Genomic DNA, 135,684 nt, shown 5'->3' on the forward strand with positions numbered 1-135,684 from the left:
CGGTTTGATCGCTTCGATGCTTTGGGAAGGTTTGCTGGGCCAGGATTTTAGGCAGATTATATCTCTGTCGTAATAATCTGCTCACACAGATTTTATGCCATGATTATTAACTGGGCCAAGTAATTTTAGAGGGAGGGGTGCAAAATGATTCGGGGACTGGACTGGAGGCTGAAACATACCACGAACAGTTGCAGGAACTGGGCCTGGCTAGTCTAGTGAAGAGAAGGACCAGGGGAGACATGAGAGCAGTCTCCCAATATTTGAGGGGCGACATGGTAGTCAAATTGAACTACATCCTTGCATCATTTATTTCATGCTTTCTTATGACAGTTATTTTGAAAGGACATGATATATTAAGCCATACAATAAATTTGGTAGTCCGAATGGGCAATTGTGGCTCTTTTACAACCTGTGGACTTCAACTCCCAGAATTCCTGAGACAGCCAAGCTGTCTCAGGAATTCTGGGAGTTGAAGTCCACAGGTTGTAAAAGAGCCACAATTGCCCATCCCTGCGACTAGGTTAAAATGTGATTGGCAAATTTATGGTCCGGGATGTTTCTTGTAACATGCAAGAAAAAGAAACTTTAATGTTTCATGCTGATTACGGACAAAACTTTTGAAAGAAGAAGAATAAGCATGCCTGCACAGTACTCTTGAGCCGGAGATTTACAGATTACATTTTAGTCCATTAGGTTATGCAGAAGCAGCTCAAGAAGTTACTTTTCAGTGTGTGTTATACATATCCTGAAAACGGGCCTAACTGAAATTGCTTCAGTTGACCATGGGTAAGAATTTTATATAATAAAATTATCACTTAAAGAAAAACAACTTTAGTTTTACCTTACCAGCTAAACCTGAATTAATAAAGTATAATTGCTTTGTTCAAACAACAGGCTATGCCCAGATATATTTGTTGTGCCTTAATTGGATGGCCTGTTCATACATGCCAAAACAATCGTTGGCTTCCTAACATGACTCCCTACAAAGTCATTTTAGCTCAAACTGTTGTGATGTGTGAATCTAGCCAGTGTGGTAAGCTTATGATTCATTGTGTATTGCAACCCCAGGCAACAGTGTATATTAAACCATGAGTGCATTATACAAGCTCAGCAAAAAGTAAATATGGTTTAAATAAAGAAAATACAGCATCAGTCAAAATTAATATGTCCTAGTAAAGTTGGTGGTAGAACTGTAAGCAGTTGATTTTAGGTGGAGAGGAGTTTTGTGGCTTCATACCGCTTAATTTGAATAACTGCCTGTGTAACATATCATGAAAACTTTCCCAGGTGTTGTAATAGGGTTTCCTTAATTCTAATATAAATTACTAGCTTTCTTATCTTTCTGTATTTGGATTGGGTTTACACTAAAATCACAGACTGTAAGAGTTGGAAGAAACGAGAGATCATCAAATCCAACCCTCTGTCCAGTACAAAAAAAAAACTACTACACTGTCCTTGAAGGGTGGTCATTGAAACTTCCCAGCAAAGAAAAGTATATCACCTCCCAAGACAATCTGTTCCATTGCTGAACAGTTCTCATTAGATTCTCTTTTTCACAATGTCTGACCAAAATTTACTTGCTCATAATTTTAAGCATTTCTGTTGTATTTTCTGAGACTCTAAAAGAGTGCAGAGAAGAGCAACAAAGATAAGTAGGGGACTGGAGGCTAAAACGTGATAAACAGGAACTACGGTAGTTATGTCTAGTCTAATGAAGGACTGATAGCAATCTTCCAGTATCTAAAGGGCTGCCAAAGAAGAGGAAGTCAACCTATTCTGCAAAGCACCTGAAGGCAGGACAACAAACAATGAATGGAAACTTATCAAATGGAGATCCAACTTAGAAATAAAAAGTAATTTTCTGAAAGTGACGATGATCATTGGACTGGCTTGCCTTCAGAGGTTGTGGGTGCTCCATTATTGGAGGTTTAAAAAAAAAGGCTTGGACAGCTATTTGTCTGAAATGGTATAAAGTCTCCTGAGTGAGCAGGGAGCTGGACTACGAGACCTCCAAGGTCCCTTCCAACTGTTATTCTGGGACAACCTGATAACTCTGCTTGGTCTTCTATGAAGTCTGCATGCAGTCTTCTCTTTGCCAGGCTAAAGTTTACCAGCCTTTCCTTCCAGACCTCTTGGTATCTATTCTCTGGATTGTCAATGCCATTCCTAGATTGTGTTAACCAGAACTGGATATAATCATTTAGGTGAGATCTGACCAATGCAAAGTAGAAAAGAATTATGATCTTTCTTAATTATCACACTATCCTTCTGTTTATGCAGCAGTTGGAAGACCCCTGCTTATTTTGCAGCTGGACCATTGTTCACTAACAAATATATTGGCAAGTACAGAATAAAGAACAGAATAGAATAAAGTTAAATGGTACACCATTTAATACTCTCCAACTTGACATGGAACCAATGCAGTGGTGAAATCCGCCTGGTTCTATTCGGCTTGCCAAACCAGTAGCACCGACGGCGGGAGGCTCTGCCCACCCACCAGGACGTCATGATGTCCCCGTTTTTTTACCTTCTGCGCATGCGCAGAAGAGGCGGGTGCGTGTATAACCCGTGCACCCTCCTGCGCGCTCCCGTTCCCAAACCGTTAGCTAAGGTAAGTGGATTTCACAGCTGAACCAATGACACACTTGAATATGACTGATTATTAACATAAGCCAGTTCACATGCTGTCAATTTTACTAGAGATTTCATGGGCCAATTAGTCAAATACTTTGCTAAATTCCAGCTAAACTACAAAATTCCTGGGGTCACTTATCAAAAAAGGAAATTGTCCTAGTTTGGCTTAATTTATTCTTGACAAACCCATGCTGGCTCCTGCTAGAAATGCTTAAAAACCAACTGCTGAATGTTACACAATTATGATCAATAATGATGCCAGGCTGACTGTCTGAATTTACCCAGCTCCTTTATTTTATTCTTTTTGAAGTCAGGAACATTACCCTTCTCCAGTCTTCTGGGGCTAAACCCATTCATGAATTCTCAAGAGCTCTGAAATAACATCCATAAATCTGTCAAGATTTACTTGTAATTGAGCTGCTCCTGAGAGTTAAACTCATTCATGGCAACTAGTAATCATTATTAACTAACTTGGGTTGCTACTTTCCGATCTTAATTGCTCTGCTTAGGGTTTATTTGAAGTTTCCCCTGGGAAAGACAAAAGCAAAATAGCAGTTTAGGAGCCCTTCCCTCTATAATGCTACTGTCCTACAATCTTTGGATCTTTTGCAGGATTCAAAATATTTTTCTTACTTTCAACAGTCCACTTATCTTTGTGTCGGTTCATGTAAAACCAAAAGATTTTATCATAATTCCATTTCTCTTTGAGCTTAATTTCTCAAAACATATAAGAATCAGCAACTATGCAATTTGTTTTTCCTGCCTTGCCCATTTTCTCTATCCTCTGCATTTATATTGTAGTTAATGATGTACATCTTGAAACATGTTAATGTTATATTAAAATATTAGACTTAATATGCTATAGCGCCATGACGGCTAACCTATGGTATGCGGAGCCATATCTGTGGGCACCTAGCTCAGTGTTGCCTTAGCTCAGCTCCACGCGCATGTGCACGTGGGCCAACTGATTTTCGGCCTTCTGGGCTCACTGGAAGTTGGGAAACGGGCTGTTTCCAGCCTCCGGGGTGGGGGGTGGGGAGAGAGGCCATTTTCGCCCTCTCCAGCCTCTGGAAAGCATGGAGAGGGAAAGCCTCTAGAGCATGGAGAGGGAGAAAAATGGGCCTTCCAGTCCATCCAGAAGTCAAGAAACAAAACATTTCTGGCTTCGAGGGGGGGGGGGAAGGCCATCTTTACCCTTCCCAGGCTCCTAAAAAGCCTCTGGAGCCTGGGGAGAGCAAAAAAACAGGCCTTCCGGCCCCACCAGAAGTGGGGAAATGGGCTGCTTCCGGCATCCAGAGGGCCTCTGGGGTGGGGGGAGGCAGTTTTCGCCCTCCCCAGGATCCTAGAAAGCCTCTGGAGCCTGGGGAGGGCGAAAAGCGGGCCTACCTGGCCCACGTGCCAAAGCGGGGGGAGCATGTGGGGGGGTCACGCGCGCGTGCAGGGCACATTGAATTATGGGTGTGGGCATGCACATGCATGACCCACACACACACACACTCCTCCCGCTTTTGGCACGTGACGGCAAAAAGGTTAGCCGTCACTGCGATAGCCTCATCTTAAGAAAAGAAGTTGAAAGTTTATGTCCAGGATGTGAAGGGTCTGTAGAACTTTTCACAGCCCCCTTTCTGGCTCATGCATTATACAAGTTCTGTTGTGGCCCGCCAGCGGATCTGGCAGCAGATTCGGACAGTGAGGAGGTTGGGGAGGAACATGGGCCAGTCCTGGAGTCTGGGGAAGGCTCTGATGCGGGCTCTGTATCGGAGGCAGAGAGGGGGCCAGGGCCAGATGCCAGTTATCAGCTGCCTTTGGAGTCAGACATCAGTGAGGCAAACAGCTGGAGACTGTTCCCAGTGTGGACATGCGCAGAGTTGCCAGATGAAAGGAACAGCTAAAGAACAAGGGTCGACTTGGGAGTAAGGCCACAGGTGGACAATGAATGGCCCCTCCCAGATGGAATAAAAAAGGAGAGAAAGGGGAGTGAAGTTTGCAGGAGACAATTAGTTCATTATTGCATTCTTGCCAAGCATTGCGGTGTCTGAAAGATATCGGCCTGGCCACTCTCCAAGGCTGATAAAAGGTCGGTAATTGTGAACTATCTTGAAAGACTGTGGGAGAGGAAAGACTTTGCGGGAGAGGAATTCACTGTAAATTAAATAAAAGGGGATTAAGGAGTCGTCTTCATGCTGCTGGGGAAGCCAGTAATTAACAGCAATTTTGGGCTCCATTATGGTCGTAAATCGAGGACCACCTGTACTGCTCTCCTAAAAAGGCAGCGAAAGGATCCGTTTTTTGGCAGTGGTTTTTGCTCTCCAAGCTCGTTTCAATTTATTTCCGAACGTTTCATGACCACACCATGTAACCTCATCAAGCAGGATTTCCTTGTCCTATTCCTCTTTAGCTTATCAATATCCCGTCCTTTCAAAAAGGGGCCCTTTTGCACGGAACCCCACAAGGCTCCCCGGACCAGGGTCATCTTCCTCCCTTGTCTCTCTGGAGGACCATTTCCCTCAGATTTCTCAATCCCAACCCGGAGAATTCCGACGAGCAAGTAGCGCTTCCCTCAGCCACGACCGGCCCGACTGCCTCAGTCGGCGGGCCCGGCAACGGCAGAAGCGGGAGGCCTTTTTTAAAAAAATTATTATTTATTTATTTTTCCGCGCCTCGCACGAAAAGAGCGGGAAAAGCGCGCTCGCGCTCGCGCCCCGCCCCTTTTAACGGCCGCAGTCGGGTGGGCGGGGCCACGGGGCGCTCCGCCCCCCCCGCCTCGCGTCAGCGCGGAGGAGGAGGAGGAGGAGGCGGCGGCATCGGGCGACCCTGCAGGATGGTGGCGGCGGCCGCGGCGGCGTCGGTGCCGGCGGCGGAGGCTGAGCCAGGCGGCGGGTAGAAAATGGCGGATTTCGAGGAGCTCAGGGTGAGCGCGAGCGGGGCCGCCTCCCCCCACCCCCCACACCCCCCCCCGCGGGGAATCCTCCCTCCTCCCGTGAGCCCCGGTTTTGGGGGGGGGGGGGGACGCTCTTTCTTTCTTCCTCCCTCCCTCCCAACGGACTCCCCGAGGCTGATGGGAATTGTAGTCCGACGCCTGGGAGTCGCGCGCAGGGTCGAGGGGGGGGGCAAGCCTGGCGGCTCCTTTCCTCCCTCCCATTCTCGGTCTTTATATATATATATATACACCCCCCTCCCCGACCTTCGTTTCCTTCCGGTCGCCCTCGGACTACAAGGCCCATCTTCCTGGCCCTGCCGGACTCTCGTCCCGGCGGGAGGCTTCTGAGGGCTCCCTGAGGTCCCTCTCGGCGCTTCGGAAAGCAGGTGAAAACAAAGGGAGGGCTTCTTCCCACGTTCGCGGGGGGGGGGGGAGGGAAGGAAACCTGTAGTTTTTTTTATTTATTATTATTTAAATCGCCACAGGAGGGGAGCCTGGACTGAACTTGGCTGCCTCACCTGCCCCCCCCCCCCAATTTCCTAAGTCATCCCTATCAATCCCTCTAATTTTCCAAATCACCTCTACCAGACCTCTCTTTACTTCCCAAGTCACCCCTATCAGCCCCCCCACCTTATTTCCTAAGTTACTCTTTATCAGCCCCCTCTATTTTTTAACTCATCCTAAACCCCTCCCTTATTTCTTAGGTCACCCTTATCAGCCCCCCTCCCATTATTTTCTGTCTCCCCTAAACCCCTCCCTTATTTCTTAAGTCACCCCATCAATCCTTCTAATTTCCCAAGTCACCCCTATCAGCCCCCCTTATTTCCTAAGTTACTCTTTATCAGCCCCCCCTTATTTTTTAACTCACTCTAAACCCTTATTTCTTAGGACACCTTATCAGCCCCCCCTATTATTTTCTGTCTCCCCTAAACCCCTCCCTTATTTCTTAAGTCACCCCATCAATCCTAATTTCCCAAGTCACCTCTACCAGACCTCTCTTTACTTCCCAAGTCACCCCTATCAGCCCCCCCACCTTATTTCCTAAATTACTCTTTATCAGCCCCCCCCTTATTTTTTAACTCACTCTAAACCCCTCCCTTATTTCTTAGGACACCCTTATCAGCCCCCCCCCCATTATTTTCTGTCTCCCCTAAACCCCTCCCTTATTTCTTAAGTCACCCCATCAATCCTTCTAATTTCCCAAGTCACCCCTATCAGCCCACCTTATTTCCTAAGTTAGCAGCCCCCCCCCTTATTTTTTAACTCACCTTAACTCCCTTCCTTATTTCTTAGGTCACCCTTATGTCCCCCTTAGAATAGAATAAAATAGAAGTTTTTATTGGCCAAGTGTGATTGGACACACAAGGAATTTGTCTTGGTGCATATGCTCTCAGTGTACATAAAAATAAAGATACATTCATCAAGAATCATAAGGTACAGCAGACTTATCCTTTGTCTAAGCTTCCCCTAACAATTCCCCTTATTTCTTACGTAAGAACCCCCTTCCTATTTTATTAACTCACCCCTAGCCCACGCCTTCCTCCAAGCAGTACCTCCTTTTGTATTTCTCAGACGTTTCCTTTCCCACCAGCAATCCACTCAGTTTGACTTCACTTGCGGCCCAGAACGATGAGCTTTTGTGTCCCTTCATAGCCTGGAACTCTGGAGTTACTCAGTCCACGTTTCTCCTTTGCCTCCTTCCCAGCCTCTCTACTGGAGTTCCATGTCAGACAAGAAAAACAGCTTCGTTTCTCACTTTCATAAAAAGGGATTTTTGGAGACTATATTTATTTTTTTCCTGTGCTTATTATCCACCTAACCCCTTCTCGGATCCTAATTCTATTTTTCCTTTGTTGCGTCCTCCTTCTCCCCTCCATTCTCAGAAAGGCCCTTTTCTTTTAAGCTTCTGCTTTACCCTGCTGGGTTTCATTCCCTCAATTGAACCACAGAAAGTACCAGGCCGTCTCCGAGTGTCAGGATCCAGTATAATATTCTACATACTTGAGAGGCAGTCCCATCTATTGTTGAGACCTGTTTAAAAAAATAGGCAAGGTTAGGCTTTTAATCTCTGGGTTTACTCCTGGAGTCCTGATGCGAAGATACTTTCCCGAAGAAGTCTGAAAGGCTTTATAGGCAATCTGCTTTTGAATTCATTATTGTTAGATACAGATCACTGAGCTGAAGATAATACTCATGGATTATGTTACTTCAGTTAACAAAATCTAACAATGCAATTATATATAAATCAAATTATTAAAAAAAATGCTTTGTAGATTTAACTATAGGTAATTTTCACTTAATGACCAGTCACTTAGCAACTGTTTGTAGTTATGATGGGCCCCTCTCCCAAAAGGTACTTGAGATCCAATTCTAGGTTTCTGAAGGTGGCAACCCTTGTGATAACAAGGCAAGCTTGGCAGCTGCCTTTGCCTTAAGGCCAGTTTATATATTTATATTTATTTTTCACACTTCTTAACCTGCTATCTCTTCAAATTTGGAGCCCTCTGCAGTCATGTGGTGCTGTTTATGGCTGTTTTAGCCAGAAATTGGCCTTTTCAGTCAATTTCCAGGAATAAACACCCATAGGAATACATTGACTTGCTTAACAATTTCCACGTTTGTTTAACAACTGTTGCAAAAACATTGTAAAATCAGATTGGTCGCAAGGGTGACTTGATTTGCAGCTGTCGTGATTTATGACAGAAATTCTGGGCTCCATTTTGGTCATAAATCAAGGACTATTTGTATACCACTATGTCTTGTATATCTTATGACTTCAAACTCTTTGTATTTTGTTTTGTTTTTTATGTCCTGAAGCTGATTGTATTGGGGAGGGGGGGATATGCAGGTTCTAACTTTGTTTAGTTACGATTTTATTCTGACATTAAAGTTACACTTTTTAGTGCATAAAATATTTTTATTAATGGCCAAAGAGAGAAGAATAAAAGTACAAGTATGATTTGAAAGAATCTTCTTGAACTGCTGTTTCCTTTCCCCCAGTATCTTCTATTTAATTTGATTTTAGTGTTTCAGATGAAGCTCAAATTTTAATTTATGGCACAGTCTTTGGAAAGTTTATTGGCCTAAGAGCTGTTAAAAAAGGGAAATTAAGATGTTATAGTTTAACAATACCTCCATGTGTATTAAATACTTTTAACTGAGAATTCTGTCCTGATTTTTTTAAAAATATGTTCTACATATTTGGTTTCTCGCTCCATTGTGGAAAATTTTTCCCGTGAAACATTAAATGGCAACCTGACATGTTCAGTATTGATTAACCAAATAATAATGTTGAAATGAAGAGATGGTTTTGTAATGTAAAGTACTTGAAATTGCAAAAGTATTTTTCTACTCATTTCTTTTGTCATTTATCACAGTGCTATTATGGCCATGCTGTGTTTTGGAGAGAAAATTGTTTTGGGGTGATTGCAGGTGCGCCGATAACAGCTGAGAACTACTCAGATTAAGTGAGACTTTTCCCAGGATTGCATTGTAGCTATGGAAGTGTAATCCTGGGAAAACACACAGTTTCTTTAAGGAACTGCTAACAGGTGCTGTGTGAGAGAGGTCCTTGGTGCTCTCTGAGCTTAATTGCTTTCTTGCAGACTTTTCATTACCCAAACTAGGTAACATCAGTCCTAGCACTAATGTTAAAACTAGCACCTCTGATGTTACCTAGTTTGGGTAATGAAATTTATGCAAGAAAACAACCAAGCTCAGAGAGCACCAATGCTGCATGTATTCCTGCACACCTGAAAACACCAATTTCTCTTAAAATCGAAAGACTAGACACCATCCAAATAATATAAAGTCAAAGTGGTGATAAGGTTGGATTTTACAAGAAGATAGCAAAATATGTCCCCAAACTCCAAGAGGAATAAACTTCAGAAGTCGCATAAATATGTATTATACAGATAGTACTCACTTAATGATGAAATTAGGGATAGGAAACTTCATCACATAGCACCACAGGTGTAAATTGTGACATCATGTGACTGATATCTCAGGGGGAAAGGGGGGGTACTAAAAATGAGAAAAAACATATGTGTCTCTGGAAACACATCAGTTAGAAAACTCTGGAGTATAGTCTAATAAAAAGCATTAGGCTCTTTCCCGTGTTAATTTATGGGGAAACCCAAGCTTAAAAATTGGGAAAAAGAGAATGATAAGAAAAAAAAAGAACAGAAGCAGGAACTTTTTACCAGTTGATAGATGATGAAGATATATTTTTAACATACTCTGTGTCAAGAGACAAATATCATCTACCATAGCAATCCCCAACATTTCCGACTTTGTGGACCAGTGGAGGGGAGGGAGGGAGAGGGAATGGTAGGCAAGCGTGCATGCTATTCCCGTTTGTGTGAGTGGCAGGCACACGTACACGCTACTCGCACAAATGGAACTGCACACATGCACTCACCCCTTGCTTCTGCAGCCTGGTTCCAAACGAGCAAAGGCCCAGTAGTGGGCTGCGGGCCAAGGATTGGGGACTCCTGATCCATCAGATGTAACCCAGTGGCAATATTAATAATCACAACATTTGTTAACAAGCGTTTGAATTTTGACCACATGTCCATAGAGATGCTGCAACCATCGTAAGTGGGAAAAAAGGGCCATAAGTTATTATTATTATTTTTTTGGTGCATTACACCTTTGAACGGTTGCTAAACAAACTGTTGTAAGTCGAGGACTATCTGTATATAAAAGCTTTGATTGTCAGAATAATGAGAGTAGATTTGACAATCATGATAATGGAAGATTATAACTGGCAATGTAAAAAGGAGTAAATGAGAACAAGTTGGCAAATGGAATGAATGAAAATAGGTGCATGTGAAACCAAGAAAAAAGGAAGGATGTGCTAATTCTTAGAACATGGTGCCATGAAGTTCCTTTCCACATGAAGGAAATTGTAGGTTTTATCATGAATTAAAGAGTGAATGTATACAACAAAAATGTGCTTTATATCTTTAGTTGTTGTGGGAACATATGCTGGTAGAAATAGATTCGTGAGAGTTGTATGTTAACAATGGAAAAACCCAGAAATAACCTGAGGAGAAAATGTAACAAAAGAAAAGCAAAAAGTGAACAACTGCAGGAATGGAAAGCATGAATTCTATCTTAAAATGTATTAGATGACATTAATCTCCCAAGAAACAATGGAAAATGTATATAAGAAAAGAATATGGGGGATGCTTTCAACAGCATGGAAAAATGGTATCACCCAGTGCTATACAAGAATGTGTGATGCTAATGAGAATGATGAAAAAGGATGACTGGTGGGCCTGCGATTGAAGAAAAATTGCATATAAGAGAATGCTGGAAAAGTGAGAGAAATGAAAGAATATTGTAGAAAGAATGTTGTATGAAGAAAGAGAGTTTTGATTCTATGTTGTGACAGAGGCTTCCTGAGTCATTAAAACACAGGAGTAATCCCAAAAACCTCTTTTATTGCAACAGCTGTGAATTACATTCATTCACAGCTGAGTCTCAATTAGTTGCAAAAAGTCCTTCTGGAGAAGTCCTTCGGGATAATTACCAACCTTTATCTCCATTGACACTCTCCCTTGACACCTACTTGGCAAAGCCACATGGATTCTAGAATCAAACAGAGATGCCGACTGGGAACAGAATTAACAACGTTGCTTTCCTGCAAAGTACCGTGCCTTTGCTCCTCTTTTAAGCCTATGGGAGGGGTCAATCATCTCCAGGCCTTATTCCCGAGTCGTCCCTTTTGTTTTAACTGTTTGTGCCTTCTGGCATCTCTGCGCATGCGCACACTAGGAACAGGCTCCTCCTGTTCCTCTGCCTCTCTGCTGTCCGACTCTGGAGGCTCTGGAGTCCACGCATCACTCCCAGGTGGCCCTGGCCCCATCTTTGCCTCCGACTCAGAGCTCTCATCCGGGCCTTCCCCTGGCTCCAGGACTGGCCCATGTTCCTCCCCAGCCTCCTCACTGTCCGACTCTGCTGCCAGCTCCGCAGGCTGCTGGTGGACCACAATATTCTAATGCAAAGAAGCCCAACGTCCTCTTTTCCCATCTCCCCACAAATCATTAAATATAAAAATAATTTCAACTGCACAGAGCTGTCCAAATTGCCTTGTTAAACAGGAAGAACTACAGAGAAACATAGGACCCAAGGCAGCAAATCAGGATAACTTGCTGAAATTGTTGTAAGACCTAAACATATTTTGCCATTCTTTAAGCCAGAGTTTGCCAGGATGAAAGTCAAGAAACAGAGAAATGATAGTAGAGAATTAATATGGATGCGAACAGAAAAATAAGGATGCTTGATTCTTGATTTTTAACATACTTCCAAAACCAGATCAGCTTTAATTGAAATAATTCCAGGAAGAAGGAAAAGAAATGCCTAGCATCTTTTCTTAATATCCCTAATACTTATATTTTCTGCATCAAAAATAAATAGATTACTTATGTGTTTGGTATATTTTCAATTTCTTCTAATTGCTTTAGGAAGTTCTACCTTGACTGCCCACATACTGTCAAGCTATTATCATTATCATCTAAATTTAATCAAGCGTTTAAAAATAATCATTTTGTACCTTGCAGCATAATATAGAATGGGATTATAATGCTTTGAAGGATCCCCTAATTCTCTAGAAGAGGTTTTGATAGTGTAGAGAGGTGGAGAATTGCCACTTCCAATTTTACTCCTGGAGTAAAATCTTTCTCTAGGTGGGGATTTATTTCTATCATTTACAGCCCAGCCCACCTCACCTCACAGGGTGGTGGTTATGGGGAAAATGGGAGGAGGAAATTGTGTTGGATATGTTTTGAGTTGTTTGTAAAAATAATAAAGATGGGATGCAAATAAATAAAAATGTAAAAATAAAATAGTAACACCCACCTTTCACAAGTAACTCTGGGTAGTTTACAGTATTAAAAACAACTCCCCCCCCTTCCTCAAAAAAATATGATCCTCGCCTTCCAGGGGCACCCAAAGATAAACAAGAGCTCTGGTAGCGCAGCAGACTAAAGCACTGTTATTAACATCAGCTGCCTGCAATTACTGCAAGTTCAAATCTCACCAGGCTCAAGGTTGACTCAGCCTTCCATCCTTTCTAAGGTAGGTAAAATGAGGATCCAGGGGGCAATAAACTGACTTTGTATAAAATATACAAAAGTATGAAAGCTATTGCTTAACGCATTGTAAGCCGCCCTGAGTCTCCGGAGAAGGGCGGCATATAAATCAAATTAAAAAAAAAAACAATGAACAATTAATCACCTATGGTAACAGAGCTTATCTCCACCCTGTTTCAAGTGCCTGGGGAACAGCCAGGTCTTCAATGCCTTATGGAAGGCTCACAGGATCGGGGGCTTCTGAATCTCCAGGGAGGAGGCTATGCTGTTCCACAGAGCAGATGCTGCTACCGAGAGGACACGACTCTCAAGATGACACTGTTTAATAGAAGGGACCTGGAGCGCTTTACGAGGTTTGCAATAGTGGCGAATATCTGGAGCTCAGGTGCCAGATGAGGGTGAAGGTTCTTTCTCCAAGCTTGTGGGTTGGTTTTCCAAACGTTTCGTTACCAGGCTTGGTAACATCTTCAGCGGAGTTTAGGGGATTGTTCGTGTTCTTCTGTTTATAAGAGCTTCGGGTGTGGGTGTGTCAAGTGAGATCTCTTTACGAGGTCTCTGGAGACTCTTAAGGTCAATTCTCTGGAAGCATTTAAGGACAGATTCTGATGAATCTCCAAGAAAGGGAGATTTCAGACTTCTGGGGTAGCTTCGCAAAGCCCTATCATTCATTTGTTTTTGCTGTTGGAGCAGTGCTTATAGGAAGAATATTCTAGACCTGGGACTGGAGTCCTACAGCCCTCCCAGGTGTTGACGAACTACAAGCCTTGTTGGCACAAATGAGCAGCCTCAGTGATAAAGGATGCCGGAAGTTGTATTTTGGTAATACCTTGAGGAATAGAAGATGGCTTTTGAAAATGGGGGTGGAACAATAGAAGCCTATTGTAATAGCCCCTGCGGTTGGATTTTGCTGTTGGAAACTGACGCGTTGACTTACTTTTTCTCAACTCTCTATAAAACTAATGCTATATTTTCAGGTCTGTAGTCCTTAATTAGGACCATTTGAAGTTACAACCTCACTGACATAAGTGATTTACAACTGGTCCTCATACTTAGGACTGTTACAGCATCCTTGTGGTCACATGATTGTGATTCAGGTACTTGGCAACCAACGGTGGTTGCCGTGTCCCAGGGTCATGTGATCGCTATTTGCGACCTTATTAGCCAGCTTCCGGCAAGCAAAGCCAAAGGGGAAATTGGATTTGTTTAAAGACAGTGTCAAAAAACGGGTCATAAAATCGAGCAAAATCTAACGCAGTCATGTGCATGACTCATTTTTCAAAATATGTTCCGGTTCCAGTTGTAGTAACTTAAGGTCTACAGTAGAACCTCTGGTCACAACTATAATTTGATTCATAACTTTGGTCGCAAACCGATTTGGTCGTGACCTGAATCTAATTTTGGAAATTTAGCACTTACAAAAAAAATGGTGTGGAAGGGGAAATTGGCTGCAGGTAAAAAAAATTGTGAATTTTTTGGTGGGAACCCAATTTGGTCATGGTCAGATGTGTTCGTGACCAGAGGTTCTACTGTATCTATATTCAGAGGAAGGCCAAATTGTGAAAGATAAATAAATATTCAGAAGATTAGGAATATTTAGCCATGAGAAAATTTAAAGAGGCAATCTTGTGCTCTGTTTCATTTATTTATGCGTTTATCAAATAGAATTCCACTTCAAGTCACTAGTTTAGTGTTCCAAGAAACGAGTGCAGATTAAGTGATATATTTAAGCCGATTCTATAGCTTTCTTCGAGCTGCGCTGTAATCACAAATATCCTGCATAGAACAAGACGATGGGTATGAGACACCCTGTAGCTATAAAAATCTGAAAAACTGTGAAACAAAAACAGTACAGTAACCAAAATGAGCGTTTGGGCTTTTAACTCTGTGCTATAAATGTGTCACTTCATTAGAACTTATATTTTACTTTATTGCTGCCATTGTGGAGGTTAATGTTGCTTGTTCTATGAAAAGTTATGCTTGAGTAGGGCTTTTAACTACATCCCAATTGCAGTACCATCAATATTTCAGTGACTGAATTGGTTAAAAAAAAAAAACACCCCTAAATCATGAAGGTTTTGTTGCCCATATATGGCATGACACAATATTATGATGTACATAAAACTTGATCATATTTATTGTAACTTTTTAATCTAGGGCTGTCAGTCCATCCTGCCACTGCCCATCGTTTCACCTATTCTTGATCTGTTGTTACTCCTAGAATATGGTATCAAGTTTTCGGGTGTCTGAACTGCAAGTGTTGCTGGGTTTTGCTGGACGTAATAAAAGTGGGCGCAAACATGACCTCCTAATGAGGGCTCTGCACTTGCTGAAGAGCGGCTGTAGCCCAGCAGTTCAGATCAAGATCCGGGAACTCTACAGGCGCCGCTACCCCAGGACAGTTGAAGGCCTTTCTGACTTGACTGCTCTAAAATCTTCAGTTTTCAACCTGGACAGTAGCTCTTCTCCGGTTGAACCTGACTTAACCGTGCCCGGATTGCATCCTGCACCTTCAACTTCGGCCGCTCCCCAATCACCTTCCTCTCCTCTTGGTTCAGTGTTACTTCAGGACACCAAGCCTCGTTTTGAGATGCAGCAGCCATCCCCTTCGGTTCCTCCAGTGCATCCTGATGTTCAGTTGAAGAATCTCCCTTTTTATGATGTGCTTGATGTTCTCATGAGACCGACCAGCTTAGGTAAGTGTGCTAAAATACAACACGTTTGATATGGACGCTTATTGTTTCCAATCCCAAAACTAATTTAGGATTGTTTGCTTGTTAATGTTCCAATCTGATCAGCAATCCCGTTTTATGTAGCCTTTAAAAAGAAGAGTTATAGCTATAGTATGGTGTGCCCAACAGCTATGCATATTGCAAAAAAAAATATTTAAATACAGGTAATCCTTGAGTTAGGACTCCACTTAAGCCCAAAATTTATGTTTTGAAACATTTGTTAAGTGAGCTTGCCCCAATTTACGACTTTTCTTGCTGCCATTGTTAAGTGAATCATTGTATTCATGAAGTTAGTAACACAGTTGTTAAGTGAATCTGGATTCTCCATCGACTTTGGTTGTCAGAAGGTCGTAAAAGCTGATCATGTGACACACACACACACACACAGGACAAGCATCTGAATTTTGATCATGTGACCATGGGGATGCTCCAACGGTCGTAAGGGTGAAAAAAGGTCTTAAGTCACTTTTTTCAGTGCCGCTGTAACTTTGAACGATCACTAAATGAACTGTTGTAAGTCGAGGACTATCTGTATAGGATTTTGAATTGTTCCTATGCATTATCCTCGCGATGCACGTGACCAAGATGGCGCTGCCTCCCTGAGCCCCGATACCGATGGGGGCGATTTCGGGCCATCTGAGGTCTTTGGGGGCTGGATGGATCGTCCTCGCCCCCAACCCGGCTGTCTAAGCTTCCCGCCGGCCAGCTGAGAACTTTTCCGCTCTCCGCAGTGCCATGGCTGGGACGGGGCCGGCATTTTTTCTATACCGGCATTTCTTCTGTGTCACGAGGGTGAGGAGGCCAACGGCGGCGAGATTCGGGGCAGCAGCGATGCCCGGATTGTGGCGGCCTGCTGTCTTTTCTCCTGTGGGCTGTGGCTGGGTTGCCAGCGGTGCTGCAGCAATGGGGTCGGCGGCGGGGCGGTCCTTTTCGAGGTGCTGGGGGTCTCCTGGCACATTTGGAGCCTCCATGGCGAGATTGCGGTGCTCAGGGCAGCAGCAGCAGTGACGGAGATGGAGGAGTCCTGCACTGGCCGTTGGGAAACATTTTGAAATCCAGTAGCAGCCTTAGCAGCCCTGGATAGATGCTGCTGGGATATCTTTCTATCTGTCTATAATTTACCATCACTGAACCTCCCGGACTGTCACGGGATACTTGGCTTTACTTGAAGGGGCGGTTCCCATAACGACCTGTGATCCATATAAAGACCAGTTGAAGTTGGGGGGGAATAAAAAAAAAAAAAACACCCCGACCCTGAAAACTTGTAATGGCGAGCGGACGATTGTGGAATTGTAATCCCGGCCGCCTCATATCACACACACACCCCAGTCTGGTCTTAGAAGAGTCATTAATCATTGACCATCTAACTGATTATCCTGCAGCAAATTACATCTTCCTTGTATTCCATTGCTAATCCATCTCATCTTCTCATAACATCACCACCAGCAGGATCCTATAGACCGGCCCTATACTCTATCAACTCTTTTAGTCGGACGGAGAGTTAACAGCTAGGATAGGGATATTGCAGGAGTTGTTACATTGCTCTATTCACCACCAGAAAGATTAGCACATCAGATTCCATGGCCAATTATACTCTAGCCAGCCTTTGTAAGAGGATGGCCTTGGACATTATTTCCTTGGTGTTCTTAAATAACATAAGACTCCTACTGTTATGAAAGGACAATAGAACTTACTCTACCAATCTTGATCTACATCTTCCTTCTCTCCAGGACCTCAGAACTTATGTCATCTTCTTGGCCATTCTAAGATCACCCCCTGGTCACCGGATGTACTCAGCGGCTGAGCTTCTTGCTCTGCGAGACTCCTCCCTCTCGCAAACCTGGCCCTCCACACTATCGAGGGCCTACCTTGATGATGGATTTTGGAATCCCGAGAGGTGGCATGTTGCAAAGAGGGGGTTGAGGGTCTTTTTATCTAATTTCCTATCCAAAAATTTAAAAATTTCTAAAAGGGGGGTAAGTGGGAGCGGGGTGGGTCATGTGGATTTGGGGGACAACCCACAGAGGGAGGGGTTAGAAGAGGATTTTTCAAAGAGGAGGCCAGATCCGGCACAGAGTTATACCATAGGATGTGCGGAGCTGGGAATGGAGGGGCTAAATACTTGTATGGAAAGGGGTTGCTCCATCAAGGTCGTGGTTGGGAGGGGCAGATATGGTAGGAGCAGGGGGCCACATCATGTTAGGGGGGTACGCACCCGCTGTCTTTAAGCGGTGGCACGCTCCGATCCTCAAGGCTCTTCTTGTTCCCTGGGTTGCTCAGAGTCTCAGGGCCTGAGCCTTAGACTGATGTTATGCAACGTCAGGTCTGCGGCTAACAAAGCCCCCCTCATTTGTGAACTAATTCAGGAGGGGAAAGCGGACCTGGCGGGTATTACAGAGACCTGGTTGGGCCATGAAGGGGGGGTCCCCCTCGTAGAGATGTGCCCACCAGGTTTCCGCGCATTCCATCAGCCAAGGGCACAGGGTAGGGGTGGAGGGGTGACGGTTATTATAAAGGAGAGTCTTGATCCTAGGGAGACCACTGTTCCTCAGACAGCCGGATGTGAGTCCCTCCTCGTGAAATGGGGTCATGGGTTACAGATGGGCCTGCTGATTACGTACCTGGCTCCCTGCCACGTAGCAGCAGCCCTGCCTGAGCTCCTCAATGTAATAGCCGGGGTGGCGGTTGAGACTCCTAGGCTTCTGGTCATGGGAGATTTCAACCTGCCGTCCATCTGTGAAAAGTCTGAGGCAGCTCGGGAGTTCTTGGCTTCCATGACGGCCATGGACCTGACCCAGTTAGTTCATGGCCCTACTCACACGTGGGGACACACTCTGGACTTGGTTTTTGTATCTGACCAGTGGTTGAATGGTCTAGATATAGGGGATATAGTCATCGAACCCTTGTCATGGTCAGACCATTCTCTCCTTAGGCTTGACTTTCTGTCCGCTACACCCCACTGCAGGGAGGCAGAACCAATTAAGTGGTTCCGCCCCAGGCGCCTGATGGATCCTGATAGATTCCAAATGGAGCTTGGGCCATTTCCTGAGACTCTAGCTCACAACTCGATTGAAGATGTGGCGGCAACCTGGGATAGGATATCTGCTGGTGCTTTGGATCGGGTTGTGCCTTTGCGGCCTCTGACCTGGCGTCGAAGTCGCCCAGCTCCTTGGTTTTCCGAGGAGCTGAGGGGAATGAAGCACCGGAAAAGACGCCTGGAGAGTAGTTGGAGAGCCAGTCGTTCCGAATCTGACCAAACACTGGTGAGTTCTTATATTAAGACCTACTTAGTGGCGATAGCAGCGGCAAAATATAACTATTTTTCCGCTATTATTGCATCGGCAAATAATCACCCAGCCGCCTTGTTTAGGGTGACTCGCTCCCTCCTTCACCTGGGAGCATGGGAAGACCCCTTACAAGGTCGAGCTGAGGATTTTGCACAATATCTGCACGATAAAATCGCTCAAATTCGGGAAGGCTTGGATTCTGACTGGGTAGGTTCAGACGGAGTGATGGAGACGGGTCTTGAGGATATTATTTGGGATGAGTTTGACCCTGTGACCCCTGAAGACGTGTACAGGTTACTGGGGAAGTTGAACGCGACCACATGTTTATTGGACCCGTGTCCCTCCTGGTTGGTACTGGCTTCCCGAGAGGTTACACGAGGCTGGCTCCAGAGGATTATAAACGCTTTTCTGAGTGAGGGTTTCTTGCCTTCCGCCTTGAAAGAGGCAGTGGTGAGGCCCCTTCTCAAGAAGCCCTCTCTGGACCCAGCTGTTCTAGCAAACTATCGTCCTGTCTCCAACCTTCGCTTTGTGGCTAAGGTTGTTGAGAGTGTGGTGGTTTTTAAAAAACCATTGATTTTTATCCACCCTGATTCCAACTATCTGAGGTATGATCCTTCAGCCTTTTCCCTTAGCAAAGAAAAACTTACGAAGTTCTTCCTACTATGTAGTTGGACCTTCTTTTCTGTAGTTTTAAGATCCTGGCCTCAAGGACACTGGATAATAAAGTCCATTCTCTGTCTTTGTGGCAGCCCTTCAGATACTTAAAGATTCCTATCAAATCTCTTCACAGGTATCTCTTCTGAAGGATAAGCATACACAGATCTTTTAACCTCTGCCGCACCTTCCTTGAATTTGTCACAATTCTCTTTGAACAGTGTTGCACAGAACTAAAAACAGCACTCTTGATAGATGGAATGCAGCAGTTATTCTCCATAATCTTCTCTTTTGCCATTTGCCTTTTTAGCAACTACATCACAATAGAAGTAGTCCTCGACTTATGACCACAGTTGAGTCCAACGTTTCTGTTGCTAAGCAAAGCATTTGTTATGTGAATTTTGTCCCATTTTATGGTCTTCCTTGCCATGGTTATTAAGTGAATCACTGCAGCTGTTAAATTAGTAACACGGTGGTTAAGTGAATCTGGCCTCCCCCTTGACTTTGCTTATTAGAAGATGGCAATAGAGATTCCAGGATCCCAGGACACTGCAACCGTCATAAATATGAGCCAGTTGCCAAGGGCTGAATTTTGATTATGTGACCATGAGGATGGTGATTATGCGAAAAATGGTCATAAGTCACTTTTCAGTGCCATTGTAACTTTGAATGGTCACTAAATGAACTGTTGTAAGTAGAGGACTACCTTTACTGGCTTATGTTTAACTTCTGCTTGACAAGGATAGCCATTTCTAAGTGTCTCCTCACTACCTTCATCTCATTAATAAAAATCTTGGAACAGCACAGATCCCTGACAGAATTCTGTTGCTTTTTATTTTAATACGTCTCTCCAAGATGAAATGAAGCCATTAACAGTACACATTTCGGGCATTGTCATTTAGCCAACTGTTAAGTCCATTTAGCAGTCTCATCTACCCCATATTTTAATTAAGAATATCATTAAGCAATCTGTCAAAGGCTTTGTTGAGGGCCAAATGCAATATGCATTCTCCCAGCCTACCAAGCTTTGTTTTTCTCCTAAAATGAAGATTTGAGAACGTGCCACTTATTCTATCAAAGAAGGAAATGTAGTTAATCTAACAGATTGTTTGCTACAATTCCCATGCTGGTTTTTAATTGTGGCCTGCCTATCCAAGTTCTCACAAACATGCTGAACCTACCCCAGGATTGATATCAGGTTGCCTGTCTGTAGCTTGATGGGACCTCCCCACCTTTTTGAATATGAAGACAACATGTGTTTTCTTCCAGTCTTCTGAGACCTCATCAATCCACCAAGAATTCTCAGAGATTAAAAAGAGTGAGCTTTTTAAAATTAATTTTTCTTTTTCAATAGCAAAATGCAAATAGTAACAGCACCACCAACAAAAGAGAAGTGATTATATGCTGTAGAAAGAAAACCAAAATATAATGATTAAAATAAATTAAAAGGGACAAAGCTAATTAACAGAAAAATGGGATCCATATAATAATTACATATAATAATGCAAAATTAATCCAAACTTATTGCTAAAACTTATTAAATCTGGACCATACAGAGGCATATTGCATTATCTTCTCATTTTTAGAACAAAGAAACTTTTAAAAAATTAATTACAAATCAATATACGGGATCCTTTTCATAAAATAAGAAGAATTAAGTTTTTTTAGGAGAGTAAAATAATCCTTTTTGCTTTGCCCTAGGCTTCATAAAATCAAAACTCTTTGTAAAAACCACCCCTCAGAGCCATTATCTAACCAAAGTTAATGGATCCAGTTTACCACTTTCTTTACCTACAGTACATTTTTGTAACATGCAAGATAGCATTCATCTTGGAGATCAGCAGTAGATAAGAGTATAACCCAGCATTGAGGGGGGGAGGGGGAAGGATACATATATACTTACGTATAAAGGGAGTCTTTGACTTATGACCACAATTGAGCCCAACATTCCTGTTGCTAAGCAAGACATGCTGAGTGTTGCCCAATTTTTTGATCTTCCTTGTCCCAGTTGTTAAGTCAATCACTGCAGTTATTAAGTTAGTGACACGGTTGTTAAGTGAATCTGGCTTCCCCATTGACTTCGCTTGTCAGAAGGTGGTAATGACTTTGAGATACTGCAACTGTCACAAATACATGCCAGTTGCCAAGCATCTAAATTTTGATCACATGGCCACGGGGATGCTGCAACGGTTGTAACTTTGAAAAACGGTCATAAGTTACATTTTTCAGTGCCTTTGTAACTTTGAACAGTCACTAAGTCAAGGACTACCTATACCTGTATGATATGTGTGAAAAATCTTGGGAGCTGCTTGGGGCAAAGGGATGCTGCTAAGGGAATGGTCAGATAAGAGACAGCATAGTCAAGATCAAGTGAGGTACTAATACCACTCTTTAAAGCCCTAGTAAGACCACACCTAGAGTACTGCATCCAGTTTTGGTCACCACACTAGAAAAAGGATGTTGAGAGTCTAGAAAAAGTTCAGAGAAGAGCAACCAGGATGATTAGGGGACTGGAGGATAAAACATATGAAGAACCGTTACAGGAACTGGGCATGGCTAATCTAGTAAAGAGAAGGACCCGGGGAGACATGACAGCAGTGCTCCAATATTTGGGGGGCTGTCACAGAGACGAGGGGGTCAAGCTATTTTCCTGTGCGCTGCTCCCACTATCCATGCATGGGTTAATCCTTCAGTATTTGGCAACAACTGAGTGAAAGAAACAAAAGGCTCTTCCCCTTCCGGCCCCCAAGCCACACCTCTGTACCCATGATACCCCGTCTTCACTCAGTTGCTGGCAACTACTGAAGTGTTTTTTTGGAGCTCCACAGGTTTTCCAGGTATTGTGCCTCTGTGGGTCTTCTCCTTTCCCTTGCTTTTAAAACTCCTTAGAGTCTTGGCTTTCCCCTTCCCTTAAGCGTCTAGGCGTTTGTTTGTTTTTCTTTTGAATAGTTGCTTTCGCGCCCCGTTTTTTTCTCTCTTGTGCCTGGCGCTTCGGCGCGAGGCACTTTTTACCAGCTGGTGGGGGGAGCAGCGGAGCCTCGCAGCCCGTATTCAACCGGCCGGCTCCTTATCAGATCGGAGCGCTTTCTCCACGTGCGTTGTGACCGCTAGCGTCCCGCGCCCCCCCCAGCTGGCCGGCGGCATCGGATTCCCCCGCTCACACCCTCGATCGGCTGCAGGCACAGGATTGCGAGGCAGAGGACTGCGGGCGGCCTCGCGCTCATCAGCTGGGCGGCGGATTTGAAAACGCCGGCCGCCCACGCAGTCCCGATCAAGCCGCCGTCGCTGATTTCTCGTTGGCGCTAGCGTGAGGGAGAGGAAAGCGCCAGTCACCTCAGCAGCCTTCCCCTGCACAGGGGAGTCGCACGGCACCTGGTCGGACCCTCGGGCCGCCAGTGTAAGTCCGTTGCCAGAGTCGGGCACAGCGGAGCCACGTGCCAGCGCCATATTGGTGGACCTGCGGGCCGCCATTTTGGACAGACTCTACAGCCGGCACCTTCAGAGACCAGCGGGCCGGCTGCAGCCCCCCCCCCACCACGCCTGAAAAGGGGGCTGAGCATCTTCCTCCTCTACCATCTGAGGAGAAGATTTTGCACGCCCCAGCCCCTCGTGGAGAGCTCTGCCCTCTGGTGGCGGTGTGCAGCATCAGGGGGTCTGCCCAGCGCTCTCAAGCTTCAGCCATGCCACACTCCCCCCCTTCCTCGGATATGGAATTGGAGCTTAGCCCTCCTCACAAAAGCAATAAAGGGGGTAAGAAGAAATCCAAAAAGAGGCACTCGAGCGCCACCAGCAGAGCTGCCTCGGAAGGGGCCTTGCCTTTTCAGGACAGAGATGCGTTAAGGAGGCACAACGCTCTCGAGAGACAGTGGGAGAGGGCGCAGAGGGCAGTGGCAGCAACACCATCCAAGGAGCCCGCAGCCTTGGACCTAGCGCGTGCTTCCCCTAGAGGCATGGAGTTGGGGCTCTCATCTGTATCCGACATTGCAGTGACCCCAAGGACTCCAGATGTGCCCAGGTCTGGCCGCAGCACACCTCGCCCAGAGGCAGGCACAGGGCTCACAGCGGAGGCCTCGTCGACCCTCCTCCCTGCACAACCTCTTCGGGCCAGGGAAGCAACTAGCCCTCCGCCAAGCGCTGACCAGCACCCCCAGGGGGGACCTGGGATGGCTCCCCCATTGGACTTTCAGGCCATGTTTTCGGCCGCACTTTCCTCCTTCTTCAGCGCAACCATGCAGCAGTCCTCTCAGGCCCCAATCCAAGCCGCCCCGAGCCAGTCACGGCGCCACCAACCCCAACCCCAGCCTCTTCCCAGGCGAGGTCAGGACTCTTCTTCGGAAGAATCAGACCAAGCAGAGGATGGGCCGGAGGAGATGGAGCTATCAGAGGATGAAGGCCTAGCGCCCGACACACCGGCATTTATAGGCCTCTTCCGTCCGGCCTTGTTCAAGTCCCTGCTCCACAAGGCCTGACTCACAACCAACCTCGGAGTACCAGGGGATGTCACAACCGCGGCCCCACCGGCAGCGGGGCCGCACGACGCCCTTTTCAACCCATCAAAGCCACAGAAGGATTTCATCCCGTGCCCTCAGCTGTTTGCGGAGGTCATCCAGAACCCCTGGGGACAACCAGCTTCCCTGGCCACACCCAGCAATCTGGACAAGAAGCTCTATTGCGCAGCCCCAGAGCTAGAGGACCTCCTAACGCTCCCTACGGTAGACCAGCCTGTGGCAGCATTGTCCTCCGGGGCCTTGATCTCCACTGACCCTCTTGACTCTCTCAAGGCAGAGGAGAAGAGGATGGAGGGGGCCTTCCGTAAGGCACATCAGGCGGCGGGCTGGGCAATCAGAGCTGCGACAGCGACGTCCTTCTTCAACCGTGCGTCGCTTATTTGGCTCCGCCACCTGCAAGACAGGCTACCTCCTGAGGACACCAGGCTCCAGCAGGATATAAACAAGATAATAGCTGCCACTGAATACTCAGCAGATAGTTCTTTAAACGCAGCCAAATTTGCCTCAAGGACTCTAGCCTCAACCCTTTCGGCTAGAAGACTCTTCTGGCTCCGGCCCTGGAAGGCCGATTTCAAAGCAAAATGGAAATTGGTGGCCGCGCCTTACAAAGCCCCAGAGCTCTTTGGCGCTGCGCTGGAACCGTTGCTAGTGGAGGGGAAGGACAAGAGAAAGATCCTCCCATCGACTTACCGCCGCCAGGAACGCCGGTACACTCCTTATCCGCTACAACAGCCCTTTCGTGCCAGCGCGGGACCCAGGGGGTCCTCGTCTCATCGTCCCCACTATCAGGGAGGAGACAGATTCCAGGACCGGCAGCAGTTCCGAGACCGAGGGCGAAACCAGCAGCCAAGGTGCAACTTCCGTGGTGCTGGACCGAAGCCAGCCAAACGAGGGAAGTGACTCCAGGCCCGCAGGCCCCATAGGGGGAAGGCTCATTCACTTCCACCAGCAATGGGCCAAATCAACCTCGGACTCCTGGGTAAGGCGTACGACTGGTTCGGGACTATCTATCGAATTTTCCGGTCAGCCGCCCCATCGGTTTGTCCGTTGTCCAACGCCCCACTCCGCCGAACAGCGGAACTTAATGTCACAGGAGATAGAACACCTCCTGGAAGTCAATGCCATCGAAGCAGTGCCGCACGCCCAGAGGGGGGCCGGGTTCTATTCAACCCTCTTTCTAGTACCCAAGAACTCCGGGGGCTGGAGGGGCATACTAAATTTAAAGCGGCTAAACCTGTCGGTTCAATACCACAGGTTCAAAATGCACTCCCTCAAGTCCATCCTAGCGGGGGTGAGACAGGGTGACTTGCTCCAATCAGTCGACCTCCGGGAGGCCTATCTTCACGTGCCCATTCACCCGGACCACAGGCAGTTCCTGAGATTCGAATTCGCGGGAACACATTACCAGTACCGTGCAATGCCATTTGGACTCTCGTCAGCCCCCCGCACCTTTACCAAATTGGTGGCGGTGGTAGCGGCCAGGCTTCGAACCATCCCGATCAGGTTGCTCTGCTATCTCGACGACATTCTGATCCTGTCCTCCACTCGAGATCAGGCCACCGAAGACATGAAGAGGGTCCTGCAGGTCTTCCAGGATCACGGCTTCACCATAAACTTCGAAAAGAGTCATCTGCAGCCCACCACCAGACTACTTCATCTAGGGGCACTGATAGACTCGGCCAGCGGTCAGGTTTACCTTTCGCCGGACAGAGTCCACAGCATCTGCACTCTGATACAGCAGATCCTGTCGAAGAGGAGAGTGGCCCTGATCCACCTTTCTTGCCTACTCGGAAAGATGGTATCCTGCTTCGGCATCGTTCCGTGGGCACGCAGACATTCGAGACCTCTGCAGTGGTTTTTGCTCCCATTTCAGCGGGCAGGCAGGGCCAACTCCAAACGGACAGTACTCCTCACTCTTCAGGTCCGCCAGTCCCTCAGGTGGTGGATATCGCCTTCACTCCTCAAGGGGTCCAGTTTCCTAGAACCGGAACGACTGATCATCACCACCGACGCAAGCCTTCGAGGGTGGGGAGCCCACCTCCACAACCTGGTGGCACAGGGACAGTGGTCCCGGCAGGAGAGTCAGTGCAGCATCAACCTTCTGGAACTTCGGGCGATCAGACTGGCCCTTCGGGAGTTCCAATCGACGGTGCGAGGACGTCACGTCCTGATCCTGACTGACAACATTTCGGCCAAGGCCCACGTCAACAGAGAGGGGGGCACGAGGTCCCGCACCCTGATGCGAGAGGCCGCCGATCTCTTCAACTGGGCAGAGAGCCACCTGCTCTCGATCAAGGCGGACCACATCTCGGGGGCATCCAATGTCAGAGCAGACTGGCTCAGCAGAGAGACAATAGACCAAGCGGAATGGCAGCTCCATCCACAACTGTTCCGGGAGCTCGCCTCACGCTTCGGAAGCCCGGTGGTAGATCTCTTTGCAACCCCGGCCAACGCTCAGCTTCCCCGCTTCGTGTCACGCTACCCGACACCGCAAGCGGAGGACCACGATGCGCTGCGCTGCAGGTGGCCCGAGGGTCTCCTGTACGCGTTTCCACCAGTGCCCCTAATTCCCCGCCTCATCCGAAAACTGCTATTGGAAAAGGCCGACCTGCTCCTAGTAGCCCCAAACTGGCCCCGGCGGCCGTGGTATGCCGACCTAGTGGCACTTTCCGTGGACCAACCGTGGGTGATCCCGCCACGGCGGCTCGTCCTTCGCCAGGGGGAGGTCACGCACCCAGAACCCCAGTGGCTGCAATTAGCCGTCTGGCATTTGAACGCGTCATCCTGAAAAAGGACAACCTGCCAGATGAGGTCGTGGCCACCATACAAGCGGCCAGACGTCCGTCTACGACCCGCATCTACGAGGCGTCTTGGCAGGCGTTCTGTCGCTGGAGTGCCCGACAACACACCGACCCGACATCAGCGGATGTTCGTGACATCCTGCAATTTCTACAAGCCGGCCTCGATAAGGGCCTGACCCCCGCAACCTTACGAAGGCAGACAGCCGCGCTATCGACGGTCATTGCTTGCCCCCCGTACCAGTCGCTCGCGCACCACCCGCGCATTAAGGGGTTTTTACATGGGGCCACGAACCTTCGACCTCCCGCAGTGCATCGTTATCCATCATGGGACTTGACTCTGGTTCTGCGAGCACTGACCGGACCCCCCTTCGAACCTCTAAACTCAGTCTCTCTCAAGTCCCTCTCATTTAAGGTGACCTTCTTGCTGGCGATCACTTCGGCGAGAAGAGTCTCAGAGATAGCGGCTCTCTCAGTCCGCAAGGACTTATGCATATTTCGTGAATCCACGGTGACGTTACGTTTGGACCCGGCCTTCATCCCAAAGGTTAACTCGTGTTTTCATCGGGCCCAGGAACTCATTCTACCGGATTTCTGTCCTTCACCTCGAGATGCCAGGGAGGAGAGGTGGCACACGCTGGACGTCCGACGCGCTATCCGCATCTACATCCGTCGGACCAAACCCTTCCGTCGCACCGAGGGCCTCCTGGTTTCCTTTAGTCCGAGGTCCATGGGTCAGAAGGTTTCAGCAGCCACAGTCAGCAGATGGATTAAGGCCTGCATCGCTATGGCCTATGATTCAAGCTCCAGACCGGCACCGAGCAGAATCCTCCCCCACTCGACACGCAGTGCGGCCACGTCGGCGGCCTGGGCCACTCAAGCCTCGGTAGCGGACATCTGCAGGGCAGCGACCTGGTCGTCCCTCACACCGTTCATTCGCCACTACAAAATCGATGTGTACAACTCCGCTGAGGCGTCGTTTGGCCGCAGAGTTCTTCAGAAAGTGGTGTCGGAGGTCAACGATAGAGACAGTCAGCCTCCCGCCCAGGGGATTTGAGCTTGGGTATATCCCATGCATGGATAGTGGGAGCAGCGCACAGGAAAATGGACGTTGTCTTACCTGAACGTCCTTTTTCTGGGCGCTGCGTACACTATCCATAACCCTCCCTCTTGGGCTGACTGCTTCCCCTGTGACTGTCGGGGTTCCCTTCTACCGGTCCCTGTTTCAAGTTGATGTTAATAAAGTTGAGTTTGATAAAGTTACTCTTGTGGATTCCTTGTTAGCTGCGCCTTTCGTTCAGACTGGGGTATCATGGGTACAGAGGTGTGGCTTGGGGGCCGGAAGGGGAAGAGCCTTTTGTTTCTTTCACTCAGTTGTTGCCAAATACTGAAGGATTAACCCATGCATGGATAGTGTACGCAGCGCCCAGAAAAAGGACGTTCAGGTAAGACAACGTCCATTTTCCAAGGCACCTGAAGGCCAGACAAGGAATAACGGATGGAAACTGACCAAGGAGAGATTCAGCCTAGAAATGAGGAACTTTCTGACAGTGAGAACAGTCAACCAATGGAACAGCTTGCCTTGAGAGCTCACTTGAGACTTTCAAGAAAAGATTGGACTGGCATTTGTCAGAAATGGTGTAGGGTCTCCTTGAGCGGGGGATTAATCTGTTAATCTGTTAAAGAATCCTGTTAAGGATAGTGCAGTTGAGCAAAAGGTTCAGAAGAGACCCTCTCTAGTTTCTGGGGGGAGGAGGGGAGTTGGAGGGGAGAAGATTGTACTTTCAGACCTGCAAGGGTCTGACAGTGTAAGTTTACAATAAAGTAGCATTAGCTCACCTACTTGCAATTCCCATCTGGTTTACCCCATGCAGCCAACACACATATGCATAAACACATACAATTTTGAGGGACTGATGAGAACTTAGCAAATGCCTCCAGAACCATCATGAGTCCAAGGCATGAGCTTCTTTCTCAGGGAAAATCTATTTCAAGGTACCCTGCCCTTCGCACAAAAAAAGACAACTTTCCAGAGAACTACCTTCTCTTCTCTTGGGAATCCAAAGGTGCTTTTACAAGAGGCAGCTGGACTTTCTGGTTTTTCTTTGAAGATGTTTCGCTTCTCATCCAAGAAGCTTCTTCAGCTCTGATTTGATGGTGGGGAATGGAAGGATTTATACTCCTTGCAGACAGCTGGTCATTTGCATTGTTTCAGGGAGTCGTTGAGGCCACCTGGAAGATTGTCTATGTCCTCTGGGTCACCTGAGTGGTGCAAATGGGTGTTGAAAGGACTGTATTGTAGAGTGGGGATAGATGACGTGGTATCCCTCCCCCTCTGTTGAGAGATTCCCCAGTGGCCTATCCATGATCAGCTAGGTTTAAAATAGAATAGAATAACAGAGTTGGAAGGGACCTTGGAGGTCTTCTAGTCCAACCCCCTGCTTAGGCAGGAAACCCTACACCACTTCAGACAAATGGTTATCCAACATCTTCTTAAAAACTTCCAGTGTTGGAGCATTCACAACTTCTGGAGGCAAGTTGTTCCACCGATTAATTGTTCTAACTGTCAGGAAATTTCTGCTTAGTTCTAGGTTGCTTCTCTCCTTGATTAGTTTCCACCCATTGCTTCTTGTCCTGCCCTCAGGTGCTTTGGAGAATAGCTTGACTCCCTCTTCTTTGTGGCAGCCCCTGAGATATTGGAAGACTGCTCTCATGTCTCCTCTAGTCTTTTTTTTCATTAAACTAGACATACCCGCTTCCAGCAACTGCTCTTCATATGTTTTAGCCTCCAGTCCCCTAATCTTTGTTGCTCTTCTCTGCACACTTTCTAGAATCTCAACATCTTTAGTTTCAGTTTCACTTCTGAGAGAAGACAGACACAAACCAGAAATTAAGTTTTTTTTTATTACCACGTCCATTTGTTCCTCACAACAGACTCAGCCTTTCCTGGCTTTTCCTTATTTATTGGTGTGTATGAGTGTGTGTGTGGCATTTTCCACAAGCCTCAGCTCATTTCTGAGTTTTCTGACAGAGTTTCTACCACTATGTATTCTTTTGCTACATTCTCATCTGTCCATCTCTTATAAAGGTCTTTTTCTCTTCAGCATTTTTGAAAGCTCTGCATGTATCCCTAAATCCAAATGTAAACAGATTTCTCCCTTTTTTTTTTTTTTTTTTTTTTTTTGTTAAGGGTAGTCCTTCACTTATGATTGGTTGCTTAGCAACCATTTGAAATTATGACAGACCCTCCAAAGAGTACAGGTAGTCCTCAACTTACAACAGTTCATTTAGTGACCGTTCAAAGTTGCAACGGCACTGGAAAAAGTGACTTTTGGCCATTTTTTACAGTTACCACCTTTGCAGCATCCCCATGATCGTGTGTTCAAAATTCAGATACTTGGCAAACTGGCCACCCGGCCATGCAAAGGAGCCTAAAGAAGCTACCATCCAAGGCCCACAAGCTGTAACTCCTCTCCGGGTGTTGGTAGCTTTTTAAGGGTGTCTTGCGTGGCTGTACGGCTAGTCTGGGAATCCTGAAGGACAGAGGGTGGCCTTGGAAAGTCCTGGAATGGCTGGGTGGCAATACCTATCCTCCATGTGCCAGTTGCTGCTTCTGACCAGGTTTGGTCCTGTGCCTGCCTGAATAGTCAACTTGGGAGTAGGCCAAGACCTGGGGAACCCTGAGGAATGGGGAGTAGAGCAGTGGGTGCCTCGGAGGTAGGGGAGGCCTGGGGGAGGCAAGCCTGGGCCTGCCTTAGGTCTCCAAAGCCCTTCCCTACTTTTGATGCACCTGATCCTCCACTTAATGACCCACATATTTCTTGAATGATTGTACTGGGGAGAGCAGGAATGGTGGGTCTTTAAGTGAGATGCCTCACTTAATGGCTATCCCAACATGTGACCATAATGGACAGACTCCGTTACGGTTGTATCTTGCACAACTACCTATACAGCCTTTTTCTTTCCTACATTTTGGCCCCCAGCTCTGATTTTCCTTACCACCTTATTATTTTTTCTTCCTTAGCTTTGTTCATCTCTCCCACATCTCTTCTTTCACTTAGTGTGCTCCCTGCCACTTCTTTGACCTGCTGTCCGCTGCTTGTTGCTGATCCTGGGGAGGAAATGGGGGAGCCAGCAAAGCCTTCAATCCAGAGTTAAAGGAATATAAATGATCGGGGAAATTGAGAAAACACAATACTCCCTCCAGAAATAAATTTTGAAATTAGGATAGTTCTGAATGTGCTGATTATGTGGTTGGAAAGCAAGTGTACGTTAAATATGTCATTCAAAGTCCTTATCCTACATACTTAAGTAGGTACATAGCATTCTGTATGTGGACTTGTTTTAAGTATTACCAATATAGTTTCTTAGCCATCTCTAAGTAGAGAACATTTTTTCTTGGTTAATTCTGTTTGCAACTTATCACTCCTCTGTTATGATTACTTTAAAGTTGTGAACGTACTAAGTTCCTGAAGAATGTCAATACAACGGTTTTGTGAAAGGATAGAGGTATATCAGTTTTAGAGCTTTCTCAATGCACAGTTGATATTTATGTGTTGAAGCTTTATTGTGCATTGATAATTCCTTGTAAGGTTCAATGTGTTTTTGTATCAGTCAGAGAAGATTTCCTGTATTCAGCTCAAAAGATCTTATCTCTCTCTTTCTCTTTAGTACAGAGCAGTATTCAGAGATTCCAGGAATACTTTCTTTTTGCTTTAACACCTCAACAAGTCAGAGAAATCTGCATTTCCAGGTAATAACAGAAAACTTGAGCTGAATTTCCTTGTACACAATTTCGTATCATGAAAAACTACCTTAGACATTTTATGTCTAATACTTGCTGGATATTGAGCATTTTGTGAGTTCTCTCAAAGCAAAATTATTACTTCCTTGTGTTTATTATCTTGTATTAGTTGCCCTCCTCAGTGCCTGCAAGTATATATTTCAAACTTTTTATTATGCCAACAAAACTTTGAAAACGATTATTGCTTTATACACTTTGAAAATAATTCAAAGTAGCACATTTTTGCTACTTATTAAAAAGAGTCTGTTGTTTTTCATAGTCTGAGTGAGTTTAAAAAATATAGCTCCTTTAAGAAACTCACTTATTAAATCTAGTTCCATTTTTAAAGAAAATGCTTCTTAATTGGTTTGGTGAAATTCTGGTTCGAATGTTACTGAGGAATTCCTGCCTGTTTGAATCCAGTGGCAATAACCATTTGATTTGTGCATGCTATGTTTCTAGAAAATAACCCCTGTTTATACAGAAATGTAGTGGACTTTTTTTACACAATGCCTATTCTTTAGTTATAGAATATTTATTATATGAATGCAAACTGAACCGTAATTGGATTAGTAGGCCATTTAATATTTTGTTGTTCTGTAGGATACTTGAAACTCCATTATTTCTGTCAGAGAAAAAATGTATATATCATTACCTGCGTACACTGTTTGTTAGGAACGTATACTTATAGAAGTGATATGTACTTGTTGAAATAAAATCAAAATTAACTGTTAATTTATACCACTTCTCATACAACATGTCCAAGAAAACAGACCAATACATCAGAAAGAGTGAATGCCATCAACACAACAAAGCTGAACTCTAGGGACAACTATTTACCCCAAAAATTTCTGTTTTTTCCTTACGGTTTCAGAGATTCACGCTGATGGAAATGCTTATAACTTTGTTAAAAACCTCTATGCTCAGAATATTTCATTTAAACTGTTTTAAGGCGTTTTCCTCACTACTTTGACTGCCTTAGAACCTCTGGAACAGTTGGCTCTTCAGCAACATTTTTCAAACTTCCATTTAATGTTTTCCTTGTTTTAATTTTATTTGTTCCTGTTTGTCAACTCTGGTTTATTCTTTCATTTTACATTTTTATTTATCCTCATTGGTGTTTCTTGCTTTTTGCCAGTGGGCATTTTTACCCCTCCCAATGGTGTGTATGGCCTTGAGTTCCTGTAAATCTGTAATACATGGCAATAAATTCATCCTACACATAGGCATCTTCTTTCTTTGAGCTATTCAGAAAGGGGTATGTTGCTTATTAAGGCTTGACAACAAAAGCAGGATTCATATGCCCCTGGCCTATATGGGTTTTTTTTTTTTTTTTTTTTGCAATTGTATGATCCATTGGAGAACATCTCCAGAAATAAGCATGCAAAACGGGAGACAGTGCCAAGATTTCTCATACGCTGCATTGACCACAATGAATAAGAGGCCCCCATATACTTTACAGGGCAGTTTTTAAATCTAATTTACTTCCAATACTGCGGTCTGACTTTTTGTACCTACACTACAGGTATAGATCCAGTTTGGGCCACAAGAAGGGACTTACCTGCAAACTTGTAGGTAATTTCATACCAAGCCGAGCAATCCTAGTAAATTGATGAAGCATTCTGCTCCAGTTTCAATAAACCTAATAAAAAAGAAGGCAAAAATAATGGTCATTGTCACTAAATGTTTTGATTGGTTGTTTTTGTGCCAACTTAGCCATTGCTGAAACAGAACCAATAGAAGAGAATGTTTGTAGCTCAAGGTTGAATTCTGGGATTCTTGGTGCTCTCTGAGCTTGATGGTTTTCTTGCAGGCGTTTCATTACCAAACTTTAATCCTGATGATCAGATCTTTTGGTTCCTGAATTTTTTACTCGGCAATGTCAGAAAGCAGGTTTGATGAAAAAGTGAATTCTAAGAAAGGAGAAGATGTGTAGCTCAGGGTTGACATGCTAGTGCTAGCACTGATGATGTTACCTAGTTAGGATAATAAAACGTCTGCAAGAAAACAAGCAAGCTCAGAGAACACCAAGGACCCCTGAAAGTGAATCCTACAGGTCTGGACAATAGCACTTAGCTTGTATCTTCAGTCCTGTATGCAACTGATAAGGCCATGATGAGTAACAGTCTATCACAGTTAGTCATGGAGTCCTTAGGTTGCAATTGCCCATGGCTTCAAATATAACAGGCTAATGTTAACAAATGTCATTTGTCCGCTGAGACTTCATACCTCTGAACAAGCCTGTCAACTTTCTTCAACGTTTATTTCTGCCACTGGGAAAGCTGGTTGTATGTTGAAAAGAACTCGCAATGTGGAGAGAGAAACTGTCTTTATCAAATGCATCTGCCCCTCTGATCTTTATTGAACCGGTGGCTGAACACTGGCCGAAGCAAGTTCACGTTGAAAGGTGAAGGTCAGAAAAATCAGCTCTGTCTAAACCATTTCTATTTCCATTGCTACAGGGACTTTTTGCCCGGAGGCAGAAGAGACTACACGGTGCAGGTTCAATTGAGGTGACTTCCATCTTTCTTATCATAACATGTCCATAATGCCTTCCTTTAACTGGAATGAATGGTAACTTAAATTCATTGATTGAACAGTTTTTTTTCTTTTGCAAATAGACTATGCCTAGCAGAAACAAGCTGCCCTCAAGAGGATAATTACCCCAATAGTTTATGCATAAAAGTGAACGGGAAGCTCTTTCCATTGCCGGTATGGTGACTTGAGTTATTTTGATGTATTTATTATTTTGATGTATATGGATGCCCATCTCAAATTCATGATGCTGGGTGACTCACCATGTTAAAAAGAAAATATGAAAGTATTTTTTAAAAATCAAATGTTTGCAGTTCTGCCTGAAACAGAACTTTGTTCAGTCTTTGTACTTAAATCTCCTGGATTTAACATCATATAGCAATAGCAGTAGTGCTTAGGCTTATACACTGCTTCACAGTGCTTTACAGCCCTCTCTAAGCGGTTTACAGAGTCAGCCTATTGCCCCCAATAATTTGGGTCCTCATTTTACCCACCTCGGAAGGAGGGAATGCTGAGTCAAACCTTGAGCCTGGTGAGATTTGAATTGCCAAATTGCAGGCAGTCAGCAGAAGTAGCCTGCAGTACTGCACTCTAACCACTGCGCCACCATGGCTCATATAGTCCAACACTGGAATCTTTAACTGTGGACTTCAACTGGCTGGGGAATTCTGGGAGTTGAAGTTTCACAGGTCTTAAAGTTGCCAAGGTTGGGTATCCTGATGTAGATTGTCCGCTGGAATATTATGGTCTGTTCTGAGGACAGTTAATGCAAGAAAAATTCTGGGAACAGACAAAAAGAAAAAAGAATCCTGCAATTAAAGGTAATCCTCGACTTACAACAGTTTGTTTAGTGACCGCTCGAAGTTACAACAGCACTGGAAAAAGTGACTTATCACCATTGTTCACACTTACAACCATTGCAGCATCACCAGGGTCAAATGATCAAAATTCAGATGCTTGGCAGCTGACTCATATTTATGACGGTTGCAGTGCCTTGGGTCACACGATCCCCTTTTGCGACCTTCTGACAAGCAAAGTCAATTTGGAAGCCAGATTGACTTAACATCTGTGTTGTTAACAACTGCAGTGGTGCACTTAACAAGGGTGGGAAGAAAGGTCATAAAATGGGGCAAAATTCATTTAATATCTGTCTCGCTTAGCAAGAGAAATTTGGGGATCAATTATGGTCATAAGTCAAGGACTACCTGTATTTGCAAAAAAAAAATAAAAATAAGAACACCTTTTCTCTGATTATCTTTGCATTTCTTGTTCTAGTTTTCCTTTTCTACACGAGAAAGGCTAGAAAGAGATATTTCCAGGGCTGCCTATAACCTGTGATAATAATGTTTGAAATAACCTTGTAACTCCAGATGCTAAAGGCATTATGGCCTTTTTACTGTCCCTGAAATATGTCATCAAGTCATAAGAACCGCAGCCCTTACTTATGTGGGAATGAGCTCCAGGGGAATACATTCACTCAGCTTTGTACCAAATACCTCAAAAGAACTAAGCACATGTTTAATGCTTCTGCAGGCATCAGTTGAACCTGTTCATAATTTTAGATGCATGTACTACAGCCCCTATTCCAGATATGTTGTGGGGGGAAATAGAAAGACGAAAGAGCATTAGATAACATTTGCTGTCTTGAGTTATTTATAAAAATAATAAAGGCGAGCTAAAAATAAAGGAAAATATATGATTGGGAAAATGCTGTGTTTTTCAGGGATACGCACCTCCACCTAAAAATGGAATTGAACAGAAGAGGCCTGGACGTCCCTTGAATATTACATCATTAATTAGACTTTCCTCTGCGGTGGCAAACCAGATTTCTATATCCTGGACATCTGAAATTGGAAAGGTAAGCTGTACGCAACAAGATAGTTCCCACCCACCCACCCACTTTAAGTTACTATGCTCCTTTCTGTATCTGCTATAGATCAGTGTTTCTCAGCTGTGGCAACTTTAAGATGAGTGGACTTCAACTCCCAGAATTCCCCAGCCAGCAAAGCCTTGCTGGTTAGGGAATTCTGGGAGTTGAAGTCCAACCATCTTAAAATTGCCAAGGTTGAGAAACACTGCTGTAGATTAAAGTTGAGCATGTTAATTCTTCACTACATAGTAGAACTCACTCATTCTTTTATGATTTTCCCCTTGTAGAATTACTCAATGTCTGTGTATCTCGTGCGCCAGCTGACTTCAGCAATGTTGCTACAGAGATTAAAATTGAAGGGTATTAGGAATCCTGATCATTCTCGGGCACTAAGTGAGTAAAGCCGTTCTTGCATATATATTTTTTTCTGATTTCAGAAATCTATTATTAGGCTCCAGTTTTCTCCAGCAAATGTACTCAGGTGAAAGCAGTTGGGTAGTTCCTTACCAAAGTATACTTGGGAGTTCCACATGAATGTGAATATTTCTCGTATTGTCTTAACAAGATTGTAGCTGGAATAAAATGATGACTTTTGTTTTAGAGAAAGCTGAAAAGAGATGAAACATAAAACAGACTAAAAAATTTCCAGGCAACCTTTAAAATGCAAAGAGATTAAGTTTATACAGGTAATTTTCATCTTACGATCACAATTGAACCCAAAATTTCCATTGCTAACCTATTTCTCCTCCAGATGCATTTCTCCTCCAGATAGAGGCAGGTAATCCTTTACTTACGACCACAATTGAGCCAAAATTTCTGTCATTGAGACATTTGTTCAGTGAGTTTTGCCCGATTTGATGACCTTTCTTGCCAAAGTTGTTAAGTGAATCCCTGCGGCTGATAAGTTAATAACCTGGTTGTTAAGTGAGTCTGGATTCCCCATTGACTTTGCTGGTCAGAAGGTTGCAAAAGATGATCATGTGCCCTTGGGACACAGCAACGGTCCTAACTATGAACCAGTTGCCAAGAATCTGAATTTTGATCACATGATCATGGGGATGCTGCAAAGGTCGCAACTGTGAAAAACGGTCATAAGCCACATTTTTCAGTGCCATTGTAACTTTGAATGGTCACTAAACGAACTGTTGTAAGTCAAGGACTACCTGTAATTGTACACTGGAAGCAAGGGTGCTTATTCAGCAGGTTCTGGAAAACCGGTAGTGGAAATTTTGAGTAGTTCGGAAACCAGCAAATACCACCTCTGGCTGGCCCCAGAGTAGGGAGGGAATGGAGATTTTGCAGTATCCTTCCCCTGGCGTGGGAAGGGAATGGAGATTTTGCAGTATCTTTCCCCTAGGAGTGGGTAGGGAATGGGGATTGTGCAGTAGCCTTCCCCTGAAGTGGGAAGGGAATGGAGATTTTGCAGTATCCTTCCCCTGCCACACCTATCAAGCCACACTATGCCCACCAAGCCTCGCCCACAGAACCGGTAGTAAAAAAAATTGAATTCCATCCATGACTGGGAGGCAAGCATTTGTAAGGCGAGGTTTTTCAAAAGTTATACCACAGAGCTTCATTTTTTTTAATATTATGTTGGATTTTTGAATGATAAGCAGGTAAAGCAGAACTTTTATTAGCCGCTGTATTTAATATGACAGTCCTTCTGCATTTTTAATACTTCTCTCTCTTTTTTCCCTCTCAGTTAAAGAAAAACTCACTGCTGACCCAGATAGTGAAATTGCTACAACCAGCCTCCGGGTATCATTGATGTGTCCTGTAAGTAAAACTAGGAGAAAGTCCTCTTGACTTTTTTTTTTTTTTGATTAAGCCTCTATCATAAAAACACATTAATAATGTGTATGCTTTGCTGTGGTTCCAATTTTATGGGGAACATTACATGGAATACATACTTTCTGCTTGGAATTCAAAGCTTCCTATAATATTAAGAAATGAATAGTTGACCCCTTCTTCTTTGTGGCAGCTCCTCAAATATTGGAAGACTGCTATCATGCCATCCCTTGTCCTTCTTTTCATTAAACTAGATACACCCAATTCCTGCAACCGTCCATTGAATTTTTTAGCTTCCAGTCCCCTAATAATCTTTGTCGTTCTTCTCCGCTCGCTTCCCATTTAATCTTAATTATCACCAGAAATAAATATTGTCTGGGTGTGGATTTCTGGAAGTTTAAGTCCACACATCTTAAAATTGCCAAGGTGGGGGGAAAATATTTTTCCAGTAATTAGACATGAACCCGGTCTGTGGGAGATGCTCTAATTTAGATCCTTGCATTTGGGAGGGATTTGACCATACGTCCTAAACGGGGGCCTTCCGTTTCATTTCCTGAGAATGGAATTTCTTCTTCCTCCCTGTTCTCTTTCTACCCGTCTGGGTCTCCAGCTGGGGAAAATGAGGCTGACAATCCCCTGCCGTGCCGCCACTTGTACTCACCTACAATGCTTTGATGCCGCTCTCTATCTTCAAATGAATGAGAAGAAGCCGACCTGGATCTGTCCTGTGTGCGACAAGAAAGCAACATATGAGAATCTCATCCTGGATGGGTAAGAACCCAGATAAGGGCTTCCTTCCAAGCGTGCGGGGTGGAGTTTTATATGTAATAACTGATAACCCAGTGTTGCCCAGGTATTTATTTATCCCAATCCCTATATTCTACAGGGAACAGCCTTTGAGGTATTTATCTGCATTAGCAGGCACCTCCCTCGACAACTTGCCCTTTTTGCTTGAAGCTGAGGGCCTAGGGTGGTTTTTTTTTTTAAGAACCAATCCCCCTTACCAGAGGGAGCTGCCTTGTGGAGTACTATGAAGCTGTTACCATGGCAACTCCACTGTGCTGTACAGTAGAAGCCATTTTAAGGCACAACAGGCTGTATCTTAACAGAACTTGAATCCAAAATGCACACTATCACTGTCAAAAGTACTGTGATTTGACACTATAACTATAATTCATTCCTTTTCATTTCTGTGGCCCAGGCGTTCCAATGTTATGCTGGAACAAACACACACAGACACATACTTACCCCCGCAGTATTTTTTTTCCAGAGTAAGTCATCTGTGTACCAGATTTGGTTGAAATTGCTCGAGGCGTTCCAGAGTTATGCTGGAACATACTCTTTAGCCAGGTTCTTCCTACGTAAACCAAGATTTTTATGCAGCCCTAGTTCAGTGAAATCTCAATCCACTAGTTTCTAGGCTTTTTTTCAAGCAGCCAGCAAGCACTCTGCTGCCCATTGGGAGACTAAGGAGACTAAGATAGATCTATTTTGGATTTATTAGTCCTCATCAGTTAGCCACACCCTCATCCCATGTATCCTCCCTGTAAAAGTACAGTATTTGTTTTCTTTTCATATAAAGGCCTACGAAAACAAAAGATAGATAGATAGATAGATAGATAGATAGATAGATAGATAGATAGATAGATAGATACACACACACACACACACACACACACACTGTATAAGATCCCCCCCCTTTTCCTTCCCAAAAACTAAGCTGCATCTTATACTCTGGTGCGTCTTATACTCTGAAAAATACAGTAATTGTAATAATAATGTAATAATTCTCTTCTTCAGATTACAAAAAGCAGTTGAACCACAGTACTAAAGTTTCTCGCATATGCTTAAATGAAAGACAGTTTTAAATATAAGGCAGGGTTATAAGGCAGGGTTGTATTTTTTTTTATCCTAGCTTCCCTATCTATTCCTGATTCCCTTTAATAATAACTTTTGCAGGTGCATGTTCATATATGTGTCTGAGTATATGCGCAGAAACTGCAACTCAAAAAAGGGTAAAAGAAAGAAAAATAATTGAATTAAGAGCTAATTAAAATAATTTCCATAAAATAAGATACTCCCGCTTATACACTGGTGAACCAGCTACACATACCCTGCTTCCCCCAAAATAAGACATCCCCTGATAATAAGCCCTCCCGAGCTCCGTTTTCCCTGGCAGAGGGTTGCAGGAGGCCATTGCAGACAAAAACGGAGCTCAGGAGCCTGTTTTCACTGGCAGAGGCACCGCGGACTGACCTACCCCCGCTGTAGTGTCTCAATATGTGCCTTGCGATAGAAGGTTATATCTGAATATCTGTAGTGAGGGTGGAGGTTCGTTCTCCGAGCTTGTGGGTGATTTCCGAAGTTTCGTTACCAGGCTAGGTAACATCTTCAGTGGAGTTTAGGGTAACGGTATCAGCTTGGTAACTGTTGTGGTCCACCAGCAGCCTGCAGAGCTGGCAGTGAGGAGGCTGGGGAAGAACATGGGCCAGTCCTGGAGTCTGGAGAAGGCTCGGACGAGGGCTCTGCATCAGAGGCAGAGATGGAGCCAGGGCCATCTGGGAGTTATGCGCGGACTCCGGAGCTTCCAGAGTTGGACATCAGAGAGGCAGAGGAACAGGAGCCTGTTCCTAGTTTGCGCATACACAGATCTTCCAGAAGGCACGAACAGCTAAAACAAAAGGGATGACTCGGGAGTAAGGCCTGAAGATGATTGGTCCCTCCCATAAGGCTTAAAAGAGGAGCAAAGGCACATGGGCCCTTTGTAGGAAAGCAACGTTGTTAAATCTGTTCCCAGTCGGCATCTCTGTTTGATTCTGGGCTGCGTATGGCTTTGCCAAGTAGGCCTTTGCAGCGTGTCAAGGGAGATAAAGGTGTGTGATTCTCTCAAAGGACTTTTTGCAACTAATTGGGACTCAGCTAATGAATGAACGTAATTCACAGCTGTTGCAATAAAAGAGGTTTTTGGGGCTACTCGTGTGTTTTAATGACTCAGGAAGCCTAGGTCACAACAGTAACGAAACGTTCGGAAACCACCCCACAAGCTCGGAGAAAGAACTTCCACCCTCAATATCTGCCTTTTTAAACAGCATCTGTTTCTCTATAAAGATGGCACCCTTCCCCTTGTGTGCACAAACAATTGAAAGATAATGGGAAAAATCATTTTGTGTTCGGGTAAATGTATTGCTACAAAAGAGCTCCTAAAAATCATACAGATAGTCCTCGACTTAACAAAGGTTCATTTAGTGACCGTTCAAAGTTGCAACATCATTTTAAAAAGTGACTTGTGACTATTTTTCACGCTTATGACAGTTGCAGCATCCCCATGGTCACGTGATCAAAAGTTGGATGCTTGGCAATTGACTCATATTTATGACCTTTGCAGTCCCGGGATCATGTGATTGCTTTTTATGGCCTTCTGGGAAGCAAAGTCAAAGAGGGAAACCAGATTCGCTTAACAGCCGTGCTATTAATTTAACAACTGCGGTGATTCACTTAGCAGTTGTGGCAAGAAAGGTCGTAAAATGGGGCAAAATTCACTTCACAACTGTCTTTCTTCGAAACAGAAATTTTGGGCTCATGTGGTCGCAAGTCAAGGACTACTTGCAGTAACTAGTAGGTATACTCCATGTTCTTCGGAGTATAAGACACACTTTTTCCCCCCTAAAAGAGCTTGAAAATTTGGGTGCATCTTATACTCCGAATGTAGCTTTTTCGAAGCTTTTTTGCAGCCCTAACGCGCTAGCGAGTGAAGCGATCTTCCGCGCTTTGCCTGCTTTTCTCATTGCTGCTCCCTCCGACGATCAGCTGTGCTTTAGAAGCTGTTTTAGGGGATAAAAAGTGTGTGCACGCTCAAAACCAGCAAACTAATGACCAGCTAGCCAGATGAATACCTGGTAGGCAGATTTCCCCCTCCCTCCCGCCCCCATTTTCCTCCCCAAAAACTAAGGTGCATCTTAATACTCCGAAAAATACGGTAGTAGTTCATGTGAATAATAACTGCTGGATATGGGAAGGATGCTCCAGAGTGTTTCCAAGGAAAGTATCTGCACGATTAATGGAAACACGCTGGTAATGTTTAATATGCTCTTTTCCAGGCTCTTTATGGAAATTTTGAATGAATGTTCAGATGTTGATGAGATCAAGTTCCAGGAGGACGGTTCCTGGTGCCCTATGAGGCCCAAGAAGGAGCCTTTGAAAGTCGTTAGCCCACAGTGCCCCAAAATGGAAAGTAAGTAATTTGTAGTGATTTGTTTTTTTCTGTTGGGCTGGGAAGTTATCCCTGCTGATCTGGGTTGAACTTGGTACTCCTCCAGTTTTTTTGAAGGACAGAAACCTTAACACACCCTTCCTGGAGCACAACAAGCTTAACAGATGTGGAAGGGAATGCCCCAAATGGGCCTTTAGCTTTGAAATGGGCTGCTTTCAGTTTATTTATTTTTATTGTATTTAGTTATTTGTATCCTGTCTTTACAAACATCCCAAGGTGACCATATTTAACACATCTTCCTCCTGTTTTCTCCACAACAACCCTGTGGAGATGGGTTGGACTGAGGGATTGGTCCAAGGTCACCCAACTAGCTTTCATGGTTAAGGCAGGACTAGAACTCTCAGTCTCCTGGTGATTGGCCCAAAGTCTCCCAATTGGCTTTCATGGCTAATATGGGACTAGAATTCACATTCTCCTAGTGATTGGTCAAAGACACCCAGCTGGCTTTCATGTCTAAGGTGGGACTAGAACTCACAATCTCCTGCTTTCTAGTCTGGCACCTTAACTACTAGACCAAACTGGTTGCTATTTTCACTCTTTTTACTGACATCTGTCCTAGAGTGCACAATCACTCCCAAGGACTCTCCTTTCACTATCTTTTTTATTAATTAAAGAAAGCAAAAGCAAAAACAAAAACCAAGGAACAGGAAAATACATCTATACAAAATAAACTTTGCACTACAGCAAAGATTGAAATAACACTATGATGATGAAAACTTATTTTCTGGATGACTACAGAATTGTAAGGCTTTAATATAAACGGTGTCCCATGATGAAACTGGGTGTGATTAATTTTGGTGAGCAAAAGTTTGACCAAGTAAAAACAACTACAATTTTTGCACCTCAAGAAGAAACCTTTGCCAGTACTGTGGGGTCCTTGATGCTCTCCGAGCTTGGTTTTTATTCTTGCAGACATTTCATTGCCCAGCTAAGTAACATTATCAGTATTAGAAGGGAATGGGGTTTGCTCTCTGATTATATACTAGTCAGTGGCTTGTTCTGCTAGTGCTGGTGGGTCCTCATTTGAGTGAACTCGGAAGGACGGAAGGCTGAGTCAACCCAGTTGAATTACAACTGCTGTCTATCCCCCCCTGCCCCCCCCCCCTTTAGTCCTGCACTCTCCAGGTTCTGCCATGATCAGTAAGCAGGGCTCAACTCCTGCTGGCGAGGTCAACAAGAAAAAGGTGGACGTCATCGATCTCACCGTCGAAAGTTCTTCTGACGAAGAGGAGGATGCCCCGCCCAAACGGAAATGCATATACATGTCCGACACACAAGCAAGTCCCACAAAAGGGTTGGTTCATTTTCCTCTTTGTAGGGGCCGCCCTCAGCGTTGGATGCTTTGGGTTGGATCATAGGTGGATAGTTGAATCAAATTATATATATATATTTTTTCATTTTCTAAATTTTTAGTTTAGAAACCAAGTTTAGCCAGACGAGGGTCTAAGAGGCCCTCATCATAACTTGGTAGATCAGTTTGTCTTTAGTCTTTATTTGATTTATATACCGCCCTACTCCCGAAGGACTCAGGGTGGTGAACAGCCAAACAATAAAATACATAAATACAAAATTTAAAAAACAGAATAAAACTGAATTAAGCAAATTTGGCCCAGACAGATTTAAAAAACCCCAATCATTTAAAAAACAGATTAAAATTTACGTATTAAAAGGGGAAAAAGATTAGGCCAGGCCCGCCTGGTGGAATAAAAAAGTCTTGAGAGCGTGGCGGAAGGTGCGCAGATCTGGGATCCTCCGTATCTCTGGGGGGAGCTCATTCCAGATAGTAGGTGCCCCCACAGAGAAGGCTCTCCCCCTGGGGGCCGCCAGTTGACATTGTTTGGCCAACGGCACCCGGAGGAGCCCCTCTCTATGAGAGCGTACCGGCCGGTGGGAGGCTATTGGTGGTAGTAGGCGGTCCCGTAAGGTTGGATGAAGCTTCCTAATCTACCAGTAGAAGAAAATACAGGTGGTCCTTGATTTAAGACCACAAATGAGCCCAACATTTCCATTGCTAAGTGAGACATTTGTTCAGTGAGTTTTGCCCCACTTTACGACTTTTCTTGGCACAGTTGTTAAGTGAATCAGTGCAGTGGTTAAGTTAGCCACTCTGTTGTTAAGTGAATGTGGCTCCCCCATTAACGTTGCCTGTCAGAAAGGCGCAAAAGGTGATCGTGTGTCCCCAGGAAACTGCGACCGTCATAAATTTGAGTCAGTTGCCAAGTGTCTTAATTTTGATCATGTGACCATGGAGATGCTGCAACAGTCATAAGTGTGAAAAATGATCATATGTCACTTTTTTTTTCTGTGCCGTAACTTCAGACGGTCACTAAACAAACTTTTGTAAATCGAGAACTACCTGTGTTTGTAGCTCGGGGTTGAACTGCAAACTCCTTGGTGCATTCTGAGCCTTGTTGTTTCCTTGCAGATGTTTCATTACCCGAACTAGAGTAATATCATCCGTGAATCCTTATCATCCCTGATGATGCCACCTACTTTTTTTTTTTTTTTAATTTGATTTATATGCCGCCCTTCTCCGGAGACTCAGGGCAGCTTACAAAGCGCTAAGCAACAGCCTTCATCCTTTTGTATATTTATACAAAGTCAGCTTATTGCCCCCACAAACTGGGTCCTCAATTTACTTACCTTAGAAAGGATGGAAGGCTGAGTCAACCTTGAGCCTATTCCATTCCACTCCATGTTTTCTATTTATTCTATTCTATTCTATTCTGTTCTATTCTATTCTATTCTATTCTATTCTATTCTATTCTATTCTATTCTATTCTATTCTATTCTATTCTATTCTAATTTCATTGCATATTCTTTTCTATTCTAATCCATATTCTATTCTTATTTCCTTTGCATATTCTATTCTATTCTACTCTACTCTACTCTACTCTACTCTACTCTACTCTACTCTACTCTACTCTACTCTACTCTATTCCATATTCTATTCTCATTCCATTGCATATTCTATTCTATTCTTTTTTTTTTTTTAATTTGATTTATATGCCGCCCTTCTCCAGAGACTCAGGGCGGCTTACAGTACGTTAAGCAATAGCCTTCATACTTTTGTATATTTATACAAAGTCAGCTTATTGCCCCCACAATCTAGGTCCTCATTTTACCTACCTTAGAAAGGATGGAAGGCTGAGTCAACCTTGAGCCTGGCGAGATTCGAACTTGCAGTAATTGCAGACAGCTGGTGTTAATCACAATGCTTTTAGTCTGCTGAGCCACCAGGCCCTTTTTTACCCATTACTTGGGTAATGAAATGTCTGCAAGAAAACAAGCAAGTTCAGAGAGCACCAAAGACCCCACAGCTTCTTAAGTTTTATAGCGGGGTCTTAATGCCTGCTATATTCTGAGACACTTTATTTAGTTTATGTGTGTGTGTATGTGTGTGTGGGAATGTGTATAGGTCTGGCCCAGTGACTGAAGATCAGCAATTGCTCTCACACCTTCTAAAGAAGGGGTGTCAAACTCAATTCCATTGAGGGCTGCATCAGGGTTTTGTTTGACCTTGGGGGGCCAGGTGGACGTGCCTGGGGTGGGCACGGCCAGCTCGATGTCCTTTGTGTCGGGGGCAGCTGTGGTGGCCTGGGCGTGGCTGGGGGGGATCCATTGTCTCTAGCGGAGAAAGGCAAGACCAGGCAGAGAGACAAACCCTTGTCCTCCAGAGGAGTCTTTCCATCCCTCTCAGGCCACACGGAGGACCCCTGGACGTTGGCACATGCCATCCAGAGCCCTTTCCTGTTCCTTCTTGGATGCTCAAATGCAAAAGGAAAAACATTGCTCGATGCCTCCTTGCCTTATGATCAAATGCCAGTTTTGCTAGTAGTTTGTTTTGCTAGTACTCTGCCAGTGAAAACGGAGCTCAGGAGGGGTGCGGGTGTTTCTCCCGAGCTTCGTTTTCAGCTGCGACGGCCTCCTACAGCACTCTGCCAGTAGAAATGGCCGCCACCAGGTTGTAGATCATCACTCAGTCGGCCTGGGCCAGGCCGAGGCACTGCGGGATGGTCTTGTTGTGGTTCGCCAGCAGCCTGCAGAACTGGCAGCGGAATCGGACAGCGATGAGGCTGAGGAAGAACATGGGCCAGTCCTGGAGGCTGGGGAAGGCCCGGATGAGGGCTGTGGGTCGGAGGCAGAGATGGGCCAGGGCCATCAGGGAGTGATGTGCGGACTCCGGAGCCTCCAGAGGCTGACAGCAGAGAGGCAGAGAAACAGGAGGAGCCAGTTCCTAATGCACATATGAGAAGAGCTGCCAGAAGGCAGGAGCAGATAAAGCAAAGAGGACGACTCGGGAGTAGGGCCAAGAGATGATTGGCCCCTCCCATAAGGCTTAAAAGACCAGCAACATTTCTTGGGCTCTTTGTCGGAAAACAACCGTTGAGAGAATTGCACTTATCTCTTGTCGGCGTCTTCTGCTTTTGAACTTTTGCCAAGAGAAGCCTTTGGCAGTTTGCCTAATTAGACCAAGGTTGGTGATTAGGCTGAAGAATTTGTGTTATGAAGAGTTTGTTTTAATTTAATTCGGACTACGCTGAGAATGAGTTAATTCTCAGCTGTTCTAATAAAGTTTATTTGTTTTGGAACCGTTTGTGTCGATTACTACCTACTTGGGCCTGGGTCACAACAGGCCTTTGGCTGTTTCCAGGACGGTGACGCGGGCCAGATCTAACCACCCCGCGGGCCGGAGTTTGACACCCCTGTTCTAAAGAGTGACCTAGCTGAACTTGTACAAACAGGACGCTGTTAGCTTTCCATCCTCAGAGCTCTTACATTGCCTGACTTTTTGTGAGCCCTTCTGCCTTTCACAAGGGTGCCCTTGTGCTCTGCTTTACCCCCACACCTGCATTTCTTTCCATAGCTCAGCAGTGGTTTTACTTTAAAATTAGCCGTTCTTAAGAAATCCTCCTGGCTCTGAGATGTTAGAAGATCCTGTGGCATTGGTTTTCCAGGAAACAGGGTTGGTTTCATGGTTTTTATTACTCATAAAGGAGAATATTTGTAGCTCAGGATTGAAATGAGAAATCGTTGGTGCTCTCTGAGCCTGGTTGTTTCCTTGCAGATGTTTCATTAGGCAAAGTAACATCATCAGTGCTAGTCATTATTTATTAGTCATTTAGTAAAGGCATCATTTTTTAATTATAGCGTTGCATTTTTAAAATATATTGAGAGTTAATTATGGCATTAATACCATAATTATTAATTATTTTAATTATGGCAGTATATAAGAGTGATTAATAAAATCATGATTGGGGACTCTCCTGTTTAACAGATATAAATTCAAATGTGACAAATCTATACCTCTTCCAGTGACCTACGCAAGTGCTTTGGTGTGATATTGTACAGGTCCGTCAGTCCTGGTGTGCCTGGCGGCCCGGGGCTGAAACCAAAATGGATGCTTACGTGCATGCACACTGAGTGTGTCATGTCCCTGTCGGAATCTGAATCCGAAGGGGAAGATGAACAGCTGACAGAGAGCGAGAGAGTGGCTCCGTTGGCTATGGAAGAAACTGGGGAAGGGCAATGTCAGGCTAGGCAGAGCAGGGGAGAGGTAGAACAAGGAAGAGGGGGTTCAGATGAAGACCAAGGCCCACCCCCCTCCTCATCCTAGGCAGCGCAGGGAGGAACGGAGAAGAGAGCAACGTAGGTTGCGTGGTTTACGAGGGAGGAAAGGGCCCCGATTCCCTTTATAAGGCACACCTGCTGATGGAGTTTAAAAGGAGAGGCAAATGGGAGGAGTGGTTGTCGGGAACAAACGCTGAGTTCATCTTGTGTTTATCTGCGTTCCTGGCATCCTCCCAACTGGTTTGATTTACTGCCATGCTACTTCACTTCTGGAACTCCTTATCTTGCTGCCCTGCTGGATTCATTACCTTATCTTGCCTTGTTGGATTTATAGTTTTAAGTTTTCTGCTTATGTTGTGGCCCGCCAGCGGCCTGCACGAATTGTTGCTGATCCCGACGAGGAGGAGGCTGGTGTGGTGCTGCACCAGCAGCCTGTGCAGCCGGTGCTCGAGTCGGACAGGGAGGAGGCTGAAAAAGATGTAGTGCCAGAGGCGGGGATTCATCCAGGCCCTTCAGAACCTCCAGAGGCTCCTTTAAGTGAAGAGGATGAAGAGGAGGAGCCTCTTCTCAATGCACGGGCATGCAGAGCTGCCAAAAGGCAGGAGTGGTTCCTCAGGAGGAGGTCTCCTCGAGAGTAAAGCTTGGGGCTAATTGGCCACTCCCTTAGCCTATTTAAGAAAGAATGCAGCTTGCAACAAGCTGCAGGAAACAACTTTAGTTCGCTAATCATCGCGTTGGGATTTCTCTGCATCCTTGCTTCTGGGCTTTCTGCCAACTCCAATAAGACTCTGGCTATCTTATCTGTGGAATTCTGGCAGGCTGTTAAGAATGCTTATTAACAGCCGGCATTTGCTAAAACTGCGTTATTTGAGTAAACTAAGTTTTGTTCAGAGTTTGTGTGTGCTGTGTTCTTTGGGTTCCGTAGCTGGGGCAGAACAGCTTACAACGTTTCGGACTGAAGTATTGTCAGCCAAAGACTATTACAGGTTGGTGGAAGAGCTCTCTCCAGGCCGGAGAGTTGAAAGGGACATTGGAAGCACAACAGTTGGTGATAATAAAGGGATTCGTATTGGTTCTCTGGCTGTGTTGCCTTTGTGTCATGCCCCGGGTCATCACAGAGTGTGGCTGACGATGGAACTCTGCTGGCCTCCCTGTTCAGTGTCTACCGACTCGACTTAGGGAAGAATAGAGGGTGGGGCGAGCGTGTGGGTGGCTGGGTGGGGCTAGGGAACAGTTTAAAATGGTGGAACAGTTACTGGACATTTAGTGCTGACTTTGAATTTCCTGTTGATGGATGTCAGTGATTTCTGACATCTAAACAAAAAATCGGTGGTTTATATTTCTGAATCACATTTCACCGGTTCTAGGTCCAGACACATTGACATCCGTTATCAAAACATAAAACAATTAGTGAAAAAAGGTTTAGTTAAATTTCAGTATGTATCTACACATGATCAGATTGCAGATATGCAGATATGCTCAACAAACCGCTTCCAGCAGCTCAACACGAGTATCTGCGTAAGAAGATGTGCCTTATTTGATGATGTACCTGATATTCGCTCAACTGGCAAAAGAAGGGGTTGTCACTGCGTTTTTGTATTTACCAGATGAGCTCATATTTTTGGACTTCCAGACTTTCCGTAGCTTGCCAAGTTTCTTATCAGTAAGCTAACTACGCAGTCCACATTCCTTCACTTTCTTCTATACTTTCTTTGTTCTTCTGCCAAGAGGTCCGGCCGCAGAGAGGTGGCCGGCAGGAACGTTGCCAAAATGTAACTATTTAGATAGTGAGATGTTTTATTTTCTTTATAACAAATAAATGAGTTTTTCTCAGAAAAAATATATCTTCGGGTTTATTTTCTTAATGTATACTTGCAAGGAAAAGTCTCGATCCACGATCCAAGGTGCGATTACCCAAAAGCAGAATGGGATTAATTAGCACCCTGACAGTTCGTGCCGGTGTTTGTGAGGGAGATAAAAAAATATTCAGAACTGTGTTTTGGGGAGGTTTTTTCCCTCAAGTTTACATTGGAACCTGACATAGTCCTCAACTTACAACCACAATTGAGGCCAAAAGTTCTGTTGCTAAGCGAGACATTTCTTAAGTGAGTTTTGCTTCAGTTCATTACCTTACTTGCCACAGTTGTTAAGTGAATCACTGCCGTTGTTAAGTTACTAACACGGTGGTTATGTGAATCTGGCTTCCCCATTGACTTTGCTTGTCAGAAGGTCGTCAAAGGGGATCAATATGAGTCAATTGCCAATTTTGATCATGTGACCCTGGGGATGCTGCAAAGGTTATTACCGTATTTTTCAGAGTATAAGACGCACCTTAGTTTTTGGGGAGGAAAATAAGAAAAAAGCTGATTGGCGGGTGGATCAGCCTCCCGGAATACCCCCAATCAGCTGTTCCCAGAGGTGAATTTTAGCAACAGGTTCCTTGGTTGTGAGCTCTGTGCCTTGCTTTTTTTTTTTTTCTTTTTGGCTGCCTTTGAAACTAAACTTTTTCCTGCCTCTGAAAGCCTCCGAAACAGCTTCAGAAAAAAAGCCTCTGAAACCTCCGTTTGAGAAGCTGGGTGGAGCTACATTCGGAGTATAAGACGCACCCAGATTTTTCATCCTCTTTTTTGGGGAAAAAGGTGTGTCTTATACTCCAAAAAATACGGTAAGTGTAAAAAAATGTTCATAAGTCATTTTTATCAGCGCCATTGTGTCTTTGAAATGTCACTAAATAAACTCTTGTAAGCCAAGGATTCTAGTGAATTTACGGACAACAGGTCAGTGTTGCATGGTTCATTAGATCTCTTTCTGGTAACTCCTGGTTTATTTTAACGTTTCGCCTGCTTTTTTCTCCAACCAGCGTCCTTGTGTATCAGCCGGCAGCCGTACGAGTGCCAGGAGTCAGCACGGTGGATTCTACGGCCATCGCCCCATCATTAACAGACTACTCTGTGCCCTTCCACCATCCACCAATATCGAGCATTTCGTCTGACTTGCCTGGTAAGTGCATTTTTAGTTGTTTTGTTTTTTTTTAAACTAATTGAGATTGTGGCTGGAATGACTAACAGTTGGAAGGGACCTTGGACCTTGACTGGGTGGGCGTGGCCAACTTGATGTCACTCACGTCGAGAGGCACCTTGCCGCCTCTACTCTCCCCTCCCCTCCCAGCCACTCCTCCCTGTCCGCCCTAAGGAGCCGTTCAAGCAGTTGCTGGAGCTAAGCAGTCACCACGAGAAAGAGTTAGCAAAACACTCAGTTCAAATTGGATCTGGCTGAGAAGGAGGCTCAGCAGAAGCACCTCATTGAGGACTAGGAGCATAGGCTTTCCAAGCAGAGAGAAGACCTGCGGGAGTGCAAGGCCAGGTACTGGCACCTGGAGGCTCAGCGGACTGAGATGGTCAGCCAGTTCCAGGCCATGATCCAGTCCCACTGGAACAAGGCCCTCTGGCTCTTCACCACCAGTGGCACTTCCCTCCAGCCTTAGCCCAAAGACCCACACCGGTAGGCTGAAGCAGACCCCAAGTCAGAATTTCTGTCCCCCTCTGACCCACACAAAAAGACCCCGAAGGTGGAGACTCTCTGCAGCAACATAAATGTCCATTGCACGTATCTGCCCCCAGGGCCTGTAGTTTGAGTTGATATTGCACTGAATCAGGGGTTTCCATCCCCTGATTCAGTGCAATATAAAAAATGCAAATAATTTTTCTGCGGACCACCAAAATGTTCTTGCGGACCACCAGTGGTCCATGGAACACCAGTTGGTGACCGCTGTTCTAGTCCACCCCCACCCCCACCCTCAGCTCAAGCACGAGACCCTATAAAAGTAAGATGTCGACCAAAACGTCTTTCTTCTCCCCCTTTGTTGAACGTATATCAAGCAGAGATTTTCTGCCAGGTTTGATGAGATTCTGTCCAACTAATTTCCTTGCTGATTTCCACAGTCCAGAATACAAACGCTGATTTGGTATTTGAGTCTAATGGAGAATTTTCCCCTAGCCTGCTTTGACTCCCTTTAGCATGCTAAATAAGAGACTTCTTCCATTCCCAAGCTCTTTGCCGAGATGTATTGGCCATTTATTATTAAACCTACAGGAAGTCCTTGATTTATGACCGTTTGTTTAGTGATCGTTCAAAGTTACAATGGCACTGAAGAATGTGGCATAGCCGTTTTTCACAGTTACGACCTTTGCAGCATCCCCATGAACATGGGATAAATACTGGTTTGTATTTATGACGGTTGCAGTGTCCCCGGGGTCACGTCAGAGATGGGTTTCAGCAGGTTCTGACCAATTCTGGAGAACCGGTAGCGGAAATTTTGAGTAGTTCGGAGAACCGGTAGTAAAAATTCTGACTGGCTCCGCCCCCATCTATTCTCTGCCTCCCAAGTCCCAGCTGATTGGGAGGGAATGGGGATTTTGCAGTATCCTTCCCCTGCCACACTTACCAAGCCATGCCCACAGAACAAGTAGTAAAAAATTTTGAAACCCACCACTGGGTCACATGATCCCCTTTTGGAACCTTCTGACAATGTCCGTGGGTGTGAGAGTTTAAAAAAACAAACCTCTTGGAGAAAAATGAGGAGACCATGAACAAGTAAAAAGCAGATTTATTATAGAGAAAAATATCATAAGCTTTTGCAAAAGGGTTCTCGCAAGAAAGAGAGAGAACATCTTACACGTGTGAATACATCGTTTAAATACATTTTTGAACAATCAGCAAAACAATTATATCACACACACACACACACACGCACACACCAAACTTATCATTGTTTATCGGATGTTACATAGGTTTTTGGCTATTCTGCAACATTTTCTCGAGTCAGAAATCCCCTATGGAAATCCCCTCAACACATTTATTTATTTATTTATTTTATTTTATTTCTATACCTATAGAATTCTATACATGTCCCTGTAACAATACAATTAATTGGAACATGACAGCTTCCTTCCTTCCTTCTATCAAAGTCACCTCGGTCAGCCTGACCTGACTTGGAATGTACTAACCCAAGTTTTATGGCTTTATCTTCGTCAGAAAAGGCGTCATACATAAGTCCCTATCTTAATGTTTTACACAGCTGGTTACCGTATTTTTTGGAGTATTAAGACAAACCTTTTTCCTCCCTAAAAGGGGGTGAAAATTTAGGTGCGTCTTATACACCAAATGTATACATCCACCCACTGTCCCCCCCACCCTTTGGCCTCTGCCTCCCAGCAGTTACCTCCTTGCAAGCAAACAGCAAGAAGAAACAGCTCCTTTCAGCTTCAGCACAGCCTAATTAGCACAAGTTGATTGGATGGGCCTCCCGACTCTCAGCTGTTTTGCGCAGGGCTCTGCTGCTTGCTTCAAAGCGGTAAATTGCTGGAGCAGATTTTTTTTTTCCCCTTGGGCTAATCAAGCTATGCTGAAAACGAAAATGAAAGTAAAGCAGGCTGTTTGCTCTTTGCTGCAAGGAGGCAAAATTGTTCAGAGGCAGAGGCAGATTTCTTTTTCTTCTTTTCCTCACCAAAAAAGGTAGGTGCGTCTTATACTCCGAAAAATACAGTATCTTAGAGTTAGCTTAGGTCACGAGAAGTGTAAATATGGAGTCACTAAGGCTATATTCTTTACAGGAATAATTCTGTTTCTCTCAATGGGGAAGACAGATTCACTCAACAACTATGTGACTAACAACTGCAGCAATTCACGTAACCACTGTGGCAAGAAAGGTCGTAAAATGGGGCAAAGCTCACTTAACAGCTACCTTGCTTAGCGGTGGAAATTTTGGGATCAGTCATGGTCGTAAATCGAGGACGACCTCTCGTTTAGCCAGTCCCAGGTCGCTCAATGGGTGTCATGATTCAGTGAGGTTTCGAATTTACTCTTCTCGTCCAGTACAGGTAGTCCTCAACTTACGACCACAATTGAGCCCACAATTATTGTTGTTCGGTGAGACGTTTGTTAAGTGAGTTTTGCCCCATTTTACGACCTTTCTTGCCCTAATAGTTAAGTTAGTAATCCGGTTGTTAAGTAATCTGGCTTCCCTATTTAATTTTTTTTTTTTTTCAATATTTGATTTATATGCCGCCCTTCTCCGGAGACTCAGGGTGGCTTACAGTGCGTTAAGCAATAGCCTTCATACTTTTGTATATTTATACAAAGTCAGCTTATTGCCCCCACAAACTGGGTCCTCAATTTACCTACCTTAGAAAGGATGGAAGGCTGAGTCAATCTTGAGCCTGGCGAGGTTCGATCTTACTTTAATTGCTGGTGTTAAATTACAATGCTTCTGTCTGTTGAGCTAAACTAGGCTCCTGGTTGACTTGGTTTGTCAGAAATATGAAGCAGTTTTCAAGCGTCGGAATGTTGATACTACAAGGTTATAACTGTGAAAAACGCCCAGAAGTCACATTCTTCAGTGCCATTGTAACTTTGAACGGTCACTAAATGAACTGTTGTAAATCGAGGACCACCTGTATTTCATCTACTGTGGTCCATGATCACAGCATGTAATCTAATGCAGGCGTCTCCAACCTTGGCAACTTTAAGCCTGGAGGACTTCAATTCCCAGAATTCCCCAGCCAGCAAAGCAAAGCTGGCTGGGGAATTCTGGGAATTGAAGTCCTCCAGGCTTAAAGTTGCCAAGGTTGGAGACCCCTGATCTAATGTATCCTTTCATACAATGTATTTACGTCTTTTTCTCCCTAGGCTTGGATTTTCTCTCTTTAATCCCAGTCGATCCACAGGTAAGGCTCTTAACTGCTTCCGATCAGCTTTTTAACATTCACAGAAACCTGAATGAAGCCGGAATAATTTTGAAACGGAAAAAACGGAAGGCCTCTGAGAAGAGTTAAAAACTACTGTTGTAGTTGTGCAATTAAACAACACAGCTCCCGCGATTTCGTTATAATCCGGATGTGTTAATTTAAAACGTAGAATATCTCAGAGAAAGGAGACAGGAGTAGAGGTTGGGGCAGCTGTTTTAATTTATTTGATTCCTTTATCTGCCCATCTCCATCAGCATCTCTGGGCAGCATCCCCATCTGAGAACAAAAACAAAACAATACAGAATAAATAAAATCTGGCCATTGAGTAGATTCCCAGTTTTCAGCTTTTGATAGCATCAGTCATGGTATCCTGGGTTGAGCGTGGGAGGTACTGTGATGGTTCTTCTGTCATGGCCGGTCCCGGTTAATATTGATGGAAGAGAAGAGGAGAAATCAAGCGTTAAGGATGCCAGTGGCCCTTGCTGATGGTCTCTTCCCTCTTCTCTCGTATCTACACCAGAGGTGTCCAACCGTGGCCACTTTAAGACTTGTGGACTTCAAGCTGGCTGGAGAATTCTGGGAGTTGAAGTCCACAGGTCTGAAAATGGCCAAGGTTGAACATCTCCGACGTACAGAAAGCCACTAGGAGAGAATGTCCATTACCACAGGGTGAATGATCCTCAGCTACACAGATTAGAATTAGAATTCTTTATTGGCCAAGTGTGATTAGACACACAAGGAATTTGTCTCCGGTTCATAAGCTCTCAGTGTACATAGATGCGGCCCAAAGTATTGGGTCCCTCTTAATTGTTTCCCCCCACCCCCCAAAGATTTCCAATTTGTCATAAACAAAATTGAAACCAACAGAAATGAATGGCATCTGCCATTCTTTATCCCACAGCAGACTTTTTTCAAAAAGAAATATATGACCGAACACTTTCTTGTAAATAGGAAAGCAAATGAAAATGGCACGGACATAATTATTGGAGCTTCAAACCTGACAGTTTGTATCCTAGCCATTTTGGGACAATAACTGCAATTGGGCATTTTCTATTGCTCTGACTAAGACTTCGTTCTGGTGTTCTTGAACAAACTGCTTCGGTTGTCTGGATGCTTGATGAGTTCCTCCTCCTAATTGGAAATTTCAGCTCTTTCCATAAATTCCCTAAAATCCAGTGTCTTCTCCAGGGTGGATTTGATTGAAATCAACTTGATTTAAATCATAATTTTTAAAGAGCAACTGTCATCTCTGTCCCGCAGCGGCTCCTCCTCCGACCCGCTGTTGACTCACCGACCGTCCCGTTAACTTGAATGGGACGGCTGGTGATGTGGCAGTGAGACAACAAGGTGAGGGACGTGGCGGGCAGCAAGTGAGTGGATGCCCGCTAACAGGCACTGCCATGATGGATCTGAAATGACAGGCGCTCTTTAAATGACTTACTCTTTTTGGTAGTTGGAATTTTTAATATTATTTGCAAACAAAATGAAGGTTTTCTATTTAGCTTGCAGAGCTTAGATTCATTGTTTTTGTTTTATCTTTGTTTTTTTATTAAATTTATATACCGCCCTACTCCCGAAGGATTCAGGGCGGTGAACAGGCACAGAACAAAATACATAGATACAAAAGTTAGAAACATAATTAAAACCAGATTAAATAATTTAGCCCGAGACAATTAAAAATCCCAATAATTTAAAACAGATTAAAATTTCGATTTAAAAGAATTTTTAAAAAGGGGAGAAAATTAGGCCAGGCCGGCTTGCTGGAATAGGAGGGTCTTAAGAGCACGGCGGAAAGTGCGCAGATCCGGGATCCTCCGTATCTCCGGGGGGAACTTGTTCCAGATAGTGGGTGCCCCCACAGAGAAGGCCCTCCCCCTGGGGGCCGCCAGTCGAAATTGTTTGGCTGACGGCACCGGGAGGAGCCCCTCTCTATGAGAACGTACCGGCCGGTGGGAGGCTCTTTGTGGTAGTAGGCGGTCCCGTAAACCCATTGAATGAGTTTACCAAAAATGTAAATATTGTAGAATATACACAGCCTCATGCTACATAACTAAGCTCCATTTCATGCTGAATAAACTAAAATATTAATGTATCTTAAATAGAAAACTATCTGTAGGTAGATTTGTATTCCAAAAACATTTTATTAAAATAAATATATTTTATATTTTATAAAATATATTAAAAATATATATATTTTAAAAAATCCAATTTAAATAAAAAAATCTGGTTTGAATAATAAAAAATCCAATTTTTTTATTATTATTTTTTAAAAAAATCATTGATTTTTATCCACCCTAGTCTTCTCCAAAATCGCTTGACTTCTAAGCGATGCCAATAATTGACGTCCATGCCAATTTTGTTTCATTCTTGTAAGAATATTTGTCAAGTCATCTGGACTACCGCAATGTGCTTTTAGAGGGGACTCTTCTTGAAGACCTCTCAGAAGCTGCAGCTGGTCCAGAATGCAGCCGTGATGGGACGTGTCTTGTTCCACCCCTGGAGTATTTCTACTAGGCAAGCTGCGGTGGCTCTCGGGAGACCTCTGGATGCAATTCAAGGCGCTAAACATCACCTATGGAGTCCCACCTTGTTTTTCGAAGGGCAGTTCGTTTTTGTCACCCTATAAGTTGTGACATTGTTGGCATCTATTAAGCAATGCTGTCTTATCAGAGTCCAGAGGGCCTTTTCTGGCCCTCTGCAACAGCAACCCCCCTGAAGATTTGAACATCCACCCCACCCCAGCCAAGCCTGTCTAATCTCAACCAAGCCTCTAAACCAGTGTTTCTCAACCTTGGTAGCTTGAAGATGGGTGGACTTCAACTCCCAGAATCCCACAGCCAGCGCTGCTGGCTGTGGGATTCTGGGAGTTGAAGTCCACCCATCTTCAAGCTACCAAGGTTGAGAAACACTGCTCTAAGCTTTGGCTCTTTTCCTCGGGCTTTAGGCTTAGATAGGCTTTGGTCTGTTTTTATGCACTTCTAGGTCTGTTCTCTGGCCATCTCGGGTTTTTACTGTGTTTGCATCAAGTTCTCGTTTTCATTTGCTATCTGGAATCAGGAATGCTTTATCTAAATTAGGGGGAAAGTGTCCATAATGAGCAGGGTGGATTTGATTTAAATCGAGTCGATTTAAATCATGATTTAAATCACTAGTAAAAAGGCTTGATTTAAATCGACTCGATTTAAATCATAATTTTTAAAGAGCAACTGTCATCTCTGCTACTCCTTTGACCCGCTGTTGACTCACCGATAGTCCCAGTGTTGCAGAATATACAGCCTCCTGCTACATCACTAAGCTCCATTTCATGCTGAATAAACTAAATTATTTATGTATCTTAAATAGAAAACTATCTTACGATAGATTTTTACCCCCAAAGTTTTTTATTAAAATAAATTCGATAAAAATAAAAAATAATCCAATTTAAATCAAAAAAATCCGATTTAAATCAAAAAAATCTGATTTTTTTGATTTTTTTAAAAAAAATCATTGATTTTTATCCACCCTGATAATGAGACTCTTTAGGTTTATAGACACAGAAGCCTGTTAGCATGATAACAGTGTAGATGTGGAGTTTTAGGACTGCTTCTCTTGGACTCAATCAGGATACCTTTTGTCAATCCAGACCAGTGTCCCATAGGTGCTTTTCCAAAAGGCAGTGGGAGTTTCTTGGGTTGTCCCATCCCCCGTCCCCCCGAAAACATTTCACTTCTCCTCCAAGAAGCTTCTTCAGTTCTTGGCTGAGAAGTGAAAAGTTTTCAAAGAAAAAAAAACACCAAGAAAACCTTTTGGAAAAGTACCCTTGGGATAATAACCACGTCTTGGATGATTGAGAATCTCCATAGACCCAGGGGTGTTAAACTCGATTTCATTGAGGGCTGAGTCAGGATTGTGTTTGACCTTGGGAAGCTGGCATGGGCATGGCAGAGTGGGCGTGGCCAGCTCAATGTCATTCATGTTGGGGGCGCCTTTGGTGGCCCGAGTGTTCTGCCAGCAAAAACGGGCTCCCGTTTTCAGCTGCGACGGCCTCCTGCAACCCTCTGCCAGCGAAAACGGCGCTCGGGAGGGCCGCATGCTCCGTTTTCGCTGGCAGAGGCACCGTGAGCTGGTCCTTCGCTGTTTCCAGGGTGGCCCCGCGGGCCTTGAGTCTGAACCCCCTGCCATAGACAGTCCAGAGCAGTGTTTGTTTGGCAACTATAAGATGTGTGGACTTCCAGACTCCCAAAATTCCGGGAGTCGAAGTCCACACATCGTATAGTTAAAAAACACTCTCCCTTAGCAGAAGCTTGGTGCAATTGGCCCTCTGTGGCTCAGATGCGCGTGCTGTTCTCCCCGCTTGCATCTAGTCTCTCTTCCTTACCTTCGTCATTGTTTGTTTCAAGCAGTACTGTGCTCCTATGTTTTTGGATAGTCTCGCCTCGACCTTGCCAGCAAACACCACCTCTGGCAACCTCCTCCTCACCTCAGCCAGCCCCCTCGACAGCAGCAGCAGCAGCAGCACTCGCGTTAGCTCTTCGGGCCGGAACGAGACGGCCGTGCTCACCAGCAGCAGCGGGAGCAACATTCCGGATATCATCTCCCTGGACTAAAAAAAAAAAAAAAAAAGCTGATGAAAAGCGGGACTGCCTTCTTTGCAGCTTGGAACTTTTATTTTTGAAATATTTATTGGGAGAAGACAAACAAACAAAAAGCTTTGGATTCTACAACTGTTTACCTGCAGGTTAACAGTGGAAGAAAACTGACTGGAACAATTTTTTTTTTTCTTTTCATCCTGGATCTCTCTCTCTCTCTCTCTCTGTCTCTCCCTCCCTCCCTCAGTTTTGGTAGACATATTTTCCAACAAGCCAGCCTTTCAACTTTCTGGTGGTGAAACTGACACAGTTTCTACTCTTGTGGATTCGAAGGATGAATCCCATGTGCTAATTATAACTTTGGCTTAGATCTAGCAATAATGTAAGAAAAAACAAAAACAAAAGCAGTGTTTTAAAATGCATTTAATTACTCGGGTGACAAGAACCTGCCTTATCCCGGATCTTAAGGACAAGAGGAAGGAGTTTGAATTTTGAGGAATTCTTGACCTTTTGCTGGGACCTGGAAGAAATCCTTAACAGAGAGGATGCAACTTTGCAAACTTAACGGTTGTATAAATTGTTTGCCTCTTCCTTTCCTCTTCCTCACATACCCTCTTGTAAATCTGAATTGGTGTTTCTATTTAGGAGTTTGTGCTCTCCTGAAACTGCTCAGTTACATGTGCAAAAAAACAACAAAAAAACCCAACCTTATGAGAACTGGGGGGAAAAGAATGCTATGCAAAGTCCGTTTCCTGCATCTAATCTGTGTTTGTAAAAATGTGAATACGATGTTCAGCGGTTAATTTTTAGGATGGGTCGTCAGTTCTCTTTGAGAGGAAGGAAAGGGGCAAGGCAGAGATTGCTGCTTCAGATCTTGCAAAATAGCCGGTGCTTCAGGCCTCCGGATGGGTCCTCGGCGTCCTTTTTTATCTGCACAAGGATCATGAAATGGAAGTGCTCACAGTTCGTATCACTCCCGGTCATTGCTACTAGGAAGATTGACCCTCAGTTGTCTTAAGAATCGTTTTATGAGTGTAGCTAAATTAACAAGAAACGATTGTCACGCTAACATCTTCCATCAGTTTTTTTTTTGTGGGGGGGGGAACCTTAGCGAAAGAAGCAAATGAATGCTTTAAGCCAGGGGTCTCCAACCTGTGGGACACTGCCCACTAACTAGCCACAGGCTAATTGCCACCGGGCCACATGAGTGGCCAGCCTGGGTGCCCACCTGTGCGTGTGCACAGCCACGCTTGTGGGAGCGTCGCCGCAGATGCTTGTGGTTCCGCTCATGCCTCGCGAACGTCACGGGCACACATGCCCTTGCCCCTCCCACAAAATGATCCTCCCCCCAGCCACCAACCCAACAAGGTTGGGGAACTCTGCTTTAAGCATCATGAGTAGGTGTGCTTTTTATTTATTTATTTTTTTTGGCCCAAAGAAAGTTGCTGAAACTATCCCGGGAAGAGCCTTGCTCAACTGTATGGTCCTTGGAGGATAATTTCCAAGTATTTCAGAGGTAAGCAACTTCACTCACATCGTTCTTATTCTCTCCGCCCCCCAGTACAGAATCTGTAATACTGGGAATCTCCCAATAGGTGCCCCCGTGTAAAGTGCTTTCCCACGGTCAGATTTGGTACCCGAGAACCCCTCGAGTTCAAGCTTTGTTTTATTGGGTGCGGTGTTAAAAAGGGTCTCTCCGAAGTAGAAGCAGCCACTACGTAGATTGGAGTTAACGGTAACAAGAGTTGGAAGGGGCCTTCGAAGTCATCTAGTCCAACCTCCTGCTCACACAGGAGACCTGTACTAGGGATTCAAACTGCCGACTTTTCTGATCGACAAGCTCAGTGTCTTAGCCACTCCAAACCTTGGCCGTTTTTAAAACCTGTGGACTTTCAACTCCCATTTTCTGGGACTTGAAAAGTCCACAGGTTTTAAAAACGGGCCAAAGTTTGGACACCCCTGTCCTAGATCAATAAAGAAAAACCCTGAGAAAGAAAATGGCGGTTTTAGTTGATATTCTAGAAGTCACCTGGGCAGGTAGGAGTGAAGTCACTTTGGCTATTCATGCTTTAGGGGTCCTGCAAACCAAATAAAACCTCCCGTATCTTTTTAATAGTTGGCCCCGGAGCATTTTAGCCAGAGTCGATGAGATTAGAAAAGCTCTAGGCTTCCTATTTTTCTCCCAACTGTTTGCTTAAAGGTCTCGGAAGTTGCGACAATGAAAGCCTCCCCGCTATTATGCGTGCGCGGCTCTTTCCTGCTCTCCCTTTTAACTTCCTTGCAAAAGTTTCTCTCTTATCCAACGGTGTTCCTAAACTGCCAAAGGCATTGCCAGGTCCATCTTTTGCTCCTCTAACCAAGTCTTAATATTTATAGAATTATCTGGGCCATGCATACCTGGTAATGATTTCCCTTCGGATGTTCTACCCCAAACGACACTTGTTTTGTGTCGTTACGGCCACCCAAATCAATTTTTCGCTTGCATTTCATCGATCTCCATGTGCCTGCTGGTTTTTTGTATCGATTAAAAGTAATCTGATCCTTGGAGCTTTGGTTTAAGAAAAATAATGCTGTTTTTACTTTTGAGATTTTCTTTTCAGGACTTTTTTCCTCCTCGTAGTTTTCCTCTTGCTGTGCTGTGTAATTCTAAAGGTCCCGGAGAGATTCACTAAAACTCAGGGGACGTCTCTTGAAAAATTCCTCTTTGTTTCAGAGCTGAATTTCAGGCTTCTGACTCAGTCAAAAAAAAAAGTTTAAGCCATACTCTTTTTATTAAGCAATGCAATTAAGTACATGGATTTTTTGGGGTTTTTTTTTTTAAAAAAAATGCCACGCTGGATCGTTTCTGCAAACTTCTCTCCAGCCTTTAGAAGCAGCATTTCGTGTGTGAAGCAAGAGACTCTACGTACCGGGTCGACATAAAAGCCACTGAATCTGCATAAACTGAACTTGATATGTAATAAATGCCCTGTCTCAGAAATCCTTTGCCGTTAAAAAAAAATAACCCATCGAGCGGAACCAGTCTCGTTTCCGGAGGAAAATAAAAACCCAACTAGATCGTTCTATTCAACAACACACTTTTATTTCTCGTTATGTGAACATGACATAATTGCTAGAGGCTGGTTTTGTGTCTTCATTTCGGGGTTGTTCCGGTTTCTCGTGTCTTCTTTTTCGCTTGTGGTGAAGCAATTCCGATTCCGTTGTGGAGTTAAGTCAGGTGTGGTCGTAAGACTCTCCTCGCCCCGCGTGAGGAAGCCGTTACAATTTGTCCAGGAAGTTGTCTAGGGGTGGGATGCCTTCCTTCAAGCCTTTGCGTTTACGCGTTTCGGCCACAACTTGGAAAGGGCGTGAATTGGCATCGTAAGGATCTCCGGGTAAGATCTGCCAGTGATCAAAGACGCACTGCGGGAAAGCCTGGCCCCCAGTGTTGGATCTCAGGTCAGCAGTGAAACCTGTCAAGGAGGGGGAGAGAAGAAGGCTTTGTACCACCGTCTCACACAGCAGGAAGCCTTAGGGGTGCTTTACAAGTAATCCTCGACTTAAGCCCACTACTCGGCCCAAAAATTCTGTTGCTAAGTGAGACAGGGCTGAGTTTTGCCCCCTTTTTGCAACCTTTCTTGCTACAAGTGAATCCCTGCAGTAGTTAACGTTAGTAACCCGGTTGTTAAGTGAATCTGGCTTCCCCATTGACTTTGCTAGTCAGAAGGTCGCAAAAGGGGATTCCGTGACCCCAGGACACTTCTACCTTTATAAATGTATGCCAAGCGCCCGAATTTTGATCACGTGACCCCAAGGATCCTGCAGTGGTCATTGAAGTGTGAAAAGTAACTCACTAAACGAATGGCTGTAAGTCAACTACGTGTACTTTAATCGCTGATACAATATTTGTGCAGGAGAGAAGAAAGCCATTGAGCCAATCTCTTCATAGATTATATTGTTTTTCCTTTGCACAAAATGCAGAACTATTCTGCATCCTCTGAAGAGAAAACCTCTGTCTGGCATCTGGATAATTCATGGTTTCAGTACAGCGCCAGCCCTCCCTATTATTTGATACTGGAGGGATGGAGGAACTGAGCTGCTCTTTCAAACATGCAACTAAGCTGCATACACAGAGCCCACCTGCATGTAAATGCTCTTGGATGTAATATCGAACGAGCAACTAGATTGTTGGGAAACAGATGCTAATACAGGTAATAATTAGCAGATCCCCATATGGCTACTGCCCAGGTAGTCCTCGACTGATCTCTTAGCAACCGTGCAGAGTTACAACAGATTTTCTCCAGGGCTACTTACCACTCGGATTCAGAGTTTTAATGGCCACACCCCCCCCCCCCCACAGCCTGGTCATCTGATCACATTTTGGGCGCTTAGCAATCAGCCTCCCTTTATGGCTATTTGCAAGATCTGATAGTCACATGACAATTTACCAGAGGGGGGGTTGGTTTGCCAGAAACTGGCATTTACATCCAGTTTCTGACAAATGTCCATTGCGCGTAACTGACTTCACTTAATGACCACAGCAATTCACTCAATGACCACTGCAAAAAAAAAGAAAGAAGTAAAATCAGTCAAGGTCATGTGCTTAACAGGCACAACTTGCGATCATAATTCTGGGTTCAATTATACCAATAGTCCCAAAGGTGCTTTTTCAAGAAGCAAATGGACTTTCTAGTTGGTTTTTTTTGAAGAAGTTTCACTTCTCATCCAAGAAGCTTCTTCAGCTCTGACTGGATGGTGGGGAATGGAAGGATTTATACTCCTTGCAGACAGCTGGACATTTTGCATTCTTTTAGAGGGTCGTTAAGGTCACCTGTGGGTTTAATCTGTCCTCGTGGTCACCTGAATGGTGCAAATGGGTATGGAGCCTTCTTGGCTGCAGGATGAGAAGAGATCTTCAAAGAAAAAAAGTTGCCTCTTGAAAAAGCACCTTTGGGATAACCATGACCTGGATGACTGTGAATCTCCATAGACATCTAATTATACCAATAGCCCTCAGCCTTATATATCGCTCCACGGTGCTTTATGGCAGTTTTTGAGTGGTTTTATGGTCATAAGCTAAGGACTATCTTTAAGAACTGGCTGCACTGATTTCAGGGAGGTGCTGGGCTCACAGAAGCAAGCTGGGTGATCTGTTTAATCAAGATCTCTTACCAAAAGACTCATTCACTGGAAGATACGCTTTGACCACAAACATCGGGGTCCCGGCTACCTGAGACTCCTCAAAAACATGGCCACGTTTCCGGTTCAGCACACCATAGATGCCCCCAACCACCTGTTCCGGACACTAGGGGGGAAAAAAAACACATTTTTAAAGAATTTTTTTTTTTCTTGTTTACTGGTTGGTAGGACCGGTTCATAGCTTCTCACAATTCTTAATAGGATTATAATCAGGCTGGATTTTATTTAAATCGAGTTGTTTTAAATCACAATTTAAATCATGATTTAAATCACTAGTAAAAAGGCTTAATTTTTAAAGAGCAACTGTCATCTCTGCTACTCCTTTGACCCGCTGTTGACTCACCGATAGTCCCAGTGTTGCAGAATATACAGCCTCATACTACATAACTAAGCTCCATTTCATGCTGAATAAACTAAAATATTTATGTATCTTAAATAGAAAACTATCTTACAATAGATTTTTACCCCAAAAGTTTTTTATTAAAAAAAATCCGATTTAAATCAAAAAAATCTGATTTTTTTGATTTTTTTTAAAAAAAATCATTGATTTTTATCCACCCTGATTATAATTCATGCAGCAATGAATTCTCACACTACAATGTTCGTCTGTTACTGCAATTCATAAAACAAGTTTTTGCATAGTACAGGTATTGCCATATTAATAAACTTCCTTTACTAGATTAATACTAGAATAAACTAGATTTCTGCACGTATTTACGAAAGCAAAGCATTTGAGGAACCGCTGATGTCTCTCTTAAAATGATGGGCTGAGACTAGACCCACAAATTCTAAAATCTTCCCATTCAAACCAGTTGCAGAATTTTTTTAGCCTGCTAAAAAGCCTCACTTAAACCCATTGGCAGTATCTTGATGATGGGCTAGAAATAGTTGATTAGTGGAAATACGCTTTAGCAGAACAGGAAACGGGACTGATAATCCTCTAAATGCATCATTCAGCCCCTGAATTTTATCAGGCAACTGATAAAAATTGTCTTTCAGGGGATCTGTGAGAATCTTTTACAACACTGAGAAATCACAATGTTCTTCTAAGGTTATTTTTACCCATAGCAGCACCTGGTGGCAAGATCCAAGAAACATTTTGGGAGTCCAGAGAGAAAAATTTAGAACACAATTTATGTAGTAGCCAGTTTATTGCATATTTTACATAGGGTTTTTACTATACTTCTCTTCCCACTCTCCCTAAACGCAGTGTAGTTTAAACTATATTGTGGAGGACATCAGAAAATTCGACAAGGAACTCAACACAACATGAGCAAAAAATAACCGTTGCTGTGAAGTGTGCCAAGTCCCAAGTAGCTTGAGGGACACGTGGCTGAATTTAGAAGGGAGAAGAGCTAGCTGACCCTGTATCTCATCTCAGAATGACTCTTAACTACGTCAAACCTGTCACAAGAACATGGAAATCCCAGCCTTGGCTGGCTCTCCTGAATGCCAACAAGGATCATCCACTCCTTATCCCAAGTTGACCTGGGATTGTACCTGAATCTCAACAAGATAGATGGGCTCCATCAGACGAGGCTGGGCAGTCAAGGCAGAAGCATACAAAACCCTCCTGGCAGTCGGGATGATTTGTCCTCCCCCACGATGGATCGCATCAGCATGGAGAGTCACGTCTTGAATGTCAAAACGAACCCCTCTCATGTTCTCTTCGCACAAAACGCCCTGCGTAGAGGGAAAAGACCTGGTGTTATTTACCTTTCAACAGAAGCGGGAGGATCTTTTACAAGGATGGTTGTCGCAGCCTTCTAAACAATCATTAAAAATTGCAACTAGCACAGTAATCAAACTGAACCGCTCATGCCAGATATATACCCGTTGTTTCCACGAAAATAAGACCGGGTCTTATATTAAATTTTTGCTCCAAAAGACGCATTAGGGCTTATTTTCTGGTTAGGTCTTATTTTCTGGGAAATACAGTAACTAAATGCTTCCCTCTGGCTGATGATCTTAACGGGGGCTTATTTTGGGGGAAATACAGTAGGAAATTTGCTGTATTCCAATGACGATTTGTGGGAAATTAAGTACCGTATGCAGTGAGACTAATTATTCGAGATACAGGTACTGTGTTTCCCTGAAAATAAGATCCTGTCTTATATTTTTTTTGAACCCTGAAATAAGAGCTTGGCCTTATTGCCATGCGCTCAAAAGCCCGATTGGGCTTATTATCAGGGGATGTCTTATTTTGGGGAAAACAGGGTAGTCCTTGGCTTATGACCACAATTAAGCTCAAAATTTCCATTGCTAAGTGAGACAGTTGTTAAGTACCTTTTGCCCCATTTTATGACCTTTCTTGCCACAGTTGTTAAATGAATCACTACAGTTAAGGTAGTAACACAATTGTTAAGCAAATCTGCCTTCCCCACTGACTTTGCTTGTCAGGTGTGCAAAAGGGGATCACATGACCCAAGGACACTGCAACCGTCATAAACATGAATCAGTTGCCTGAATCAGTCATCTGAATTTCGATCACATGACCACAGGGATGCTATAAGGTCATGTGAAAAACATTCACAAGTCCCCTTTTTCTCAGGGCCGTCGTATCTTTGAATGGTCACTAAACGAATGGCTGTAAGTGGAGGATCACCTGCATGGTCAGATAAAATTCTGTAGCAGACTTACCTCCTTAGTGGCCCACTGGAACCCAGCCACGACGCTGTCTTTGATTTCATTGAGATACTGGACTCCCTTGGTGATGTCAACCAAAATATTGGGTCCCGTCCCATCGGGACCAAAGCACCAGATCTTCCGCGCTTCGGAAACATCCCACTCGTACTTCTCGGCCAGATAGCGAGCTCGCTGCTTCAGCTCTTGGCGGGAACTAACGTCTCCTTTGTCTATATCTTCTGCCAATCCGTCAGGGAAAGGGCGGGCTTTCATATAAAGCCTGTTATGCTTGTTAGGCGATTTGGATAAGCATAACTGGTTAGATTCTTCACAGACCGTCTCCCGATAAGATACTACTGGGTCGGATTTCTGCAAGTAAAAACAAATCCAGTTCAATTGATAAAGGAGAATATTTGTAGCTCAGGATTGAAATGAAGCGTCCTTGGTGCTCTCTTGTGTTTTCTGGCAGACGTTTCATTACCAAACTAGGTAACATCATCAGTGCTAGAAGAGAATGAGGTTTGCTCTGTCTTCTACACATAGCAATAACAGAATAATCTATTCCTAATCGAGGAACTACCAAGGAGAAAGCAACACTCTTAGCAAGCCACTTGTATATAAACAGACAGCAAATCCCAGTCCCTTCTAGGACTGATGGGAGTTATTTATTTATTTATTTGGTTCGATTTATATGCCGCCCTTCTCCGGAGACTCAGGGCGGCTTACAAAGCGTTAAGCAATAGCCTTCATACTTTTGTATATACCTGCTTAGTAGGGCTTTCGGGCCCCCCCCCCAAGCAGTGTTCTTTTTTATACAAAGTCAGCTTATTGCCCCCACAAACCGGGTCCTCATTTTACCTACCTCGGAAGGATGGAAGGCTGAGTCAACCTTGAGCCTGGTGAGATTTGAACTTGCAGTAATTGCAGGCAGCTGGTGTTACTTAACAGCACTTTAGTCTGCTGCGCCACCAATGCTCTTAAAGTTTGAGTCATGAAACATCTGCAAGAAAACCACCCAGCCTCAAATAGCACCTCCAACCCCACACTCCTCCTCGCACTGATGATGTTACCTAGTTTGGGCAATGAAAGTCTGAAAGAAAAGATCGAAACTCGGAGAGCACCAAAGACCCAAATTCAACTTGCCTACAACCTATGCCCCAATTTCCAAACACAGTGTTCTTTTTAGAAAATGGAAGAATGTTATATCCAGGTTTCCCCCTCTCATTAAAAAGCCAGGCTCTCTAGAAGGCAACATCTAAAAGAGACGGGCAGAGGGATGATCCAGCTTCGAGAAATTATGTTTGTAAAATACAGAGAAGGCAGGCAGCTTCAGCAGGAAGGAAATGGTTCAGCGGACTGCAGGATCGCAAGATACCCCCATCAGGTTAAATATCTAAGATAAAACTGTGGTATCTTAAAATAAAACCAAGACGTGCTTCTGAGAAATGCAGAGCCAAAGCAAACCTCGATCAGATAATTCATCTGAGCAAATGTCTGTGGCTAATCATCCTTTTCTAACCTTGCATCAAATGAAACATGAATAACAGAAGTACCTATGAAGGAGAATACTTGTAGCTCAGGGTTGAAATGAGACGGTCCTTGGTTCTCTCTGAGCTTGGTTGTTTCATTACCCAAACTAGGTAACTGGACTAGCACCACTGAAGTTACCTAGTTTGGGAAATGAAATATCTGCAAGAAAACCACCAAACTCAATACTCTACTCCCTCAATAACAGAGGTCAACATTTATTGTGGCTACAGGCATCTCTCTCCTTCCCCCCCACAAGTCTGTATCAAAGGGGCAGTCCCCTCAGGGGAGCTGAATCTCTTATCGCAGTGCTTCTCAACCTTGGTAGCTTGAAGATGGGTGGACTTCAACTCCCAGAATCCCCCAGCCAGCAGCGCTGGCTGGGGGATTCTGGGAGTTGAAGTCCACTCATCTTCAAGCTTCCAAGGTTGAGAAACACTGTCTTATCGGAACCAGAATGGGACAATTCACTGCAGCCAATTCGCCAAGGCCATCTCAACCGCAGACAATTCCATGCGGGAGAACTCCGTGCGATTAAAAAGTTATCTGCCATTATTTCCGTTTTTGTCAATGGAAAGAACGGGAAAGAAACGGTGGCGGGGAAACGTTTTATCGCGTGGAGTTATCCTGCGTGGAATTGTCCACAGCGAGTTGACCGTGGCAAGATGGCCGCGGTGACTTGTCCGAGACCCATCCAGAATGTCAGCTGGAGAATGGCCGCTGGTCTTCAGTGCTCGGTGGAGTGTCCTTGACTTCCCTTTAGGAGCTCAGCCCACTGACCGAGAACTCTTAGGTTTCTCCAGGCACAGAGCGACTGGGCAAATAGAGGATGAAAGTAATCTTCATACCAGTGGTGAAATTCAATTTTTTTTTTTTACTACCGGTTCTGTGGGCGTGGTGGCTTGGTGGGCGTGGCAGGGGAAGGATACTGCAAAATCCCCATTCCCACCCCACTCCTGGGGGAAGGATATTGCAAAATCTCCATTCCCACCCCACTCTGGGGCCAGCCAGAGGTGGTATTTGCCGGTTCTCTGAACTACTCAAAATTTCCGCTACCGGTTCTCCAGAACCTGCTGGATTTCAACCCTGCTTCATACTTTCCAGAAAGAAATACCTGGGAGTTGCACAAGAATGCAATAGTAGACAAGAGGCATTTGCACCTTGTACAGATATTTCTATTAACACAACTCTGAATATTCTATCAATACCTTCATGGAGAGCTCTGCACTTTACTTTGTTTACTATCTCTGGGTTCTTCCTTTCCTTTCACTTATATTGATTTTGTTAAAGCAGAACCAAAACCTACTTATCAATCCCAGGTCTGGAAGTAATATTCCAAATATATATATTTGGAAGCCATATATATATATGGTTTTTCTGCAGCCCCAGCTCAGTAGAATCACATCCACTTGATTCTGGGCTTTTTTCCTTTCTAGCAGCCAGCAAGCTCTTCCTGCTAGGTGGGAGACCTATATAGATCTATTTCTAGCTCGTTTGCTTTCATCAGTAGGCCACACCCACATCTTATGTATCCTCCCTGTAAAGGTATAGTATATTTTCCTACTTCTTCGTAGGATTTATGTGTGTTTTTCTTTAGCCAGGTTCTTCCTACGTAAACCAAGATTTTTATGCAGCCCAGTTCAGTGAAATCCCAATCCACTAGTTTCTAGGCTTTTTTCAGGCAGCCAGCAAGCACCCTGCTGCCCACTATAGTCTCCTTAGTCTCCCAATGGGCAGCAGGGTGCTTGCTGGCTGCCTGAAAAAAGCCTAGAAACTAGTGGATTGGGATTTCACTGAACTGGGCTGCATAAAAATCTTGGTTTACGTAGGAAGAACCTGGCTAAAAAGAAAAACACACAGACACACACACATAATTTTAACTTGCAGGGCCGAGCTGAGGATTTTGTACAGTATCTGGATGATAAAATAACTCAGATTCGGGAAGACTTGGCCGCCGACTGGGTTAGTTCAGACGAGATGACTGAGGCAGGCCTTGAGAGTGTTATCTGGGAGGAGTTCGATCCTGTGGCTCCCGAGGACGTGGACAGGATCTTGGGGCGGATGAACGCAACCACATGTTTATTGGACCCGTGTCCCTCCTGGTTGGTGCTGGCTTCCCGGGAGGTTACGCGAGGCTGGCTCCAGGGGATTATTAACGCTTCTTTGAGTGAGGGTGTCCTGCCGCCTACCTTGAAAGAGGCGGTGGTGAGGCCTCTCCTCAAGAAGCCATCCCTGGATCCGGCTGTTTTGGCTAACTATCGTCCAGTCTCCAACCTTCGCTTTATTGCGAAGGTTGTTGAGAGTGTGGTGGCGCGACAGCTTCCCCAGTACCTGGATGAAGCTGTCTATCTGGATCCGCTCCAGTCCGGCTTCAGACCTGGGTACAGCACGGAAACGGCATTGGTCGCGTTGGTGGATGATCTCTGGAGGGCCCGGGATAGGGGTTCTTCCTCTATCCTGGTCCTATTAGACCTCTCAGCGGCTTTTGATACCATCGACCATGGTATCATGTTGCGCCGGCTGGAGGGACTGGGAGTGGGGGGCACCGTTTTGCGGTGGTTCTCCTCCTATCTCTCCGACCGGTCGCAATCCGTGTTGACAGGGGGGCAGCGGTCGACCCCAAGGCGCCTTGTTTGTGGGGTGCCGCAAGGGTCGGTCCTCTCGCCCCTCCTGTTCAACATTTATGTGAAGCCGCTGGGTGAGATCATCCGTGGTTTTGGGGTGGAGTTCCATCAGTACGCTGATGATACTCAGCTGTACATTTCCACCCCAGACCATCCCAATGATGCCTTGGAAGTGATGTCCCAGTGCCTGGAGGCCGTGCGGGTCTGGATGGGGAGAAACAGGCTTCGACTCAACCCTTCCAAGACCGAGTGGCTGTGGCTGCCGGCGTCCCGGTATAGCCAGCTGACGCCATCGCTGGTTATTGGGGGCGAATCATTGGCCCCCACGGAGAGGGCCCGCAACTTGGGTGTCCTCCTGGATGCGCGGCTGTCTTTAGAAGGGCATATGACAGCCGTGGCCAGGGGGGCTTTTTGTCAGGTTCGCCTGATACGCCAGTTGCGCCCCTTTCTGGACCGGGACTCCCTACGCACGGTCACTCAAGCACTCGTCACTTCTCGTCTGGACTATTGTAACGCTCTCTACATGGGGCTCCCCTTGGGGTACACCCGGAGGCTCCAACTGGTGCAGAATGCGGCTGCGCGGGGGATTATGGGAGCGACGGGGCGCTCCCATGTGACTCCTCTCCTGCGCGAGCTGCATTGGCTTCCGGTGGACTTCCGGGTGCGCTTCAAGGTGTTGGTGATCACCTTTAAAGCGCTCCATGGCTTAGGGCCGGGGTACTTACGGGACCGCCTTCTGCCACCAATAGCCTCCCACCGGCCGGTTCGCTCCCACAGAGAGGGCCTCCTCAGGGTGCCGTCGGCCAGACAATGCCGGCTGACGACCCCCAGGAGGAGAGCCTTCTCTGTGGTGGCACCTACCCTTTGGAACAATCTACCCCCAGAGATACGAGTGATCTCCGACCTTCGGATTTTTCGTCGGGCCCTAAAAACTCATTTTTTCCAGTTAGCCGGTCTGTCTTGATTTTAGGGTTAGTTTTTAAAATTTTAATATTGATTTTAATTGACAAGTTTTAAATTATGGGCCAAATTATAAATTATTTTAACTTTATTTTTAAACTGTGATGTTTTGTATAGATGTTTTTATCTTGGCTGTTCACCGCCCTGAGTCCGAAAGGAGAAGGGCGGTATAGAAATTTGAATAAATAAATAAATAAATAAACTTTATTTTTTTTTTAATTTCAATTTTATCTGGAGGTTTTTTCAAGAGAGCGGACCGCCATTTGTCCAGAAGGATATAGGATCTCCTGCCATGGGCAGGGAGTTGGACTAGAAGACCTTGAAGTTCCCTTCCAAGTCTGTTATTCTATATCAGGGGTGTCAAACTTGATTTCACTGAGGGCCACATCAGGTTTGTGTTTGACCTCAAAGGGGGGGGGACAGCATGGCCAGCATGACATCACTCATGTCGGGGGCACCTGTGGTGGCCTGAGTGCTCTACCACAAAGACAGGCTCTCCCCCCCGCCCCGGCCCCCCGAACTCCATTTTCACTGGCAGAGCCACCGCAGACTGGTCCTTTGCTGTTTCCAGGGCAGCATGCGGACCAGCTCTAACCACCCCATGGGCCAGATCCGGCCTGCAGGGCTTGAGTTTCACACCCGTGCTCTATATTCTTTTGGGGCGCGCACACACACACACACAAAAAACTCCAAACTTTTTAAAAAAATTAATGTCAATTTATCCCGCCGTCAAATGTTTCCATTCAGTCAGTGGAATCGGGATACCTTAATTGGAATGCAGGCATGGTCTTCCTCCAGATCTTTCAGGCAGATTTCCAAGTGCAGCTCTCCAGCTCCAGCAATGATGTGTTCCCCAGATTCCTCAATAATGCACTAGGGAACAGGAAAGGCTTGTGATAGGGATCCATTCTGGTTTCAGGATAAAAGAAAATTCTGGAAGCGTTTATAAATCTGGTAGTTCACACCAATGCATGCAATAGCATGTTTTTGCAAATCACGTTTCAGAGGATTTCAAAGTTAGGTCATTCTAAATGGGGCGTACAGAAATTATCGTAAGATGAAATGCCTAAATACTCCGTATGTTTCATCCTTGAATTCATACAATACAGGTATTCCTCGACTTACAACCACGACTGAGCCCAAAATTTCCATTGCTAAACGGGACAGTTGTTAAGTGAATTTTACTGTGTATCTCTCTAGGCAGGTGGAATGTTTTAATTCTGTCCCTTGCTTCTCTATAATTGAGGGCCTTTCCTTTTAAGATTCTCTTAAAACACATTTTAGATATAAAGGGGAAGTCCAGCTATTAAGGTTCCTTCTTCCTAACACTATAAAAAAATTCCTTTTTATGACCTCGTAATCCCTTAACTTGAGGGAGAGTCAGGGTAAATGGATGTAGCTCAGAATTTACTGGCTGGATTCCCTTCCTGACACCACGTGGAGTTCGCAGCATATGTTTTTTCTTCGTCCCCTAGGAGAGAAGCATCTGCTGCTACCTAGGATTGAACTCTTAACCATCCAAGTGGGAGGCAGGCGTCTTCATCACTAGACCACCATACCGCTCTCCTTCTTCCTAACACTATCCCACATGAATGAGAAAGATTAAAAACTGTTAGAGGAAGATTCATTGCTATGTTGTTTCCAGTTTTTTTCCTAAATGCTTCAGAACGTTAAGAGCTCTGGTGAAACAGTGGTTAGAATGCAGTATTGCAGACAAACTCTGCCCACATCCTGGAGTTCGATCCTGATCGGCTCAAGTTGACTCAGCCTTCCATCCTTCCAAGGTGGGTAAAATGAGGACCCAGATTGCTGGGGGCAATATGCAAATAATGCTTTGACACTGTAAACCACTCAAGAGACTGCTGTAAAGGGCTATGGGGCAGTATATAAGTCCAAATGCTACTGCGCCGTGGTGGCGCAGTGGTTAGAGTGCAGTACTGCAGGCTACTTCTGCCGATCACCGGCTGCCAGCATTTGGCAGATCGAATCTCACCAGGTTCAAGGTTGAACTCAGCCTTCCATCCTTCCGAGGTCGGTAAAACGAGGACCCAGATTGTTGGGGGCAATAGGTTGACGCTGCAAACTGCTTAGAGAGGGCTATAAAGCACTGTGAAGCGGTATATAAGTCTAAGTGCTAGTTCTAGTGCTATGTATATAGGTAGTCTTCCACCTAATGATTGCAATGGAGCTTGCCCATCGTGACTGACCGAATTTTATTACCATTTTTTGCAAAGTAGCTTTAAGCAAAAATGCTGCAGTCATTAGGTGAACCAATGGTTTGCGATGGACTGGTTTTGCTGAAAAGCAGGCGGGTTTTTTTTGTCAAAACTATTGTGAAACACATTCAAGTGACTGTGGGATGCTACAAATGGCTATAAATGCAGCCGGTTGCCAAGCACCTGTCATGAAATCCTTTGAAACCTGGACCACTAAGTGATTGGGTGTAAGTCAAGGATTAGCCATATTTCCAAGTTTATGGATTGCCTGCCTGCCTGCCTTCCTGTTTCTTTGCTTTCTCTTTCTCTCTTTTCTTTCTTCCTTCATTTCTCTCTTTCATTTCTTTCCTTCTGTCCTTTCTCTTTCCTTCCTTCCTCTTCCTCTCTTTCATTTCGTTCCTTTCTTCCTTTTCTTTTTCATTCCTTATTTACTTTCTTTCATTTCTTTCTTCCTTTCCTTCCTTCCCTCCTTTCTTTCATTTCTTTCTCTTTCCCTTCCTCCCTCCCTATTACTATCATTAATTATAATTATCCATCCAATGAATAACCAGCTGTGTTTCGGATGAGACAGGCTTTCTATTTTCAGGCGATTCTATTATTTTTGCCTACATATTTTAAGGCCTGGAGAGAATTTGAGCGAGATTTTGAGCTAGGACCGATTGCATTGAGCAGCCTGCTTGCAAATGCAATTAGGCAAAAAATTCGGGACAAATTCTGTTTCTCTCTCTTTTTTTTGTTTAATAAACCTACACTGCGAACCGGTTACTCCAAGTCACACCGCACAGCTACCACTCACCTGCACCATAGGGTCAGACTTGGCAAGACGCTTTAGGCCCTCCACTAGCTTTGGTAGGTCGGCAGGGTTTTTGGCTTCAACCGCAACGCGCACAACTGGGCTAACACTAAATTTCATCACTCTCATGTTGTGGGCGTGTTCGAAGGTCGTAATGGTGCCCGTCTTCACCAAAAACTGGTCGACACCAACCAGGCCAACAATGTTGCCACAAGGGACATCTTCAATGGGCTCAACGTAACGACCCATCATCAAAATGGTTCTACAAAGACAGGGGATGGGTAACGAGACCTATTTGATCATCGGAAGTATTTTCTTTTTTTAAAACCAAACCTTTTACAAAGAACGTATTCCCTATCACTGCCTTTTTTCTTTCTTTCTTTCTTTTTTTTTAAAATCACATGATGAAATTTCAACTGGAGCTGCCTTAAAAAAAATGGCGCAGGGAAAAAGTCTCCCGGGAAACAAAATAGCATTTTCTTTCTAGCAACCTTCCATTCCTTATCCCAGAGGTGAATTTTCAAGAGGCAACTGGATTGTTCTTTGTTTTTTCCTTGAAGACGTTTTGCTTCTCATCCAAGAAGCTTCTTCAGCTCTGACTAGGATGGTGGGGAATGGAACCTTGAATGTCTATGGAGAGTCTCCGTCATCCAGGTCATGGTTATCTCAAAGGTGCTTTTTTCAAGAGGCAACTGGAGTTTCTGTTTTTCCTTTGAAGACGTTTTGCTTCTCATCCAAGAAGCTTCTCATCCAGAACCAAAGAAGCTTCTTGGATGAGAAGTGAAATGTCTTCAAAGAAAAAACAGAAAGTCCAGTTGCCTCTTGAAAAAAAGCACCCTTGGGACTGAACCTGAATACCGAAGAGGAACACTATGGGTGAACGTATTTATTTATTTATCTATTTATCTATCTATCATCTATCTATCTATCTAGATATCTAGATATCTATCTATCCAATCAATCATATTTCTATGCCGCCCACTCTCCGAGGACTCTAGGCAGCTTACAACAATCGACATTATACTAAATAGCATATTGCCCCCAACAATCTGGGTCCTCATTTTACCCACCTTGAGCTGGTGAGATTTGATCCGCTGATCTGCTGAACTAGCAGTCAGCTGAAGTAGCTGCAGTACTGCACTCTAACCACTGCGCCACCTCGGCTCTTTGACTTTGACTGCTCATAATTCACTTTTCATCCAAGAAGCTTCTTCAGTTCTGACTGGATGGTGGAGAATGGAAGAATTCAGTCGGAGCTGAAGAAGCTTCTTGGATGAGAAGGGAAACGTCTTCAAGGAAAAACAAAGAAGTCCAGTTGCCTCTTGAAAAAGCACCTTTTGGGACAACCATGACCTGGATGATTGAGAATCTCCATAGACACTTCTCCATTCCCTACACCCTCTAAATACAAAACTTATTGAGCTGGTGCAAGGAGTTAAAAATAGTCACACGAGCAGGAGAAAGAGTGTTGCCCTCCCAAGTCACACTGGTGACATTTCTATGCTCAAACGCATTCCTGTCTTCCTGCAGTGATCTAAGAGTGTCCCAGCTTCCTACGGGTTCTCCTGAACACAAATCAGCCGTGGCGGCACAGTAATTGGGATGCAGTGTTGCAGGCTGACTCTGCCCACTGCCAGGAGTTCGATCCTGACCGGTTTAAGGTTGACTCAGCCTTCTATCCTTCCGAGGTTGGTAAAATGAGGACCCAGATTGTTGGGGGGCAAGAGGCTGACTCTGTAAACTGCTTGGAGAAGGCTGTGAAAGCACTGTAAAGCGGTATATAAGTGCAATTGCTATTGCTATTATTGTGCCCTATCAGAGTTGCCACGGAAAGCTTTAAGCAGGGATGGCATCTATTGTGACTGGGGCAGGAGGGGCAGAGCTCATCCCCATTCCTTGGAGAGTGACTTGCAGCCCTTTTTGTCCTGGCGCTGGGATTTCGTTAGCATGCACCCAATTTAGAAGAGGAGGGAAACTAATTAGCTACCTTTGAATAGGCTTCAAGTAGAGGTCTTCCTTCTTTCCCGGAGTATAGTTGGGTCCCATAATCCGCACCTTCTGGCCAGTGGAAACTATGCCGGAAAAGACTCTCCCGAAGGCATAGAAGCGGCCTTTGTCCGATGTGGGCACCATTTTTGAGATGTACATCATCAGAGGGCCCTTTGGGTCACAGTTCTTAACACCTGCAGCCAAACAAAAAGAGCAAATTGTGAGGTCCAGGCAATTCCCTAAGTTGAGTCAAAATTGGCTGCTCGGCCTTCCGACTGACGTACATTTGTCAACTGACAATCCTCGACTTCCAACAGTTTGTTTAGTGATCAAAGTTACAGTAGCCCTGAAAAAAGTGACTTATGACCCTTTTTCACATAGTTGTTCCAGCATCCCCATCAGTGGTGGGTTCCTCCCGGTTCCGCTGAACCGGTAGCGGTGACGATATGATGTCACCGAACCGGTTCTCCCCCCCGCCCCCCGCGTTATTCTTACCTTTTATTTGGCCCCACCCCCAATCTATTGCTGCCTCCCGAGTCCCAGCTGATGGCTATAGGGAAAAAAACTGTTTAAACTCTTGCCATGGGGCTTCAAAGGGCCGCCCTACAGCTGAACAGTGTTAAAAGAAAACAAATGAGTAGACCGGTGCCTGCAAAAATACATGAGTAGACCGGTGCCTGCAAAAATAAATGGGTAGATCAGTACAGCTCTGCAAGCAGTTAAAAGCCTGGTAGACCGGTACCTCTGCTAAATCCTAAAGAATTGTCACATGACCATCAAGCCATGCCCACAAAATAAGCCACGCCCACAGAACCGGTAGTAAAAAAAATTTAGAACCCACTCCTGATCCCCATGGTCATGTGACCAAAATTCGGACGCTTGGCAACCGGCTCATATTTATGACGGTTGCAATGGCCCCTGGGTCAGGTGATCCCCTTTTTACGACTTTCTGACAAGCAAAGTCAACGGGGAAGCCAGATTCACTTAACAACTGTGTTCCTAACTTAACAACTGCAGGGAGGCATTTAAGAATTGTGGAAAGGTTGTAAAATGGAGCAAAGCTCATTTAACCCCCGTCTCGCTTACCAATAAAAATTTGGAGTTCAATTGTGGTCATAAGTCATGGGCTGCCTGAATTTCTTTTGGTGGAAAAGAGTCAAGCCTTCAAGGTAGTCCAGATCAGGAAACTGTCATTGCAAGGATTCCAGGATGCTAATTTATTGTTGTATGTAATAACAGAAGAGGGACACGGTGGCTAAGTGGCTAAGATGCTGAGCTTGTTGATCGAAAGGTCGGCAGTTCAGTGGTTCGAAACCCTACTGCTGCCTAATGGGGTGAGCTCCTGTTACTTGTCCCAGCTTCTGCCAACCTAGCAGTTCGAAAGCACGTAAAAAAATGCAAGTAGAAAAATAGGGACCTCCTTTGGTAGGAAGGTAACAGCGTTCCGTGCGCCTTTGGCATTTAGTCATGCCGGCGACATGACCACGGAGACGTCTTCGGACAGCGCTGGCTCTTCGGCTTTGAAACGGAGATGAGCACCGCCCCCTAGAGCCGGGAACAACTAACACATATGTGCGAGGGGAACCTTTACCTTATAATAACAGAATCATCAGCGTTTCCCTCTGCCCTGTTTATCAACACAGAATTGAGGTGGCATTATTCTGAATTTCTTTTTCACACCTTCTCCTTGTCCAAGGAGTTTCTCCAATTTTCTTTCAGGCCTCTTATCCACCTTCATCACCTGCATATTCCTCTACAAATTGATAGGCATATAATTCACATTTTTGGGTGGGGTCATTGGTGGTGATTGTTTTCTTGCAGACGTTTTCATTATCCAAGTAGGTAACATCATCAGTGCTAGAAGGGAAAACCCCCACTACTTTTTAGCACTGATGCAAGTACCTACCAGTAGTTACAAAACATCTGCAAGAAAACAATCAAGCTCAGACAAGGCCAAGGACACCACAATTCAACCCTGAGCTACAAATATTATCTTCTACTGGGATCACTGTTAAGCAGAAGGAATTTTTTTGGAGCCATGTACATGCCTAAATCGAAGAGTAAGTCTATAGCTATCTACTGATACAAAAAACCATGACGGTTTAACCAAGAACCTCCGGGAGGGCTAAATCCAAGCTATCCTCAACATTCCACTTGCTGGAGATCTCCCTAAGCATCAAGCTGGAATCTTCCGCACTGTGTAACACAAATAAGCAGAATGCAAAAGGATGTGACATTTAGGAGATGGCCAGCCTGAGCCCGAGGGAGGGGTCAAACGTGTCATCAGCCTTGAGTCTAGGGGTGAAATCCAGCAGGTTCTGACAGGTTCTGGAGAACCGGTAGCGGAAATTTTGAGTAGTTCAGAGAACCGGCAGATATCACCTCTGGCTGGTCCCAGAGTGGGGTGGGAATGGGGATTTTGCAATATCCTTCCCCTAGGAGTGGGGAGGGAATGGGGATTTTTGCAGTATCCTTCCCCTGGAGTGGCGTGGGAATGGAGATTTTGCAGTATCCTTCTCCTGTCACGCCCACCAAGCCACACCATGCCCACCAAGCCACGCCCACAGAACCGGTAGTAAAAAAATTTGGATTTCACCACTGCTTGAGTCCCTTCGTGCCCATCAGAGATCTAAGTCCAGCCCACCTTGAATTCCTTTGACTCTTACCTCCCGCCAATTTGCTTTGACTGTTAGTAGTTCAGATTCTTGTAGAGAGCTTTAGAATACCATAAACCTATACAAGTAGTCCTCGATTTATGACCACGATTCAGCCCAGAATTTATGTTGCTAAGTGAGAAATTTGTTAAGTGAGTTTTGCCCCATTTTACGACTATCCTTGTCACATTTGTTAAGTGAATGACTGCAGCTGTTAAGTTAGCGGCACAGTTCTTCAGTGAATCTGACTTCCCCATTCACTTTGCTCGTCAGAAGGTCGCAAAAGATGATCACACGACCCCGGGACACTGCAACCATCATAAATATGAAGCAGCGGCCAAGCATCCAAAGTTTGGGGATGCCGCAATGATTGTAAGTGTGAAAAACGGTCACAAGTCACTTTTTTCAGGGCCGTTGTAGCTTTGAACTGTCACTAAACGAACTGCTGTAAATCAAGGACTACCTATATAATCATTTGAACTTCCTGCCTGGACTCTCGATCTCCTACGCTTGACATGACATGGGAAGAGTCACAAAGGCGAGACAGGCTTGGCTCAGACTGCTGAAGGTCCTCCAAGGCCTTACCCATGGCAGCTTCATCGTCAGGCGGCCCCTCGTACAGAAGCTCACAGCGGTACTTCTGAGCAGTGACAGGGGAGGGCAGATGAATGGTGATCATCTGAAGCAAAGCCTCTCCAGCAGGTAACCAGCGACGCATAACAGCCTGGAAAACACACATACGGAGAAGCCCTGAAGAAGTGCTACCTGAGCTACGGATCAGTAACGTAGCTTTCCCTCTTCAAAAAGGTCACAAAAACAACAGGGCACCTCCCGTTCTTCCAAAATGCAGGGCAGTTCTGCCTAAGGCTTGCGTGAAGCTTTGCAGCGTCCCTTGAGCCAACCCATCTGGACAAGATCACGCCCAGCCTTGCTACCTCAAGACGGCACCTGCAATTCTCAGTGCACACTGCTTGCTTACCACTGTTGTGTTAAAAGGACACACATACACACGCCATTTCAAAAAACCTTGAGAAGCGGCTTTCCTTCTTTCTCTCGATCTTCAGCGTCTAGCTTGATGTCCAGTTTTTCTATCAGCTTGGATGTTTCTTCTTTCTTGAAGTTCATGATGGCATCGAAGACCTGAGGGGGGAGAGAAAAAGAAATTAAATGTAATCATCAACTCTGCTAGTTAAGAACCGATATCTGAAAGAGAAGCCCATCTGAGAATTTCCTCTGGGCCTACAATATAGCGTCCTCTTATCTGGGAGTAAGTAAGGTCTACTGATTTTTACCAGTCTTACTTCTAAGCTGATAAGTTTAGTAAGTCAGGTTTCATCAAATATCAGTTGTGCTGACGATTTACAAAAGGTTTCCTTCCTAATGTCGCAGTCCACCAGATTGTGCTCTCTCAGTAAATTCTTTTGAAGGCCTTGGCATTCTCAGGTTCATGAACCTGGGCCCTGCCATTATGTAAAGTGGCCCACCTGCTCCTTCTACATTCTGTGCTGAAACAAGTGAAGGAAGGAGAATACAGGTGTCCCAGGATCCAATCTGAGTTGGTCCCTGGGATCAGAGGTTTACTCTTTCAAACTTCCAGGCTCATGCTGGAACCCATCCTCAGGGAACTTCTCTCTTTTCAGAATAGGTATTCTGGGTTGTTCTATCCACTGGTTGTGTGTAGCTATTAGTTGTTAATTAAGGCATTAATGGCCAACTATTAAGTTGTTAATTATTGTTTTCTCATGCCGCTGTGCCATCCTACCTGGTAGGCTGATGGTAAATCAGCACTCCTATTGACTGACAAGAGCCTGTTTTTCAGGCTTCAATCATTTCTCTAGCTGTTTTTGTCCCTGCTCGACCAGCAATCATAATAGCTGTGAAATTGAACGCGTTGCGAGTTTTGAGTTCAACTGAGTTCATTGCAATGTGAGGCTACCGTCTAGCCTTGCTACCTCAAGATGGCACCTGCAATTCTCAGTGCACACTGCTTGCTTACCACTGTTGTGTTAAAAGGACACACATATACACGCCATTTCAAAAAACCTTGAGAAGCGGCTTTCCTTCTTGAGTCCTCGTCTAACCGCTCATTCATGTTCTCAATATCTGTGGTTAGCTTCCTCCCCATCTGTCCTACATAGTCAGTCACAGGGACAATCCATACAGGATTGGTAGTCTCATTTTGCAATGAACAAGGACATGCATTCAATTTTGCAGCTACCAGTATTGTTGGCCGAGCAGGGACAAAAATAGCCAGATAAATTATTGAAGCTTGGGAGAAGGGCCCCTTGTCAATCAATAGGTGTGCTGATTTACCACCAACCTACTAGTTACTTAGGAGTTGAGAGCTCAGCAGCACAAGGAAACAATTAATAGCCAGCCATCAACATCCTAATTAACAACTAAAAGCTACACACAACTAGGCACCATATAAATACAACATGTAAAACAGACCAGCGCACATTTTCTGAAACAGGCGATAACATTCATTTAAATCCAAGGACCTTGGCTTAACTTATGTGGGAGGGATAGGAATAAAATCAAGCTACTTCACTGTGAACTAAAAAACATTTATTCCAAGACTGCTGCATTAAGGCAGGAGAGGTTCGTCCATTGGGAATAAGAGTCTTTCAAGTTGCACCAGAAAGACGATTCTAAAGATGCGGCCACCAATTTATGAATACTCGTGTGAAGGTATTTCATTCTTAGGTCTTTTTGCCAATTACACGTTCTTGAAAATATGAATGTCGTCGGTGAAATGTATGAACTTCAAAGTGTGACGTTTGAAAAGCAGATTACTTAGCATTCAATGTTATAAGAGTGTTTTGGTGAGTCCCAGCATTACCTTAAAAATGGGATCCAGGATAAGTTGGCAGAAAGTCCGTGGCAACTTCTTCCCATCAGGGCCAGCTGCGGATTTGCTGAATTTCCCTGTTGCTGGGTCAAAATACCTAAATGAAAATTGGACCTGTTTTACATTCATGGGCTAAAGAAGAGAGAAAGAAACAGGCCTTGATGCTACCTCCTCTGGACAAAATGGCTCATATATCATTAATACCAATCAGCCCAGCACCATAGGATCACACATCATTCCACTCTACTTCCGTGTTCAAAACAAAGGAAACCAAATATTATTATTGTTGTTTGTCTCACAGTCAGCCAAATGTTCAGGCTGGATTTGGCATTTTTGCCTACCTATCGTCCTATCAAATCCTTTTCAAGGACTTGGAATAGGCAGATGTGGATGTTTGATGGTGTTAAAAGTATCATCGAAGGTTGGAAGCTTGTCCCCCAGTAAAGCCACCTTTTGCAATTGACTGATGGCGAATTTGTCAATGCCAATCAATGGTGGTGCTCCAGTTGTTGCACCCAAGGCACCTATTACTATTGGTACTATCCTTGCTTGCCTTTGCCACATTCGTTCTATTTCTATTTTTTTTTTTAATTTTATTTTTTAATTTTATTTATATGCCGCCCTTCTCCGAAGACTCAGGGTGGCTTACAATGTGCTCAGCAATATTTTCAGCTCTTTGTATTTTTGTCTTCTCCAGTTCTCTCTCTTCTATTCTGCTATACAGGTAGTCCTCGACTGACAGCAGTTCATTTAGTGACCGTTCGAAGTTACGACAACACTGAAAAAAGTGACTCATGACTGTTTTTACACTTACGCCCTGCGGTCACACGATCTAAATTCCGATGCTTGGCAACTGACCCATGTTTATGACCGCTGCAGTTCCCCAGGCTCATGTGATTCCCCTTTTGCAACCTTCCGACAAGCAAAGACAATGGGGAAGCCAGGTTCACTTAACAACGGCAACAATTCACTTAACAACTGTGGCAAGGTCGCAGAATGGGGCAAAACTCACTTAACAAACGTTTCACTTAGCAACATAAATTTTGGGCTCAATTTGTAATTGTAAGTTGAAGACTACGTGTATTACCTCGCCATGGGGCTGTAGATAGCTTACAACAACATTAAAAAATGTGCTTTATTGCAGCCAGATAGATGCCATTTCTTCTTAGACCCACCCTGTATTATCTTGCTTTAACAAAAGGTGCAACCGGAAGGCATCATTCTGCAAACCTGGATCCAAGGCCCTCCTTCCCTAAAGTGTATCCACCTGAGACCGAAGACAGGGATGCTATTTACTCACTTGTCTCCCCACAGCTTCTTCATCATATCTTCCACTTTCTTGGCCCTGTCAGGTGCGGAGAGCTGGGCCTTTTCTCCTCTGGCTGCAAATTTGGCCACGTACATTTCGGCAAATTGCTTCAAGGTGAACGCCCAACCGTGCAAGCCAGAGCCAAAGCCAACAGTACCGATCACGGGGTCGATCTGTAAGCAAAGAAAGGGATTCAGGTGTTTGAAAAGAACACGGAGAAGGTAGTCTACTTGGAGAGCCAATCCCTCAATTAAAAGCAAGCAGCAGAAACCCCAAACCAACCCATTCAATTGCAGCAGCGCTCGATTGGTTCCCCCCCCACCCCAAAAAAGGAGTGTTATAAATGTAGCACACAACGGATATATATACAGGTAGTCCTTGACTTACAACAGTTCATTTAATGACCGTTCAAAGTTACAATGGCACTAACAAATGTGACCGTTGACCGTTTTTCACACTTACGACCCTTGCAGCATCTCCACAATCGTGATCAAAATTCAGATACTTGGCAACGGGTTCCTGTTTATGACGGTTGCAGTGTCCCGGGGTCAAGTGATCCCCTTTTGCGACCTTCTGACAAGCGAAGTCAATGGGGGAAGGCAGATTCACTTAACAACCAGGTTACTAACTTATCAACTGCAGTGATTCACTTAACCAATGTGGCAAGAAAGGTTGTTAAAATGGGCCAAAACTCACTTAACAAATGTCTCACTGAACAACAGAAATTTTAGGCTCGATTGTGGTCGTAAGTGGAGGACTACCTGTAATATATTATTTATTCAGCCAATTTGGTTAAGGGTAGCAATGGGCAATCAGGGCAATTTTACGACCTGTGGAATTCAACTCCCAGAGAATTTCTGAGCCAGCCAATAATGCTGGCTGGGGAATTCTGGGAGTCGAAGTCTGCAGGTCATAAGGTTGCCATAGTTGCCCGTCCCTGATCTAGAGGTTAAGGCACCAGGCTAGAAACCAGGAGACTGAGTTCTGTTCCTGCTTTGGGCATGACAACCGGCTGGAGTGACCTTGAGTCAGTCACTCTCTCTCAGCCCATGACGTCAAGCTCAGGCAACAAGCCCACCGGTCTATCTATCTATCTATCTATCTATCTATCTATCTATCTATCTATCTATCTATCATCTATTTATTTATTTATTTATTTATTTATTTATTTATTTTTATTTATTTATTTATTAGTTCGATTTATATGCCGCCCTTCTCCGGAGACTCAGGGCGGTTTACAATGCTTTAAGCAATAGCCTTCATACTTTTGTATATACCTGCTTAGTAGGGCTTTTTTGCCCCCCCTAAGCGGTGTTCTTTTTTATACAAAGTCAGCTTATTGCCCCCACAAACCGGGTCCTCATTTTACCTACCTCGAAAGGATGGAAGGCTGAGTCAACCTTGAGCCTGGTGAGAATCGAACTCGCAGGAATTGCAGGCAGCTGGCAGCTAAGTGCTACTTTAACAATTCCTGTCACAATTTAACAATTCCTGTCACAACCAATAATCAAACACTTGGCTGATTAGAAAAAAACAGGCCGTGCACTTGCAGGAAAATATCAGGGAGAAAACAAAAACTTTTTTTAAAAAAAATCCAGACTTCTCCAAATTTGGCACCTTTTAGACTTCTGGACTTCCAACTCCCAGAATTCCTCAGCCAGCCAGCTCTGGAGGAGGGGAGGGGAGGAGAGAGTTGGAAGGGACCTTGGAGGTCTTCTAGTCCAACCCCCTGCTCAGGCAAGAAACCGTATCATTTCAGACAAATGGTTGTCCAATCTCTTCTTTAAAACTTCCAGTGTTGGAGCATTCACAGCTTCTGAAGGCAAGTTGTTCCACTGATTAATTGTTCTAACCTTCAGGAAATTTCTCCTTAGTTCTACTCTCCTTGATTAGTCTTTGACCCAGATTTAGCTTTGAGATCAGACAGAAAAGGACCCTGTTCCTCAGAGTTTGACTTTTTTTTCCCTACCCAGAGATGCTTAAGACAGATTCTGGGACCACATATGTACAGGTAGTCCTCAATTTGCAACCATTCATTTAGTGGCCATTCCAAGTTACAGCAGTACTGAAAAAAAAGTGACTTACAACCTTTGCCCACACTTACGACCATTGCAGCATCCCCATGGTTGTGTGATCAGAATTCAGATCCTTGGCAATTGGGCATGTATTTGTGATAACTGCAGGGTCCCCGAGTCATAGGATCCCCTTTTACGACCTTCTGACATGCAAAATCAACAGGGAAACCAGATTCGCTTAACAGCCGTGTTAACAACTGCAGTGATTCAACTTAACAACTGTTGCGAGAAAGGTGGTAAAAATGGGACAACATTCGCTTAACAGCTGTTAAGGTGAGGACTACCTGTGTGGTAATCCAACCCCTCCCCAAACATTAATGCTTGTAGTACAATCTGGATTATGCAAAGGTCCTATTCTTTGCATTGGATTGTGTCCAGCAGAGTGTTTCCCAACGGCAGCCATTTTAAGATGCGTGGACTTCAACTCCCTGGGGAATTCTGGGAGTTGAAGTCCACGCATCTTAAAATGGCTGCCGTTAGGAAACACTGGTCTAGCGCAACACCATGCAAACGCAACCCTACGGAACTAACTTCCTCCTTGCTCCAATCTCAACGTAAGTTCTCTTTACCATAATATTACCCATGGGTCCAGTTTCACCCTCTCCGTAAGTAGAAATGATCACATTGACGTTCTCCACAATGCGCTGGAAGGTCTGGTAAAGCTCCTCGGGTTCTAACTGCAGTTCCAGCAGAGCGCGGTCCATCTTGTTCATCATCAGGACGGGCTTGATGCGCTCAGCAATCGCCTGGCGAAGGACGGTCTCCGTCTGCACGCAAACCCCTGGAAGGGAAAGTTGACCACCGGTATGATCTAGTCCAGGAAGGTCAAACACAAGGCCCACGGGCCAGATCCGACTGGCGATGTGGGTCGAATCCGGCCCACAGAGCCATCCTGGAAAATGTAAGGAGCCAGCCCAAATCTCTTCGGTCCAGTCTACCCAGTGCGAAGAGGAAACATGCCAGCAATTTGGGGAGTAGCATCAAGCTGGCCACACCCACTTAGTCCCATCCTGTCCCACACCAAGGTCAACCACAACCCTGATGCGGTCCTCAATAAAATTTGAGTTTGACATCTCTGATCTAGGCTAATTCCAGAGAAGAACTGGTTGCTGAAAAGTTCCAGTATTCCAAAACTGTCAAAATTTTGGGCAGCTTTGGTGGAAAGAAGAAAAACATCACTGGCTTCCTGCCAGTAATGCCCAGAGATTAGGGGCAGCTAACTAATCTTGTATTGTTTTAATTTAAAAGATACATATCCCCTTTCTCAGCACTTAAAAGAGGAGAAGACTACGGTGTTCTATATCCTCAAGGCTTGTGGCGGGCTGGTGTTTTGTTGCTCAAATTTTGCATGCTACAGAAACATCAAATACTCCCCGAGTTGCCCATCTCACCTTATTTATTCTGAAGTTTTCCTGGGTGAAAACTCTGATGCACTATTTAGACTAGAAGTCTCCAACCTTGGCATCTTTCAGCCTGGCGGACTTCAACTCCCAGAATTCCCCAGCCAGCTTTGCCTCTCCTCTCCCCTTCTCTCCCTCAGGCTGGCCCCACAGAAGCCTCTCCTCTCTATCCCCTTCTCTCCCTCAGGCTTTCCCCATAGATCCTCTCCTCTCTATCCCCTTCTCTCCCTCAGGCTTTCCCCATAGATCCTCTCCTCTCTATCCCCTTCTCTCCCTCAGGCTGGCCCCATAGATCCTCTCCTCTCCCCTTCTCTCTCTCAGGCTGGCCCCATAGATCCTCTACTCTCCCCTTCTCTCCCTCAGGCTGGCCCCACAGAAACCTCTCCTCTCTATCCCCTTCTCTCCCTCAGGCTGGCCCCATAGATCCTCTTCTCTCCCTCAGGCTGGCCCCATAGATCCTCTCCTATCCCCTTCTTTCCCTCAGACTTTCTAGCCCCTTCTCTCCATGAAGCTTGCCCCACAGAAGCCTGTCCTATGCTATCCCATTCTCTCCAGTTATTTTCAAGGTGGGAGGGAGAATAGAACGTCTAACTAATTAGCATCAGAGCGTATTAATAATAATATAGGAAGTACTAATGCTCTGATGGTCATTTCAAAAAATCCTTTCTTAGTGAGCACCTGGAAGCCAAGAGGAACATAGGTGGCAAATTTCAAGTTTGTAGGCTTTACGGTTCTGGAGATTTCATGATTAATGCGTGAGTAGTTTTCACTTTTCTATATATATAGATTACAGTGAAGGAAAATTGTGGATTCCTTCAGAATCAGATGCTAAGATACAGGTAGTCCTTGACTTACAACAGTAGCATTCGAAGTTATGACGGCAATGAAAAAAAGACTCATGATCGTTTTTCACGCTTATGACAGTTACAGCACCTCCCTGGTCACATGATCAAAATTCAGACACTTGGCAACGGACTCATATTTGTGACGGCTGCAGTATCCCGTGATGTCATGCAATTCACCTTTTGTGACTTTCTGACAAGCAAAGTCAATGAGGGGAAGCCATTAACAACCGTGTTCCTAACTTAATTACTGCAGTGATTCACTTCACAACCGTGGCAAGAAAGGTCGTAAAATGAGGCCAAATTCACTTCGCAACCGTGTCGTGTAACAACAGAAATTCTGGGCCCAATCGTGGTCGTAAGTCGAGGACTACCTGTATTCTCCTTCAGAGTCAACCAGTTCTTACTGGCTTTCTCTGGAAAGCACAATGTTCCTGCGCAATTAAAGCATCTTAATTTTAAGTACATTCACCTGAAACACAGTCAACGACAACAAGAGCTCCATCAGTGACGCGAAGGGCTGCTGTGACTTCGGAGGAGAAATCCACGTGCCCGGGGGAGTCGATTAAATTAATGAGGAAACCGGAGCCATCTTTGGATTGCTTGATAAAGGCCAAATCGTGTTCTGAGAGCTCATAGTAGAGAGAAATGGCCCTAGAAAAGAAGACAAATGATTTTCCTAAAGCACACTTAAATTCATGTAAAACATCTGCATATAATGCTGTGCCCTCTGGGCATGCTGGAACCACAACTCTCATAATCCTCAGGCACCAGGGCTGGGTGGGCATTAAGTAAACTAAGGCACCACCGCGTAAGACTCTTTAGTTTATCAAAGTGCAAATCTTGGAAACCAGACATTGAGTTCTCACTTTCTCTGTCATTCCTAACTCCCCTCTAGAAAGTCGTAACTTCCAAGTTTCCAGCTATAAACAAGCCTCTGCATTTTAGGAAAGTTTTGCTGGCATGGCCATTGAGATTTTAGCTTTATGGATTTTTTTTTAATATATACAAACACTAAAATTAAAAAGGACAATTTAAACAAGAAATGTTGATGAGGAATACAGAAATAAAAAGATAACGAGAGTTGGAAGGGATACCTTGGAGGTCTTCTTAGTCCAACTCCCTGCTCAGGCAGGAAACCCTACACCATTTCTGACAAATGCTTGCCTTGCTCTAGCAAAAAACCCTGCACCATTTGAGACAAAGTTGTCCAATCTCTTCTTAAAAATTTCCAGTATTGGAGAATTCACAACTTCTGGAAGCAAATTGTTCCACTGATTAATTGTTCTGTCAGGAAATTTCTCCTTAGTTCTAGGTTCTCTCCTTGCTCAGTTTCCATCCGTTGCTTCTTGTCCTGCCTTCATGTGCTTTGGAGAATCGACTGATGCCCTCCTCTGAGGCAGCTCCTCAAATATTGGAATGCTGCTATCATATCACCCCTAATCCTTCTTTTCATTAGACATCCCCAATTCCTGCAATTATTCTTCATATGTTTTAGATGATTGAATTTGAATTAAACTGTTGAGTTAAATGAAATAAGCTGACCGTCTCCATACAGCACATTTAACTTGCTGCTGAATTCATTCATGTTCGCCATTTTCACGATATACTGAACCATAAATCAACCAATTCAATAAATCACAAAAACTCTCGGTGAGGTAAAGTAGTAACTAAGTTTAGTGTGTTGTGCACATTCATTCATCCACAAGTCTTTATCTGATTTGCTTCAATGTCTTTTGTAAAGATGTAAAGCCGTGTTTCTCAATCTTGGCAACATTTTAACAAATTGCATCCCTGTTTGGTTTGGTGGCAGCAATGCCTCAGACAGAAAGTCCATACAGAGAGTGGTAAGTGACAATCAAGTTATTATTCTATTCTATTCTATTCTATTCTATTCTATTCTATTCTATTCTATTCTATTCTAGTCTAGTCTAGTCTAGTCTAGTCTAGTCTAGTCTAGTCTAGTCATTATGAAGATATGTGGACTTCAACTCCCAGAATTCCCCAGCCAGCATGGCTGGCTGGGGGATTCTGGGAGTTGAAGTCCACACATCTTAATGTTGCTAAGGTTGAGAAACACTGATGTAAAGTATATCATGGCATTTCTTTATTTTGTATGCTGCTCGTACAAATAATGCAGAAATGCATCCTGACTTGGGAAGAATAGTGTGGCCTTCATCCTAACCATGTTTGATAAGCCGATGCCATGTTTGTTTCATGTGATGTTAATGCTGGTAGTGCTCGACTTACAACCATTCGTTTAGTGACTGAAGTAACAACAACACTGAAAAAAGTGACTTATGACCGGTTTTCACACCTACCACCGTTGCAGCATCCCCCATGGTCACGTGATCAAAATTCGGGCATTTGGCAACTAACTCATCGTTATGACAGTTGCAATATTTTAAAGCAGCGGTTTCCAACAACTCCAGCTTGGCAGACTGGCAGGAGTGGGGGAGAGCGGATGGTTTCATGTGAGTGGCAGGTGCGTGCACAAGTGCACACAGCTCCATTTGAACAAGTGGTGGGCACGCATGCCCGCCACTCGCACAAATAGAGCTTCACACGCAAGCACGAGCACCTGATGTTCACACAAATTGACCTTCGCACGCATTGCCCACCTCTTGCGCAGCCCAGTTCTGAACACGCCACAGCAGTGGTGAAATGTAAAATTTGTTACTACCGGTTCTGTGGGCGTGGCTTGGGGGGGTAATGTGACTGGGTGGGCCAAAGAGGTTGTAGAAAAAATGCTTTTAAAAGCCTCTAGTGATCCCAGCTGAGCCGCGCAATCATCAGAGGCTTTTTTTTTTTTTTACTTTTAAAAGCATTTTTTCGGCCAAAGAAAAAAATGGGTGGGTGGGTGGGTGGGCAGGGATTTTTGCTACCGGTTCTCCGAATCACCCGTTGCCATCGCTACTGGATCAGGCGATCCGGTCCGAACCAGGAGCATTTCATCCCTGGGGCACGGCTGGTACTGGGCCTCAGCCCTGGGGGTTGGGGACCCCTGTTTTAAAGAGGATGTCAACTTCGAACTGAACCTGGCCGCGGCCATCTTTCTGTTCCTCAGTTGTCAGACAGAGGGGGAAGGGGGGAAGGAGGTTGGAATGCATTCTAGACACAACAAAGAGCTTTCTCCTGAGAACCAAGGTCATCTCTAGTGTCTGGTAACAGATAAGGTTCCGCCAATTAACACAACTGGCCAACGTGACCTGTGACACTTGGAGATGGGGTTATTTCCTAGTTTAATTATACTGAAACCACGGGAAAGGTTTAGATTTGGTTTTCCATTGAAGCTGTGCTGATATGATGTCCTCATTAAAGACGACCTTTGAGAAGGAGCTCAGTCTCAGAGTCCTGATTTGCTTGAGTTTGTTAGTCGGATCCTTGGCAGAGCATTTTACTGGGTGCTACTATGAACAAGAAACAACTTGGCAAGTCTAAGTTACAAGAGTCAGATACTCTAATCCAGGGGTCTGCAGCCTTAAACACTCAAAGAGCCATTTGGACCCGTTTCCCACAGAAAACACCGGGAGCCACAAAACCTCGGTGGGTGTGGCCAACTCGACATCACTCACTTTCACCAGTCACATGACTTCCTAGCCATGCCTACCCAGCTGGTCATTAGGGCAGAGAACCGGTTGTTAAAAAAAACAAGAAAACCCTTTTGACATTTCTCTCTCTCTTCCCCCCTCTCTGTATCTCTCTGTCTCTGCCCTGGCTGCTTCTCCATCCCCTGCCATCGCCCTTATCTTCTCAGGCCAGGCGAGGAGTGACTGGGAGGGGAGGGCAAGGGGTGGGGCCAGCCAGTGGTGGGATCATCCAACAGAGAGCCACAGCAGAGGGCCCAAAGAGCCACATGCGGCTCTGGAGCTGCAGGTTGCAGACACCTGCTCTAACCTATAAAATCAGTCAAGAGAGTGAATTTTTCAAAAAAACCCTAGCATAAATCAATTGGAAGTCTGCTATCTTCGGAACACTCCATTTGTAACTGATGTTTAATTTTTGTTTTGATAGTCAAAAAGGACTGCAGATAAAAGTGAACAATACTCACGTAGATTTGATTGTGATACACCTTTCCTGCTCGTCTTTCCGTGTGTCAGTAAATCGTGTTTCACCAGCCCTGGCAGAAGCGATGATACCTGCTTTACACACTAAGGAATCTGTAAGCGTGGACTTGCCATGATCAACATGGGCAATCACCGACATGTTTCTGATGTTGGACTTTTTGTCCATGATCGCTCGGATCTGGTCTACTGTAAAATTCACCTGAAAGTGAAGAACAGAAAGTAAATATAAAGAGACAGGGAACATAACTGGGGAAGGTTTTATTCCATAAATATTTCATAAAAACTAAAACAGAAAGCTTTTGTGGCATTTATTTATGTGCTTTCAAAGGTGATGCTGGCTCTAAACAACCACACAGAATTTCTCCCTGACTATCTCTTACCTGATTCTTCAGTTCTTCCAACGGTGTACCTATCTTTGCTGTGACTCAGTGGTCCCTAACCCTTCTGGCTCTGAGAACCGGTGGCAGCAATGGGAGAGGGGATGGTTTTGTGTGTGTGTGTGTGCCGCTTGCACAAATGCAGCTTTGTGCGTACACACATTCTTGCATGACCCAGTTCCTAAAGGGCTACGGACCGCTACCAGGCTGCAGACTGCTGTAACTGACTCTATCCTTGCTGCTGGCCTTCATCTCCTCCTCCTCGTTCATTCCATCTTTCCCATCATCAGAGCCTTCTCTAGAGTGCTAAGTCTTCACATAATGCATTAAGACAGGGGTCTCCAACCTTGGCAACTTTACAACTTATAGACTTCAACTCCCAGAATTCTGTGAGTTGAAGTCCACAAGTCGTAAAGTTGCCAAGGTTGCAGACCCCTGCATTAAGATATTATATTAGGCCTCTGTAATATCGATCAGGTGTTGTTGTTTTTTTTTGTTTTTTTTAAATGCCTTTACTGGAATAATATTGTACTGTAGTCCAGCTGAAATGAATTTTGCAATTTTCCTTTTCAACTTTATCTTGGGATCCTAATCACAGCCTAGCATTGCAAACTGTTACTTTTCAACAGTATTAAAACAATGAATTTTAACGTTAATTGTTGCTCAGGTATGCATAGTTAATTCAGTGTCAGAAGCTTTCTGTGCTGCTAGGCTCACTCCTGGCTTTTCAATTAAAAAAAAAAACTGATATCATAAAACTATCAAATTAAGCTGTCAGCCATCAATATTCTTGCTTTGTGGAATACAGGATCATAATTATTTCACAGTTAGCTAATTATCTAGTGTACTATTCCCATATGAGCAGAACATGGTATGGTAATCTCAAATTCTACCTTTTAAATAACCAAAACAAGTTATAGCAATTATTATCAATCTATAGTATCTTCTGTAATTGACTATCATCACACAGCTGAATTATTTTGGCATTTGTTGGGTTTTGTAGTTAAAAATCAGACTTTAACCCAGGGGCGTCCAACCTTGAAAAGGTTACGATTTGTGGACTTCAACTTCCAGAATTCCCCAACCAGTGTGGCTGGCTGGGGAATTCTGGGAGTTAAAGTCCACAGATCTTAATTTTTCCAAGGTCAGATACCTCTGCTTTAACCATTCCTCTCATCAAAGCAATGATATCGTTAGCATCTTGCTATAGCAGAGCAAGTAAATTTTTTTCTTCAATCATTAGGACTGTTATGCAGTCATTCACTTGGACAATTTTTGCCCCTTTCTGTTGTACTTTCAAAGTTGGGCAGAAAACTTTTTACTTGCCATGCTAGTGAGATGTTAATGATATCATTGCTTTGATGAGAGGAATGGTTAAAGCAACGGTATCCGACCTTGGAAAAGTTAAGATCTGTGGACTTTAACTCCCAGAATTCCTCAGCCGCATTTCAAAGCTGGGAACGGTTTATCTAAAGTTCCTGGGCCTTTGGCCTTCCAACTCATCTAAAGCATCTAAAGCAAGTCCACAAGTCTTAAAGTTGCCATGCTGGCTGGGGAATGCTGGGAGTTGAAGTCCACAAGTCTTATAGTTGCCACGGTTGGACAGCCCTGCTCTAGAAGGCACAGGAGGGAATTCTGGGAGTTGAAGTCCACAAGTCTTAAAGTTGCCAAGGTTAGACAGCCCTGCTCTAGAAGGCACAGGAGCCTAAGTGTTCATTTGTGAAAGCTCTCCCCATGCCTCGATTCAGCAGTGTGTGCATGTCCCTGGGCCAGAGAGAGAAGGGCAACCGGCTGACAGTTACAATTGCGGAGTTAACCAGCAAAGGCAGCCAAAGACTGTGAAGTCCCTCCATTTCTACAAAGAGTTGTCAGTTATGATTAAAGTAACTGCAATTTTTTTACTTGCTAAGTCGCCATGGAGATGATGGCACTAAGGATGATATATTAAACATGTATGCCGTCCAATTGTGGATCTTTTGCATGGAATGAGATTTTATTACAAAGCAAAATGGTAGTGGAGGATTATAAAAAGAAGATAGAGAATTTTTTAAAGAACAATCTTAATAAAAAGTATAAAAGTAAGAAGATTTGGGGTGTAAGTGAAGCTTTTGTAAGAGGGTATTTTATACAACACAATAGCAGATTTAAAAAGAAAAAGGAAGAAAATATACTAATGATTCTGAGTGAGATTGAAAAAAAAAAATCTTCAAATTCTCCAGGGATGACAACTATTATTCATCAAATTAAGCTTTTACAGATGCAATTATCTATGTTAGCAGTGAGAGAGAGGGAATTAAAGATGAACTTGTAAGACAAAGACATTTTGAATCTGCAAATAAACCAGAGATGGTTGGCATATAAAATTTTAAAAAAAAGAAATAAGTTATGTTAAAAGTTACAAAAAGGAAATACTGTAAGTACAGATAATGCAAATATGCAAAATGTGTTTCTTCCCTATGATACAAAGGTCAAGAAATACCTTTGGACAAAGTGGATGAATGCTAGCAGAGATTACTGAAGGTTACTGACAATCAAAGATAATTTTTGAATGGACCTTTAACAATACAGATGAAGCTATCAAAAAGACTAAAAACAGAAGAATTATTTATTTATGGTTTTGATAATTAGGCTGGATAGATTACAGAAAGAAAATCATGATAACTTTAGAAAAAGAGGTAAATTTATAATTGTATTTATAACTGCTATAAAGCAGATCTGAACCCACTTTTTTATCTTTTTTCTTTTTCTTTTCTTTTTTCTTTTTCAATTTTCCTTTGATTTATTTCTTTTTTACTTTAAATTGGTTTGCATTAGATTTTATCTTTATCTGTTTAAGAGTTTCAATAAAATTATGTATGTATGTATGTATATAAAAGGAATTGCCCTTAGCTATTTTTCGATCGCAGCTTTTAGTAGCTGTATGTGTAAAGAGCTTACAGGATAAGCTTAGATAATAAAAGTTTATTGTACTGTGAAAACGTTTTATAATATTAGTTTTCAGTCCCATTACAGTGTAAAACTCGCACTAGGATTTATTTCTGGGTAACTGAGCAGAGTAATCTTCCTATAACCCAGAGTATCTCTACCACCCTCTTAATGTCAGTATTGTTAAACATCAGTTTTTTAAGAGTTATATATTTGATCTATTAATGAAAGCCATTGTTGAGGATCCATTCTGTTTCTTTCCCACTTTTATTTACTGCTATACAGGGGGAAAGAAAGAATAAATAAATACGATGATATTTCTGTCAATGGGAGAGACATATTGATTCAGATTCTCAGCCATCCAGGTCATGGTTGTTCCAAAAAGGTGCTTTTTCAAAAGGCAACTGGACTTTCGTTGTTTTTGCTTGAAGACATTTCACTTCTCATCCAAGAAGCTTCTTCAATTCTGAAGAAGCTGCAGAAGTTCTGAAGAACTGAAGAAGCTGCAGAAGTTCTGAAGAACTGAAGAAGCTTCTTGGATGAGAAGCAAAACGTCTTCAAGCAAAACCATAGGAAGTCCAGTTGCCACCTTTGGGACAATGGGAGGGACAGTTTATTGAATTGGAAAGCAATTATTTTGGCTTAGCCAAATGCATGAACCTGGTCTTCTATATACAGAAGAGACACTTATTTGTTATTTGCTTATTTATTAAATCTAGAAGGGTGCACAACTTTATCAAGACTCTGGGCTGGGTATAATATCAATACTTCAAACCCATTCGAAAGAATCACAAAAGTCTGGAGAAGAATAAACACAAAGTCCTGGGGTGGGGGGGTTGTTAAGGGCCTGTTTAAACAAAAGCAAAGTGCGAAGGTCAGAATGCAAACAATGAAACTGAAACATACAAGATGTTCAACTTGCTCCTACTTTTGGTTTTTCCTCATGCAGACTAAGGAAGCAGCTGACAACGATTTCGCAAGACGCTGGATATTGCTATCCCATTATCTCCCATCACTGCTCATTGAATTTATGAGAGTTGCAGTCCAGTATCATCTATACAAAAGCAGATTCCCTACCTGCACCTGATGAGAATTTGCTGCAAACATGCTGCAAAAATCCGTAACCCCTAAAAAGGCAATACTTTGTAAAATAATGCTTAAAGCTAATAAACAAGTCTTCTCAAGAAAAGAATTTGTCCTTTTCATGGCTGTTTTTGGCACTCAAGAGATACACTAAAAGAGAGAAGTGAAGAAATATGGGTGCTTTTCTTTACATGGTTGTTATAGGCAGATTGTGATTCTTATTCTTATTCTTATTCTTATTCTTATTAGATTTATATGCCGCCCTTCTCCGGAGACTCGGGGCGGCTTACAATGCGTTAAGCAATAGCCTTCATACTTTTGTATATACCTGCTTAGTAGGGCTTTCGCCCCCCTCCCCAAGCGGTGTTCTTTTTTATACAAAGTCAGCTTATTGTCCCCACAAACCGGGTCCTCATTTTACCTACCTCGGAAGAACGGAAGGCTGAGTCAACCTTGAGCCTGGTGAGATCTGAACTTGCAATAATTGCAGGCAGCTGGCAACTTAAGTGCTACTTTAACAGCACTTAGTCCACTGCGCCACCAGGCTCAGTGATTAACAAAGTCAGGTAGGAGGTCCAATGAACAAAATCCTTTTTTAAAAAAGAGTAATAAATATACACTAAGGTTTTATGCCAAGCAGATAAAACCATCTGGTAAAGTAGCCATCTAACTTAGCCCTTAGATCAGGGGTCACCCAACCTCTGGGCCGTAGCCCACTACCGGGCTGCGTCCTATTGATTCTGTCATCTGCACCTCCATAACTGTCTGGTTAGGCTCTGCAACCCAACAAGGCAGATACAAACTTCAGAGGATAATTAGAACTGCAGAAAAAAAAACAATGGCTACCAACCTGCCTTCCATTGAGGACCTGTATACTGCATGAGTCAAAAAGAGGGCTGTGAAAATATCTACAGATCCCTCACATCCTGGACATAAATTGTTTCAACTTCTACCCTCAAGATGCTATAGGGTACTGCACACCAGAACAACTAGACACAAGGACAGTTTTTCCCCCATGCCATCACTCTGCCAAACAACTAATTTCCACAACACTGTCAAACTATTTACTAAGACTATATTACTATTATTCCTCTCATCCTTCCTATTACCTACGGTATTTCCTTTTCTACTTATGACTGTAACTTTGTTGCTTGTATCTTTACGATTTATATATTGTTTTATTTAGTTTACTAGTGTGATTTATGTTGATTGCTTATATAATACCCTATGACTATCACTTAAGTGTTGTATCTTATGATTCATGATGAATGTATTTATGATGACCATGAGCATGATTTATCACTTATATCTTTATGTACACTAAGAGCTTATGCACCAAAGACAAATTTCTTGTGTGTTCAATCACACTTGACCAATAAAGAATTCTATTTTCCATTCCATTCCATTTTTTCTTTATTCTATTCTGTTGTGTTGTATTCTGTTGTGTTGTGTTGTGTTGTGTTGTGTTGTGTTCTCCACAGGACCGTATGAGCGGCAGGCCGGCGTGCATGCAGCTCAACATGCACAAGCTGAGCTGCCCATGCATGGCTGTACACGCCAGCCCACTGCTCGCACGAGTATTTAAACTGTTGTAAAATGAGGACTATTTGTATATGCTAAATAATGATAATAATTGTAAGCCACTAACTTAATAAGATTCCAAGTCTCTTTGGTCTTACATCTTTATACTTGCTTATCTTTTTAGCAAAACCTAAGCGCTAATGTAGCTCTACTTTTAACTAAATCTGTCCTGATGCTCCTTTTGTACACTTCTACCCGATAATCCCAGCCAGGCCAGACAAGTCTCTCTCTCTCTCTCTCTCTCTCTCTCCCTCTCCCTCCCCCTCTCCCTCTCTGCTGTAGCCTGGCAGTGCTCAACTCTGATTCCTGAAGCACTCCTATCAACGCTCTGGGTGCCCAGGTGAGATCTGCCAGCATCATGACCACACTGAAGCGTGGCTGGTGCACTTCCTAGGGTGAGCTCTTCCTGAATCGGTCCATGCTGAAGCTGCATCAGATGAACTTGTGAGACTTCTGGGCTCTCCTGCTGCTGGCAGCATCAGCTGCTTTCTTTGTCCCACCCCTCTCACCTGTCGCTGAGCCACTGCTATCTCCAATGCTTCTCTGCCCTTTCAAAGTTGCACAGCAGATATTTCCTTTTCCCCTTGGCCTTGTTTTTTAACTCTTTTCTTTCTTCTCTTCCAGCTTCCTGGTATCTCAGTGGACGAACCCTGCCACAAAACTCTCTTTTGAGGCAACCAGGCTCCTTCCTAAAACTCTTTCTTCATAGCAAGGTAGAGCCCTTAAAAGAATCCAGGTAGGATTCTTTTGTATGGCATTCTTGGTGCCATACAGCCCACACTTTCAAATTGATGCAGACTGTCTTGGACTCTTAGTTTATGACACGCTGATTTGGGGAGATGGAATGGAATGGATTGGAAATTAAATAGAAAAGAATTGGAATTGGAATTGGAATTGGTATGGTATGGTATGGTATGGTATGGTATGGTATGGTATGGTATGGTATGGTATGGAATGGAATGGAATGGAATGGAATGGAATGGAATGGAATGGAATAGAATAGAATAGAATAGAATAGAATAGAATAGAATAGAATAGAATAGAATAGAATAGAATAGAATAGAATAGAATAATGAATGGTATGGAATGGAATGGAATGGAATGGAATGGAATAGAATAGAATATAGAAAGAGTGCAGAGAAGAGCAAAAGAGATGATGAGGGGACTGAAGGCTAAAACATACAAAGAACGGTTGCCGGAATTGGGTATGTCTAGTTTAATGAAAAGGAGGACTACAAGTGCCATGATAGCAGTCTTCCAACTTTTTAGGGGCTGCCACAAAGAAGAGGGGCTCAACTCATTCTCCAAAGCACCTGAGGGCAGGACAAGAAGCAATGGGTGGGAAGTAATCAACAAGAGGACCAACCTAGAACTAAGGAGAATTCTTCACATAGTTACTAGAATTAACTTAGTGGAACAGCTTGCCTCCAGATGTTGTGGTTACTCCATCACTGGAGGTTTTTAAGAAGAGATTGGACAGCCATTTGTCTGAAATGGTATAGAGTCTGCTGCTTAAGCAGGGGGTTGGACTAGACCACCTCCAAGGTCCCTTGCAATTCTGTTAATAATATAAGGCTCAATTCTTAATGCACATTTGCACATGTTATGTTGGACTACAAGAGAGTTTGTGGTTCAGAATCTTTTTCAGAATGCAGCCATTATCATATGTTGTATGAATATGTTCATTGCTTTAAGTTATAACATGGATTATTGTGGGAGGGAGCACATAGGACAGTACATAAACCCAGCAAATGTGGTTTATCCACACAAATTGAAATGCTACTTGAAACTCAGCCATTTTGTGCAAATATCTGTGGCAAAACTCTAGACATTTATTTGGAAACAGGCTCTATTTTAGACAGTTCAAGACATTTCAGAATAAACCCAGCAAGGATTAGGGCACATGAATTTAAGAAATTACTGCTTTCTGTTAAAATATGCCAATATTATTCTAAATAAACCAGATTAGAGCCACACAGACTCTCAGAACAAGGATAATGTTACGAGTACTTTATAGGTAAGGATTACTGAGAAAGCATGTAACACAGTTAACACTTTAAATACTCTAAATATAAATTCTCATCCTTGAAAGCCACCTTCATTCTGTCTTCGGGTATAATGCAACATTCTGATTGTGTTTCTTTAAATATGCTTGCTACATTCTGCAGCTATTTAAAGCGATGCAGATGGGGGTGGGGAAACTATCCCCCCCCCCAACATTCTTGCAGTTCCTACTGCAGTATAAAAGATACTAAGAAAACACAGCTAATTTTTTACTGGACAATTCAGAGAATTGACATACAAAAAGATAGCAATTAATTTATTTTAAATACATAATGTGTTCTCTAGTTCACCACCTCAAATGTTTGTGCCTTAAATAACCTTGTGCAGTATTTCAAGGGACCCACAAAAGTCACTGCAATGAACATGTACTAGGATGAGATGATATTTTTTAGTATATGAATAATAGAGGAAGGAGGGCATTTACTCAGCTATTTAGAATATCAAGAAAGAAATCCATATCTATAATATAAATGATTTGGGGGGGAGGGGAAATTAAAGCAAATATATCAGCTTTGGGGTTCTGGATAACCAATACATACAGGACATATTCTTCCAAATATTTCTTCAGTGTTACAGAATAGCCCTTTAACAGGCCAATACTGTAAACAATGCTAGCAATCAAAGGGAAATCCCCTTGAATCAAGGAGGGAAAAAAAAGCCATAATCATATACAACAGTGTCCAACTCCCAGTGAGATTTTAAAAAAATATTAGGGGAGACATTGGAAGGGGGAAAAGGACTTGCACTGCTCAGATGCTTCAGTAAATAATTATAATAATGATAAATAGTCTGGAAAGTGAACATTGCAGCCTAGAAGAGAAAGAATGGTAGAAAATCGCAAAATACAAAGAGCCGCAAATAGAAGTAGAGAGCAACTGGGGCAAAAGGAAGCAGAGATAGTAAGTATCAATAGCAATAAGGTGCCTTAGGTGCAATCCCAAAACATCTGGAGCGTTATTTGAACCACCATTGGCTTTGACAAAAATCCTCAATTGCAAAAAAGACAGCTCTCGCCTTGGAACAATTTACATCCTGCGACGGATACCATCATCATCATCATCATTATTATTATTGGTTAATTTTTAGTGAGATTCACAGCCTTTGAGGCTGGTTAATAGCTCAGCAGCTCGAGTCCTAACCAAGGACCTAGGAACTGTTAAGGTATCGTCGGAGGATGTAAGCTGTTCCCAGTAAGGTGGTTTTTTTGTAGAGTCAACATGTTCAAGTCCGGCAAATTTAGAATTTCTAAATAGCGGGGTAGCCCTTTGGGTATTGCTCCAAGGGCTCCAATTATTATTATTATTATTATTATTATTATTATTATTATTATTATTATTATTATTATTATTATTATTATTCTGCCTATCCCGGGTGGTTGGGAAGGAACCTCCATAGGTGGACTAAAATGCCAAATCCAACCCTGAACATCTGGCTGGCTGTGCAGCCAACCTTAACCATAATAAAATATTGCCATGATGATGTCCGAGTTAACTTCCAGCTTTTTTAAAGGAATGAGGCATCCAAGTGGATCTTTTTATCAGCTGTGTTGGGCTCATCCTCAGCGCAAGGGATGATGGGCTTTGTAGTCCCTCCAACACAGCTGGCAAGCAGCGCAAGGAGGGAACCCCCCCACCCACCCCCCCACCAACCTTCCAGCATCCAGCCCACCCTTAGTGGGCAACCCTTTTTTAATCAGGCAATTCCTCCCTGCCCCCCCCCCAAATACCCCACATCCTCTAGGGAGGATGTCACTGACATCATCCTGACATGGGTCCTGCAATAGGAATGGCGGCGGCGGCGGCGGCTGGAGGGTGGGGGGTAATAGAGAGAGAGAGAGAGAGAGCAACTGCCCTGAAAATGGCTGTCGGAGAGGCCGGGGCCAGGGTGGGGTCTCCAGGAAAGAAGGGCTGGTACGGACCCCAAGGGGGCCCGCGTCACCAAATGGGGCTGCCAGGAGGTCGGCGGCCTTCTCCCCTCGGGGTATCGCGCCTTTTCGCCCGGGGTATCGCTCACCATTTTGGCGGATGGTTCTCGATTGCCCCGCTCCGCCGCCGCCGCCTCAGAAACCGCCGCCGCCGCCGCCTCAGACCGCGGAGGTCGGAGAGAGCCGAAGAGAGGAGGAGGAGGAGGGGAGAGAGAGAAAAAAAAAAAAAACACGCCAAGACCACCAACGGGGTGCGGGGAATCCTAGAGCGGAGACAACAAAGGCGGAGGTGGTGGGGGGGGGGAGGAGACCCTCTGGTATGCAGATTTCAATCTATGGTCTGCAGCTCGGGCTCTGGGAGGGAGGGGGCCGGTGCGCGGTCCTCCGGAAAGCGCGTTCGTGTTGGTGTCGGTGTCGCCGGTTTTCCCACGCTCCCTCTCACCCCCCCTCCCCTCCGCCGTTATCTGCACGGCGCAGCGCTGGGTGTTTCGGAGGGAGGGAGCGGCCCCGCACGTCATTTATTTATTTATTCATTTATTCATTTATTTATTCATTCATTCATTCATTCATTCATTCATTCATTTATTTATTTATTTATTTATTTATTTATTTATTTATTTATTTATTTATTTATTTATTTATTTATTTATTTATTTTTGCAAAGATCAGTACAGACAGTCCTCCACTTACAACACTTCCTTTTTTTTCTTTTTTTTTTTGGAAAACTATTTTTTATTGTTTTTTTCCAAACATAAACATAAAATAAATCTTTTAAGAACGAAGTCTTGAGCCAGCCATAGATAGGTACAATCGCTTACGTCCCTTTAACAAGCTCTATTCTCAATTTTCCCGTTTACATCTTTTAAAATTAAAAATCAAAACTCAAAATTTTTAACACAAATTCCAACATCTTATTCCAAACCAGTCTATTGTATCACCCAAAACCTTAATTTCCAAATAAACTCTACTCGTTTTTTTTATATCCAATTTAGCAATCAAAATTCTATCTAGCTTAATTCCCTCCCGTACATCTTTTAACCTAAAAATCAAAAACACAAATTTTAAAAATATTCTAACCTCTTAATCTAAGTATTTACCTCACATTTTATCACCACAAATCTTAATTCCCACATATGTAAACTCTTATTTTTATTTCAACTTATAAATCAAAATTTTATCTATATTCCTTAATCTCTAGACCCATTTCAACAAATCTTTAAGTCTTAAACTTTAGCAATTACACTTAATTCTCTTTTTTTTTTAAATTGTTATTTAATATACATTTCAATTTACACTTACAACACTTCCTTTAGTGACCATTTAAAGTTACAATGGCACTGAAAAAAAATGTGACTTGGGACCGTTTTTTCCACCGTTACGACCATTTGTGGCGATTTCCCCATGGTCACGTGATCAAAATTCAGATGCTTGGCAGCGGGTTCCTATTGATGACCTTGGCTGTGTCCCAAGATCATTGTGAATCCCCTTTATGCGACCTTCTGATGAACAAAGTCAACGGGGAAGCCAGATTCGCTTTACATCCAGGTTCCTAATTTATCAACGGCAGGGATTCCCTTAACAACGGTGGCAAGAAAAGTTGTAAAATGGGGGCAAAACTCACTGAACAAATCTCTCTTATCTCGCTTAATGTCTGCGAAGATTCTGTCATCCATCCAGGTCATGGTTGTCCCAAAGGTGTTTTTTTTTTCAAGAGGCAATTGGAATTTCTGATTTTTTTTTCTTTTGAAGACGTTTCGCTTCTCATCCAAGAAGCTTCTTCAGCTCTGACTGGATGGTGGGGAATGGAAGGATTTATACTCCTTGCAGACAGCTGGTCATTTGCATCCTTTTAGCGGATCATTAAGGTCACCTGGAGGCTTATCTATGTCCTCGGGGTCACCTGAGTGGTGCAAATTGGTGTGGAGCCTTTTTAGAACTGTTGAAAGAACTGTATTGTAGAGTGGAGAGAAATGATGTAGTATCCATCCCCCTCTGTTGAAAGAGGGCTGTTCAATTTTGACATAGATGGCCTCTTTAACCCCTCTTTCAAACCATTGTCCCTGCTAAAAGGATGCAAATATCCAGCTGTCTGCAAGGAATATAAATCCTTCCATTCCCCACCATCCAGTCAGAGCTGAAGAAGCTTCTTGGATGAGAAGCGAAATATCTTCAAAAGAAAAACCAGAAAAATCCACTTGCCTCTTGAAAAACAACAACTTTGCAACAAATGTCTCACTTAACAACAGAAATGTTGGGCTCAATTGTGGTTGTAAGTCGAGGACTACCCGTATGATCACAATCAGTATTTGCAAGATCAAGGGGCACGTCCAGCGTCGTAGTAATAAACCAGGGGTGGGTTCTAAATTTTTTTACTACCGGTTCTGTGGGTGTGGCTTATTTTGTGGGTGTGGCTTGGAGGTCATGTGACTAGGTGGGCGTGGCTAGCTGGTCAGAATCATTTCTGGAAGGTCCTCGCACTTACGACCAGTCCTCGCATTTACGACCCGACTCATTTGTTTGCTTTTAACACTGATCAGCTGTAGGACGGCCCTTTGAAGCCCCGCGGCAAGAGTTTAAACAGTTTTTTTCCCTCTAGTCATCAGCTGGGACTCAGGAGGCAGCAATAGATTGGGGGTGGGACCAAATAAAAGGTAAGAATAATGGGGGGGGGTGGGGGGGAAGGGCAGGGGGGGAGAACTGGTTCCGTGACGTCGTATCGTCACCGCTACCGGCTCTGCCAAATCGGACCGAACTGGGAGGAACCCACCACTGTAATAAACAAGCTTTTGAGAATTCACTGGGTACCTAAGGCACAAAATGTGGATGGGCAGAAAATGGGATCAAGACCTGCGAGCCATGGTTAATTTCCCGTTTGGGGAAAAGATAAAATTTACTCGTGTTAAAACCCATCTCACTGTTTAGGCAAAATGCAGGTGGCTTGATGGGGAAATACATAGTTCTTAGAGGAATCTGTGTTTATTTATGTATTTATTTTACAATATTAGATTTGTTTGCCTCAAAGCAACATGGGGGGGGCAAACTAATCTTAATAAATAATACTTCTCAGAAGAACACATTATTTATATATATTTAATTTGCAGTATTCGATTGGTTTGCCTTAAAGTGAGATGGACAGCAAAAAAAAAAAAATCTAAATAATTTTTTTAAAAATAGTTCTTAGAGGTGTTCGAAGAAATATCCTTCTGGGTTCAGCTCCAAGTGGGGAAAAAGACACTGGAAACATGGAGACTGCTTGGAAAGATGGTTTAATGGTGGACAGGATCACATGGTTTGAGTTCCTGTACAGAAAAAGGGGCCGAGATGCAGTGAGTCCCTGGGTTTTATGCCCTCTCTGGCTTTGAACTTCCTGGGGCCCCGAAAGAGTATCCTGATTGGTTGTCAGACTCCCAGGGGGCGGGGGTCTTAGCTGGCCTTGCTGGCTGATGTAATCTTCCCAGGTGCCATGTGGTGAGTTTCTGTTGCTAGATGGGTCCTATTGTGTTGCAGATGATGGTCCATTGACAAAGATGGGAGGGAATTGAGTTTCTGCCTCTGGCCCATTGACAAAGGGTGGGGGGGGGGCAGGAAATTGGGAGCTGCTTCGTCTTTAAAACATGCTTCTCCATTTCTCATCCAGGGAAACATAATATTCTGCCTTTTTCATATTTCCTAAAATATTTCATTCTTCTAGGAAAGGGGTGGGTGCTAACTTCCTACAGAGGAATACATGTTAAATTGTTAAGTTTTTTAAAAGTGTGTTTTTAAAAAGTATGTGTGTTATGCTCCTTGCATTAAATCCTTCCATTCCCCACCATCCAGTCAGAGCTGAAGAAGCTTCTTGGATGAGAAGCGAAACATCTTCAAAGGAAAACCCGAAAGTCCACTTGCCTCTTAAAAAGCACCTTTGGGACAACCATGACCTTGGATGGCTGAGAATCTCCATAGACATTGACAAAGCAGAAGAATATGGAGATGTGCAGAAGCAAAGATGCCACAAATGACTTTAGAAGGAATATTCAAGTCAGGATGGGAAGTAGCTGAGTAGGGAAGATTGGGTACCACCATGCCTCCATTCTCTTGGGCCACCTTGCTAAGAAATGATTTTACAGCGAGGTAGACATATTTGCCCCTGTTTGCAATTTCACAAAAGCGACAGCAATACATAAATCTGTAAATCACTTAGAGAGGGCTGTAAAGCACTATGAAGCGGTATATAAGTCTTAAGTGCAAAGTTTAATATTGTAATATTGTAGAATAGAATAGAATAGAATTCTTTATTGGCCAAGTGTCATTGGACACACAAGGAATTCGTCTTGGTGCATACGCTCTCGGAGTATATAAAAGAAAAGATACATTCATCAAGAATCATAAGGTACAACACTTAATGATAGTCATAGGGAAACAGTCAATATAAATCGTAAAGATACAAGCAACAAGGTTACACTCATACCAGGGGTGAAATGCTCCCAGTTTGGATCGGATCACCCGATCCGGTAGAGATGGTGGCAGGTAGTTCGGAGAACTGGTAGCAAAAATCCCTGCCCCCCCCATGCCCAACTGAGCCACGCAATCATTAGAGGCTCTTTTTTTTATTTTTAAAAGCATTTTTTCTACAACCTCTTCAGCCGAAAAAATGCTTTTAAAAGTAAAAAAAAAAAAAGCCTCTGATGATCGCGCGGCTCAGCTGGGATCGTCAGAGGCTTTTAAAAGCATTTTTTTTACAACCTCTTCGGCTGAAGAGGTTGTAGAAAAAATGGTTTTAAAAATAAAAAAAAAAAAGTTGGCCACGCCCACCCAGTCACATTACCCCACCACCACCACCAAACCACGCCCACAGAACTGGTAGTAACAAATTTTGCATTTCACCACTGAGTCATACAGTCATAAGTGGGAGGAGATGGGTGATAGGAACGATGAGAAGATTAATAGTAATGCAGACTTAGTAACTAGTTTGACAGTGTAAACCACCCAGAGTAACCCTGTGGTAAGATGGACAGTCAATAAATTTTTAAAAAATAAACAGTGTGATAGAGAGAAAAAGATATCTAGAGGAGTCACTAAATTCATACGGAGGCTAAGTTATTGCTTAATGCTTCAGTGACCAAACAGTAGTTAGCTGAGTTCACAGATTGAACTGAGCATAATATGGTTTCTTTAGTTCTGCTTAAATTGGATATAATCAGACACTGTAATCTCTAGGCACAGCACAATGGACTTATGTTCACCCTGCTGTATATGCGTTGCAGAGACTTTTGTGGGGCCACTGAAATGGTACACAAGATTATTTAAGGAGTAGCAGCCTTTGAAGTGGTGAACTAGAGAATATATTTGTGTATTTAGGGGGGGAAAAGACCTTAGTTTTGACAATGCAATGTTTTTCAACCATTTTAAGATAAACATTTTACTTTGTTGTTATTGTTGTTAGTTGCGAAGTCGTGTCTGACCCAACACGACCTCATGGACAATGTTCCTCCAGGCCTTTCTGTCCTCTACCATCCTCTGGAGACCATTTAAGCTCATGCCTACTGCTTCAGTGACTCCCTCCAGCCACCTCGTTGTCTGCCGTCCCCTTCTTCTTTTGCCCTCAATCGTTCCCAGCATTAGGCTCATCTCCAGTGAGTCCTTCCTTCTCATTAGGTGGCCAAAGTATTTGAGTTTCCTCTTCAGGATCTGGCCTTCTAAAGAGCAGTCAGGGTTGATCTCCTCTAGGACCGACCGGTTGGATCGCCTTGCAGTCCAAGGGACTCACAGGAGTCTTCTCCAGCACCATAGTTCAAAAGCCTCAATTCTTTGATGCTCAGCCTTCCTTATGGTCCAACTTTCACAGCCATACATTGCAACTGAGAAAACATTTTACTAGAGGTAACATATAGGTAATCCTCGATTTATGACCACAACTGAGTCCAAAACTTCTGTTGCTAAGCGAGACATTTGTTGAGTTTTGACCCATTTAACGACCTTTCTAGCCACAGTTGTTTAAGTGAATCACAGCAGTTGTTAACTTAGTAACACAGTTGTTAAGTGAATTCAGCTTCCCCATTGACTTTACTCAATCAGAAAACTGCAAAAGGGGATCGCATGACCCCGGGACAATGCAACCGTCATAAATATGAGTCAGATGCCTAGCATAGGAATTTTAACCATAGGATCAAGGGGATGCTGCAACAGTCCTTAAGTGTGAAAAACTAAGTCATTGTTTTCAGTGCCATTGTACGTTCAAACAGTCACTACATTTATTGTTGTAAGTCAAGGACCACACACACACACACACACACACACACACACACACACACACACACACTGTCTGTTTCTTCTCATTGGTGATTTCACTTTTTACATATTCTGATTATTTATTTATTTATTTATTAGTTTGATTTATATGCCGCCCTTCTCCAGAGACTCAGGGCGGCTTACAATGCGTTAAGCAATAGCCTTCATACTTTTGTATATACCTGCTTAGTAGGGCTTTTTTGGCCCCCCATAAGCGGTGTTCTATTTTATACAAAGTCAGCTTATTGCCCCCACAAACCGGGTCCTCATTTTACCTACCTCGGAAGGATGGAAGGCTGAGTCAACCTTGAGCCTGGTGAGATTTGAACTCACAGTAATTGCAGACAGCTGGCAGCTAAGTGCTACTTTTAACAGTAGTTTAGTCTGCTGCGCCACCAGACTCCTTAGTTATTCATTTATACAATGAATATCAGGGGTCCCCAACTCGCAGGCTGCAGCCCACTATTGAGCAACAGCCCGTTCAAAACCGGGCCTTGGAAGAGATGGTCAAGCACGCATGGGTGACACTCCACTTGTGAACGGAAGGTGCGTGTGCTTGTGCACAAAGTCCCCTTCCATGAATAGAGTTTCATGTGCAAGCGCCCTGCCTCTCATGCGAGTGGAGCTTCCCATGTGAATGTAAGCACCCTCCACTCGTACGCAAAGCTCCCATTCAATGCGAGTGGAAGCGTGCATCGGTGGAATCCAAATTTTTTTACTACCGGTTCTGTGGGCGTAGCTTGGTGGGCGTGGTGTAGTTTGGTGGGCGTGGCAGGGGAAGGATACTGCTAAATCCCCATTCCCTCCCCACTCCTGGGGCCAGCCAGAGGTGGTATTTGCCAGTTCTTCAAACTACTCAAAATTTCTGCTACAGGTTCTCTGGAACCTGTCCTGGCGTGCATGCACACCGCTCGCACGAAGAGAGCTGTGCACGCATGTGCACCTGCCACTCACACATACACACACACACACACCCTCGGGCCGGGCCACCAAGCTGGAAAGGTTGGGGACCACTGCAGTGGTGGGATTCAGCCAGTTCACACCACTTTGGGAGAACCAGTTGTTAACTTTCTGAGCAGTTTGGCACACTGGTTGTTGGAAGAAATAATTAATGCAGAGAACCGGTTGTTAAATTACCTGAATCCCACCACTGGACCACTGTATTATATAGTATATGACTGCGTGTTTCTAACCTGGCAACTTTGAAATCTTTGGCTCAAAAAGGGACATTAATAAATCCATCTTTTTTTTATTGATCTCTTCTCCTGAATGTCTGGAAGTTTGCCCTCTCCTGTCCCAAGCAATATTCTTCTGCTTTGATTGTAGTTTTATATCGATGATGCCTGTTATCATCTAATTTCATTTTTTTTTTATTACACCATCCTAATAATATTGCTGAAGGATGACAAAAAAATAATAATCATGGGAACATCGAAAACTAATGGCAGAAAAAGACCCAAGTGTCCATTCAGTTTGCCTTCTGAATTTTCATTTGTTTATTTTTTTCTTATTATTTTTATTATTTAATTTTATTTATTATTTACTGTATTCATTAAACATGAAATTCAGTCAACTAAACATTCAAAAATGCATCACAAATACCATTGACTGGTGCTAATGGTTGATACGGGTTGCTGCCAGCGTCCTAGGTATCAACCAAGTACCTTTTTAAGATGTACGATGTTCCAAGTAGCGCAGTTTTTTGCAGTTCTGCTGGTGTTATTGCAGGAAGCTGCAATTTGTTGATGTATCTTGGACATGGTACCAAGTGCCCCGATGACAATGGGTATCACTGTGACATGTTTCTTCCATAGCCATGTAGTTTCGATGGCCAGGTCGCGATATTTCATGATTTTTTTCCAGTTCTTTTTCTTTGACTCTGGCATCTCCTGGTACCACAATGTCAATAAATTGTACGTTTCGGTTTTCGACAACTGTGATATCTGGCGTGTTGTGTTCCAAGTGACGATCCGTCTGTATTCGAAAGTCCCACAAGATCTTCACCTTCTCATTTTCTATAACTTTTTCCACTTTAGGTTCCCATGACTTTTTGGATACAGGTAAGTCGTATTTTTTACGACTGACCAGTGGAATAATAATTTATTATTATTGTTATTGTTATCATTATTTTATTGTTTCTCGGATGATCGATATCTGTTTAATCCAGTTACTGGGATGAAGGCATGTTTAAATAAAACTCAGTTTGAACTCAGTTACTGTTGATAATTCGAAGAATACCGCCTTTTTCCAGATACCAGTTCTTTTCAATTGCCTGATATAGGATGATATAAGAATACCAAGTTTTTTCTATATTTGTAGCAACGTTGCAACAATTTTCCACCAGAAAAAGATTAAAATAGAATCACTCGCCAAATACTGCTCGTTGAACAGTGAGATAAAAATCAGTATCCATACTGTTCAGAGTTGGTATTCAGCAGGTTCTGACCAGTTCTGGAGAACCGGTAGCGGACATTTTGAGTAGTCCGGAGAACCGGTAAATATCACCTCTGACTGGCCCCGCCCCCATCTATTCTCTGCCTCCCGAGTCCCAGCTGATCGGGAAGAAATGGGGATTTTGCAGTAACCTTCCCCTGGAGTGGAAGAGAATGGAGATTTTACAGTATCCTTCCCTGGAATGGGGAGGGAATGGAGATTTTACAGTTATCCTTCCCCTACCATGCCCACCAAGCCACGCCCACGGAACCGGTAGTAAACATTTTTGAAATCGACCACTGATCCTGTTTCTTTTTTTAAACTGCTGCTTTCTGACTGATCAAATCTTAAAGCTTTTTGAAGATGGGAACTTTACACCAGCAGAGGGTGTGCAAAACACACTCTATTTTGACTCTGGACAGCTCTCCCACTCCTTTTGGTATACCAGCATATATATATTGTAAGTCACTTTTTCTATTGTAAACAGTGACTTATGACCATTTTTCCCATTTACGACCATTGCAGCATCCCTTGTGGTCACATGATCAAAATTCAGATGCTTGGTAACTGACTCATGTTTATGACTGCCCTGAGTCCGAAAGGAGAAGGGCGGTATAGAAATTTGAATAATAAATAAATAAATAAATAAATGACAGTTGCGGTGTTCCGGGGTCCGGAGATCACCTCTTGCGATCTTCCGACGAGCAAAGGCATGGGGGAAGCCAAATTCACTTAACAACTATCTTACTAACTTAACAACTGTGGTGATTCGCTTAACAACTGAGGCAAGGCAGGTTGTAAAACAGGGTAAAGCTCATTTAACAACTGTCTTATTTACAGTAGCAATGGAAGTTTTGGGCTCAATTGTCAAAAATCAAGAACTATCCGTAATCCTTTCCCCATTTGCTAACTATGTCCGTAATTTTTCATTGAAGATTCAAGGCCCAACCTAGGAAATATAGTTCAACTAGCTGGACGCCCGTGTTTCGCTGTGAAACTATGTGATTGGGGGTGATAAATTGACACAACCTGAAACTTAATGTAGAATGTGTAACTCCATAGCATCAGAGCGTGTTAATATAAGGCAACTGGCAGTTGGAACAGAAGGGGAAGGGGAGTAGAATGTCCCAGCCTGCAGGCCAGATGAGTCATGCGTTGGCCACACCCATGCCCGGTTTAGCGAAGGGGGTAGCATCAGAGCATGTTAATATAAGGCAACTGGCAGTTGGAACAGAGTTCTTTTCAGGTGAGGAGGGGGAGTAGAACGTCTAACTCCTTAGCATCAGAGCATGTGAATACAATACTGTCATTTCAAAAAATCCTTTCTTAGCGAGCACCTAGAAGCCAAGAGGAACATACGTGCCAAATTTCAAGTTTGTAGGCTTTACTGTTCTGGAGATTTCCTGATGAGTGAGTGGTATTTGGCTTTTATATATATAGATGACATGCAAAACAGCAGCTCTCCCCCAGCCCAGGTTATATCTTAGACTGAGGTCCCCAACCCCTGGCACCAGTCCATGGCATGCCAGCAACTGGTCCACACAAACAAGCGAAACCCCGTCTGCGGGATGCAGGCAGCATTCAAAACCACGCTCCCTCCGGTCCACGGAAAAACCACTCTCCATGGAACCGGTTCCTGGTGCCCAAAAGATTGGGGCCCACTGTCTTAGACCAGAGTTCCCCAATCTTTCCAGCTTTGCAGACAGGTGGGGTTGTGTGTGTGTGAGAGGGGATGGTTCCACGCAAGTAGCCGGCAAGCGTACGGCACAGCTCTATTTCCATGAGTGCCGTGCATGCGATGCTGCCACTCACGCAAATGGAGTGCATGTGCGTGCGCTCGACCCGCTGCTCGCGCAAGTGGGGATGCCTGGTGCACATGCATGCTTGTCCACCATTTCCACAGCCCAGTTGCAAACACCTCATGGCCCACTAGTGTGTTGTGGCAGTGGTGGGATTCAAATAATTAAACAACCAGTTCTCTGCCCTAATGACCGCCTGGGTGGGCGTGGGCGTGGGCATGGCCATGGTGGGCGTGGGCAGGAGCTGTGACAGGCAGCACTCTGCCTCCTGCACCTCCCTGGGACCAAAAATGGGCCGTAGGCGGCTACCGTCCCCCCGCACCCTGTTTTGGGCCTAGTAGGCCTCTCTGAAGCCTCCTGGGAGCAAAAATGGACCATGGGGGGCCCGCGCTGCACCCCGTACCCTGTTTTGGGCCTAGTAGGCCTCTCTGCAGCCTCCTGGGAGCAAAAAATGGGCCGCAGGGGCCCTGTACTGCACCCCCTTGCGCCCCGTTTTGGGCCTAGTAGCCCTCCCTGCACTTACCTGGGAGCCAAAATGCGGCGCGTGAGGACTCCTGGAAGGGGAGGGCGGGGCCAGCCAGCAATTTATCAATCGGTTTGCCTGAACCAGCTGAATCCCACCACTGGGTTGTGGCCCCGAGGTTGGGGAACCCCTGTCTCGAAGGGAAGACGATATCTTTATAAGAGCAGGAGATGGAAAGCTTTTTAAAACAAATTTTTAAGACAGATTTGCCTATTTTTAAGCCTCTCTCCAATAGCGGATTCTTCAAGGAAAAAAAAAAAAACAAGGCAGACAGAGAAAAGAACTTTAATTACTACCTCTCCTCCTAGCCTTCCTGTGGCTCAGTTGTATATTGAAGCAATACAAAGAATTCTTTATAGCAGATAATAGCAGTCCTGTTCTTTTTCCCCCCCTCTATATTAGCATTCAGCACAAGAATATACTTCATTTTCTGTAAACAGCTGTACATCCAAAGCATCAGGGTAACCAGCACTGGTTGTAGCTTTTTAACTGCATCTATTCGTAAAACATTCTCCTTGTTCAATCTTTTTTTTTTTTTTCCTTTTTGGTTCAGAAATGCATGCTTCTGCACCAGGGGTTCCTCCACATTTTCCTATTGTGAAATTTCTCCTTAGTTCTAAGTTGCTTCTCTCCTTGTTCAGTTTCCATCCATTTGCAGAGGGCAATTGCAGCCATGAAATTAAAAGAAGCTTGCTCCTTGGGAGGAAAGCTATGGCAAATCTAGACAGCATATTTAAAAGCAGAAATATCACTTTGCCAGCAAAGATCCATATAGTCCAGGAGTCAGCAACCTGCAGCTCTGGAGCTGCATGTGGCTCTTTCATCCCTCTGCTGAGGCTTCCTGTTGCCGGTCGGCTCCACAATTGATAGGGCTTTTGGTTAGGATAGGTAGAGGAAAAAGGACACCGTGCTAAGAGGAGACTCTAAGGAGGGAACTGTACTTCCGGTCGGCAGAGGAATAAAGGACTTCCGGTCAGCTCCAGAATTGAACGGGGGGCTTCTGGTTAGGACCTTTGTGGCTCTTTGAGTGTTTAAGGTTGCCGACCCCTGATATAGTCAAAGCTATGGTTTCCCCAAAAGTAATGTATGGCTGTGAGAGTTGGACCATAAAGAAAGCCGAGTGTCGAAACGTTGATGCTTTCGAATTGTGGTTCTGGAGAAGACTTTTGAGAGTCCCTTGGACTTCAAATCAGTTGATCCTAAAGGAAATCAACTCTGACTGTCCTTTGGAAGGACAGATCCTGAAGCTGCAGCCCAAATACTTTGGCCACCTAATGAGAAGAGAGGACTCCTTGGAGAAGACCCTGATGTTACGGAAGATGGAAGGCAAAAGGAGAAGGGGACAGGAGAAGAGGAGATGGTTAGATAGGGTCAAGCAAAATCATTGGGGAAGCCATGCAGTGGTGGGATTCAAATAATTTAACAACCGGTTCTCTGCCCTAATGACCGGCCGGGTGGGCATGGCCATGGTGGGCTTGGCCAGGGGGCGTGCTGCCTGTCACAGCAGCACCCCCCCGGGAGCAAAAATGAGCCATGGGGGAGATGCACCTTCCCCAGTGCCCTGTTTGGGTCTAGTAGGCCTCCCTGCAGCCTCCTGGTAGCAACAACGGGCCACAGGGACATGCCGCTCCACCCATACACTGTTTTGGGCTTAATAGGCCTCCCTGCAGCCTCCTGGGAACAAAAACGGGCTGCGGGAGAGCCCGCCACATCCCCTGCACCCCGTTTTGGGCCTAGTAGGCCTCCCTGCACTTACCTGGAAGCCAAAATGGGGCGCGTGGGGACTCCTGGAAGGGGAGGGGAGGGGAGGGGAGGAGCCAGCCAGAAATTTAACAACTGGTTTGCCCAAACTGGCCTGATCCGGCTGAATCCCACCACTGCAACAACCATGTTACTAACTCAACAATGGCCATGATTCACTTCACCACTGTGGCAAAAAAGGAACTCATTTAACACCTGTCTCAGTTAGCAACATAAATTTTGGGCTCAGTTGTGGTGGCAAGTCAAGGACCATCTGTACTGATTCACTCATTTTTATCCTTTTGATTCTATTTGTGGCATTATTTCTGCTTTTAAACTTTAATTAGAATTGTCACTCATGTCTTTTATTCTTACGAACTACCTTGAACTCTGCTGAGGAAGTTTTGTGAGCTCATAAATCAAAGAGCGTTTTACTGCTTCACAGCATTTTCAGCTGGAGATGCGGGATGGCAATTTTTCATCCTGTCCCATTTCAGCTTCCTATTCAAGCATTATTGTTGACGCCAGAACTCAGTTTTCAATCCGAATCGAGTTAATCAGTCTTGCTGGAAGACGCAAAGGGTTGATTGGCTTGAGGTTACGGTTTTATTACTGATGATATTTTAAAAATGCATGGCGTACAAGTGTGGGTGTCTGTTTGTTCTTGACGGCAACTTCTTCTGAACCGAGCGATTAATTTTCCATGTCAACTGCAGAAATGCTACAATGGAGGTCTTTTCACAGTGATGGAGCAGGTGGGCAGTTTGGTAACTGAAGTGAACATATGGTAGCTAGCTAGAATAACTGACTAGCAGAATCGTGAGACGCTGCAGGGCCCTTCAAGTCTGTCTTGTCTCCTGGCAACTTCCCAAATACAGAATAACAAGGTTTCGAAGGGACCTTGGAGGTCTTCTAGTCCAACCCCCTTGATATACAGGTCCTACATAATTAGAAAGCTGGAGACGAAAACATATGAAGAACTTAGTCTACCATGTTTCCCCAAAAATAAGACCCAGTTTTATTTTCTTTTGGGCCCCAAAATAAGTACCCAGTCTTATTTTCGGGGGATGTCTTACCCGCTTACCTTAGGACCATTGCAGCCAGGTGTTGTGGCTCGTCGGCGGCCTGTGCAGCTAGTAGCTGATTTCGACAGCGAGGAGGCTGGTGTGGTGCTGAGCCAGCAGCCTGTGCAGCTGGCACTCGAGTCAGACAATGAGGAGGCTGGAGAAGATGTGGTGCCAGAGGCAGGGATTCAGCCAGGGCCTTCAGAACCTCCAGAAGCTCCCTTAAGTGAAGAGGACGAAGAGGAGGAGCCTCTTCTCGATGCACGGGCGCGCAGAGCTGCCAAAAGGCAGGAGTGGCTCCTCAGGAGGAAGTCTCCTCGAGAGTAAAGCTTGGGGCTAATTGGCCACTCCCTTAGCCTATTTAAGGAGGAACGCCGACTGAAGCAATTTGAAGGGAACAACTTTAGTTTCGCGTCTGGATTCTCTGCAAAATTGCTTCTGGGCTTTCTGCCAACCATAGTAAGATTGTGATTACTTTATCTTGGGATTCTTGTAGATTGTGAAGAAAGTTTATTAACAGCCTTTGTTTGAAAAAGACTGAGTTATTTTAGTAAATTAAGTTTTATACAGACTTTGTGTGTGCTGTGTTCTTTGGGATCTGTAGCTGGGGCAGAACACCAGGCCTCCTATGCCCTGACACCTGTCACGCTGCTGTCTGACTTCTTCTGTGGCCATTTGCATCTCCACCCACCCTCTCGTCCTACCTTGATTTTTAAGCATGCCCGGTCAGCTTTGGAAGCTATATTAACACCAAAAGCTTCCACACTGCCACCTTCTTGCGCTTGGGAAAGTAAGAGGGGGGGATGTAGTAGAGAGATTGTAGCTAGACATAATAGCATTCTTCTTTTCGGTCAAGGCCATGGTGTTCCTGCAGCTGAAGGAGGAGTGGTTGCAGTGGTGGCTCAAGTTGGATTGGGCCATGTGATGGACTGATGGGTGCAAGGGATGGTTTTGGGGTTTTGATTTATTGAGGGGAAACCTGGAACTTTCAGATTTGGGTTTTCCCAGATGTGCCAGTATGCTTACTCTAATAAATGGAAGTTTTGAGATGATGCTTGTCTCGGAGTTTCTGATTGGAGTTGGGTTGTTCTGGAATGCTGACACACACCTCACTCCACCTCAACAACCAAGCGGTGGGACGGAATGGGCGGGGTTTTAACTATGGCTTATTTTGGGTGGGGGTAGGGCTTATATTACGTGCACACCTAAAATCAAGCTAGGGCTTATTTTTGGGATAGATCATATTTTTGGGGAAACACCAGTGGTGGGTTGCTCCCGGTTCTGTCCGGTTCTTGCGAACCGGTAGTAAAAGCGACGGGAGGCTCCGGCCACCCACCCGGACGTCATAAGGTATGATCTGCGCATGCGCAGAAGCTTCTGCGTATGTGGAGAAGTGCACACGCACAAATGAGCAAAGCACGTGTTCCTGTTGCGAACTGGTAGTAAAGGTAAGTAGAACCCACCCCTGGGAAACACGCAGGGGTGAAATGATCCTGGTTCAGACCGGATAGCGATGGAGGCGGGTGGTTCGGAGAACCGGTAGCAAAAATCCCTGCCCCCCCATGCCCAGCTGAGCTGCACAATCATCAGAGGCTTTGTTTTTACTTTTAAAAGTATTTTTTCTACAACCTCTTTGGCTGAAAAAATGCTTTTAAAAGTAAAAAAAAAAGCCTCTGATGATCGGGCAGCTCAGCTGGGATCATCAAAGGCTTTTAAAAGAAAAAACCCTTTTTTTCTTTTAAATGCCTCTGACGATCCCAACTGAGTTTTTTAAAAAGCCTCTGCCGATCAGGCAACTCAGTTGGGATCGTCAGAGGCTTTTCAAAGCATTTTTTTTACAACTTCTTCGGTTGAAGAGATTGTAGAAAAAAATGGTTTTAAAAGTAAAAAAAAAAAAATTGGCCACGCCCACCCAGTCACATTACACCCACCAACAACAACAACAACAAGCCACGCCCAGGGAACCGGTAGTAACAAATTTTAGATTTCACCACTGGAAACACGGTAGTGAAAAGAAAGGCTAGGAGAGATGTGGCAGTAGTGTTCCAATATTTGATGGTCTGCCAGAAAGAAGAATGGAGGTTAACTTATTTTCCAAAGCACCAGAAGGCAAGGCAAGAAACAATGGATGGAAACTAATTGCAAAGAATTTCCTGACAGTGAGGACAGTTACCCAATGGAATGACTTGCCTCCAGAAGTTGTAGGTGCTCCATCACTGGAGGTTTTCAGAAGACTCTGGACAGTCATTTGTCCCAAGTGGTATAGGGTCTCCTGCTTGGGCAAGGGGTTGGACTAGAAGACCTCCAAGGTACCCTTCTAACTTTGTTATTCTGTTCCGTTATGCTGATTAGCTCTTTGTTCTTCACTGCCGGGTTGGCTCTGCTTTCACAGAGTTGCATTCAGTCCACCACTATTTTCTCTGAAAGTCTGAAGGCCACTCTGAAGTCTGAAAGTTGCCGAGCTTGAAAACCACTGCTCTAGAGGATTTCGACAGATGTTCCTCCTGGAATTTGAGAAACCTCTTCTTAATTTGAAACATAAAACAATGCCATCAATTTCCTTAATGAGACATGTGCCAGGAGTACAGGGCAAAATGGAGCCATAATTGGATTTTTGCATATAAAAACTATTAATAGGGCTCTTCAAAGGGGTCACCCAAAAAGCTTAAGTAGAAGTGAGTCCTATTTTGCTACAATTTTTTTTTTTAAATTGAAAGGAGCTATAGCCCTCGGACGTTCCCTCGGCTGTTAAAATTCATAGCCAGGAAAAACCAGCTCCGTCGTCATAATTTATTTTATTCCCCACATTCTAGACACCCGCGTCAAATCACAGCTACAGGTAATCCTCAATTTACAACCATTCATTTAGTGACAATTTGAAGTTACAATGGCACTGACTTGCAACCGTTCCTCGCCTTTATGACGGTTGCAACGTCGCCAAAGTCACATGATCAAAATTTGGTCACTGGTCAACATTGGTGGGTTGCTCCCAGTTTGATCTGGTTCTTGTGAACAGGTAGTAACGGCAGCAGGAGGCCAGTGGTGGGTTGCTCCCGATTCACAAGAACCGGTAGTAAAAATTTGTAGTAGTTCCAAGAATTGGTAATAACATTGGCTGGCCACGCACCCGAACCGGTCCCCGGCTCAGTCGCCGCTCGCTTACTCCGCCCACTTCATCAGAGGCTTTTTTTTTTTTTTACTTTTAAAAGCATTTTTTCTACAACTGTTTTGGCCGAAAAAATGCTTTTAAAAGTAAAAAAAAAAGCCTCTGATGATCCCGCGGCTCAGCTGGGAACGTCAGAGGCTTTTCAATGGAATCAGCCAGAGGTGGTATTTGCCGGTTCTCCGAACCGCTCAAAATTTCTGCTACCGGTTCGCCAGAACCTGTCAGAACCTGTTGGATTTCACCCCTGGGTTGTTAGGTAGCCATCAAAGATTTGAGGTCCCCATCACAGCTTTGGGAGGCAACATGCTGATTTCTCCTTTTTCTGGACTACATAAACAGAGGGATAAAATCAAGTTCATGTGAAGTGCTAATACCACTTTATAATGCCTTGGTAAGGCCGGACTTGGAAAACTGCATCCAGTTTTGTAAAAAAGAAGTGGAGACTCTAGAAAGAGTGAAGAGAAGAGCAACAAAGATGATGAGGGGCCTGGAGGCTAAAATATATGAAGAATGGTTGCAGGAACTGGGTAAGTTTAGTTTAATGAAAAGAAGGACGAGGGGAGATATGATAGCAGTCTTCCAATATCTCAGGGGCTGCCACAAAGAAGAGGGAGTCAACCTGTTCTCCAAAGCACCTGAAGGCAGGACAAGAAGCAATGATTGAAAACTATTCAAGGAGAGAAGCAACCTAGAACTAAGGAGAAATTTCCTGACAGTGAGAACAATTAATCAGTGGAACAACTTGCCTCCAGAAGTTGTGAACACTCCAACACTGGAAGTTTTTAAGAAGAGATTGGATAACCATTTGTCTGAAGTGGTGTAGGGTTTCCTGCCTAAGCAGGGGGTTGGACTAGAAGACCTCCAAGGTCCCTTCCAATTCTCTTCTCCTCCCCTCCCCTCCCCTCCCCTCCCCTCCCCTCCCCTCCCCTCTCCTCTCCTCTCCTCTCCTCTCCTCTCCTCTCCTCTCCTCTTCTATTCATTATGACCAGGGATGATGACAATGAATTCCTTCTAGCCAGCAAGGCAAGTTGTAGCCCACCAGCCTCTGGAGAACTTCCTTCCTGTGAGCGAGATTCCAGCCTTAGTGAATTCAGCATCATTCCTATCCCATCCTTTGGCTTTCCACATCGCCAATCGGGTCCTCATTTGGTCCAAGAGGCAATCCAAATGGGAGGGTAGGATCTCCATTTCGCTTTTCACAATTTTCCCTTTTTTTTTTTTGCACCTGTGCCCACCTGCTCCCTTAGTGAAATGCCGCCCACGGAGGTTTTAGCAAGTATAAGCGCAAAATGCAGCTCTAATGGATTTCGCTGGAAAGTTGATTGAAAGCACTTTTGAAACCTTTTTCAAGTTCTCAGTGGGAATTCTCTGGATTTACGCATTTATGCTAAGCTCTCCTTTGTTCGATGTAATTATTTTGGGGTTGGCTTTGCTTGTCACCAAGGCTTCGGTCCTCATTGTCTTCGGGCCCCGAAAGGTTAAAAACATCCCCCTCTGAAACCAAAGACAGCATTTCCCATCTGCATCTGTGCAATTCCTTAGCCAGGTTTCGCTCTGGGGGGGGGGTAAGTCCTCGACTTACGATCCCAATTGAACCTAAAATTTTTGTTGCTAAGTGAGACGTTTGTTAAGTGAGTTTTGCCCCAAATTTACAATCTTTCTTGCCACAGTCGTTGTTAAGGAATATGCGCAGAGTAACCCTTGAGTAGCAACGTTGTGGACATGAGAAACGGCTGAGAGTGATTGTGACTAAGCACTGTCAATACACAGGCACACTGAGTTGTGATATTCTTTTACTTTTAGGAAAAAGTAAAGCAAAGTCCAATAAACAATCCAGGTCATACACAGATAAAGATAATTAAATTGTCAATCCAGGGATATTCCAAGAACAAAGTCTTCTTACCAGTTGTTGTAGTCATATGCAATAAAACAGTTCTTTTTTGAGTTGCAAACAGGAACAAGTACAGCAGTAAAACAATCAGTAAAACAGTAGAAAACAACAAGTAGCAATGATCAATCAGTGATCATGCAGAGAGAATAGGCAGAGAGGAGCAAAGGTAGCAATAATAATGTAATAAAAAAAAAAAGCCATGATTCAAGCTTCCTCTTAAATACATTGGCTACAGAGCTAGCCAATCAGAATACAGTATGATGCAATACAGCATTCCAGTCTTAAAGCTATACATTACATTTTGACTGCAAACATGCATTGATGGTTTATATATATTGCCAACCCAACCAGTTAGGCCTGTGATGGCGAACCTATGGCACGCGTGCCACAGGTGGCATGCGGAGCCATATTAGTGGGCACACCAGCTCAGCTCTGGGGCGCATGCGCGCGCCGGCCAGCTGATTTTCGGGCCTTCTGGGCCCACCAGAAGTAGGGAAACAGACTGTTTCCTGCCTCTGGAGGGCCTGGGGGGCGGGGTGGGGAAGGCCCGTTTTTCTTTCTTACCTGGCTCCAGATCCTCTCTGTGTATCTGGGAAGGGCGAAAACAGCCTTTCCCACTCCCTTGGAGGCCCTACGGAAGCTGAAAGGGCCCATTTCCTGACTCCCGGTGGGACAGGAAGTGATGTTTTTTCCTGTCCCCAACCTCCAGAGACTCCTAGAGAGGCTCCTACAGACTCCTAGAGAGGCTCCTACAGATTCCTAGAGAGGTTCTGGAGGCTGGGGACAGCAAAAAATGTCATTTCCTGTCCCACCAAGAGTTGGGAAATGGGCCCTTTCAGCCTCTGACAGTGCACAGCCCTCCCAAGCTCCGTTTTCACTGGCAGTCACCACAGGCTGGTCCTTCGCTGGTCCTTCGCTGTTTTCAGGGGGGCACTATGGGCCAGATCTAATAGGGGTGACATGCTCCTGGTTCAGACTGGATCGCCCAATCCGGTAGCAATGGCGGCGGGTGGTTTGGAGAACTGGTAGCAAAAATCCCTGCGCCCCCTCCCCCAACTGAGCCACATGATCATCAAAGGCTTTTTTTTAACTTTTTTTTACTAAAAAGTTTTTCTACAACCTCTTCCAACGAAAAAATATTTTTAAAAGTTAAAAAAGAAAAGCCTCTGATGATCGTGTGGCTCAGCTGGGATCCTCAGAGGCTTTTCAAAGCATTTTTTTCTGCAACCTCTTGGCCAAAGAAGTGGTAAAAAAAAATGCTTTGAAAAGTCTCTGACGATCCCAGCTGAGTTCCTGATCGGCAGAGAGGCTTTTCAAAGCATTAGAAAAAATGCTTTGAAAAGTTAAAAAAAAAAAAAGTTGGCCACACCCACCGTGTCACATTACCCCCCCCCCACCCAGCCACGCCCACAGAACCGGTAGTAACAAATTTTACATTTCATCCCTGGGTCATACACCTTGAGTTTGACACCCCTGTTCTAGAGGATCGACATCTTTTTAATAGTATGGTGACCAGTGGTGGGTTCCTCCTCGTTTGGTCCGGTTCGGCCGAGCCGGTAGCGGTGACGACATGACGTCACCGAACCGGTTCTCCCCCTCCGCCCCCCCCGCCCCCCCCACCCCCCCACGTTATTCTTACCTTTTATTTGGTCCCACCCCCAATCTATTGCTGCCTCCTGAGTCCCAGCTGATGACTAGAGGGAAAAAAACTGTTTAAACTCTTGCCGCGGGGCTTCAAAGGGCCGTCCTACAGCTGATCAGTATTAAAAGCAAACAAATGAGTCAGGTCGTAAGTGTGAGGACTGGTCGTAAGTGCGAGGACCTTCCATAAATGACTGACCAGCTAGCCACGCCCACCTAGTCACATGACCTCCAAGCCACACCCACAAAATAACCCACGCCCACAGAACCGGTAGTAAAAAAAATTAGAACCCACCCCTGGTGGTGACCAAAACTGGATGCAGTATTCTAGGTGTAGTCTTACTAAGGCTTTGTAGAGTGGTATTAGTACCTCACTTGATCTTGATTGTATCTCTCTGTTAATGCAATTTAGGATTGCATTGGCTTTTTTTGGCTGCTGCCGCACATTGTTAGCTCATATTTAATCAGTTGTCCACTAAGACTCCAAGATCCCTCTCACAGTTATCCCTCTCCAACCAACCCCTTCTCGGAGAGGAGGCAGATGAAATAGAGAGATGTGCTTTCTGAAGAGAAGAACAAATCTTGGATCTAAGGAACTTTGGATGCGGGAGGTCCAAAGAGCTTGGCAGATGGACTTTAAATCATCTCGCTCCGTAGAAGGAAGATCTCACATTTCACACTGGTGAACACATTAGGGGTGTTGGGAAGAACCCAAAATGACAGCCAAGATTGGCTTACATTTATTTATTTGCCCTATTTATAAATCTCACGTTCCCGGCAAGCCAGTTCACAGGCAGTTAAGAACAAGAATATATCTGACAATAAAATACCCTTCAAACATGTCATTAACGGATCCCTAAACAATGTCAGGGCCACTAAAGAGTTTCTGCTATAAAACCATCAAATAACTGTATATAAATTGTATTTATATACAATATAAATTGTATATAAATTGTATTGTATTTATATAAATACAATAAAACTAGAAAAGTAAACAGTGGAGGTCATATTTTTAAAAAAGGTCTTGTTTCCTTAAAAGCCAAATGGTTGTTATTTATTTATTTAGCATGTGATGAGAACATGATAGAAGCAGAAGTAAACTTATATCAGGGGTGAAATCCAGCAGGTTCTGATAGGTTCTGGAGAACCGGTAGCGGAAATTTTGAGTAGTTCGGAGAACCGGCAAATACCACCTCTGGCTGGCCCCAGAGTGGGGTGGGAATGGAGATTTTGCAATATCCTTCCCCCAGGAGTGGGGAGGGAATGGGGATTTTGCAGTATCCTTCCCCTGGAGTGCGGTGGGAATGGAGATTTTGCAGTATCCTTCCCCTGCCACGCCCACCAAGCCACAGAACAGGTAGTAAAAAATTTTGGATTTCATCACTGACATATACCCTCAATTCACGTAATTATATACAAATCTTCCACAGGAATACAGCAGCGGCCTCATAACTGGATGTCCAATCCAGCTCTTCAGACAAATTGCCTCTGGCATTGTTTCGTATAGATCTTCTAGGGAACCAGAAAACACATGTCAATGCACAATGTGTTTAATATTTTGTATATCAGCACCACAATCGCAACAAGGGGAATCTTTCCAGACCCACTGATACAGGGCAGAGGCACTGTTGTGGCTCCGTTGCCTGAGCCTGGGCTATCGACAGATGCAGACTCTGAGAGTGAGGGAGAGGAGTTGGCAAGGCCTCCCTCTCCAGGACCCTCCTCTCTGGCAATGCCTCCGGAGGACACCGAAGGCCAAAAGATAGGCTCAGAGCCAAGCACGTCCCTGCAGCCACAGGTGGACAGCGATGAAGGAGATAAGTGCTGGCTGGACCCTCGACAGAGGCGCAGGGAGAAGCGTGTGCAGCAGAGGGGAAGGCGTGCCAGAGAATAGCTGAGTCACTGGACCACACCCCACAGGGTATAAATGTGGGTGTGGTGGCCGCTTCAGTTTGTGACGAGCAAAAACTGGAAATAATCCATGATCTCTGCGTTACTGGACTTTGCCTGCTTTATCGGACTGCATTTGGATTAATCCTTGTATTGTTGAAACTCTGCCTGTTTTATCGGAATGTTTGCAGTCTAATCTTTGTTTTGTGTGAGTAAAGTCTGAATTGGCAGCTAGCCACTGGGTTGCTGCCAGCTTTATCTTCAAAGAGTTTTGTCGTGTGGCTTATTCACTGTCTATCCATCCGGAACAAATTGTATTTTCTAAAGCGGCAATGGTACTGAATAAATAGTAGTAAGAGTAAATAAGTGCTGAATAAAAATGGATGGTTTGTATGTAGGTGTGGATTCTGATTATCACAGGATCCAATCGGTCGGTTACCGGGACTAAAGGTTTTGTCTTCCGAGCTTTAGGACTTTTAAAGAACTTCTCTTTAGCAGAGTGTGTGCTGTTCTCTGTATGGTACTGTGTTTTCCCCAAAATATGATCTACCCAGTAAGTAAGTCCTAGCTTGATTTTTACATGTACGCCCAATATAAGCCCTACCCCCAAAATAAGCCCTAATTAGGACCCTGCCTATTTCGGGGTGCAGGGAGCGGGGTGAGGCGCATGGGTATAAATGAAGCTAGGGTGGGGATGGATGGGTGGAGCTGCCCTACTTACCAGGCCTCACACGCCCTGATACCTGCCTTGCCTTGCTGGCCCACTTCTTCTGTGGCTGCTTGCCGCTGCTCGCGTGTCACCCCTGGCCTCTGTTTTGCTGTCCGTGGCCCTTCCGGAAATCCCTCTGTAGCTGAAAAATGGGCTTTGGATTGATGCATGTGCCCCCCACCCCAGCCTTGTTTCACCATCAGAGGCCTTCCAGAAAGCCCTCTGCAGCAGGGGTGGGTTCTAAAATTTTTTACTATCGGTTCTATGGGCGTGGCTTATTTTGTGGGCGTGGTTTGATGGTCATGTGACAATTCTTTAGGATTTAGCAGAGGTACTGGTCTACCGGGCTTTTAACTGCTTGCAGAGCTGTACCGGTCTACCCATTTGTTCTTGGAGCATTCTGGTCTACCCATTTGTTTTTGGAGCGCACTGGTCTACCACCACACTGCCTTTTAACACTGATCAGCTGTAGGGCGGCCCTTTGAAGCCCCACGGCAATAGTTTTAACAGTTTTTTTTCTTCTAACCAATCAGCTGGGACTCAGGAGGCAGCGAATAGATTGGGGCGGGGCCAAATAAAAGGTAAGAATAACGCGGGGGCCGGCGGGAGGGCCCAGCTCCCGAACAAAGAGAACCGGTTTGGTGACGTCATATTGTCACCGCTACAGGCTCGGCCGAACCGGGCCAAACCGGGAGGAACCCACTTGTTAGGATATGGTTTGAGCCTAACAGTTGTCCAGGCAATATAAGTGTACTGTAACTTTAAGCTGTATATGTATTATGTGGCTTTAATGCTGAGTCATGCTGTAATTACATAATTACTGGTTGTGAGAATATTTAAGCAAGGTACTGTAACGTATTCAGTCTGCTGTTGATGATGAAGCGGCTATGCTATGCTGCCATTGTGTATGAAGATGATGAGATGATGAAGCTGATATGATAAGCTACCATTGAGAGGAGTTGCTATCTGCAAATCATCGTTTGATGGATCTGCAACCATCGTGGTTTGTGAACCAGAGTGAGTTTGTTATTCTAACCAACTACTGTTTGTTGAGTAAGAAGATTCTGTAACTACTGGACTGATTTACTGGCAAAGACTTGGAATTTGTTTAAAGACTATGAGACTGTTTTTCTACTATAAAGTAAGCTTTTAATAAACCAGTTTGCATATCTCTTATTCATTGCTCTCAGCAACGTTTCCTTGTGCAATCCACTCTGCTAGTTGGTAACACAACACCAATATCCTTAACACCACTACTGCTCTGCAGCCAAGAAACGAGATGCAGATTGATGCATGCGTCGCCCCCGGCCTCCGTTCACCACCAGAGGCCCTTCGGAAAATATCTCTGCAGCCGATAACAGAGCTCCGGATCGAAATTGGACCACCATTTGTCTGAAATGGTATAGTGCCATGATGGCGAACCTATGGCACGCATGCCAGAGGTGGCACACAGAGCCTTCTTTGTGGGCATGTGCGCCATCACCAGCTGCTCTTCTGGTTTCTGGTGCACACATGTGCACTGGCCAGCTGGTCTTTGCGGAGCGCCGGAGCTCCAAAAAACAACCAAAAACCAGGCCATTTTCCAGGCCGTTTTCAGGGCCAAAAACAGCTGAAAAATGGCCTGAAAACAGCCTCCAAAATGGCCAAAAACAGGCATGTGTGTGCCAACCAGCTGGTCTTCGGGTTTCCGGTGTTCTGGCACGTGCACATGCACACACAGGCACACGTGTTCCGGTTTGGGCACTTGGTGCCAAAAAGATTCACGATCACTGGTGTTTCCTGTTGTGACTTAGGCTTCCTGAGTCATTAAAACACACGAGGAGTCCCAAAAACCTCTTTTATTGCAACAGCTGTGAATTCTGTTCATTCACAGCTGAGTCCCAGTTCGTTATGAAGAAGAAGTCCTTCGTGATAATCACCCACCTTTATCTCCCTTGACACGCTGCCAAAGACCTAACTGGCAAAGCCACACGGAGTCCAGAATCAAACAGAGCTTCAGGCTTTAAGCTGAAACGAATGAACAAACGTTGCTTCCTGCAAAGGCCCACGTGCCTTTGCTCCTCTTTTAAGTCTTATGGGAGGGGCCAATCATTTCCAAGCCTTACTCCCGAGTCGTCCCTTTTGTTTTAGCTGTTCTTGCCTTCTGGCAGCTCTGCGCATGCGCGCACTAGGAACAGGTTCCCCCTGTTCGTCTGCCTTGCTGAAATTTGAGGTACGTGCTCCAGAGGCAGCACGTACCTCCCAGATGGCCCTTTCTCTGCCTCCCACGCAGAGCCCTCGTCCGAGCCTTCCCCAGACTCCAGGACTGGCCCATAGTTCTCCCCAGCCTCCTCACTGTCCGACTCTGCTGCCAGCTCTGCAGGCTGCTGGCGGACCATAACATTTCCTATCTGAGCAGTGGTTTGGACCAGAAGATCTCCAACGTCCCTTCCAACTCTGTTATGCCGTTAAGAGTTTAAAATCATAATATTAGTAAAAGAGGGGTTTTGAAACTAAACAAACTCAAGGTGTTTAGGAAGAAATGGAAACTCAGAGCTTAGACGATGATATGTAAACATCATCGTTAAGATGTTCCTGACGTAATTCAACTTCTTAAGCAACCTCTATAAACAGCAGCTGGCCCTTCCGAATTTCAGTTGGTTCCAGTCAGGAATGAGACTGGTGGGTGGCTTCTTCCAGAACCGATAAAGCATTTATTTGAGCCGCTGAGAGATTCTTCTAACGTCTTTTCTAGCTGTTCCAGAGTCAGAAGCAATTTTTAAACATGCAGCTGTTCAGAGCTCAGCCTGAAGTTGAAGGGTCTGACTCAGCTCTGTCAAGCTTTCTTCCACAGCTAAATGCACAACATTATTTTATTTTAGAGGTTTGTCTTCAAGAGAAGAATCCATGTTGGGAGGGAGTGTGATGCATCTGGAGGGGAACAAGTTGAAGAAGGCCTGACTTTCTCCGTGGAAAGCTGGAGAAGTTCTGATAGTCACCATGGGGAGCTTGTGAAAGCCTGCCTTTGCCATGGAAAGCTGGAGAAGAACTGATGTTCACGTGAGAAGCTGGAGAAGGCCTGACTTTCTCCATGGAAAACTGGAGAAGGCCTGGTTTTCCCTATGGAAAGCCAGAGAAGAACTGGTGTTCATCATGGAAAGCTGGAGAAGTTCTGATATTCACCATGGAAAACTGGAGAAGGCCTGACTTTCTCCATGAGAAGCTGGAGAAGACCTGACTTTCTCCACGGGGAACTTGTGAAAGCCCGCCTTTGCCATGAAAAGCTGGAGAAGATCTGATGTTCACCATGGAAAGCTGGAGAAGTTCTGATATTCACCATGGAAAACTGGAGAAGGCCTGACTTTCTCCATGAGAAGTTGGAGAAGACCTGACTTTCTCCATGGAGAACTTGTGAAAGCCTGCCTTTGCCATGAAAAGCTGGAGAAGATCTGATGTTCACCGTGGAAAGCTGGAGAAGGCCTCACGTTCACCATACCTTCTCCATAGGGGTGGGGAGCTGCCTTTTTTCAGACTTGTATAAACTCATGCCTGGGGAGCTGAAGGCCTGGAAAGTCTGTAAAGGTCTCCAGAAACCCAATCAAGCTGGGGGCTTTTTTCCCCACCATGTGACAGAAAAGAGAGAATTATAATATGAAATGACAGAACAGTAATCTTAGCATCTGCATTTTAGTAATTAACTTCAGATGCAATCAAATCATAGATTTTTTTCTGGCTCTGTCAGCTTCATGAACTGCAATCCATGACATGCTTGGTCTAGTGGTTAAGGAACCAGGCTAGATGGCAGGAAACTGTGAGTTCAAGTCTGGCCTTAGCTATGAAAGCCAGCTGGGTGACTTTAGGCCAATCACCAGGAGACAGTGAATTCTAGTCCCCCTGCAGGCATAAAAGCCAGCTGGGTGACTTTGAGCCAATCACCAGGAGACGAAGAGTTCTAGCCTTGCCATAGGCCTGAAAGCCAGCTGGATGACCTTGGGCCAGTCACTCTCTTAGCCCAGCCCACCTCACAGGGTTGTTGTGGGGAAAACAGGAGGAGGGAAGGAACATTAGATATATTCGTTGCCTTGAATTATTTATAAAAATATTAAGTGAAAGAAGGAAGGAGAGAAAGGACAGAAGGAAAGAAAAAGAAAGAAAGAAGACAGACAGGGAAGGGAAGGGAAGGGAAGGGAAGGAAAAAGGAAGGAAGGAAGGAAGGAAGGAAGGAAGGAAAGAAAGAAAGAAAGAAAGAAAGAAAGAAAGAAAGAAAGAAAGAAAGAAAGAAAGAAAGAAGACAGACAGGAAAGGAAAGGGAAGGGAAGGGAAGGAAAGGAAAGGAAAGAAAGAAGGAAGGAAAGAAAGAAAGAAGGAAGGAAGAAAGAAAGAAAAAGGAAGGAAGAAAGAAAGAAAAAGAAAGAAACAAGACAGACAGGAAAAGGAAGGAAAGAAGGAAAGAAGGAAAGAAAAAGAAAGAAAGAAGACAGACAGGAAAGGGAAGAAAAGGAAAGGAAAGGAAGGAAGGAAGAAAAAGAAAGGAAGGAAGGAAGAAAGAAAGAAATAAAGAAAAAGAAAGAAACAAGACAGACAGGAAAAGGAAGGAAAGAAGGAAAGAAAAAGAAAGAAAGAAGACAGACAGGAAAAGGAAGAAAAGGAAAGGAAAGGAAGGAAGAAAGAAAGAAAAAGAAAGGAAGGAAGGAAGAAAGAAAGAAAGAAAAAGAAAGAAAGAAGACAGACAGGAAAGGGAAGGAAAGAAGGAAAGAAGGAAAGAGAAAGAAAGAAAGAAGACAGATAGGAAAGGGAAGAAAAGGAAAGGAAGGAAGAAAGAAGGAAGGAAGAAACAAACAAGACAGACAGGAAAGGGAAGGAAAGAAGGAAAGAAAAAGAAAGAAAGAAAGAAGACAGACAGGAAAGGGAAGAAAAGGAAAGGAAAGGAAGAAAGAAAGAAGGAAGGAAGGAAGAAACAAGACAGACAGGAAAGGGAAGGAAAGAAGGAAAGAAGGAAAGAAGGAAAGAAAAAGAAAGAAAGAAGACAGACAGGAAAGGGAAGAAAAGGAAAGGAGGGAAGAAAAGTAAAGGAGGGAAGGAAGGAAGGAAGGAAGGAAGGAAGGAAGGAAGAAAAAAGAAAGAAAGAAAGAGAAAGAAAGAAAAAGAAAGAAAAGAAAGCTACTTAGGAGCTGGGGTGGCTTTTGTTTAAACAGTTCTGCACCCTTCATCTCTCATGACACTGTTAAATTTCGGTTTATTGCTGAGGTTGCATTATTTATTCATGAAGTGCACGTCTGCACTGCTTCTAATTACAAAATCCAGAAGTGGTTGACAAAATCCTAAATCCTAGAACATTTAAGGGGAGCGAAAACCTTTTAGGATGGAGAGCCAAGGCAAAGCGTGGGGTGAACATCACAATAAAAACAATTCTCTTCCACCGCCATCCTGCCATAACTCATCAAAAGAGAACTGCTAGTAGGGGGAATTAATGGCTGGGGAAGACCCAAATAAATGAATTAATTAAAGCAGGCTAGCATTAAAGCCCTGTGGAAGGACATTAGTTAGTTCACTTAGCCCAGGAGTCAGCAACCTTAAACACTCAAAGAGCCATTTGGACCCATTTCCCACAAAAAAGAAAACACCGGGAGCCACAAAACCCTTCCTGTGCCTGACTATTTCTTCTTTTTTTTTTTAATGAAAAGTTTTACAAAAAAAAATCCCCCCCCAATATTCCCCCCACCCTCTTTCCCTCCCCACCCCCCCACCCCCCTTCCCATCCCTCCCTCCCTCCCTCCTCCCCAGACTTCCCAGAACAAAATACAGGGCATTTCAATTAACAATCATAAGCCAAATTAACCTAATTTATTCTTAAACTACCAAATCCCCCCCTGAAACCTTAACTCCACTATGGCTAGAATTTAACATTCAGAAGAAAACACCGGGAGCCACAAAACCCTTCCCGTGCCTGACTATTTCTTGAGCGGCCACAAAACTAGTATATGTAGTTGAATTAAACGTTCTGTTTTCTTCTGAAACTTTTCTTTTCTTGGATTTATCCATGGTTGGCCTACCGGGGGTTGAAAAGCTCAATAAATTGCATGCTGGCAGGTGTTGCACATTGGCGGTTGTGATGCATATTTTGACTGACAGGGAGCCGCAGCAGAGGGGGTGAAAGAGCCACATGCGGCTCCAGAGCCGCGGGCTGCTGACCTCTGACTTAGCCATGTATCCCAGCAGTTCTGAAGATTTTGTTTTCCACAGGGGGAGAAAACAGATTCAAAGAAAGCAAAAGCTCACAAAACGTCAAGGCCTCTCCTCTCCTGACCTACCCTGCCCCATACAAAATGCAAGCAGTCCTCGACTTATGACCACAATTGCTAAGTGAGACAGTTGAAGTGAATGTTGCCCCGTTTTATGACTTTACTTGCCATCGTTGTTAAGTGAACCGCTGCAGTTGTTAAGTTAGTAACACAGTTGTTAAAGCGAATCCCATGGCTTCCCCATCGGTTTTGCTTGTCAGTTCGCAAAAAGACCATCATCACGTGACCCTGGGACACCCACTGCAACTGTCATAAGTACGAGTCAGTTGCTGAGTTTTGATCACCTGACCATGGGGGAATGCTGCAACGGTCGTAAGTGTGAAAACCGGTCATAAGTCACTTTTTTTCAGTGCCGTAGTAACTTTGAATGGTCACTAAATGAACTGTTGTAAGTCAAGGACTATGTATAGGTTTCCCAAATCTTTTAGCCTTTGACAGTAACAAATTCATTTCTTTAAAAGCCATGAATACGGGTATTGCAAAAAAAATAAAAATAAAAATGACTTGACATCCACTAAGGGCATTTTAAATGATGTTATTTTAAATCGTTGAGTGATACCAATGGTTCGATTTTGGCATTTAATCACTGACAAACTGCTTTAGATATATTTTGCATTGAAAAGAGTATACTTTTAATTATATTACTTGTATCACAAACTGAGAGCCAGGTGGGTGTAGCGGTTAAGGCATCAGGCTCGAAACCAGAAGACGATGAGTTTTAGTCACGTTTTAGGCCCAAAACCAGGGCCTGCAACTTTAAATACTCAAAGAGCCATTTGGACCCGTTTCCCACAGAAAAGAAAACACCGGGAGCCACAAAACCTGGGTGGGCGTGGCCAACCCGATGTCACTCACTTCTACTAGTCACATGACTCCCCCCTAGCCACGCCTACCCAGCCAGTCATTAGGGCAGAGAACCAGTTGTTAAAAAACACCGGGAACCACAAAATCCTTTTGACATAATCTCTCTCTCCCCTCCCTCCCTCCCTCCCCTCCTCCCCTCTCTCCCTCCCCTCTCTCCCTCTCTCTCTGTATCTCTCTGTCTCTGCCCTGGCCGCTTCTCCATCCCCCGCCGTCGTCCGTACCTTCTCAGGCCAGGCGAGGAGTGACTGGGAGGGGAGGGCCAGCCAGTGGTAGGATCACCTGACAGGGAGCCACAGCAGAGAGTCCAAAGAGCCACTTGCGGCTCCAGAGCCGCAGGTTGCTGACCCCTGCCCAAAACCAATTGGTGACCTTGAGCCAGTCACTTTCTCTCAGCCCTAGGAAGAAGGCAATGGTAAACTACAAGTAGTTCTCGACGTACAACAGTTAATTTAGTGACCATTCAAAGTTACAACGGCACTGAGAAAAAAGGGACTTATGACCGTTTTTCAGAGTTATGACCTTTGCAGCATCCCCATGGTCACGTGATCAAAATTCAGACGTTTGACAACTGACTCACCTTTATGACGGTTGCAGTGTCCCGGGGTCACGTGATCCCCTTTTGAGATCTTGTGGATAAGGAAAATCATTGGGGAAGACGGATTCACTTAACAACCATGTTACCAACGTAACATCTGCTCCCTTGAACAACTGCGCCCAGAAATGTTGTAACATGGGGCCAAACTCAGTGGTGGAATTCAAATTTTTTTACTACCGGTTTGGTGGGCGTGGCTTGGTGGGTGTGGCCGGGGAAGGATACTGCAAAATTCCCATTCCCTCCCCACTCCGGGGGGAAGGATACTGCAAAATCTCCATTCCCATCCCACTCCAGGGTAAAGATACTGCAAAATCCCTATCCCCTCCCCACTCCTGAGGGAAGGATACTGCACAATCCCCATTCCCTCCCCACTCCAGGGGAAGGATACTGCAAAATCCCCATTCCCTCCCCACTCAAGGGGAAGGATACTGCAAAATCCCCATTCCCTCCCCACTCCTGGGGGAAGGATACTGCAAAATCCCCATTCCCTCCCCACTCCTGGGGAAAGGATATTGTAAAATCTCCATTCCCACCCCACTCTGGGGCCAGCCAGAGGTGGTATTTGCCAGTTCTCCAGACTACTCAAAATTTCTGCTACCAGAACCTGTCAGAACCTGCTGAATTTCACCCCCTGGCCGAACTCACTTAACAAATGTCTCACTTAACAACAGAAATTTTAGTCTCCACGGTGGTCGTATGTTAAGGCTTGCCTGTCCTTCTGCAAAAGGCTTGCCAAGCAAGCCTCAAGGATTTATACAAAGGGCAGTCTCTGAGAATCAGATGGGATTGAACAGAAGGGGGAAAAATGCATCGAACTAACTCACTGAAGTGAGTAATTGCTCACGTAAGCTCTTACAGATCACGGGCATTATTCCAATTTCTGTCTCTGTCCTAGAAATTATGTTGGAACAGGCCAGAAACACTAAACCTTGAATGTCTATGGAGATTCTCCGTCATCCAGGTCATGGTTATCTCAAAGGTGCTTTTTCAAGAGGCAACTGGACTTTCTGATTTTTCTTTGAAGACGTTTCACTTCTCATCCAAGAAGCTTCTTTGGCTCTGGATGAGAAGCTTCTTGGATGAGAAGCGAAATGTCTTCAAAGAAAAAACTGAAAGTCCAGTGGCCTCTTGAAAAAAAGGACTCTTGGGACTGAACCTGAATATACCGAAGAGGAACACTATGGGTGAACGTGATGTGGTCATCATCAGGCCAGCCATGAAACAGAATACAACCAAAGTGCAAATTGTGCTCAACTTACAACCATTCGCTTAGTGTGCTCATAGTTACAACGGCACTGAGAAAAGTTACTTACAACCCGTCCTCGCACTAACAACCATCATGTGATCAAAATTTAACAAACTGGCATGTGTTTAGACATATTAGAATAACAGAGTTGGAAGGGACCTTGGAGGTCTTCTAGTCCAACCCCCTGCTTAGGCAAGAAACCTATAGCATTTCAGACAAACAGAGGCTTGGTAGTACAGTGGTCTAAAGCACCCTGTTATTAAGACCAGCTGCCTGCAATTACTGCAGGTTTGAATCTCGCCAGGCTCAAGGTTGACTCAGCCTTCCATCCTTTCTAAGGTAGGTAAATTGAGGACCCAGTTTGTGGGAGCAATAAGCTGACTTTGTATAAATATGCAAAAGGATGAAGGCTATTGCTTAACGCATTGTAAGCCTCCCTGAGTCTCCGGAGAAGGGTGGCATATAAATCAAATTTAAAAAAAAAAATGGTTATCCAATCTCTTCTTAAAAACATCCAGTGTTGGAATATTCACAACAATATTTCTGGAGGCAAGTAGTTCCACTGATTAATTGTTCTCACTGTCAGGAAATTTCTCCTTAGTTCTAGGTTGCTTCTCTCCTTGATGAGTTTCCACCTATTGCTTCTTGTCCTGCCCTCAGGTGCTTTGGAGAATAGCTTGACTCCCTCTTCTTTGTGGCAGCCCCTGAGATATTGGAAGACTGATATCATGTCTCCCCTGGTCCTTCTTTTCATCAGACTAGACATACTCAGTTCCCTCAACCGTTCTTCATACGTTTTAGCCTCCAGTCCCCTAATCATCTTTGTGGCTCTTCTCTGCACTCTTTCTAGAATCTCAACATCTTTTTTACATCGTGGCGACCAAAACTGGAAGCAGGATTCCAAGTGTGGCCTTACAATTTACAACGGCTGCAACATCCTGGGGTCATATGATTGCCACTTGTGACCCCCCTCCCCAGTTGACTTCCATCCAGGCAAGTCAAAGGGGGATTCGCTTACCAACCAAATGATCATGTTGTAGCAGCTGCAGCGATTCGGTTAACAATTGTGGCAAAAAAGGTGGTAAAATGGGGCGCGAGTCACTTAACTAGCCCTGATGGTGCAGTGGTTAGAATGCAGTATTGCAGGCTGACTCTGCCCACTGCCAGGAGTTCGATCCCGACACGGTTCAAGGTTGACTCAGCCTCCCATTCTTCTGAGGTGGGTAAAATGAGGACCCAGATTGTTGGGGGCAATAGGCTGACTCTGTAAACCGCTTAGAGAGGGCTGTAAAAGCACTGTGAAGCGGTATATAAGTCTAAGTGCTATTTTATTTTATTTATTTATTTATTTTATTTTATTTTGAATTTGTATACCGCCCTTCTCCCTGAGGACTCAGGGCGGTGAACAGCCAAGTAAAAACATCAAGTACAAATATTAAAATACAGTTAAAATATACATATATAAATTTGGCCCCATTAATTAAAAACAATAAACAAAACACTTAAAAACACTTAAAAAATTAGGCCAGCCCGGCTTGCTGAAAAAGGAAGGTTTTAAGGGCACGGCGGAAGGCACCGAGGTCTTGGATTCTCCTTATCTCTGGAGGCAATTGATTCCAGAGGGTAGGTGCCCCCACAGAGAAGGCCCTCCCCCTGGGGGTCACCAGCCTGCACTGTTTGGCTGATGGCACCCCAAGGAGGCCCTCTCTGTGGGAGCGCACGGGTCGATGGGAGATTGTCGGTGGCAGCA

General features: G+C 44.4%; 2 protein-coding genes across 10 annotated transcripts; one reads left to right on the forward strand and one right to left on the reverse strand.

Annotated features, from left to right (window-relative positions):
• The first annotated feature begins 5,474 nt into the window (after positions 1-5,474).
• PIAS2 (protein inhibitor of activated STAT 2) lies at positions 5,475-96,435 on the forward strand. Of its 9 annotated transcripts, none has more exons than XM_070938955.1 (14): positions 5,475-5,545; positions 14,870-15,344; positions 31,299-31,380; positions 33,873-33,923; positions 34,032-34,122; positions 35,669-35,803; positions 36,103-36,208; positions 37,518-37,591; positions 38,214-38,374; positions 41,701-41,834; positions 42,984-43,167; positions 50,305-50,444; positions 54,132-54,169; positions 96,120-96,435. In XM_070938955.1, the coding sequence occupies exons 1-14, from the start codon at positions 5,522-5,524 to the stop codon at positions 96,255-96,257; spliced, it is 1,833 nt and encodes a 610-aa protein (XP_070795056.1). In that variant the 5' UTR covers positions 5,475-5,521; the 3' UTR covers positions 96,258-96,435. The 9 variants fall into 9 exon arrangements, with proteins under 9 accessions (XP_070795056.1, XP_070795060.1, XP_070795059.1 ...); XM_070938959.1 differs by lacking the exon at positions 96,120-96,435 and adding an exon at positions 73,148-73,263; XM_070938958.1 differs by lacking the exon at positions 96,120-96,435 and adding an exon at positions 65,147-65,343.
• On the reverse strand, positions 61,819-102,018 carry LOC139313368 (elongation factor 2-like). Its single transcript, XM_070938950.1, has 15 exons — positions 101,912-102,018; positions 91,853-92,067; positions 88,274-88,455; positions 86,129-86,340; positions 83,476-83,657; positions 82,167-82,272; positions 80,351-80,464; positions 79,910-80,048; positions 76,669-76,864; positions 74,685-74,943; positions 72,438-72,545; positions 66,577-66,930; positions 65,437-65,619; positions 63,910-64,042; positions 61,819-62,210 (listed from the first exon to the last, which is right to left on the reverse strand). The coding sequence occupies exons 1-15, from the start codon at positions 101,912-101,914 to the stop codon at positions 62,017-62,019; spliced, it is 2,580 nt and encodes an 859-aa protein (XP_070795051.1). The 5' UTR covers positions 101,915-102,018; the 3' UTR covers positions 61,819-62,016.
• Between the last annotated feature and the right edge of the window lie 33,666 nt (positions 102,019-135,684).

This window comes from Pituophis catenifer, unplaced genomic scaffold, assembly GCF_029215685.1.
Source record: "Pituophis catenifer annectens isolate HBS135680 unplaced genomic scaffold, rPitCat1.0.hap2 SCAF_2, whole genome shotgun sequence".
NCBI lineage: Eukaryota > Metazoa > Chordata > Lepidosauria > Squamata > Colubridae > Pituophis > Pituophis catenifer.

Excerpts from the sequence above, each read along its gene's own strand:
- PIAS2 (XM_070938951.1), top strand. The coding sequence starts at position 5,522 with ATGGCGGATTTCGAGGAGCTCAGG. Across the intron at positions 34,123-35,668 it reads GGAAGCTCTTTCCATTGCCG|GGATACGCACCTCCACCTAA; the intron begins GTATGGTGACTT and ends TGTGTTTTTCAG. Across the intron at positions 43,168-50,304 it reads CAAGCAAGTCCCACAAAAGG|CGTCCTTGTGTATCAGCCGG; the intron begins GTTGGTTCATTT and ends TTCTCCAACCAG.
- LOC139313368 (XM_070938950.1), bottom strand. Across the intron at positions 80,465-82,166 it reads TCCTGGATCCCATTTTTAAG|GTCTTCGATGCCATCATGAA; the intron begins GTAATGCTGGGA and ends CTCCCCCCTCAG. Across the intron at positions 66,931-72,437 it reads ATGCCTGCATTCCAATTAAG|AAATCCGACCCAGTAGTATC; the intron begins GTATCCCGATTC and ends TTTTACTTGCAG.